We start from the raw sequence: 131,192 nt of genomic DNA on the forward strand, positions 1-131,192 counted from the left end.
TACATTTGGGGATTCCATCCCCCTTTCCACATGAAAAATGCTGCAGTACTTTTCTCTCCACATTTTTCATGTAGAAACCAAGCAGAAACTACACGGACTCCATTATAGTCTATGGGGTCCGCAGGTTTCCAGTATTGTAAGCGGCCATTTTCTCGTGGCCTGTGAGCATGCGCAGTCTGCTCTGCCCGAGGCCTAGAAGTCTGAAACCTGTGCCGGAAGAAGAGGATGAAGAGGCCGTTGCTGACGAAGATGGAGGTGGCGCTGGAGAGAGTTCTCTCGCAGCATTGGGGACGCCCCCAGTGCGGTTTGAGCCCTGGGGCCCACCCCCAGTGCTGCGAGAGAACTCATTCACATACCGACAAAAACCAGGATTCCTACGGAACAGTGGCGTGGAGAAGACAACGAAAGGTAGGAGAATAGCCTTTCTTAAGGCTATTCCGAGTGTTACTCAGAAAAAAATGTGTTTGAAAGATAGGATCCATTTAAGAAGAAGCTCAGCGGGAATTCAGTCATTGGTCTCATAGCACAGTGCTGACATTACACCAGGATGAGCCCACCTACTCAACAGACATGAAAAGATAAAAGCTGCAGGTTACAAACAATGTTCTGGCTGCGCTGCATTGGATTTGCCTTTTCCACTTATTGGCTGAGGAATATTGATGAGGACGAGTCTTTTGTGAGAAGTAAAACTTTTATGTTCCAACGTTAACAGCATTATTTTGTATGCCATTTGTATTTACAGGTTATCTCTGATCTGCAAAAATTCCTGAAGCATAAAACAATATTTACAACATATACCTCCAGTTAGGCGTGAATGTAATACTTAACCAAGTGACAAAGATTCTTAAAAGAACAATCCAAGCACGACTGATAAGCTGTGTAATACATCGTGCAAGGTCTGAGTGACGGAGCATAAAACAGATAGCCTGTGTCATGCAAGTCCCAGTTCTAGGCTTGCACTAAACATAACTCAGTGCATCAGCTTCACCTAGAGGATACCATTAATCCTAATTCTAACCAATAAAATTCTTTGTTCATCCAGTTGGTGAAAATCTTCACATCTTGGCCAACTTAAAGGTAATATGGTCTGGTATGAAGTGGTATGAATTCCCTTTCACCACATCAAACTATATTTACATTTGATTAACCTACTATTAATTCTATTTTTCTTGAAGCGTGAGTCCATCCAGATCTGAAAAGTCTCCCTATTACTAAGTCTCATCCACAGGGGGCAGTATTATAATGTTTATATTCTAGTGTATACTGGGCAAGATTGCAGTAGTCATATTCTACTGACAGGGAGCAATATTCCATAGTCCATATGGGCAGTATTATAATTGTTATATACTAGCCCATAGGGAAACATTTTAGAATATTCTTATTCTTGTTCATAGGAAGCAGTAATAGTCTTTTTCATTTCACTCATATTATAGTACATAGTTGTCCTGTGGTCATATCCCATTTATGAGATATTTTGACGTCCACATAATTTTTGTAGCAGGTCCAGCTGAAGAAACCAGGAAAACTAATAATATAACGGGTAAGTTAGATAACATAGTAATATTCTTTAGTTGTTCAATGGTTCAACTAGTACAATCCAATATCTAAGCCAGTCCCTCACTACACAAAAACTGTCTAAAGCTTTTGAATGACCAGCGAACCATTCACCTCTGTGGGATTTCCAGAGATCTCCATGCCATAGAAGTGAATGGTCACACAAGACCATCAGTGCTTAACTCACATGAAGCATACAGGGGATTTTTTGGTCCCAATTCTACTGATCACTAAAGGTCCCACCATTTAGGCCCCCCCAGCAATTTCACACTGTGGGTAAGGGATACATGTCCTTGTGACATAGCTCCTGAATGAGTTCTAGAATTCAACTGAACCATAATTCTGGCACATTTTAATTAGAATATCTCCTCTAATATTTGTCCACTCTTCAAATACGTAGTAGGGGATGTCAATAAGCAAAACAAGCATGCTATTGAGCCATGATGGGAGATTCAGGTTTAAAAAAATTAGGATTGTGCAAGGAAACCCACATAATGTGATGTCTCTCACCACTCGCCAGTCCAGTATATATATATTTGGAAGACCTTTTACAATGAGTCCAAAGTAAACCAACCACCATTACTTGTGCCTATAGAAGATGCTTGACTCAATAGAAAGGATAGCCTTCAGATGTATCTGTAGACTACAACTATATTCTCAGTTCAGTTTAAGTGTCCAAAACTAAGGTTACACAAAATGAACAAGTTATGGAAACTTCATCCAAGGCATTCCACCTGGATATTCCTGGATATCAAGAAGTTATGTACATCCTCTCTGAATTTTTATGAGATCCTAGCTGTTCCTTTGTACTTCATCTTCCATTTTCAATACCTGATCTCACCATACTTAAGCAACATGTTGTTGTTCTTGGTTTCTCTCAGTTCATGAGCTATGCCAGTTGGTTTCTTGTTATACAATATTCTTTAGTTTAAGGCTCTTCTGTAGGAACTTTCATAATGTGGTGTTCGCAAATGTTCTCCAGAACGTTGAACTTGGACCCAAAGCTCTGAAGATTTGCAAGACTGACACTGCTGTCTGGAATGCTGATGGCTTCCAGAGAAGAAGCATGAGAAAGTTCTCCTTCCTCGGCATACACTTTAGGCTTGTATATGTCCTGTGTATTCATCTGGGCATATAGTTTCTGTAAACAAAAGCAAAGTTTAGAATAAATTTCTTGTATGTATTGTACAAACATGGCACATGAGAATCAATAAATATCTGTCCCAGGGACACAGCTATAAGGGTTGCAGAAGTTGTAGTTATATGGTTACTATAACATTGAAGCAGCATGTCCACTGTTTCGGGGTTGTCACAAACTGAATTCACTGGGTCTTGAACCCATGACTTTCTGGCTATGTTCTGCGGCCTTAACCATTGTACGATTTGGAATCCTGTTTTGTTCTGTGCTTTACCTTTTCTGGTCTCTTCTGTTGGAGTAATTGGTTTATTAAGATTACCTGTTCTGTGGCCAATCACAGTTTAGCCCGTCCTATATAAACTCACAGCATACTCCATCCTGTGACTGATTATTCTGGCTGTCTGCTCCTTGTTGCCCTGAACCTCACCACTACCGTGCTACTCCTGTGTACCGAACTTTTGCTAATGTCTGACTACGGTTGATCTGCTCCTCCTGTGTACCGATCTCGGCAAACGTCTGACCATGGTTTCTTCTACCTCTGAGGTACTTATCCTCCATTTATTATTAAGTACTGTACCATTTGCCCCACCATTTGGACACCAAATCTGATAACTAGCATCGTTACAGGGGTTGTATTCGACTCAGATCTCTCCTTCGCCCCTCATATTCAACCAGTTGGACGTTTATGTCACCTGCACCTCAAAAACCTCTCCAGAACCCACATTTTTCTTACTGTGGAACCATCAAAAACCCTCATTGTTGCTCAATTCACTGTTGTCTAGAATATTGCCATGCTCTCCTATTTAGTCTGCCAATTGCTAAGCTCTCCCCTCTACAATCTTTCCTAAATGCAGCTGCCAGACTCATCATTGTGTCAAGCTAGTACACAGATGAATCTACCTTGTGCCAGTCACTGCACTGGATGCCCATCCACCACAGAATGCAATATACACTTATCACACTCATCCGCAAATCCCTCCATAAGGCAGCACCTCCATACATCTCCCTTGTAACTGTATACCACCTAACCGTCCTCTACGTTCTGCCAATGACCTTAGACTTGTTCCTTTATTTTGCGAACATCCCACTCCTGTCTTCAAGACTTTTTTGGAGCTGCAATGGTGCTCTGTAATGCTCTACCTCGGTCAGTCATATTATTACCAAACCACGGGATCATCAAACATACCTTAAAAATACAATCTTTTTAGGCAGGGTTATCACAATGTCTGATCATATTTTTCTACACTTCCTCACACTAAGCTAACATTTCTTATCTTAAAGAGGACCTTTCACCACTTTTGGGCACATGCAGTGTTATATACTGCTGGAAAGCTGACAGTGCGCTGAATTCAGCGCACTGTCGGCTTTCCCGATCTGTGCCCGGTGTAAAGAGCTTACGGTGCTGGTACCGTAGTGCTCTATGGTCAGAAGGGCGTTTCTGACCATTAGCCAGGAACGTCCTTCTGCCTCGCGGCGCCTATCGCGCTGTGCTGTGGAGCCGAGAGGAACGCCCCCCTCCCTCTGCTCACACAGCTCGTCCATAGACGAGCATTGTCAGGAGCGGGAGGGGGGAGTTCCTCCCCGCTCCACAGCACAGCGCGATAGGCGCCGCGAGGCAGAAGGACGTTCCTGGCTAATGGTCAGAAACGCCCTTCTGACCATAGAGCACTACGGTACCAGCACCGTAAGCTCTTTACACCGGGCACAGATCGGGAAAGCCGACAGTGCGCTGAATTCAGCGCACTGTCAGCTTTCCAGCAGTATATAACACTGCATGTGCCCAAAAGTGGTGAAAGGTCCTCTTTAAGTAAAGATGGGCCAAGCCCAGAAGATTTGTTTCATCCTGTGTTCAGACAAAATAAACCCCCAGTTAAGTCCGAATTAGTTCTGATATAATGGAAGGGACGTCATGATGCTCAGTGTGTCCATGTCACCACTGAGGTCCAATCACAGGCCTCAGCTGTAACCCAAGCACCTGACATCAGAGAAGAGTGCCAGATGCCACGAGAAGGAAGACCCAGAGCGCCAAACACCATGAGGAGGTCCAAAACTGGTAACGGAAGGTGAGTGCAATTTTTTATTATAATAATAATAAAACGTTTTTTGGTTGATAATTATTCATTTTGGCACTGGAATAAACTTCCCCATGGAACATTAAACCGTATAAAGGATGTTTTGGCCCTTATGACTCTTTAGGCAGTTTTTGTCCTTAGTGATCTAGAGGCAGTGGGTCCCTTTTGGCCATGGACTCTTGTTAACTGTCCCAATAATTATTTAGCCCTTGCTTTTCCATCATGTTTATCAGTACAATGTAAATAAAAATGATTTTTTTTCCATCACTTGGACTGGATACTGGTGCAAAATAAGATAATAATTACCGTAATTGAACCGAGAGCTATGCTGAAAATATATTCTTTTATACTTTTTCTTTTTTGTATATTTGTTTTGTTCTGCAATTTATATAAAATGATTATATTTTTATATATGGCTACATAATAATGTGTATGTACTATGCTGTGCAATTAATGTAAAATGATTTGTCGCCAGTTGTTAATTGATGGCTTTGTTTCTGTACTGTGCATTGATTGTTCTTTTCTATCCTTTTATCTACAGCAGTTTTTCTATTTGCTGGATAATTATATATATAACCTACTATACGGCATAGGGCCTGCAGACATCACACTTAAGGAAAGCATTCCCAGTATAAAGACAGTCATTTGTTAGTGCAGAATCATTATTTTTCTGTTTGCTGATTTGTGTTTTTAGAGATGTGGGAGCGATCATTAAATGCCCAGAATAGAATACAGCCTCTCTCCTCCAGCTTATAGTTTTAACTCTCATATCTCTGTGTGGCGAGATAAAGATTCCATTCATTATTATCTGTTAAAGATAATAGAGGATACAATAAGAGGATAATTTAACTATCTCAATGGTATATGTCACCCTGTGCAACATTTAAAGGTAAATTTCACCTAATGTTAAATGATATTGGTCGGGGGTCTGTTAAATGGAATAATCCCTATTTACTCAATTAATAGAACTATGAGCTTCCTTGTAGAGGGCTTGAACCCATTTGTAGATTTCAACAACTAGAAATCTAGAAAATGTGAAGAAATATGCTGAAGGCATGTGCAAGACTTCAATCTAAACAGGAGCATCTATAACGTATGGTTTCTCAGCAGGGCTTTCCTGGGGCTCACATCTCCTATTTGTTTCCCCTATTAGAAGCAGCAGGAGGACTGTAATGCAGTCTAAATTTTCTCCATGTAGGAAATTAGGGCAGACGACAAGTCAAACGCCATGGCTTGGTTGTACCTGTTTCACTAGGTAAGTCAACAAACGTCTGCAGCTGCTACAGAGAAAGGAGCTAGAGTTGCCACTTAGGGGCCATTTGGTGCGATATTCCTTCTGCAGGACACAATTCTATGACAACTAAAATCTGTGATAACTGAAAAGAATAATGGGAGCTTTATTAATCCATCTACACAAGTTTTCTGGCTTAGGTGGGTATTAATGTGGCATATCTTTGGCACATGACCCTTTCTTGCAACGAAATTAGCATTCCATTTATTATGGTGAGCATAGTATAGTGAGCAACATAAAAACAACCCCCCCCCCATGCCTTATATGTACTCCAAAATGGTTCCACTTAAAAATACAACTTGTCTTTGCAAGAATGGTAAAATAATAAAGTTATGGCAAAAAATTATACCTTGCCCTGAAGATTAAAATAGGCTGTGTCATTAAAGGGGTGGTCCAGGCTGAAATTTGATTTTTTTTTTTTTATTTAGGCCAGGGGACATGAAAAAAAAAAAATACTCACCTGTCACTGGTGCTTCAGTGCCTCCCAGCGTGGTTGTTTTCTTCTGGCAGATGTCCCCGGGTCCCTTCCTTAGTCTGCTGCCTCTTTGGCCTCAGAAGAAGGGGCCCAGGATCTCACAGTCGGTGAGGACTTCCACAAAAGAAGACAGCCGAGTAGTAGCACCGGACTGCGCTGACATCGTGTGGTTTTTTTTGTTTGTTTGTTTTTTATTCACCTTGCCTAATTAATAAATAGATTCTGAACAAGGGTATACCTATATAGACATATACTGTTCTCTGCTGTCTATGTCCACCTTGCTGGGTTATGTTAGAACTTAGGGACATTGTACCTTTATTAAAGCTGTCTCCAGGGTCTTGGAATATTTTCTTTGCAAAGAACTGTAATTAGCAACGCGATGTCCAGTATTTGCCTGCTAAAAAATGTAACAAAAATATTAATATTCACTGCACATAACACATTACTAAGCACACCACTGCATTTACTGGTATTCACTGGTATTCCCCCATTTTCATACATGAGGTGCTGCCCTACACATCCTACATGCTTAACAAAGAACTTGGATGTTTTTGGAAGAACCTTGTTGCTGTTTTAGCTTTACTACATTGCAGATTTTTTTGGCGGTTGAACACAAACCAATGGCCCCAGTACCCTAAAGGTACTAATTCTAGACCCACTACCAAAGGTACATTGATGCAATGAACATGCTAGTATTTTATTGACCATGATTACCCCGAAAAATTAACTTTCATGGTTAGTCAAGAGCTGTATAATTATGTCAACAAAACCCATTGGATTACAAGTAACATACCTGAATTCTTAAAGAATTGACTCTTTCAAAGTTCTGTCTTCTCCCAGTGTGATAGCTCTGAAAGACAGACACAAATAGAGGTAGTGTTATTGAGTAACCCCAATAACTTTGGTAAGCTTATAGAAGGGTCATCTACTAGAAACCCAACCCAGCGACAGAGAGAGTTTTAAGGCACCAGGCTCTGGGAAGTACTGCTACATCTGCACCACTTATTGCTACTATAATGTTGCACAGGTAGCAGAGACACTTGGCTCTAGTGTGTACTAAAGACCTGAGGCCGCATCTCCACATAAAAATACACCAGTATCCTATATGGCAGATGGTAGATACGAGGGGGTACCCAAAAGTTTACAGAAAAGTTGTTTTTGAAGCGTGTATTTATTTTTTTGTACAAAATTCCTTCAATCTCCTTCAAAGTAATCTCCTTTAGCGCCAATACACTTGTCAAATCTCGTCTGCCATTGTTCAAAAAAAATTTTAAACTCATCTACTTTGATGTGTGCAAGTGCCTCCGTCGTTTTCCCCTTCACCTCCTCCATGTCGGCGAAACGCTTCCCCTTTAGATTCCTCTTCATTCGTGGGAATAAAAAAAAGTCACTGAGAGCCATATCGGGTGAATAGGGTGGGTGGGGCAAGACAGCCATGCCGTTTCTTGCCATGAAAGTGGTCACCAAGATGGCGATGTAGGCTGGGGCATTTTCGTGGTGGAAAAAACAATCACCAGACTGCCACATTTCGGGCCTTTTTCGCCGCACACTGTTGCGCAACCTCTTGAGAACCCCCAAGTAGAAAACCTGGTTGACGGTCTGACCTGTTAGAACAAATTCCAAGTGCACAATCCCTTTTACATCGAAAAAACAAATGACCATTGTCTTCACATTGGACTTCACTTGACGAGCCTTTTTGGCACGGGGCGAGGATGGCGTCTTCCAGTGGCTTCATTGTTGTTTAGTTTCTGGGTCGTAAGCATAACACCAAGACTCGTCTCCCATAATAATTTTAGAAAAAAATTCTGGGTCGGTTTCGGCATGTTCTTTCATGGCACGGCATGTTTCGATGCGACGCTCTTTCTGTTGATCAGTCAAGAGCCGCGACACAAACTTTGCAGCGACCCGTGACATGCCCAAATCCTCCGATAAAATGCGCTGAATCGAGCTCCAACTCACTCCAGACCACTCTTCAAGTTTCTCAATGGTTCGTTGTCGATCTTCACGCACAAGCTCATTGATTTTTGGACACTTTCGTCCGTTGGGGAAGTTGACGGACGTCTAGAACGCGGTTGATCATCAATTGTCATTGTTTTTTTCCCAAGCAGAAAGCAAAACTTCACAGCCACGCGCTGCTCATGAAACTTCTCCATGAAGAAAAACAACGGCTGGACAAAACAGCTCTTGCAAGAATATTCACTGCGGGTAGACGAAACCTTCCGCATCAACGCCGCTTGGCACACTGACTGAGAAGGCGTGGTTGAACAAATAACTAGCTGCAGAATTGAGTACTTTTGGGTCCCCCCTGGTATGTCATAGATTTTGCACTGGAGGCCAGTTATGTCTCTGGCAAGATTGGTATTTTATCATAATCTTACCGAATGTCGGCGTCTGCTTGCTCGATCGAAAGGTGCTGATCCTACTTGATTTTCATTGGAATTAACCTACAAGAATCATAAATAGATTACTGCAACCAAAAAAAAATCAATAATCTATGGAAGACTGCCTCAAACCCAAGGGATGCTTACCTGTACACTGTTGGAGCGTCCTACTCTTGCCTTATTATAGGCAACCATCGCTTGTGCCTGCATCAGTGTAAAAGACATATATTCAGTAATTACAAAGTATCAAAGAGTTTACTGTAGCCAATAGTATGATTATGATAGGGAATCATACAGATGCCTTATAACAATAGCAGTCTCTATTGGTGAAAAGATCCTAGCTATGCCATTGCAATAACAACAATAGTAGTGAATTATACATTAGTGGCCCAAGTATAAAAATGAAAGGTGACACAGGATATTTTATGGGATTACATGCTATACATGTTATTAGACATGTCCCAAGGTGATGGCAATTGTTAAGCAGCCACCACAACTCCCTTAAAGGGAACCTGTCATGTAAATTTGGAAAACTAAATCACCCACAGGTTCTTATAGACTGGGGGTTTAGTGTCCCAAATTGCCGCTTTAAATCTATCTGTGCCCACATTTAAATAAAATAAACCTGTATATTTATCTAGAGATGAGTCCGATGACTCTCATCAGACTCAACTCTGGTGCTCCTGTGCAGTTTTTCAGTGAAGCAGAGGACATACGCTCAGGTTCACTGCGCAAGTACCGGAGGTATGGTGTACTCTTTTGGCTTCAGTGAAGAACTGTGCCAGTGCTAGGAGTATAGTCGCAGGATGGACATAAAGCTTTTTTATTTTTAGATTTATTGCACCTGGTGTCTTAAATATTATATCTATTTAAGACACAGATGGCTTTACAACGGAACGATTTAGATCACTAAATACTTTATAGTACATATAATATAAATAGATAAGAAAAATAAGCATATAGCTCACCACCTCCAGTTAGCTTGATAAGTCCTTATAATTCCTGGGTGCACGATCCTGGCCTCTGACTAAGGCACTTTGTAGTTGAAGCATATAGAAAAGGATAGTAGGATCCGCTCGACCAGGTAAGTTAAAAAATAACTTTTAATCCGACATGGTTAAAAAACACACAAAAGTAAATAGATGTGAAATGACAAAAAAGAAGAAGCTTTGCAAAGCTATGAGTAAGAGACCTTGCGTCTTGAAACGCGTCAGCTAGAGCTATCAGAATGTGGTTTTAATCACCATTTTTCTTCTTTTTTGTCATTTCACATCTATTTACTTTTGTGTGTTTTTTAACCATGTCGGATTAAAAGTTATTTTTTAACTTACCTGGTCGAGCGGATCCTACTATCCTTTTCTATATGCTTCAACTACATATAATATACTACATATACAAATGGTATTCTGTACTTATCCATTGATACACTAGAACATAACAGCAGCACGGAGACATGACACCCAATGGCGGTTTCACATGTTGTTAAGCAAATGTCTAAAATAAGAAGCCACCTGAATTTCTTCAATACATATATATGGTTTTCTGGTCTATGCAACTGACACCTCCAGATTTCCACAGCGGCCTGGAGATTGACTGGCTTGCCAAGCAGCTGCCTGAACTTTTTCCTATGCTGCCTAGAGAATGCAGCTGTTTTTGCTAAACATTTTATACATTCCTTTCTTGTTTTTTTTTCCACCTTTACAATGATAGCGTAAACAGATCAATTTCCTACTTTTTACTCAACATTACCATAAACTATTCTCCCCCTCCCCAGCACTCATAAACCCTAGAGAAGTCTCTGGGGTATGTGAATACAGTAGAGCTTGCTGGTTTGTTGAAAAAAAAATATAAAAAATGGAAACTGTTTTTTTTGTTCTAATTAGTCGGCTTTTACCGGCATCTATTTCTACCTTTTACCTCTAAATATGTAAATTTATTCCTGAAGCCTTTGCTGCAGACCTGAGAAAAATTCACAAGTTTGCTGATTTGATATTTTCATTGAAAATCGTGAAATTGCTTACAACCTAAACTGAAGCAATGCTTCCTTAATCCCGTCAGTATGCGAAAACTTTACACATCATCTTACCGAAAGCCTTCTGGTACTGGATCTGTTGAATGCCGAGTCAATCTCCTCCTATCCCACAGATAAAAAAAACATGTTTAGTATCTGTGCTCAGAAAATATGTTAAAGGGATGTCCACTTTTGACAGTCCCTTATTGTTACAAGGGTCTCTTTAAAATACGATGATCCCTGAGTGTCCCTTTGCTGGGAACTCCAGTGATCAGCTGAAATTTTTGACACAGCTGAGCAGCACTTGTACCATTTTCCTGGAGGGTTGCCACAGGAAAAAAATAAGTATTGCACAGTTTCTGTTTTAATCAATGGGCTGTCAATGTAATTTATGGACATTCAGGGTCTGCCAAAATAAGGATGTTTTTCATAGTCTTTTACTGCTCTGGTAAACTCATGGAGGAATTAAAGGGTTTGTTCATGAGTTGTGCTCTAATAAAAATATACTTGTCCAAAGGTTGTGTTGGATTTTGCAAATTTTTTATATTGAAATGTATAGGAGTGAGCTGCAATATTACATGTAGGCAACTGTACCAAAAATGTATTGTGTGGATGGTAGCGAAGGTAGCTTACTGTCTGGAGTCCAATAAGGAGGCAATATACAGTGTGCGAGTATGTAAGAGGGTTTAATACCATGTGGGACCAGTAAAGGGGCCTTTATACCATGCGAGGGCCAGTAAAGGGAGCATAATAGTATATGAAGGCCAATAAAAGGGGAATTATACAATGTAGAGGCCAGTAAAGGGGGAATTATGCAATGTAGAGGCCAGAAAAGGGAGTGTTATACCATGTGGGCACCAGTAAAGGGGCTTTATATTGTGTGGGGGCTAGTAAAGGTAGGACCAGTAAAAGGTTTGCTATTGGGCCCAAATATACCCCTGTTAAGAGGAATTTTTTTTACATATTCTGTCAATAAATAAATCATTCTATATGAATCAGGCAGATTACCTGGTCATTGGTTGTAACATCAGCAATATTTCCCACTCCATTCAATAGATCTGCAGCCTAAAATGAAATAAAGAAATGTGACAGGTTTAGGTGGATACTGTAGATAGATAGATAGATAGATAGATAGATAGATAGATAGATAGATAGATAGATAGATAGATAGATAGATAGACAGTTTATAATGTCACCTTATGGACCCCACATATAAAAGTGTCACATTCCATGTGGCTGCCACACAGCATAATGTACCCTTGTGGCACCCACACAATATAATGTTCCCCTAGTGGCCCCTTCAATGTATAACATCCCTTTTTTGACCCCACAAATTATGTCACCCTGTTGCTCCCACAGAGTATAATGTCCTCATCGAGGCGCACACACAGTAGAATATTGCCTTGTGGCCTTGATTCATTATAATATCCCCTTGTGGTCCTCACACATAATGCCCCCTCCTTGTGGCAAAAAATAGTCTTAACTTGTTACCCCAGGATCTACTCTTGTGACTTGGAGCAGCAGAAGTGATGAAGTGATGTACCATTGTGACTGTCTACATCCAAGACACATGTAGCCGCTACAGGGGCTGAATGGTCAAGCAAGGAGCTGGCATCCTAGTTCACCATTGTATTCAACTACATCTACTCTATCTACATCAAAATTATGCAGATAGAGTGGAAGTCAGGACAAACCACACACTGCCCAGGACAGCACCTAAAATCTGGATCTGTCCCACTCAATTCAGGATGATTGGAAGATATAAAATTATCACTGCATAAGTATTTAGAATTGCCATGCAGAAGCCTGGGAAAGCTTACTGACAACCACTACAGGAGCTATAACGATGATCATATCCCAGAGAAGCACACTAGTCTACGGTTATGACAAACATGACTTCATACCAGACAATCCTTCTTCTCCGATTCCTCATTGTAGGTAATCAGTGAGTTTAGAGGTTCATTTTCCACAGGGACCATGATTTTCTTGGTTTCTATTTTGCACAGCAGGAGACATAGTACTGTATGTATGAAGAAAGTGAATTAAGGTGAGTGCTTGGAAGAGGTACAGCAGTAGGGGGCATTGTACCATGAACAGGGACCAGACTGGTAAAGTAAGTCTTAGAAAAGCTCAAGTGAAGACTGAAGGCCATGCATTCCTATATAATAATATAAGCTATATAATCAGGAAAAAGAACAGGAACTATAAGAAGCAACACTGCCCCCTAGTGAGTAAATCCCAGTATAGAAGCAGATCAAGGGTACTTGTAGTTAATATGTTCATTCAGTTATTTGCACCACATTAAAAGTGCAAAAATAAGTGTTACAACTTGTCAATATCAACATCAACTTCAGAATTGTCTACCATTTGCTATATTAAAACTGCAGGGGTCAGGGCATGCTAGGAGTTTCACAACAGCTGGACAGTCACAGGTTGGAGACCACTGACCTTCAGCAAATGAAAATACCATCCATTGTAAAGGGGTTTCCGCTTTCTGAAAATCCCTTTATTTAGGCAATTGCTGCTACTAATCTGTAATACCTATGTGTGCTTTTCCTTCAATGTCCCCACAGAAGAAACGGGATATTCTGTAGAAATCTAAGGCCCAAAACAATAGTGAGCTCTACTGACATAGAATACATAAGAAAAAAAACTACTCACATAGGAAGAATACTGGAACCAACAGTAGCAGTGCAATGGCGCCTCCACCTAAAGTTGGTGGGTCGGCCATTTTCTGGATACAGACCTCGCCACCCAAACATTCACACACATATACTGTGAGATTCTCCAATGATACAACGCCTTGGAGGTCATAGATTTCAAGATGTAAGGTATGGTTTCCATGAGCAGCATTTTTCTCCTTTTTAACCTTGAGGATATCATCTAAAAAAAGTGAGAATGTGAGACTTAATTACTTAGCAGAAGTCAGTCCAATAGCTAGAGATTCAGGGAATGCATGCCTAGGTAAATATAACAGTATTAAAGGAAATGTGACACAGAATATGTAAAAAAAAATCCAGCCCTATCCTATTTTGTATAATAATACAGAGAAAAGGATACTTTATATCTTTTCTTATGACTCCCACCCCCATACAGCTACTGTCCTGAGCCTCCCTGCTGTGACCTGTCTACAATAGGATAAAGCAAGGGTTAACACAAAGGAAACTGGATCTGTCCATCCTGTGGAAAATGCAGTATTACGTTTTTATTTTAATGAATGGTGGTCCATGGCATATATACACAAATTGCTAGCCCCCTTCATCACCTCTCCATTCTGCTCATCAAGAGGGTTCTTGAGGTGAGAATGACTTCTATCATATTTATATGCCCCAATAGGCTGTTTATATAAGGCAAACCCTATGAAGAGAACCTGTCAGTTAGTTTTGGACCACTGAGCTGCCAACGCGCCGTTTTATAGCTGTAGTTTAAAGAGCACCTTTCAGGTCCTCGGGCACATGCTGTTTTATATATCGCTAGAAAGCCAACTCTACTGTCAGGAGGGGCGTTCCTCACAGACTGTTAGAAATGCTCTTCTGACACTGAAGAGCTACAGTAACGGCACCGATAGCTCTTCACCAGGGGCACATAATGCAAAAGCTGATCCTACCTTTGGTTCTACATTCTGCACTGAGTACATGTGTAGAGATAGACTATATCTGGCAATGCTTAGTTAGAACTGGGAACGTTACTGTTTTCTGCTTAAAGGAAGTTAGATTCATTATACTTAATTAAGCATATTACAAATATGTTGGCCAAGCATCCCCAAGACAATAGCAAAAAATGGGAATTACACTTTTAAGTGCAAAAACTAAGTTTGTCAGCACATCAATAGCTGCAGAGAAAAGCTCAGAAGCACAGAGGGTTAAAGGTGTAGGTTCTCATACAGCAAACAAAAGATTCAACAGCAGTTCAAAATCTCCAAAAAATTCCAATTATTATTATTAAAAATAGTTTAGACTGTACATAACCCTGAGCCGATGAAGGGCATGTCTGGGGTGAAAGTCTTACTCCTAATCTCATATCTCATAGACTGATGCTAGACCCTATCTTTGCTTAAAGGGGCTTTCCCCATCTCCCTCTCTCAGCAGATTGCCTACTGTGTCTTCTTCTCATTCCTGTATTCTGCAACAGGCTGGTGGGTAGGCTTTGATTGTTTGATGGACAGGACACTATGAATTATCTCCCTAAATATAGACATTTTTATTATGCTTACTAGAAATGCAGTTCAAATATACATAGTAAACGTGTATTATATCACACAGGTTTAGGAGAACACATCTACCAAGAAGACAATGGACTTGTAGTAAACTCAATACTATCTTTGTATTTATACGTGGGGAGATAATTGACATTGTCCAAGTGTCAATAAACTGTAATTAGCTGAACAGATTGTCCAAGCATAGACCAGAAGAAAACAGCTCTGAAAGTAATACAAAGAACTCAATCCCCTCCCATGAGTCACATCATCCAATCTATATGCCTTGATAAGGAGATGGTACAGGCAGGGTTCCTTGACAAGCGTGTGTAAACAATAGGAGGAATAATTTCACATAGCAAGAAACCAAAGCAGCATTGCTAAAACAATGTATTTAGGAAAACTCTTGAATTTACATAAGCTAACAGTACAGATAAGACCTTTGAGATGGGAAAATTCCTTTAATCTTTCTAAGTTAAATTATTTGTAATAATAATAATACTTCATACATATATAGCACAAACATATTCTACAGCACTTTTCAAATCAAAGTGTATCTGTAAAAAGTAGAGTGTATATTATAGATTTTACACTTTCACACCGTACGTGGAGCTTAGCTTTAAGATGTATAACAATTCTGGGTATGCTATTGACCTTTCTGTTCCAGGTTTTCTAAGAACCTCTGCATTCGCTATATAGATGTGTTCTTGGCTTAATTGACATTGGAATGTGACATGATTTGTAGTTCATAACAAGTAGTTGAAAAACTTGCTAAAATTATACTAAGAAACAACCGTAAAAATGTAAGTTCTCATCATGATCCTTACTATGGGTTTTGCCTACGGGAATTGACAAGGAGCATGAGGTGTGTCTCATTCTTCCCATAACCGGTTCTTTAGGTATGTCATCAGTAACTGTTTGTCAATATATAAGACAGGTCACATCTGGGGTAGCCAATATACTGGATTCTACATGTCAAATAGACTCAAACATAATTCTAGGTTTGAGTTAACACTTTGAGGGCAATACCATCTCTTATGCAAGTGTCTTCTATATAATAAGGCCTAAAGTCAATATATATTACGAATTCTCCATCCTTTACTCCTGTTCATATAATGGATTGGTGAACAGTAGAGATGAGCGAACGGTGTTCGATCGAATTGATATTCGATCGAATATCAGGCTGTTCGAGGTATTCGATTACAATCGAATACCACGAGGCAAACGCACTACAAACTGAGTGCCGGAGAAGGCAGAGTCTAAGATCGGTCCACAGTCTGATCTCAGATGTAACAGTGTTGAGCTCACAGCTCTGCTACACCAGAGATGTAGCAGGGCTGAGTGTGCGCTGAACTCTGCTACACCAGAGATGTAGCAGAGCTCAGCGCACGGCCAGCTCTGCTACATCTCAGGTGTAGCAGAGCTGTGAGCTCAACACTGCTACATCTGAGATCAGACTGTGGACCGATCTTAGACTCTGCCTTCTCCGGCACTCAGCTCTGCTACATCTCTGGTGTGGCAGAGCTCAGCGCACACTCAGCTCTGCTACATCTCTGGTGTAGCAGAGCTCAGTACACACTCAGCTCTGCTACATCTCTGCCGCCTCCTCCAGCAGAACCAGCGTTGACTGGCCGAATGCTGTACTCTGTATGGCATTCGGACAATCAACGCTGGTCAATGCAATCCTATGTGAAAAAGTCAGCTCCCGCATATCGCAAGCTGACAGGGATCCTGACGAGATAGTGGCGTTAATACAGGTACTTGGGCATGTTAGATGCCTCCAGGCATGCTTCCTCTGCTGTCCGAGTTGCATTCCAGGATGTTGGCATCATTTCCTGGGGTGTCATAGTGGACTTGGTGACTCTCCTGAGTCGAAGTGTGGCTTCCCCTGAAACAAAGTATTCTTCCCCATAGACTATAATAGGTTTCGATATTCGTTCGAATAGTCTAATATTTAGGGGCTATTTGAAACAAATATCGAATCTCGACGATTTCACTGTTCGCTGATCTCTAGTGAACAGTGGTCTGCTGAGGGGTTTCAAGATTTTAGGATACTGTACATTCTCTTTTTCAACACCACAAAGACCAACTCAAACATAAACGCTGCTTCAGAAGGAGAAAAATAGTTTATACTTTCATCTCATCAAAGAAAATGTCTGCAGAAAACTTGTGTATACAGTATTCATTTCATCCTGAGTAGAGATGAGCGAACAGTGTTCTATCGAACTCATGTTCGATCGGATATTAGGCTGTTCGGCATGTTCGAATCGAATCGAACACCGCGTGGTAAAGTGCGCCATTACTCGATTCCCCTCCCACCTTCCCTGGCGCCTTTTTTGCTCCAATAACAGCGCAGGGTAGGTGGGACAGGAACTACGACACCGGTGACGTTGAAAAAAGTAGGCAAAACCCATTGGCTGCCGAAAACATGTGACCTCTAATTTAAAAGAACAGCGCCGCCCAGCTTCGCGTCATTCTGAGCTTGCAATTCACCGAGGACGGAGGTTTCCGTCCAGCTAGCTAGGGCTTAGATTCTGGGTAGGCAGGGACAGGCTAGGATAGGAAGGAGAAGACAACCAACAGCTCTTATAAGAGCTAAATTCCAGGGAGAAGCTTGTCAGTGTAACGTGGCACTGACGGGCTCAATCGCCGCAACCCAGCTTTCCCAGGATCCTGAATGGAATACACTGTCAGTGTATTCCCGTATACCCGATATATACCCCCGATACCCGTTCCAACGGTGTGCCCCCCCACCTTCACCCCAGAAATACCCTGCAAGTCCCCTAGCAATAGAATTGGGGCTATATACACCCACTATTTTTGCTACTGCCATATAGTGCCATTGTCTCACTGGGAATTCAAAGAATATATTGGGCTTACATATAACTTCAATTCCAGGGAGAAGCTTGTCAGTGTAACGTGGCACTGACGGGCTCAATCGCCGCAACCCAGCTTTCCCAGGATCCTGAATGGAACACACTGACAGTGTATTCCCGTATACCCCATATATACACCCCAAATCCCCGTTCCAACGGTGTGCCCCCCCACCTTCACCTCAGAAATACCCTGCAAGTCCCCTAGCAATAGAATTGGGGCTATATACACCCACAATTTTTGCTACTGGTATACAGTGCCATTGTCTCACTGGGAATTCAAAGAATATATGGGGGTTATGTGCACCCACAATTTTTAATACTGCTATACAGTGCCATTGTCTGACTGGGAATTCAAAGAATATATGGGGGTTACGTGCACCCACAATTTTTAATACTGCTATACAGTGCCATTGTCTGACTGGGAATTCAAAGAATATATGGGGGTTATGTGCACCCACAATTTTTAATACTGGTATATAGTGCCATTGTCTGACTGGGAATTCAAAGAATATATGGGGGTTACGTGCACCCACAATTTTTAATACTGGTATACAGTGCCATTGTCTGACTGGGAATTCAAAGAATATATGGGGGTTACGTGCACCCACAATTTTTAATACTGCTATACAGTTCCTTTGTCTCACTGGGAATTCAAAGAATATATGGGGGTTATGTGCACCCACAATTTTTAATACTGGTATACAGTGCCATTGTCTGACTGGGAATTCAAAGAATATATGGGGGTTACGTGCACCCACAATTTTTAATACTGCTATACAGTTCCTTTGTCTCACTGGGAATTCAAAGAATATATGGGGGTTATGTGCACCCACAATTTTTAATACTGGTATACAGTGCCATTGTCTGACTGGGAATTCAAAGAATATATGGGGGTTATGTGCACCCACAATTTTTAATACTGGTATACAGTGCCATTGTCTGACTGGGAATTCAAAGAATATATGGGGGTTATGTGCACCCACAATTTTTAATACTGCTATACAGTGCCATTGTCTGACTGGGAATTCAAAGAATATATGGGGGTTACGTGCACCCACAATTTTTAATACTGGTATACAGTGCCATTGTCTGACTGGGAATTCAAAGAATATATGGGGGTTATGTGCACCCACAATTTTTAATACTGGTATATAGTGCCATTGTCTGACTGGGAATTCAAAGAATATATGGGGGTTACGTGCACCCACAATTTTTAATACTGCTATACAGTGCCATTGTCTGACTGGGAATTCAAAGAATATATGGGGGTTATGTGCACCCACAATTTTTAATACTGGTATACAGTGCCATTGTCTGACTGGGAATTCAAAGAATATATGGGGGTTATGTGCACCCACAATTTTTACTACTGGTATACAGTGCCATTGTCTGACTGGGAATTCAAAGAATATATGGGGGTTACGTGCACCCACAATTTTTAATACTGGTATACAGTGCCATTGTCTGACTGGGAATTCAAAGAATATATGGGGGTTATGTGCACCCACAATTTTTAATACTGGTATACAGTGCCATTGTCTGACTGGGAATTCAAAGAATATATGGGGGTTATGTGCACCCACAATTTTTACTACTGGTATACAGTGCCATTGTCTGACTGGGAATTCAAAGAATATATGGGGGTTACGTGCACCCACAATTTTTAATACTGCTATACAGTGCCATTGTCTGACTGGGAATTCAAAGAATATATGGGGGTTATGTGCACCCACAATTTTTAATACTGGTATATAGTGCCATTGTCTGACTGGGAATTCAAAGAATATATGGGGGTTACGTGCACCCACAATTTTTAATACTGCTATACAGTGCCATTGTCTGACTGGGAATTCAAAGAATATATGGGGGTTACGTGCACCCACAATTTTTAATACTGGTATACAGTGCCATTGTCTGACTGGGAATTCAAAGAATATATGGGGGTTATGTGCACCCACAATTTTTAATACTGGTATATAGTGCCATTGTCTGACTGGGAATTCAAAGAATATATGGGGGTTACGTGCACCCACAATTTTTAATACTGCTATACAGTGCCATTGTCTGACTGGGAATTCAAAGAATATATGGGGGTTACGTGCACCCACAATTTTTAATACTGGTATACAGTGCCATTGTCTGACTGGGAATTCAAAGAATATATGGGGGTTATGTGCACCCACAATTTTTAATACTGGTATATAGTGCCATTGTCTGACTGGGAATTCAAAGAATATATGGGGGTTACGTGCACCCACAATTTTTAATACTGCTATACAGTGCCATTGTCTGACTGGGAATTCAAAGAATATATGGGGGTTATGTGCACCCACAATTTTTAATACTGGTATACAGTGCCATTGTCTGACTGGGAATTCAAAGAATATATGGGGGTTATGTGCACCCACAATTTTTACTACTGGTATACAGTGCCATTGTCTGACTGGGAATTCAAAGAATATATGGGGGTTATGTGCACCCACAATTTTTAATACTGGTATACAGTGCCATTGTCTGACTGGGAATTCAAAGAATATATGGGGGTTATGTGCACCCACAATTTTTAATACTGGTATATAGTGCCATTGTCTGACTGGGAATTCAAAGAATATATGGGGGTTACGTGCACCCACAATTTTTAATACTGCTATACAGTTCCTTTGTCTCACTGGGAATTCAAAGAATATATGGGGGTTATGTGCACCCACAATTTTTAATACTGCTATACAGTTCCTTTGTCTCACTGGGAATTCAAAGAATATATGGGGGTTATGTGCACCCACAATTTTTAATACTGGTATACAGTGCCATTGTCTGACTGGGAATTCAAAGAATATATGGGGGTTATGTGCACCCACAATTTTTACTACTGGTATACAGTGCCATTGTCTGACTGGGAATTCAAAGAATATATGGGGGTTATGTGCACCCACAATTTTTAATACTGGTATACAGTGCCATTGTCTGACTGGGAATTCAAAGAATATATGGGGGTTATGTGCACCCACAATTTTTAATACTGGTATATAGTGCCATTGTCTGACTGGGAATTCAAAGAATATATGGGGGTTACGTGCACCCACAATTTTTAATACTGCTATACAGTTCCTTTGTCTCACTGGGAATTCAAAGAATATATGGGGGTTATGTGCACCCACAATTTTTAATACTGGTATACAGTGCCATTGTCTGACTGGGAATTCAAAGAATATATGGGGGTTATGTGCACCCACAATTTTTACTACTGGTATACAGTGCCATTGTCTGACTGGGAATTCAAAGAATATATGGGGGTTACGTGCACCCACAATTTTTAATACTGGTATACAGTGCCATTGTCTGACTGGGAATTCAAAGAATATATGGGGGTTATGTGCACCCACAATTTTTACTACTGGTATACAGTGCCATTGTCTGACTGGGAATTCAAAGAATATATGGGGGTTACGTGCACCCACAATTTTTAATACTGGTATACAGTGCCATTGTCTGACTGGGAATTCAAAGAATATATGGGGGTTATGTGCACCCACAATTTTTAATACTGGTATACAGTGCCATTGTCTGACTGGGAATTCAAAGAATATATGGGGGTTATGTGCACCCACAATTTTTACTACTGGTATACAGTGCCATTGTCTGACTGGGAATTCAAAGAATATATGGGGGTTACGTGCACCCACAATTTTTAATACTGGTATACAGTGCCATTGTCTGACTGGGAATTCAAAGAATATATGGGGGTTACGTGCACCCACAATTTTTAATACTGCTATACAGTGCCATTGTCTGACTGGGAATTCAAAGAATATATGGGGGTTATGTGCACCCACAATTTTTAATACTGGTATACAGTGCCATTGTCTGACTGGGAATTCAAAGAATATATGGGGGTTATGTGCACCCACAATTTTTAATACTGGTATACAGTGCCATTGTCTGACTGGGAATTCAAAGAATATATGGGGGTTATGTGCACCCACAATTTTTAATACTGGTATATAGTGCCATTGTCTGACTGGGAATTCAAAGAATATATGGGGGTTACGTGCACCCACAATTTTTAATACTGCTATACAGTGCCATTGTCTGACTGGGAATTCAAAGAATATATGGGGGTTACGTGCACCCACAATTTTTAATACTGGTATACAGTGCCATTGTCTGACTGGGAATTCAAAGAATATATGGGGGTTACGTGCACCCACAATTTTTAATACTGCTATACAGTGCCATTGTCTGACTGGGAATTCAAAGAATATATGGGGGTTATGTGCACCCACAATTTTTAATACTGGTATACAGTGCCATTGTCTGACTGGGAATTCAAAGAATATATGGGGGTTATGTGCACCCACAATTTTTACTACTGGTATACAGTGCCATTGTCTGACTGGGAATTCAAAGAATATATGGGGGTTACGTGCACCCACAATTTTTAATACTGGTATACAGTGCCATTGTCTGACTGGGAATTCAAAGAATATATGGGGGTTATGTGCACCCACAATTTTTAATACTGGTATACAGTGCCATTGTCTGACTGGGAATTCAAAGAATATATGGGGGTTATGTGCACCCACAATTTTTACTACTGGTATACAGTGCCATTGTCTGACTGGGAATTCAAAGAATATATGGGGGTTACGTGCACCCACAATTTTTAATACTGGTATACAGTGCCATTGTCTGACTGGGAATTCAAAGAATATATGGGGGTTACGTGCACCCACAATTTTTAATACTGGTATACAGTGCCATTGTCTGACTGGGAATTCAAAGAATATATGGGGGTTATGTGCACCCACAATTTTTAATACTGGTATACAGTGCCATTGTCTCACTGGGAATTCCACAAATAATTTGGGGATTCATTCACCCTACATCTCAGGCTCTTGCCATATTCACCCAGGTTGTCAGTGCTGCACCAGCTCGTTCCCAGACAGCTCGGCCCGAAAAACGCGTTACCTATATAGAGGATTTGGACAATGAAGACAACATGTTCTAAATCTAATGTCTGCACCTTCTCCAGAATTAAAATAAAGGCAGCGTTTAACTTTCAAATAGCACTGCACAAAGGAAGAGCTTATCAGCTTGTCTCATGACATGCTACTGAAAAGTTTCATTTGTGTATCTTAATGTAAATATAGTTGTATAAGCTTTTTGGGTTTTAGGCACTGCCAAGTTATTTATTACCACCCACTCCCTTATAATGATGATGACGCCAAAGTCACTGTGGGTGTTCAGAGCTCACAGCTTTGGGTGACATTTGTCTTGCTCTCTGTCGGTACCAGCTGTCTTTTTGGATACCGTAAAGTTATGTTGACTTTATTAACAGCTATAGAAGCTTTAGCCAGGTTGTGACGGTGTGTAACCCTAACAACACTAAGTGGGATACACATTAATAGTCAGTCTATGTACGCTAAACGTATCACTGAAGTAATTTTTTTTCCCTCTCCCCTAATATAAGAAAGGAACAGACATTAGACCTAGACCGGGGTTCGAGGCTTGAAAAAATCCAGTATTATTTGTTCTTCATGATGTGAAATATGTGTTGAAAAGCAACCCAAGATGAAGTCAGCCATGTGTGCCAGTGTGTTACTTGGCATGCCTTTGCTGGCCCCAACTGTAAGGGTCACTCTCCATTTCCTCCATTTTCCACTCCCCTTCACACCATTTGTGGTGAAGCAATGGGATGCACTGAAGTGCACCCTCTAGCCTCGTGTGGGATAGGGACATCAGATGCCACTCCAACCCCCTCGTCTTCCTCCGCCAGCCAACGGTGCGAAGATGAGAGGAGTGTGCTCTGAATGTTTTCTGCCTAGCAGAGGCTAGTTCTCACTTACGAAAATGGCCCCACTTTGACCTGTATATCAGGCACAATGGTGTAGGTTTCAAAGAAACATGGCACCAACAAGTTGGAAAACGTGGGCCATGCGTGGACCGTGTTTGAGTCTGGCAAGCTCCAGATCTGCTACCAGGTTCCAGCCATTATCACAGGCGCAAAAATGCCAGGCCCCAGGTGTAGCAGGGAAAAAAAAATGCCATCTCAGCCAGGATGGCATCCCTGACCTCGGAGGCACTGTGCTGTCTGTCCCCCAAGCTGATCAGTTTCAGCACGGCCTACTGACATCTCCCCATGCCAGTGTTACAGTGTTTTCCGCTAGTAGCTGGGGTGGAGGTTGCAGCTTCGTAGGGTTTCAGTCTACTCCTGCCATGGCCTGGGAGAGGAGATAGGCCACCCCAGTTTGCACCCGGGGAACAGACTCCACCACATTCACCCTGCCTGTCATTAAAGATAAGCACTGCAGCATCCCTGACCACAGGCGCTTGTCCATGTGTCGGTGGTCAAGTGGACCTTGCAGCAAAGCGCAGAGCTCTGGGCCCGACTGATGTTATGGGACACATGCAGGCGCAAGGCAGAGACAGCACACCAAGAGAAGTAGTAACGGCTAGGCCCAGCATAGGGAGGTGCCCCAGCTGCCATCTGCTGACGGAAGGCCTGGGTCTCCAGAAGCATAAACAAACACCAACATCTCCAGGGCCAGCAGTTTATCGATGAGGCTGTTACAGGCTTGGGCATGGGGGTGGGTTGTATTGTACTTCTGCCTGCAATGAAAAGCTTGGGAAATGTGGAGTGGCTGGGAAGAGGCGCATGATGGTGCAGGCCAAAAGGGCGCATGAGGGTGAACTCCCCAATGTGTCAGAGATAGGTGTGTAGGTGTCCTTGCATCATATACTTGCACCATATTTGGCTTTGGAAGTTAATTTTGTGCCAAAAAGTGGTTAAGACAGCGATCCCTCAGCTACTCCCGTTACACTGTCTATTGAAGTTACCATCTGTGGAAGTGGACCACCATTTCTAAGATCCCAAAGGAAGCAGGCAAGAGATGTGCAGTTCAGAAAAAAAGATGAGAAAATAAGTTTAGGCTGTAGAGCACAGAGGGATCGGAGAGGACAGAGCTGGTGTCGGCCAGGTATTCCCACAACATGCGCCTATACTTGTCCCTCCTGGTGACACTAGGCCCCTGAGTGGCAGTAATTTGTCCAGGGGGGCCATTAACGTGTTCCAGACCTAGGAATAAGTCTTCCAACAGGGTAGAGTTTTGCATGCCTTTGCTTCTACCCACTGTTTTTGCTGCTTAGCTTCCCTCCACATCTACTCTGCTTTCACCCCTAAACATCACCCCAGTTTATGCCTTTGCTTCTACCCAGGTTTTTTGTTGATTTAGCTTCCCTCTACATCTACACTGCTTTAGCCCCTAGACATCACCCCTGTCCATGTGGGGTCGGTGGCCTCGTCATCCACCAACTCCTCTTCCAATTGCGCACTGCCCCCTTACTGCAAACCGCACATGACCACAGCTTGCCTTGATGGCAACTGTGTCTCATGATCCCCACTTAGGTCCAGACAAGTCGGTGGCGGGTCCAAAACCCCAAAATTGGAAGGAAATGGCAGATGCTGCAGTATTTCTAACACCTGTTCCTGGTGCTCGGGCCTGGTCTGTGTTGTACCCTGCACCCTGCTTAACGCATCTGCCATATCCGAAGTTGTGCTGAGCGCATGCTAATGTTTCGTGTCCAGTGCAATGGATGGGATGGGATTTCACATAAGTCTGCCACCCATGGCCACTCATGGTTGAGCAACTGAGGGAGTTGACTTTGACGAACCCGAGGGTTTTGGAGTTGGAACTACATCAAAGGTCTGTGCTGCTCACACACTCTGCTCAACACATGATATGTTTAGTGCCAGCAGTGTGGAGACGTCGCACAACAGCCGTTGTTCCAGCAGGTACAGGCGTTGTAGGAGTGCATAGAGGCTAGCAGCGGCAACTATACACTTTAAAAACTATCCGCACAAGCGCCACACTTTCACCAGTAGCTCAGGAACATTGGGGTACCTTTTTCAAAAGATTAGCAGCAATGAGTTAAAAACGTGGCCCAGGCATGGAATATGTTGCAGGCTGCCAAGCTACAGAGCCAATCCCAGGTTACGGCCATTATCACACATGACAACATGCCTGGGCCCAGGTGCAGTGGCAAAAACCACATTGCCGTCTCATCGAGGATGGCATGACTCACTTTGTAGGCAGTGTGCTGTCTGGCCCCCAAGCTGATGAGCTTCAGCACGGCCCGCTGACGTCTCCCCACACCAGTGTTGCAGCGTTTCCAGCTTGTAGCTGGGGTCAATTTAACAGCGGAGGAGGGTGGTGTTTCAGCCCTCCTCCCAGGAATGTTGTGTGGGGAGACAAGTCAGGCCACCACATTTTGCGACCCGGTCCACGCCTCAACTACATTCAACCACTGTGCCCAAATTGAAAGGTAGCGTCCCTGTCCGCATGCACTTGTCCATTCGTAACTGGTCACATGGAACTTTAGGGCTAAGCGCTGAATTTAGGGACCGCCTCATGTTTGGGGGAAAGTGCTGGTGTGGACGGCACAGTGCGGTGGCGCAGTAGACACTCTGCCCAAAAAGGGCAGAGTGTCCCCCAGCCGGGATTCCAACATCTCCTGGGCCAGATTTCTTGAGATGAGGCCGTTGAAGCCTTGGGCATGTGGGTGGGTTGCGCTGTACTTTAGCATGAAATGAAAGGCTTGGGAGATGGGGAGTTGCTGGGAAGAGGCGCATGATGGCGCGGGCAAAAGGAGAAATGGCAGGAAAAGGTGAGGATAAGGGTGAACTCCCCAAAGTGTCAGAGGCAGATGTGGAGGTGTCCTGGCTCCTGGTCTGGACTGCAGCGCCAGCCCTGTCAACAGTGGAAGAGGCAGTGGCCGCCAGGCCAAACGACGATTATCCTGCGCTTGCTCTCACCCCAGCCCAGGGCTTGCCTTCCAAATGATGGCACCCGCAAGAGGTGGTGAGATTCCTCTCCGCAGATCTCCAAACCATCTTGGACTTGCAAATTGCACTAAATTTGTCATGTAACTGACATGTATATGATGAGTCTATCCATTGTCTGTTCATTTTGGTGAAAGTCAGCCTGTCAGCTGACAGACAGCTGTGCTTGTCAGTGATGATGTCACCGGCTGCTTGTACCCCCAGTTTTTGCTGCTTAGCTTGCCTCCACATCCACACTGCTTTTGCCCCTACACATCACCCCTATCCATGCCTGTGCCTCTAGCCATAAGTCTGCCACCCATGGAAACTCATGGTGCAGAAAGTGAGGGAGCTGACTCTGAGGAACCCTTGGGTTTTGTAGCTGGTACTCCATCAAAGGTCTCTGCTGCTCACACACCCTGCTGAACATACGGTATCTAGGGTTAGAGCGTGTGGTGACCTCGCACAACAGTAGGTGCTTCAGGCAGATGTAGGCCTTGCTGGAGTGTATTGCGGCTAGCTCCAGGTACTGTAGACTTGGGAAAGTGGGTGTCCAAGTGCCGCACTTTCACCCTTAGCTCAGCTAATTTGGGGTATGTTTTTAAAAATCATTGCACCACTACATTGAACATGTGGGCCAGGCATGGAACGTGTTGGAGGCTGGCAAGCTCCAGAGCCCTCCAACAAGCTAAAAAACCTGGCCCCAGGGGCAGCGGGGATAAACAAATTGCCATCTCATCCAGGATGGCATCCCTGACCTCAGAGGCAGTGTGCTGTCCGTCTCCCAAGCTGATGAGCTTCAGCCCAGCCTGCTGACGTCTCCCCACACCAGTGTTGCAGCGTTTTCAGCTCGTAGCTGGGGTAAATCTAACAGCGGAGGAGGAGGAGGGTGGTGTTTCAGCCCTCCTCCCAGGAATGTTTTGTGGGGAAACAAGTCAGGAAAATTCTTGAAACGGGAGAGTTTTGCATCTTTGCCCTTGCTGCCTATGGACATCCCTTTGCCTCTAGCCACCATTTTCCCTGCTTTGCTTGCCTCCACATCCACACTGCTTTTGCCCCTAGACATCACCCCAGTCCATGCCTTAGCTTGTACCCCCAGTTTTTCCTGCTTAGCTTGCCTCCACATCCACACTGCTTTTGCCCCTAGACATCACCCCAGTCCATGCCTTAGCTTGTACCCCCAGTTTTTCCTGCTTAGCTTGCCTCCACATCCACACTGCTTTTGCCCCTAGACATCACCCCAGTCCATGCCTTAGCTTGTATCCCCAGTTTTTCCTGCTTAGCTTGCCTCCACATCCACACTGCTTTTGCCCCTAGACATCACCCCAGTCCATGCCTTAGCTTGTACCCCCAGTTTTTCCTGCTTAGCTTGCCTCCACATCCACACTGCTTTTGCCCCTAGACATCATCCCTATCCATGCCTCTTCCCCTAGCCATAACTCTGCCACCCCTGGAAACTCATGGTGCAGAAACTTTGGTTGCTGACTTTGAGGAACCCTTGGGTTTTGTAGATGGAACTCCATCAAAGGTCTGTGCAGCTCACACACCCTGCTCAAGATATGGTATTGTAGGGTTTCAGCGTGTGTGAATGACGGACAACAGCCTGTGTTTGGACAGATGTAGGCCTTGCTAGAGTGTTTTTAGGCTAGCAGCGACTCCTGTGCACTTGCAAAAGTGGGCGCACAAGCGCCGCATTTTCAACAGTAGCTTCGGTACATTTGGGTATGTTTTTAAAAAACTTTGCACCACTAGGTTAGACGTGGGCCAAACATGGAACGTGTTGGAGGCTGGCAAGCTCCAGAGCCGCTACCAGGTTCCAGCCATTATCACAGGCGTAAAAATGCCAGGCCCCAGGTGTAGCAGGGAAAAAAAAATGCCATCTCAGCCAGGATGGCATCCCTGACCTCGGAGGCACTGTGCTGTCTGTCCCCCAAGCTGATGAGCTTCAGCACCGCCTGCTGACGTCTCCCCACACCAGTGTTTTAGCGTTTGCCGCTAGTAGCTGTGGTGGAGGTTGCAGCGTCGTAGGGTTTCAGTCTACTCCTGCCATGAATTTTGGCCTGGGAGAGGAGATAGGCCACCCCAGTTTGCACCCGAGGAACAGACTCCACCACATTCACCCTGCCTGTCATTAAAGATAAGCACTGCAGCATCCCTGACCACAGGCGCTTGTCCAAGTGTCGGTGGTCAAGTGGACCTTGCAGCAAAGCGCGGAACTAAGGGCCCACCTGATGTTGAGTGACACGTGCTGGTGCAAGGCGGGGACGCCACACCGGGAGAAGTTGAGACGGCTAGGGACGGCATAGTGAGGTGCCACAGTTGCCATCAGGTCCGGGAAGGCGGGAGTTTCAACAAGCCGGAACGCCAACCTCTCCTGGGCCAGCAGTTTAGCGATGTTGGCGTTCTAGGCTTGCGTGGGTGGGTGGTTAGCGGTGTATTTCTGCCGGCGCTCCAATGTCTGAGAGATGGTGGGTTGTTGTAAAGAAGCGCCTGATGGTGCCTTTGATGGTGCAGGAGAAGGAGATAAGACAGAAACAGGGGAGGATGAGGGAGAAGTCAACAAAGTGGCGGAGGCAGATGAAGTGATGTCCTGGCTCGTCCTCTGGAGTGCATCGCCAGCACTGTGAGCAGAGGCAGTGGCATGAACGGCGGGCGACGTTTGTCCTGCCGTTGCTGCCTGCCACTGATTCCATTGCTTGGATTCCAAATGACGGTGCATTGAAGTGGTGGACAGGTTGCTCTTCTCAGGGCCCCTACTCGATTTCGAGAGGCAAATTGTGTAGACGACACTATATCTGTCCTCGGCGCATTCCTTGAAAAAACTCTACACCTTCAAGAAACGTGCCCTCGATGGGGGAGTTTTTCTGGGCTGGGTACAAAAGGGAACATCTTCGGACATTCCGGGTCTGGCCTGGCTTCGGCAAAGCAGCTGACCTCTGCCTCTGGACATGTCTCTGCCTCTAGCTACCCTTTTTGGTGCTGCACCTGCCTCAACATCCACACTACTTTCCCAGCTTGACATCTGCCTTGTCCAGGTGGGGTCGGTGTCCTCGTCGTCCACCACCTCCTCTTCCAACTCCTGTCTCGCCTCCTCCTCCTGCACAATGCGCATGTCAACTGGCTGCCCTGACAGCAACTGCGTCTCATCGTCGTCGATGAGGGTGGGTTGCTGGTCATCCGCCACCAAATCGACCGGAGATGGAATGGAGGAGACTCTAGTGTTTGAGCATCTGGACACAGATACTCGTCTGTTAGGTCCGTGGAATCGCAAAATGGAGGGGCAGGTTGCGGTACAGTCAAAGGAAGGGAGAACAGCTCTGGGGAGCAGGGACAGTTGGGGTTATTGTTCTGAGAAGATTGGGAATTTTGGGTGGAAGGAGGACAAGACTGTTGGGTAAGAGGAGGTAGAGGCTGACTGGCTGGTGGACAATGTGCTTTAAGCGTTATCCGACAGCCATTGCAAGACCTGTTCCTGGTTCTCGGGCCTACTAATCTTTGTACCATTCAGCCTAGTTAATGTGGAACTTTTGTGCAAAGCGCAGAACTTAGGGCCCGCCTGATGTTAAGGGACACACGCTGGTACAAGGCTCAACTCACCCTAAGTGCCAAAAACACTGCTGGTGCAAGGCTCTACTCATGCCAAGGGCCTCAATCTCTGCTGGTAGCTCAGCTTAAGGTCATGTAACTTTGTTTGGAAGGGCTCATGTTAAGGGCTAGAAAAGTGAATTTTGGAAGGTCTTACCACATCACACACACACACACACACACACACACACACACACACACTCAAAATGACAGTTAAGGGTGAGGGCTTTTGGAATTCCCATTGCCTATTCCATTTGTGGTTGTCATGGGGAACGTGATTTAAAGGGGTGGTTGTTACTGTTTGTTGAGCTTAAATTGGGGTTTGTGTCCATCCATTTGGGGAGTAAAGAAGGTTTCCAGGTATTTTCCCACTTTGATAGAGGTTTTTTTGAATGTGGAAAGTGTGTAGTTGTTAGGCAGTGATGTTGGGGTAATAGAGGGTCTTTGGTGTGTTAGATGTGGGGGCATGCTTCCCCTGCTGTCCCAGTGTCATTCCAGAGGTGTTGGCATCATTTCCTGGGGTGTCATAGTGGACTTGGTGACCCTCCAGACACGGATTTGGGTTTCCCCCTTAACGAGTATCTGTTCCCCATAGACTATAATGGGGTTCGAAACCCGTTCGAACACACGAACATTGAGCGGCTGTTCGAATCGAATTTCGAACCTCGAACATTTTAGTGTTCGCTCATCTCTAATCCTGAGGGCTCAGGCTGGAGAAGGTGCTTACTAACTGCAGGACAGCAGATAAAAAACACATGAGAAACAGATAGCATCCAGCACTTCAATAAAGTATTGAACCAGATATTTATTGCCGACAGAAAATATCCACACAAGTAGTATTCTCTGATTATGTTTTGGGGCTGGGTATTAGATCTAGTGTATTGTATGTTATCTGTATTTATTTAGGGAAAGTCAGTATTTATTGTCAGGTTTGATCTGGGATTAGTACAGTGTTAGTCAAAAGTATTGGCACCCCTGCAATTCTGTCAGATAATACTCATTTTCTTCCAGAAAATGATTGCAATCACAAACTCTTTGGTATTAATATCTTCATTTATTTTGCTTGCAATGAAAAAACACAAAAGAGAATGAAAAAAAAAAGTCAAATCATTGATCATCTTACACAAAACTCCAAAAATGGGCCAGACAAAAGTATTGGCACCCTCAGCCTAATACTTGGTAGCACAACCTTTAGACAAAATAACTGTGAACAACCGCTTCCGGTAACCATCAATGAGTTTCTTACAATGCTCTCCTGGAATTTGTGTGTACTATATAAGCACGATACATGACTGTATCTGTGTACATGACTGTCTTTGGCTCTTAGGATCCCTACACTACACTGCAAGCCTAGTTGTAGCCTAAGAAGACAAGTAAAGTACTCGACACCAGGTACTTAAAGGTTACTTCTATCTTGGCCTTTCATGGCAGAAATGACAATATCCCTATCTCCACCAACCTGAGCTTGTCAGTCATTATGGAAATAGCTAAATGAGGAAAGCCACAGAGGAAAGTAGGACTTTCAGAAAGCTGTTTCCTTAACTACCAAAGTAATGGAAACATGGTGCTGTGCTGCTCTGTTTCTGTAACTATTATTTACTTATATGCAAGTTATGGAAACAGCATTGAACAGCAGTGTTTGACTGTTTCCATAAATCCTGATCTAGTGGACGGAAAATTGAATCTTGCATTTTCATCTCAGTCATGTTTGGGTGAGATAGGAATACCCCTTTAGCCATTAATCCTTTCTGTAAATCCTATTTACTTCTCTGGAATGAGTTTATCAAATGGAAATTTTCCCCACTGGCATCATGCAAGCCTCAAAGGGGGTGGGGAGCATCCCCTTCTAGCCTCAGGAAGCGGAAAGGCTAGATATACCCCTGAAACCAGTCACATACGTTTCAAAAATAGCACCTTACCCTTGAAGTAAAGGAAGATTAGTTTGACACACATATTACACTGGAGTCTTTTCACCCTCAAACAAAGAAAACATACTGTAGGAGACCATCAGTCAATAGAAAGAATAACTTACTAGAGATGCCAGCAGAAAGGGAAAGCCTTGTTTAGGGGCCCAACTGAAGAGAACATCTACCATAGGGGCTCTTCATCTAACAAAAAATGAAAGCATAGAAAACCTCATGGAAAAATAAAATATCGGTGTACTCTGTCTCTTACCATCATAGCTTATAAGTTTGATAGGTTTCTTCTCTGGGTCTTTGTCTACTACATTGACATAGAAGGGTCCAGAGTAGGGTTTGAGGTCTTTGTCAATGATGGGTGTACTAAGAAAAGCCTCTTCCTCACTTTCACAAGTTGTTAAGATGGAATTTTGTAGTTTTGGAAGATTGTCATTTATGTCCTTCAAATTAATAGTTAAGGTGGCCGTACCAGTCATTGAGGGGTTACCTACAAATCCAAACATAATTACATTAGAGACTGACATCACTGATTACATACTTGTCATACAATATGAAGTAAACATACACACAGATATTTCATTTCCATTAGAAAAACCTCAAAGGCACCACTTTTGTACAGAGGCGGTGTCTGGTATTACAGCTGATCTCCAATTGCTTGACCTACAATATCAGACATAGCTCATAAACAAGGGTGGTGCTGATATTTTGAAGACAGCAGTCATATTTTTCTTATCTAATACAACCCCTGCTGTAAAGGGGATGGCCAGGATTTGTACCAACCTGTATCCAGACCGGGAGATATGTAAAATAAAAAAATAAAGCATACTCACCTGCCCTTGATGCTCTATTGTCCACCGCCAGTGTCCATTCAGTCTTGTGCTGTTGTCTGGATGCTGGAAGTCCTCATTCTCATGTGACTGCTGACATTAATCGCTGGAGAGGGACCGGTGATGTCACTTAAATATGTCACCAGTTTCATGGTAGTGACCATTGAGGCTGATGATTGGTCTTAGCAGCAGTCACATGTGGCTTAGGACTCCTGGCTTCCACATGAGACCAAATGGACACCAGTGGCAGACAGTGGAACACCGGTGAAGAGGTGATTATGCTTCATACTTTTATTTTATTCCACAATCAGTCCCCACACAGGTTGCTCCAATTCCTGGACTACCTCTTTAACTGTTCATAATAAAATAAGTGTTTTAGAGTATAATATCTTTCCTAAATTCCACCAATCACTTTTTAGTATACTAGTATGCTTCTTTGGCTCATTTTCAGCACATATTTGGTGCAGTATGATGCCTCTTTGATGCATCTAGTTTGGGATAAAATATATTGCCTTGTTGGTGTGCATTGTAAAAAAAACAGGGTATGGCTTAAACATTCCATAATGCAGTGTCTAAATATTAGTTAATATGGGCCTGTTTCAGTTTCACCATTTTTAACATTGCTAGGTCTACATCACTAGACCACAAATCGTCCTCCAGTGGCACTCACCATCGTCTATAGCCAGAACCCTCACGACGTACTTGCTGTTCATTACATGATTTGACTCTCTGTCCAGATATTCTTTGGTGGTGATCACTCCAGTGTTTTCATTCACTTGTAGCCAGTTTGCGGTGTCATTTGCCAGAAAGTACCTGTAAAAATAAGACACTCAGTAACCTCCCTGGGCAAAAATCAGGTCTTTGCACATTTATGAATTTGCTACCTTATAGAAAATCGTGTTGGCCATGATTGCGTCTCACCTTAAAGTAGTACTCCCCTAAAATGTGTATGTTCTGGTGTGTTAGAAAGGTACAGGAAGTAAATTGTATTAAAGATACAAGTGATCTAGTGACCCTCAGGTACAAGTGTCCTCTCTTTCAGTGATATGATTTTTTTCACTTTTTCAGTGTCAGTGTCACCAGACATGAGTGTCACTGACATATGTTACAGGCTTGCATAATTTTATTTGCAGGATACAGCCAGACATTGTAATGTTAGCTGAGAGAAAATGGGGTGCTGGTGTCTGTGGGGTGTACTTTTATATGTACAGCCCACTTGATCTAATAGTATGGACGTCACTAATAGACTCCAAAACTAGAAAAATAGCTACAGCCCTCATCCAAAGTGACATACAATTCAAAAATGGGTAAAAAACCTTGTGCACTCACTCTGTCCGTTTGCTGGTTGCTGTGAATCGTGGAACCTCAAGACCGGTGCCAGGAAATCTCTCTCGGCTGAGATGAGGTCAAATGGAAGCAAATTTGAAGAAAATCCAGCACTGCAGTCAGGTATCCGTATAAAATAAAACTTTTATTGACTTGTAGTTGCTACATTAAAAAATCTGTGTGCAGCAATAGGAGTAGCAGAAGCCTATGCGTTTCGGGATAGACCCTTACTCATGGCATACAGAGCTTTAATATGCTGCAATCTTATATAAAAATAAAAGAGACACACATAAAATCCAGGCCCCTCCCATCTGCACATAGGCAGGAAGTTAATTAATTAAGCAACATTTGTGATACATGCGATAAGTTGCAAGTGAAGCAGGAAAGAAAGCAGACAAAGTCGGCTGATTATAGTCAAAATAGTTCAAACAGGTTAAGGTAAATAAATAAATAAATCATTTAAATCATCTTTTATTTTTATATAAGATTGCAGCATATTACAGCTCTGTATGCCATGAGTAAGGGTCTATCCCGAAACGCGTAGGCTTCTGCTACTCCTATTGCTGCACACAGATTTTTTAATGTAGTCAATAAAAGTTAAGTTTTATTTTATCCGGATACCTGACTGCAGTGCTGGATTTTCTTCAAATTTGTCACTAATAGACTGTATGCCAGTTGTGGACCTCACATTATTACGTGACTTTAAACTATATCACCCCCTCTTGGATTGTAGGTGTGTGAGTGTATGTTTTATCAGTATTGTCCATCTGTGCATTCTCTACCATATACCATTTGGGCCTGTCTTCATCCTACTGTGATCCATATGGCCTCTCTTTCAGAGATATGATTTATAATGATGTATCTTTCAGTGAATTGCACAGAGGAAGCTAAGTATTTGCACAAAATAAGTTTTCTAAATTGGACAACTCTATGAAATACTTACTTGATTTTGTTGGGTGCATCTATATCAGGGTCTTTGGCTTGAATGGTCCCCAGTTCAGTGCCTGGTGGAATTGAATGTTCATCCGAAGTGAACAGGATATTCTGAGGTTTAAATATCGGAGCATCATTCACATCTATTATATTTACTATGACTTCAGTGCTGTCTTGGACCTCCCTTGTTTGACCTTTGAATGTCTCTATTACCCATAATCCTGTTACAGACTTCTGTAAAACTTTGCACTTATACAGAGGTTCTTCATTTTGAACAGTGATCATAAGATTGCTTTTGCTTCTTGTTTCATAATCCAAGGGCTGTAGATACAAAATATCAAAGTAAACCAGAAAGACCTAAAAAGTTTTAGCTAGTAGTAGTATAGTTCTAAGCAATTATAAAATGTCTTAAAAGGAAGCCAGTATATCAACCCCGCTCAACATACAGATAGATAAGGAAAACCAGAATCAAATGTTGTTTTCAGTTGCTGAGATATCACTGTTTTGTCAATATGCATATGAGCTCTTTGGAGCAATGAGGGCGTTGTTGTTTCTCTGAGGAAATAAGTGTCAAAGCCCTCCAGCTCATTGGGTTTCTTGGCATTTGGGTCATGATGGCGTCTCCACCCACCCCTCTTTAAAAATAGTTTAAACTTCCATCAGTGTTTCTTTAAATGGGGGAAGTCCTAACATAAAACATGATGATGGGCTCCATTAGTGTTGATCTAACAGTGATGGTCCCACAAGTATATAAACATCTTATAAGGTAAACTCACCTTGACCACCATAAGAAGACCATCATTTGTCTTTGGATCTGTTACAATTGTGTAGTGTTCATCATCATCTCCACCTATTATAGAATATTTGGCCCTCCAACCAGGGGTGAATGGGGTGTCAACATCTTTGACTCCAAATCGTAGGATGGTTACATTGACATCTCGCTCAGGCACCTCTGTTTGCAGCTGTAGAGGGAAAAGACATTTTAGGTCAGGACCCCACATGGCATAAACGCCACTGCAAGTACCATGGTGTTTTATAGTACCCATATAAAATTCCATCGACACTTTTGAAAATTGCAGCATTTCTGCTGCATGTTTTTTTTGCAAATACCCTCTTCTGTCTTTCTGTGAAAAGTGCTGCAGGAAAAAAATGTGATGCGTTTCCATGACAGTTTTTCCTGTGGCACTTATTTGCTGTGGTCCATTACATGGGGCCTTAGCCTTACATATGTTTTTACACCGTATTTGCATTGTAACTCATTGGGTGGGGTGTGACATAACATTCTCAGCAACATAGAGATGATTAGACCACAATACTGATCTTCTATATGTTTTCATGTAGGTGGCTCCAGCATGGAGAATTTTTTTCTGGGTACTTAGTGACTTTTTCTCTCATGTGGCATGTACCTTGTATTCTACATGTATGCAACTGCTAAAGTCATAAATCCAACTATATACTGGTGAATATAAGACATTTTGTAATATATCTTATTTTAAAAAGTTTCCTTTTCCAAATGCCATGGTACAATACAGACCATAGAAATACAATATGGTGGCAGAGAGATGTAATACAGACCCTGTGCCATTGTACACATTCCAAGACTGAGAACCTAGGTTTCCTGCAAGTGCATTGGGATAGCAATAAATCCACAGGGTCAACATGAAAAGGGGACTCCAATTTATTGATACTATGGCATCTTTTATGATGGAGGGGAAATTGCACTAAAACAGTGATCTCCAACCTGTGGCTCTCAAACTTTTGTATAATAGCCAAACACTGGAGACCACTACTTAAGAAACAATCAGTCTTATTATTGGTATATTCCCATTTCAGATATCTATGGTATATCCACAGGATATACTTTAAATCTCTATAGATGTGGATCCCAAGTCTGGGACCTATCTTGAGATTGGGGGTCCACCATCCCCAGTTTTACATAATCTGTGACCGTAGGAGGCATGGGTGACTTTCTCTATTCACTTCTATGGGAGTTCCAAAAATATTCTCAGGATAGGTGACGTGCACGTGTCGTAAATGTCCAAAATGGGAATACCCTTTTAAAGGGATTCAATAATTAAAAAGCAATTTTTTTGTCCCTAACACATAGGAATAGCCTTAAGAAAGGCTATTCTTCACCTACTTTTAGATGTCTTCTCCGCGCTGCCATTCGGTAGAGATACCGTTCTTCTTCTGTATGCAAATGAGTTATCTCGCAGCACTGGGGGCGGTCCCCAGCGCTCAAACAACATTGAGGGCATCCCCAATGCTGCGAGAGAAATCTCCAGCGCTGCCTGTATCTTTTTCTGGAATGGCCTCTCTCTGCATCTTCTTCCAGCGCTGGCTTCAAATTTCTAGGTATATGCAGTCGGCTCTGCCGTCGGGCCTCGGGCAGAGCCAACTGCGCATGCCCACGGCCATTTTCCTGTGGCTTCTTACATAGTAAACTGATGTAAGAGGCCATTTTCTTGTGGCTGCTTACACAGTAAGCTGGGGTAAGCAGCCATAAGAAAATGGCCGCTTACATCAGTTTACTGTGTAAGCGGCCAAAGGAAAAGTGCCGCGAGGCCCGACAGCAGAGCCGACTGCGCCTGCCTAGAAGTTTAAAGCCAACACTGGAAGAAGACTCAGGGAGAGGCAGTGCTGGAGATTTATCTCGCAGCATTGGCGACACCCCCAATGCTGTTTGAGCGCCGGGGACTGCCCCCAGTGGTACGAAAGAACTCATCTGCATACAGAAGAAAACCGGGATTTCAACCAAATGGCAGTGTGGATAAGACATCTAAAGGTAGGAGAAGAATAGCCTTTCTTATGGCTATTTCTACGTGTTAGGGACAAAAAATGGCTTTTTAATGATTGAATCCCTTTAACCACTTGCTGCCCCATTAACTAGTATTGCATCAGGGGCAGGAAGTGATTATCATAAAGTACCTATTCAAGGCCCCCAAGTCATCGTCTTAGGTTAACTAATTAGTCTGTGACAAAGGCAGAGTGTAAATGACTGTCCCTGTTAGCATGCACTGAGCTACGCAGAGTGTTGCAGTGCATCGTATGATCAACGATAACGCCCCCTAGTGTTCACATTCCATACAGGTACTAAATGAAATTGGCAATTAAAAGTAATGTAAGTAAAATAATCAAAACTATTTAAAAAAAAAAATTAAATAAAAAGCAACGCATTAATGGCTCATTTGCTGTTAAAATTATACTCCAGATAAAAATGTATCTTTTACACTGTGAAAAACATAAGCAATGTCAAAATTGTTATTTTATGGTCACACTGCCTTCAAAAGATAGAAAAAAATGATCAAAAAGTTGACTGTAACCCAAAATAGTACCAAAAGAAACTATAGTTAATCAGGCAAAAAACAATCCCTGGCAGAGCTCTGTTTATGGAAAAACATAAAAGTCATGGCTCTTAGAATACGGAGACACAAGAACAAATAGTTTTTGGCAATTAAAGCTCCTTTCACATCTATGCTGTCTTCTGTTATTTTGCTCCATTACAGGGGCAGAACAACAGAAGCACTAGATGTTTAAAATGATGGACACCAACAGTGCACAAAAAATGCTGTTGTTCATAAATGGGGTCCACTGGGCTTCTATCCCAGCGTGCATCATTTTGTTGTATGAAAAAGTCTACTGAAGCCTTCAAAGAAGATGTAAACTAAGGCCTTGGGAGTCCGCTTGGGGACCCCCAAACAGAAACAGAAGCCGCATAAAAAAGCGATTACCTTAGGAAACCCGCAAGCCCCATAGCCTATAATGGGGTCTGTGTGATTTCCGCACGTAAAATGAGGAAAGAAAAATGCTGCTTGCTGCGCTTTTCTCTTTGCATTTTTCATGCGGAGAAGGGAACACAATGACCGAACACAGATGTGCATCGGGCCTTAGCCTACATGATTTTATTTAAAGAAATAGTAAATATAGAAAACAATAGAAATTGGTACTACAGTAATCATACTAACCAGCATAATAAAGGTTAATGTGTTATTTGTGTATCACAGTCCAAAATTTAGACCAAAAAAAAGACATAGGAGAAACTGCTGTTTTATTCCAATTCCAGTCACAAATGGTTAACAAAGTGTAATCGATAAGCTATGTGCGCTCTCAAAATGGTACACTAGAAAACATAACTCTTCAAGTAAAAAACAAGCCCTCACATGGCTATGACAAAAAAAAGAATGAAAAAGATATGGCTTTTAGGATGTGTAAACCCCTCCCCCACAAAAACAAAATCAAAGTAGTATGCTCTAATTATTCTAATTCATTAATCCTTATTCTAGGAAAAACTAAATTCTGTGTTGTCTTTAAGTACTTACCATTGGCAATGTTAATATTGGAGAATGAGTGTTTCTATCTAGTACAGTAACATGGACCTCACAGGTGCTACTTTGTCGAATTTCGACACCATTATCTTGAGCTTCAATCACCAATTTGTAGTTCTTACCAGTCTGTGAAAAAATATAAATTCAGTCAATTCATTAGGACATATGATATTGCCTTTTATCCCAGCAAAAAAAAGTAACGTAAGGCCCTAACCATATACTGATTAACACTAAACCAAGGGCACATAAATATGCATTCAGTATTAAAACATTTTTTGGAAACAGTGCCATATGTGTTCATAGGGTGTGTCTGGTACTGCAAGTTCAAGTGAATGGGGCTGAGTTACAGTAGTAGGCACAGCCTAGGAACCTTATAGGAAGCTCTTATGCTGAGTTCAAAATCGGCCTTCAAAAAACACCTCCTGCGGCTAGCTGCGACTGGATGCCTGTGCAGTGCACCAGCTTTCAGTCGCGGCATTCCATTCCGGACTAGGCCCAAATGAATAGGCCTAGTCAGGAGGGAGTCTCGCACCGCGAGAATCGCGTCAAAATAGGGCAGCTATGATAGGGTAGCGCAAGCGGGGAAAAAAAGAAGTGAACGGCTCCCATTGAATCCGTTTTTTTGGAGCCAGATTCTGAGGCGGATTCCACGTGAAAATCCAGTCCAAAAAACTCTGTGAACTCAGCATTATACTTCTACCTTTTGCTCATTCCACTCCTGTCTTTTGCTCAAAAAACCGCAACAAAAAAGCGGTGTGTCCACAACTTGGGGCTTTAGCCTAAAGAAAGAAAAATTGCAGAATCTTTTGGGAAAGGCCCCATGCGGCGTCCCGCAGCAAAATAGCACTTTGGGAAAAACTGCAGCTGCAATGCATCACGGTTCTTATTACAGAGCTTTAGACATTTTTCTCTCTGCATGATTTGTGCGGACACCACACGGAAAACACATGGACCCTATTATAGTCTATGGTTTCCGTGTGGTTTCTTGGCTAACTGCTTTTTAATGCGTACAGTATTCTGTTTGGGTGGTCTCCAAGTGTACTCCCCGAACAGAATACCGAACACAGATGTGAAGCGGGCCTCAAGCAGTATATGGTTGTTTACCTCATAATTTAAGCATCCCTTGAAGGAGATGAAACCTTTTTCTTTGTCAACAGTGAACTCGACATTGGGATCAGTAGGTGTTTGGGACTTCAGGAAATAGCTGACTATAGAATTGGGGCTGCCTTCTTCATCTTTGTCGTATGCCAGCATAGTATGTATTGTATAACCTGAAAAAAGAAGTATTACTTTTTTATGGATGGAAGCAAACATGTCCTCGGGCCCCTACATAAAACCTATAAGGTGAGTCTCATTCATATTACTGACTCCTCATTCGTATCCAGCTGTGAAATTCCCCATTCCCTCTCCGCCCCAGGGAAGAAAAATATTACACTGCTCGTAAGTGGTCCAAGGGAAGAACAGATATTTTCACAGGTAGTTAAAAGAAGGCTGTTACACTAAGAGTCCAGCGTTGCATTATAGCTGCATCATGCACAGCAGAATTACAGCAACGTTTTCTTTCACAAAAAGTTTCTATTTTTTTTTTTACTTTTTAATTATTCTCTATTTCCACCCGATTAAAGTTCAAGCTCACTTCACAATTAAATCATAACTCCAGGCATATCCATAGGTAGTGGCTGCTTTTGTCTGGCCACTATACCCTATATGGTCACTATATGGTGCCATCATTGGTTTTATTGTTATGTGAGATATAAGAGTAGCAGTGTCCAGTTTCTGTAGGTGATCATTTCTGCACATAAATCCATTTGTTGCTTACCCTTTTACATTATATACAGATTAGCACATATTCCAGTTTCTTATGGGTCTGTACAAATGCATATATATCATATATATATGCATATATGTGGGCTCACCTCCATGTAAAGCAAACTGGTAAGCAACAAACACATTTTAACACAAATAAACTTCTATAAAACAAAAAGACATACCCATTTGTAAGGCCTGGTCTGTATGGAAATTTGATGGCTTGTGCACTATTTTATGTCACATGGTGTTCATTATATGCACTAATGTAAGGTGATATTATGAACAAGAAAAATATGTGCACCAATATAAGGTGAAATTATGGACATCAATAATAAATGCATTAATGTAATTTGAAACTATGGACATCTGCCATACATGTACTAATGTGAGGTGTAAGGATGGGTATCAACTAGAGATGAGCGAACACTAAAATGTTCGAGGTTCGAAATTCGATTCGAACAGCCGCTCACTGTTCGAGTGTTCGAATGGGTTTCGAACCCCATTATAGTCTATGGGGAACATAAACTCGTTAAGGGGGAAACCCAAATTCGTGTCTGGAGGGTCACCAAGTCCACTATGACACCCCAGGAAATGATACCAACACCCTGGAATGACACTGGGACAGCAGGGGAAGCATGTCTGGGGGCATAAAAGTCACTTTATTTCATGGAAATCCCTGTCAGTTTGCGATTTTCGCAAGCTAACTTTTCCCCATAGAAATGCATTGGCCAGTGCTGATTGGCCAGAGTACGGAACTCGACCAATCAGCGCTGGCTCTGCTGGAGGAGGCGTAGTCTAAGATAGCTCCACACCAGTCTCCATTCAGGTCCGACCTTAGACTCCGCCTCCTCCGGCAGAGCCAGCGCTGATTGGCCGAAGGCTGGCCAATGCATTCCTATGCGAATGCAGACTTAGCAGTGCTGAGTCAGTTTTGCTCAACTACACATCTGATGCACACTCGGCACTGCTACATCAGATGTAGCAATCTGATGTAGCAGAGCCGAGGGTGCACTAGAACCCCTGTGCAAACTCAGTTCACGCTAATAGAATGCATTGGCCAGCGCTGATTGGCCAATGCATTCTATTAGCCCGATGAAGTAGAGCTGAATGTGTGTGCTAAGCACACTCATTCAGCACTGCTTCATCACGCCAATACAATGCATTAGCCAGTGCTGATTGGCCAGAGTACGGAATTCGGCCAATCAGCGCTGGCTCTGCTGGAGGAGGCGGAGTCTAAGATCGCTCCACACCAGTCTCCATTCAGGTCCGACCTTAGACTCCGCCTCCTCCGGCAGAGCCAGCGCTGATTGGCCGAAGGCTGGCCAATGCATTCCTATGCGAATGCAGACTTAGCAGTGCTGAGTCAGTTTTGCTCAACTACACATCTGATGCACACTCGGCACTGCTACATCAGATGTAGCAATCTGATGTAGCAGAGCCGAGGGTGCACTAGAACCCCTGTGCAAACTCAGTTCACGCTAATAGAATGCATTGGCCAGCGCTGATTGGCCAATGCATTCTATTAGCCCGATGAAGTAGAGCTGAATGTGTGTGCTAAGCACACACATTCAGCACTGCTTCATCACGCCAATACAATGCATTAGCCAGTGCTGATTGGCCAGAGTACGGAATTCGGCCAATCAGCGCTGGCTCTGCTGGAGGAGGCGGAGTCTAAGGTCGGACCTGAATGGAGACTGGTGTGGAGCGATCTTAGACTCCGCCTCTTCCAGCAGAGCCAGCGCTGATTGGCCGAATTCCGTACTCTGGCCAATCAGCGCTGGCCAATGCATTCTATTAGCTTGATGAAGCAGAGTGTGCACAAGGGTTCAAGCGCACCCTCGGCTCTGATGTAGCAGAGCTGAGGCTGCACAAGGGTTCAAGCACACCCTCGGCTCTGATGTAGGAGAGCCGAGGGTGCACTTGAACCCTTGTGCACCCTCAGCTCTGCTACATCAGAGCCGAGGGTGCGCTTGAACCCTTGTGCACACTCTGCTTCATCAAGCTAATAGAATGCATTGGCCAGCGCTGATTGGCCAATGTATTCTATTAGCCTGATGAAGTAGAGCTGAATGTGTGTGCTAAGCACACACATTCAGCTCTACTTCATCGGGCTAATAGAATGCATTGGCCAGCGCTGATTGGCCAGAGTACGGAACTCGACCAATCAGCGCTGGCTCTGCTGGAGGAGGCGGAGTCTAAGATCGCTCCACACCAGTCTCCATTCAGGTCCGACCTTAGACTCCGCCTCCTCCAGCAGAGCCAGCGCTGATTGGCCGAATTCCGTACTCTGGCCAATCAGCACTGGCTAATGCATTGTATTGGCGTGATGAAGCAGTGCTGAATGTGTGTGCTTAGCACACACATTCAGCTCTACTTCATCGGGCTAATAGAATGCATTGGCCAATCAGCGCTGGCCAATGCATTCTATTAGCGTGAACTGAGTTTGCACAGGGGTTCTAGTGCACCCTCGGCTCTGCTACATCAGATTGCTACATCTGATGTAGCAGTGCCGAGTGTGCATCAGATGTGTAGTTGAGCAAAACTGACTCAGCACTGCTAAGTCTGCATTCACATAGGAATGCATTGGCCAGCCTTCGGCCAATCAGCGCTGGCTCTGCCGGAGGAGGCGGAGTCTAAGGTCGGACCTGAATGGAGACTGGTGTGGAGCGATCTTAGACTCCGCCTCCTCCAGCAGAGCCAGCGCTGATTGGCCGAATTCCGTACTCTGGCCAATCAGCACTGGCTAATGCATTGTATTGGCGTGATGAAGCAGTGCTGAATGTGTGTGCTTAGCACACACATTCAGCTCTACTTCATCGGGCTAATAGAATGCATTGGCCAGCGCTGATTGGCCAGAGTACGGAATTCGGCCAATCAGCGCTGGCTCTGCTGGAGGAGGCGGAGTCTAAGATCGCTCCACACCAGTCTCCATTCAGGTCCGACCTTAGACTCCGCCTCCTCCAGCAGAGCCAGCGCTGATTGGCCGAATTCCGTACTCTGGCCAATCAGCACTGGCTAATGCATTGTATTGGCGTGATGAAGCAGTGCTGAATGTGTGTGCTTAGCACACACATTCAGCTCTACTTCATCGGGCTAATAGAATGCATTGGCCAGCGCTGATTGGCCAGAGTACGGAATTCGGCCAATCAGCGCTGGCTCTGCTGGAGGAGGCGGAGTCTAAGATCGCTCCACACCAGTCTCCATTCAGGTCCGACCTTAGACTCCGCCTCCTCCAGCAGAGCCAGCGCTGATTGGCCGAATTCCGTACTCTGGCCAATCAGCACTGGCTAATGCATTGTATTGGCGTGATGAAGCAGTGCTGAATGTGTGTGCTTAGCACACACATTCAGCTCTACTTCATCGGGCTAATAGAATGCATTGGCCAATCAGCGCTGGCCAATGCATTCTATTAGCGTGAACTGAGTTTGCACAGGGGTTCTAGTGCACCCTCGGCTCTGCTACATCAGATTGCTACATCTGATGTAGCAGTGCCGAGTGTGCATCAGATGTGTAGTTGAGCAAAACTGACTCAGCACTGCTAAGTCTGCATTCGCATAGGAATGCATTGGCCAGCCTTCGGCCAATCAGCGCTGGCTCTGCCGGAGGAGGCGGAGTCTAAGGTCGGACCTGAATGGAGACTGGTGTGGAGCGATCTTAGACTCCGCCTCCTCCAGCAGAGCCAGCGCTGATTGGTCGAGTTCCGTACTCTGGTCAATCAGCGCTGGCCAATGCATTCTATTAGCCCGATGAAGTAGAGCTGAATGTGTGTGCTTAGCACACACATTCAGCTCTACTTCATCAGGCTAATAGAATACATTGGCCAATCAGCGCTGGCCAATGCATTCTATTAGCTTGATGAAGCAGAGTGTGCACAAGGGTTCAAGCGCACCCTCGGCTCTGATGTAGCAGAGCTGAGGGTGCACAAGGGTTCAAGTGCACCCTCGGCTCTCCTACATCAGAGCCGAGGGTGCGCTTGAACCCTTGTGCAGCCTCGGCTCTGCTACATCAGAGCCGAGGGTGCGCTTGAACCCTTGTGCACACTCTGCTTCATCAAGCTAATAGAATGCATTGGCCAGCACTGATTGGCCAGAGTACGGAATTCGGCCAATCAGCGCTGGCCAATGCATCCCTATGGGAAAAAGTTTATCTCACAAAAATCACAATTACACACCCGATAGAGCCCCAAAAAGTTATTTTTAATAACATTCCCCCCTAAATAAAGGTTATCCCTAGCTATCCCTGCCTGTACAGCTATCCCTGTCTCATAGTCACAAAGTTCACATTCTCATATGACCCGGATTTGAAATCCACTATTCGTCTAAAATGGAGGTCACCTGATTTCGGCAGCCAATGACTTTTTCCAATTTTTTTCAATGCCCCCGGTGTCGTAGTTCCTGTCCCACCTCCCCTGCGCTGTTATTGGTGCAAAAAAGGCGCCAGGGAAGGTGGGAGGGGAATCGAATTTTGGCGCACTTTACCACGTGGTGTTCGATTCGATTCGAACATGGCGAACACCCTGATATCCGATCGAACATGTGTTCGATAGAACACTGTTCGCTCATCTCTAGTATCAACAATTCATGCACCAATGTAAATTATGGGCATCAATAATGTATATAATAATGTAAGGTTAAATTATGGACATCAACAATACATGCACTAAGGTAGGGTGCAATTCTGAACATCAAATCACCTTTTATGAGAGTTACAGTAAAAATTGCCTGGTGTCCCTCAAGTGGCTTCACTTACGTGTTTAAATGGTCACTAAGTTTTCTCACACCTTATGCTGAATACATAGAATATCCCACCCTGAGCATAATTGAAAATCACTTTAATAAAAAAAAACAAAAAAAACAGATGTTTTCTACCCTAAAAAAATAAGATGTTTTCCATTAAGGGGCTCTGATATTTTATATCTGCTTTCCACTACCTGTTACTAAGTAAGGGCTCGTTCACATCTGCGCCCGGTCTCCGTTCTACAGGTTTCCGTTTCCTGCACAAAACAGAGCAGGAGACGGAAACCTGCAGGACTCTTTCATACCCATTCATTTGAATGGGTTTGAAAGATGTTCGGCCGTGAGCGCCGGTGAGCGTTTTATACTCTCCACTGCAAAACCATTTTTTTAAAATCGGACACAGAGTCGGACATGCAGTACTCTGTGTCCGGTTTAAAAAAAACGATCTGACAGGTTTCCGTCTTGAAACCACAGAACGAAGACCCGAACGCTAGTGTGAACCTAGCGTAAGATACATCCATAGCAGTAGAGGTTGCTGAGGAGATAATGTAAAAAATGAGTGGGTCCAGCAGCCCCTTCACAAGCATAATCTCTGAGAAGGCACTTGTCTCCTCTCAGCTTGGTGCACTCCTCATTGTATCTACTGGCTGACATCTCTTCACTGGACAGAGTATGGCATATCAATGGAGTGATCTGTGCTTGTGAGCAAAGAGCAGGGAAAAGACATGCAACATAGTTAACTCTTCTGACTTCTGAGGAGAGAGGTGAAAAGATCATGCTTGTGTAGGACCATATGTGGGATTATTCAGTATATACATTGCATATATAAGACCAGCCCAGATAGTGCCATTACTAGCATGAAAATATATAATACATAGATAATGGCATGAGGCTTTGTGCAAGCTCCGAGCCTCATGGGAAGTGCTTGAAGGTAAGCGCAGTAAAACTACTGGCAGAGGTCTACACTATGTACCTACCTGACAGAAAACATTCAACAAGGGCAACATGCATCGCGGTTCTTCCCACAGCTCTTTGAAGAGAAAGTTCACAGAGTTTTCCTCCGTGGACTTTCTGTTACCATTAAATCTATGGGGAAGCCGCCAGCATTTTCATAGATATAACTGACATGCTGCCATTTCCAAAACCACACCGGTTTTGGAAATTACAGCGTGTCCATGCTGCGGTTTTAAATGTAAAGTGAGCATGGGATTTGCATGAATCCCATCCACTTTTCAGTTACTGTATAATGCCATTGTTTTTCCCAGCCCGTGGGGCCCGGCCTAACGGTGCGTTCACACGATGTAAAATGGAGCGCAAGCTGGCACGTATACGCGTCAGCATTTTGTGCGTTCAAAAAGATCCCATTGATTTCAATGGGAGTTACGAGCGTATACGGCGCGTTATTTTGCACCCATAATTTTGCGGCCACAAAATTACGAGCGCAAAATAACACGGCATATACGGTCATAACTCCCATTGAAATCAATGGGATCTTTTTGAACGCGCAAAATGCTGACACGCGTATACGTGCCAGCTTGCGCTCCATTTTACATCGTGTGAACGCACCCTAACTCTGAACAACTGCTGATTTTTCTAGAACAATAATGCAGTACCCATAAACATAAGTGACACTTATATACAGTACTTTAATATGGCTTACAATTCCTATGGAATTTGAAAAAAATTGTGGCTTGTTATATCAGTATCCATATTTGGAGCTATTCCAAGGTATGCTGATATACACCATATACCTACACCTATAGCGCTCTATTATGTACATGAGGCCTAAGTCTCATAGCAACAACCAACAGATGGCAGCTCAGTATAAGACAAAATAAGACATTTATCTAGTGACTGCTATTACGAAAATAAGATAAAGAATTTTTGGATTCAGCACCTAAACCGCAGCCTGGGCCTGACAGGCACCGTTTATTATCCTTACATCACACAGCAATTTGTGCCTAGCTGTGCAATTAGTAACAAGCAGAATGGAGCAAATGAGCTGACCCGACAGCAGCAAGCAGATGGCACGGAGACTTGTCTCGCCATACCGTACCTTGCACAGCGCTTTCATTAACTGATACATAATACGTCTTGTTTTTGAACTCCGGGGCATTATCATTGATGTCCAGGATCTTCAGATGAATCCCGAGTCTTGTACCCACTTTCATGGTAGTTTTGTTGATTGCATTGAATTTCCACTGCACGTAAACAAAAAAGAAAAAAGTTGCAGAGAACTTTGGCAGTCGATACTATTAATGCAAAACGCAGCAGTGGTGAGGTATAACATAGCAGCTGCCGGCAACTACCGAGCATATGGTCCATGGAACGTTCTTGGCAATTATCTATAGGAAAGGTGATGGTTTTTAATTGGGGTGCTGAAGTGATTGAAATCAGCACAACATCTTCTACATGAAAACCAATAGAATAGATAGATAGATAGATAGATAGATAGATAGATAGATAGATAGATAGATAGATAGAATGTGTTAGAGGTTTATGATGTAATGAAATTATACGTAAGCAGTTATACAAGAAAGATATGCAACTAATATAATTTCTGTATCATTTCCTTGTAGCTTCTTCATCTGCAATCAGTACATTGGCTTATACACAAGTTATAGTGAGAGAGAAAAAGATAGATAGAGTGCCAGCGCCATGTAATGTCCCAGAATGGCCATTATTTCTGTATACATTGGGTCTTCGTGTGCCACTGGCCAATGCTCTGCATAGGGATATTAATTAGTGCTGTCACCTTAAATAATAGTGTATAATGGCTTCATATTGATATTACATTATACTACATTAGCTCACATTAGGTCTATTGTGTTGCTGCCACCTAATGACCAAAATGACACATTGATCTGTCTGCATAAATATGTTTATTTTTTTTTTTTTTGCTTGTAAGGGTCAGTTCACACGTGAACTGCCCGCGCGGGTTTTGACACGGAGAGAGACGCGGTGAGCCGCGTCTCTCTCTTGTCAAAACCCGCCTGCCGCGACCATCGCTGTCGCGGCTTAACCCTCTGCTGTCGGCTCAAATGAATGAGCCGACATAGGAGGGAGCTGCCGGGGGCGGAAGCCGCGCGGCTGAGCCTGCGCGGCTTCCGCCTGAAGAAAGGACATGTCCTTTCTTTTCTCCGCTAGCCCGGTGGTCTACATAGACCACCATTGTAAAGGGGCGGATTTTGAAGTGAAATCCGCTGTCAAAATCCGCCCCTTTGTTCACGTGTGAACTAGCCCTTATGGTATGTACGTAAGTCTGTCACATGATCCTTCCAGCCAATGGGATCTGTTGATGCCTCTGAAGGTTCTAGAATCTGCTAGATTTGCACCCCTCCCTCCTAGGAGAGTGTATGGCTCCTTCAGTAGTGAGTTGAGGCCTGTACTAAGGAGATGAGCCCCTCAGACTTCTACTCTGCACCTCCAGCTGCCAAGTCTTCTCCAGTAGCCCCAGCTGAGGTGTTTTATAAAGAGGTTGTATCCAAAGGTCAAGCCAAGCCAAATCTTATAACCACTGATCCTAAGGACGACCTGTGTTGGATTGCTGTTGTGTACAGAAGTAACAGATTATAATTCCTTGTAAGACTTGGGCAAGATACTCTCATTTCAACCAGTGTATGTCAGAATAGCATCTTCTTTTTACATTTCTGAGCCAGAGGGGATAATCCTATATCAAGGGCCCCTTTTACGTTCCAGGCCTTTAATGGTTCTGCCAGCCTGGGCACTATACAGTCTATATCCACGTGTGTAGCTACAGCTCCACGGTGAGCCAAGACGTGAAGGCTTCTTCTAGGAAGAAGCATTGTTACTTAGACTGTGTATTCCTTAATGGTCATCACCCCTAGCAACCAAGTATATTGCCTTCTCCAAGCAAAAGTTACTATAGGAGAGTGTGAACAGACTATTGCACGTATCTTCCACTTTTGTACCACTGCCTGTGCTTACATCTAAAGTGACTCTGCACATCTGGATTACGGTTGTTTTATGCACAATCCTTCAGTAAAGGTCTGTTACCTGGTTTACTCTAACCTTGTGTCCAGAAGTCATTTGCCTTCACATCACAGGGTATTCCCAAGGAATATAGGTTTGTGGGACACCAGACACACTAGGGCTGCATATACTCTGCCACGTGACCCTACATACCCAGCCAGCCTAAACAGTGTTACCCTTGGTTACCACATCCAGGTTTTTGTGGGCCCTTGGGCAACAGAGCCCCAGTGGGTCCCTTTTGGAGCAACCTATGCGCACAGCTGCAAAAATAAAAAAACAACCGAAATTGGGTGTTTTATTTTTTTACTGAGGCGGACCTACTGGAGTGGACTGTAATACAGTCCATTGCACACAAGTAGATAAAACCTGTTCAGATGTCAGAAAGTAAAGGGGAATTTTTGGCAGACATCTGCCTTGGATTCCTCTTTATCTTCTGCCCATCGGCTCACAGTGGTGAATACAGAGCATCAGCAGGCCCACGTGGCTTTACTTCACTGATTAGGCCAAAATAAATGGGTCTAACCCAGGGATAGGCAACCTTCGGCTCTACAGCTGTTGGAAAACTACAACTCCCAGCATGCATATGTAAGAGAGAGTCCAATGATGTCTGAAGCTTCATTTGTGTGTTTAAAGAGGACCTTTCATCTGTGCCCCGGGTAAAGCGCTATCGGTCCCGGTACTGAATAGAACTCATATGAGTTCATATAGAACTCAATGGAAACGTCTTTTTACAGCCGTAAAAATAAGCATAAAATAAGCGCAAAAAACAACTCGCATTACTCCGTGTGAATGGACCCTTACATCCCAGCTCAGTGTATGGATTCTGCAGGACTGTCAGAGAGCTGACTTATATTTGCTGTTCGGACTCCATTGCATCCATTTGGTTTCCTGGCCTGTTGAGGAGAATTTCATCACTTCAGATATCGTGATAACCGTGAGGAGAAAACGCTTCGCTATAAAAGAAAAGAACGACTTTGGGCCCCACTGCGCGCTTCTACAGACTGTAAGCGGTCCACCTGGACCACTGGGAAATGGGGAGTGCGCACCCAAATGTGAAGCCAGGGTCAGTTAGGGTTAGTTTTGCGCATATTGTTCATTCAGTGTCCGTACTGCAGAAGCGGACATAGTAATAGTGGAAAGCATTGCAAATTTTACTTTGTTCATACTATACTGTGTATTTTGCTTGTCCTTCTTATTCTTATTTTACCTTTAACTTGCCTTTATTAACCTATAGTAAATAATTTTTTTTTTCTTGAACTTTACCACCACGTCTACGTTCATTTCTGGTTTGCGGAGTCCAAACCACCTGCCTTGCTCTCTGTTCACACATACTTACTCTGCTGTTCTGGAAACTTCCATGGAAGGGAATGGAGCATGTTGGAAGTTGTAGTTTAACAGCAGCTGGAGTGCCGAAGGTTGCTGACCATTGGTCTAACCAGAGGGGAGTCTCAAGCCTCAGCCTCCGAATCAGCTGCATAATCTGCAGCAAGACCCTTTTTTTTTTCCAGCGTCCTGCACTAATTGTTTACAATGTGAAGCTGAATGAGAGGGCGAAATCTACTGCAAAATTAGCGCCAGATTCCACTATGTGAACAGGGCCTTATTCTGTTAACAGTACAATGAACACTTTCATCTGTATTAATGGAAGTTCTTAATGCAGTGGCCCCTCCATGTGGCATAATGTCCCATAGTTGCTCCTGCATGCAGTATATTGTCTCATAGTGGCCGCTCCATACAGTATTATGTCCCTATAGTGTTCCCTAGGGTGGTCCTTATAAATGCTGGAAGAATTTCTGGTTCATCAGAACCCTAAATTTTTGGGGTTCACAACCCACAAACTATTAATATAATTGGGCGTCTTTTCAGATCCCCAAGTATAATGATCGGAGGCCCAGGGAAGGTGACAAACATAACAAAACATGTTACTTACCCGGGCTCCGGCGTCTCTCCCTACTCAGTCTTCTGCACTCCACGATGACGTCAGAGACATGGGTTATGTTGGCGTCATTATGCATCGCGACACTGGCCTTACCCACGTAAGGTCATTGAAGAGGGCCGAAGAAAGCACGCATCAGAGCACAGGAAAGGAAAGTAGCACTGTTTATTATGTTCGCTTACCTCCCCTGGGCCTCCGATCATCATACTTCAGGGTTTGAAGAGACCTCGGAGTATGATAATAGCAGTTTCAGGTATCCCGACCTTACTTATCGATCCCTACTCCTGCAGTGGGGATCGGTAAGTAAATGGCGCCGTTACCTGTTGGGGTTACTCCAGCAATTATCATCCTATTTAAAAAGAAAAAAAAACTGTTGCAGTCAGCACCCAGCCGCCCAGTGTGTCCCCTCAGGAGCTTTCGGCCCCATCACTTGCCCGGGTGAGCTGAGTGCTGATGCTGAGCCTGGATTGATAGATAGATAGATAGATAGATAGATAGATAGATAGATAGATAGATAGATAGATAGATAGATAGATAGATAGATAGATAGATACTGTAGATAGATAGAGATACACAGATAGATATGAAGTATACATGCACATCAGATATAGAAAAGTAGTCTGAAGTACCATGTGAAGGAAGGAAGACATTGCCCTTTCTTTGTAGTTTAGTAAGGACATATAGATTCTGGTCTTTCTCATCTAGACCTGACAACTATCAGACTTACTTGGAATAAAGGGGTCTTTTCATAGTCTATTTTTTGGTGCACGTAAATGGATCCAGTGTCTTCATCTATATGGAAAAGTCCTTTGGGATCTTCATCCACCCCTCTTCCCTGCAGCTTATATATGAGCTGATTTCCTTCCAGGTTCACCTGCCAGATACCAAAATTTGAAGAAATACAAAAAAAAAAAACATTGTCATTAATTTATTTTTGCCAAGTTTGCCCACAAGGCATAGAACACTCCAGTACAACTTCTGGGCAACAAAAGCCATTAACCAAAATCCAATTGGCACATGTTTTACTTATGTCATCATAAATGTGCCCAGCCCAAAGGAAGGAGATTTTTTCTAAAAAAAAAAAAAAATTATAATAATAATAATACTCTTATGACATGTTTTTTAAACACAGGATTGCAGGAAGTTGCAAAAGTCAAATTTGCAGAATGGTTCATATGGAATACAATATAGAATACATTCTATCTTTTCCAAAAAAAAAAATTACATGCAGTAGGTAGTACTGGGTTTACTCCTACATGGGAAAATGACAAGAATCACACAGATTTTGTAGCACTACTATTAACTAATTCTGAGTTTTTAGATGGGAATTTACCATCCAAAAAATCATGCATGATAATTATTGTAGGGGTAACATTATAGGAATTCTATGATGTTTACATTTTTTTTTTTTACAAAAAAATATTTTCTTTATTTATATGCATGATACTTTTATTACTGTATTTATTTGTGTTCACCTGAACTTTTACCTCTTATTTAACAATCAAACTATGAAATGCAATCTGAATACATGAGTACAGACACCCCCTAGAGACACATACCATAGAGGATGAAAAATATTTTTGTTAAATTATACAAAGAGATATAATCATTAAAATACCATAATGTCACAGAAGATAAAAAGACAGCATTGTTCTCATGCACTACCATTGGAATTGCTGTTGCGCAAAGGAACTGTAGAAGAGCAACATATCTGTTGAATATTCATCTGTTAAAGGGACACTCCAACCAAAAATGATGCATTGTATTATGGTTAATACATGGCATGAGAAGGGCATGATATAGGGATATGGTGTTAATTGGACCCCTGTGTCATACTCCAACCTATCAGGCCTTGCTGTAAGTATGATATATCAATATTGCCTGGAGTGATCATTCAAGACAGATTCACATTTTGAGCAGGAAACATCATAATCTATTCAGTGGTGGGAATGCACCCCTTGTGGCAGTGGTATTTACTGACCAGATAGCAGAAAGTTGATTCTTTTTCCCATCTATATTAATGCAGTGAACATGTAAGACATATTATGTAATGACATGTAAAGCCTGGTTCACATCTGCGTTTGTTAACCCCTTAGCGACCCTTGACGTAACTGTACGTCATGGGTCGCATGGGGATGTATGGAGCGAGCTCACACGCTGAGCTCGCTCCATACACGGCAGATGCCGGCTGTATAATACAGCCAGGACCTGCCAATAACAGCAGCGGTCGGTGCCCAAGCCGATCGCTGCTGTTAACCCTTTACACACTGCGGTCAAACGTGACCGCAGTGTGTAAACAGCGCCGGCGGCATGGGCGCCGCCATGTTTCGCCGATCGCCGCCCTCCTGAACGTCACATGAGGGCGGTGATCAGTTGCTATGACAGCCGGAAGCCTATTGAAGGCTTCCAGGCTTGTCTCTGCATGAGATCTATTAGACGATGCCAGAGGCATCGTCTAATAGAAGTCCTGCGATTTTCCTATTCACTGCAATACTGTAGTATTGCAGTGAATAGTATGAGCGATCAGACCCCCTAGGTTTCAAGGTACCTAAGGGGTCTGATCATAAATGTAACAGAAGAAAAAAAAAAGTTTTTAAAAGTATTAAAAAAATTTAAAAAATATAAAAGTTCAAATCACCCCCCTTTCCCTAGATTAGCTATAAAAGTAATTAAAGAACATTAAACATAAACATATTAGGTATCCCCGCGCTCCAAAATGCCCGAACTATTAGAATATTAAAACATTTATCCCGTACTGCGAACGGCGTAGCGGCAAAAAAAATAAAAACAGCCAAAAAGCGTTTTTTTCAACACTTTGCCTCCTATAAAAAATTGAATAAAAAGTGATCAAACCATCAGATCTTTCCCCAAATGGTATCAATAGAAACGTCATCTTGTCCCGCATAAAAAGACACCAGAACCAGCTCCATACATGGAAATATGAAAAAGTTACAGGTGTTAGAACATGATGACACAAAATTTTTTTTCTATTTTGCAAAGTTTATCATTTTTTTAAAAGTATCAAAACATTTCAAATACTATATAAATTTGGTATCACCGCGTTCGTACTGACATGTAGAACACAGGTAACATGTCATTTGTACCAAACAGTGAACGCTGTAAAAATTAAACCCATAAGAAAATGGCGCAAATGCATTTTTTCTCCAATTGCACCTCATTCTGAATTTTTTTCCAGCTTCCCAGTACATTGCACAGCATATTGAATGGTGCCATTACAAAGTACAATTTGTCCCGCAAACAATAAGCCATCATGTGACTCTGTGAACTGAAAAATGAAAAAGTTATGGCTCTTGAAATGTGAGGAGGGAAAAACGAAAATGCGAAACCAAAAAATGGCCTGGTCCTTAAGGGGTTAATCTGCTCGGGGAGTCAGCATGTGGACCCTCTGAACGGAATACCAAACGCATTGGTAAGCATAGACTATAATGAGGTCTGTGTGCTTTCATGTCTTGTTCGGGCAGCACGCGGAAAGCACACGGACCCCATTATAGACTATGGGGTCAGTTTGCTTTCACTGCTCATCGATTGTCAATGCGTTCAGTATTCCGTTCGGAGGGTCCCCATGTGAACTCCCCCAACAGTTAACGAACACAGATGTGAACCGAGCATAAGGCAAAGTTTACACCTAACTAAGTTTTATATTGGCATATTATACAGAATTATTGAATGCTTTAACCATGCTAAGAGAAAAGGTAATTGAGACTGGATCGAACTTAATGGTATGCAGCATTATTTGGGCACTGTATTACTATCAGTGGCGTAACTACCAGGGTAGCAAGGATAGCGACTGCCACAGGGCCTGGGACATTAGGGGCCCGGCAACAGCTGCTACCACTGCACTTTTTTTCTTTTCTTAATAGGATGTTACCGGCTGGAGTTACTCCATAAGGTAACAGGCCCTATTTACTTACCGATCCTGGCAGGGGCTGGGCTCGGTAATTGACACCACGGGCCCCACAAACAGGGCCGGTTTTAGACAAAATGGGGCCCTGGGCAAAATTAAAAGTGGGGCCCCACTCGTACATACAACATAGTCACATTCTGTTAATTCAATGTGCCGCAGGCCTATCACTGGTACTTACAGGGATGTTCTTAGGGCTCGTTCACACAAGGCAAGAAGGGGCAGATTTTGGCGCTGAATTCTCCTCAAATCCATCCCCTCACAATAGAGGTCTAGCGGAAAAAAAGAAGCGAGCTACCCTTTCTTCAGGCGGATTCCGCAGCTGATTCAGCCGCGGCATCCGTCTTGCGGCAGCACCCTCCGGGCTAGGCCCATTCATTTGGTCCTACTCCGGATCAGGAATGCTGCGACTGTCGGAAGCTGCAACAATTGTCCAGGTGCATTTTGGTCCTATTCTGCCTTCCCGTGTCAAAATCAGGACCAAGATACGCGGTGTGAACGGGGCCTTAAAGGGATTCTACCATTAAAATCTCTTTTTTTGTGGATAAGATGTCGGAATAGCCTTTAGAAAGGCTATTCGTCTCCTACCTTTAGATCTGATCAGCGCCGCGCCGTTCCTTAGAAATACTGGTTTTTACCGATATGCAAATTAGTTCTCTCACAGCGATGGGGGTGGGCCCCAGCGTTGAAAATGCGATGGGGGCGTCCCCACTGCAGCTCGAGAACACAATCCTGTGACGCCTCTATATTTGGCTAGATCCTCCCCTTCTCCTTCGTCTTCCTCCTGCGTCACCTCCGACGCCTGCGCAGATGGCTCTGCCAGTGAGACAACAGCAGAGCCGAGTGCGAATGCCGGCTGGCGGCCATTTTTGGGAGGCTGCTCCTGCATGGAACTACAAGAGCAAGTCCCGCCCCCATCGCTGCCAGAGAACTAATTTACATACCAGTAAAAAACGGTATTTCTAAAGAACGGCGCGGAGGAGATCATATCTAAAGGTAAGAGACGAATAGCCTTTGTAAAGGCTATTCCGACAACTTATCCACGGGCGTTAGTCGGGGGGGGGAGGGCATGTCAAAAGTTACGCCACTGATTACTATATAATTCGGGCACTTGCATAACATGAAGTTCCTGGGCCCCAAAGCAAAATATAACAGCCTCATTTACAATGTGACATATATGATACTGGTATCTTCTTAACAATGAGCCCTTTGGGTCTTCTTAGATGCAACTGTACCTCTGTATTACCATAAGCTATGCACTTCACCATAGAAGTAGTGTCTTCATAGAAGGTGGAAACCCTCAAGCACTGACTGAGGAGGACACAAAGGACCGCTACTACTCCCCTCAGTTTTAGAACAATGTAGCACAAAATTCTGCCTGCTTAATCTGTTTTCTGATGTGAAATCAAGTGAATGTATACTACATGAAAGATGATTTATAACCAGCAGCAGGTGTCCCTGCTAAACTGTAGGCTGTTTCGAGGTGTGTCAGCTAATGTATGGAATATGAGGATCCAGCACACCATCTGTTAACTATAGGTAGATGATATTTTCAAGCTTCATTAGTAATGATGCCAGGTGCTATGTTGTATATAGGAGATATTCACTACATGAACAAAAGTAGTGAGACACCTACACATTTTACCTAGAGGAGCTTTTATGACATGCCACTCTAAGTCCGTAGGCATTAATATGGAGTCAATTTCTTTTTGCAGCTAAAACACTTTAACTCTTCTGGGAAGTCTTTTTTCAAGATTTTAAAGTTTGTCTGTGGGATTTTTTTTTTCCCATTTCATGAATGGACTTGTTGCAATAGTGACATCCTATTACAGTACCATGGTGGAATTCAATGAGCTCTTTAAAACATTACACATGTTTGCAAAAGGCAGACTGTATGGCTAGGTGCTTGATTTATTTCAATGATTGAGGGCCGTGTACCCCAATATTTTTGCCCATATGGTATATTCTGTGATATGTGAGGCCCATCTGATCTGGAGTCAAAAATACTGTGCTATTGTCCGGGTGCAAGGATCAATGACCGATGCTCGATACGTGCAACTTTTGGCACCCTTTCTGGTGTTGGAATTCTCTGATAGGGATGCTGTGCACCAACAGGACAATGCAATATGTCATCGCTCGTTGGTGGCACGGGACTGGCTTAATGAACACCAGTGACCTCACGACCCTCAATTGGCCTGCCCGCTCGCCCGACCTCAACTTCATACAGCATTTATGGGATGCTGTGGATACCAGTGTCCGCTCCATGGACCCAGGAGTCAGGATAGTGTGAGGCATCACCTCAAAATTACTGAGGGAGGAAGAGCTGGCTTTGGACAAATGTATGCAAATCTGCAGGGCTGCTGAGCTGACTAAAGACAGCCTGATGTTGACAGTTAATGGAGGACTCCAGGGATTCCTCAGTACATGTAGTATCTGAGAAAGGGAGAGCAAGGTCCAGGCTCTCTACAAGCTCAGTCCAGTGTAAATACTGTGGCAAAAAACATCGGAGATACAAAGAGAAATATCCAGCTTATGGGGAGACTTGCAGGACTTGTGGCCAGATGAACCACTATTTCAGCTGTGTCTAGCAAACAGTACAAACAAGTCCACACAGTGACTCAGGACACAAACAGTGACAACACAGGCGACATCACATGGCTGAAGATGCAGCCTGCAACAGAGAATGTCAATGTAGTCAAACATCCAGTAGTCAATGATGCAAAACAGCTCTTTGCCATATTTATGGTGGATGAACAGGCCATAAGATTTCAGCTGCAATTTCATTCCTTTTACTCTACTTTAAAATGGTTTTCCCATCTTAGTGTTTCAGCACGCTGACTGCAGTGTCTGCTTCTCACTTCCTGTATTTCTCTTCCCCCTCCTCCCTCTCACTGAACAGAACACACAATACTGATGCAGGTCAGATAATATGCAGATGCTTGTACAGTTTGGACTCAGTGTTATCTGTGTGTTTAAAAAGAGATAACAGACCGGGCTTTAGCAAACTGCAATTAGCTGAATGATTGTCCTGCCGGCAAGAGCAGTGAGTGACATCACTTGTCCTATAGGTCCGTGGTTATAGCAACGCTGTGTAAACAAAGGGAGGAATAAAGTCACATAGCCAGAGAACAAAGCAGAATTTCTAAAGTAATATATTTAGGAAAAGTCTTCAATTTACATAAGATACCAGTATAGATAGGATCCTTGAGATGGGACAACCCCTTTAACATACAGGTTTCCACTGAGCCCACTGATAAGGTACTGATTATGTACAACTAAAGTGTTCTGTAACCCATGGGAACATGCAAGCTAAAATTAAGATATCCACATAACAGAAAGAGCTACAGAGTGTAATTTTCTGTGCTGCAGGAGTCAAACCAGTTCAGGCTATGGCCTTTCCGGGCAAAAAAATATTTTTAAAAAAGGCCTGTTGGTGTTATCAATGGGTTAATAAGTGCACCCAAGTACTTTTTAGCAGTGTTTTGAGTGATTTCTGGATTTCTCTGGGAGCTCCTGGTATCCTCTGCATTTGTTTATATGGTTATTTTCCTGCTGTCTTAGCCTATAACTACCATGATGCATTGCAGTTAACTCAGATCTCACCTCTAACTTCCTTCCTCACAAACCCCCCATTTCCATAGCTAGCCCGCGGATTACTAGCTCTACCTACCTAACTCAGTACCAAAACCCCCATCCTATCATACTTACCTGTCTTCTCATCCTGGAGGTGACTTTAATGTGTCGCTGTTCCCTCTTCTGTCCACACCTGGAAGCCCGGAGCTGGTGCCTGCGCAGTAGAACGGCAGCAAAAGCGAAGAAAAGTAGTGGGCATACCATGCATGTGTAATAGAATGCTGCTTTTCTTTGTTTCTGCCGGTGTTCTATTGCGCAGGTTCCAGCTCCGGCTCCCTTGTGAAGGAAGCGACACCCAGCAGAAGAAGAAGACATGAACATTGGTGAGTGAGATGAGGACGGGTGGGGAGGAGAGAAGTACTAGTGACGTCTCGTCTCTGGAAACAGAGAAACGGAACATCACCAGGAAATAAGAAAAGATGCTTTTTTTTAAAGCATGTAAATTAGAAGTTAGTAAATTAGAAGTTTTAGTTTATACCAGACAACCCCTTTAATGAAGGAGCATGTCCATAACATCATGGCTGTGGAGGTTTCTCAGAGTACTCAAAAATCCTAAACAAATGGCAGATTGCATTTTGGATTTTCAGACCATAAAAACAGAGTAGGCTGATTTATTTGAAGGTGATGAGTGCCTGGAAGGTAAATATAAACTAGAAATTGATCATACAGTACAGCCTACAAGACTGCCTACAAGAAGAGTACCTCTAGCCTTAATGCAACCACTTAAAGAAGAACTGCAGGATTTGCACAACAAAAATTGAAGCAAGCTTTGTAAGGACTGACGGGAGTAAAAGTAATAGCAGACGGCATACTAATAATTGGAGAAGGTGATAATCTAGAATCAGCAACAAAAGATCACGATAAAAAGATGATACAATTTTTGGACAGATGTAGAAAAAAATTAATCAACCTGAACCTGGAAAAATTCAAACTAAAAATGACAGACGTATATATTGGACATTTTCTAACCTCAAATGGTGTTAAAGTGGATCCAGAAAGGGTGAGGGCAATACAGGACATGCCTACACCTACAGAGGTACGTGGGAGTGCAATTCCTGGGCATGCTGAATTATCTTTCTAAATTTTGCAAGCATTTATCAGACTTTTGTGAGCCACTGATACAGTTAATTCACAAAGACATACTCTGGGAATGGACAGAAAGCCATGTAACCACTTTCAGTCAGTGACAAATGCTATTGCAAACACAGCAACCCTAAAATGTGTGAATAGCGGTCGGTCTCAACAGACCGTCTGAGACAAATACCTATAAAGTGGAAGATAAAACTTTACAGAGTGTCATCTTGAAGGTGATGGCCAAAATAGCAGCAATATGCTCCAATGGAAGTTTTTCCATTTTTTCACATAAGAGATGAACTCTATGCAGCATAGAATCATCTTTAAAGGACAAACGGCTGTTATACCGCAGTCCCTCAGAAGAGACATAATAGAAAGCTTGCACTCTACTCACATAGGTGTAGAAGGATGTCTATGTCATGCATGAGAATATGTTTATTGGCCTGGAATGAATGACCACATAAGAAAACTTTATAGCACAGTGTGAAATATGTGCATTGTGCGATGATAGGCACACGAAAGAGACATTGCAACCACATATGATTCCAAAAAGACCTTGGACAAAAGTAGGAATAGATCTGTTTAATCGAATGCCAAAGAATATCTGGTAACTGTGGACTATTTTTCCAACTTCTGGGAGATTGACTACTTACCGGACACAAAGGAAAAAACAGTAATTAAAAAACTCAAGGCCCATTTTGCCAGTTATGGCATTCCTGATATTGTTTACTCTGAAAACACTGCCCAATTTACATCTGAAGAGTTCAAAAAATTCAGGGAGAGGTGAGAATTGGAACACCAGACATCATCTCTAAGATATCCTCATAGTAATGTTAAGGGCCCCTTCACACGGAGTAAACGCGCGTGTATTTTGGCAAAATACACGTGTAAAAATAAGACTCCCATTGACTTCAATGACATTTTACATGTGTATTTTGATGTGTATTTTGACGTGTTTTTTTACACGTGTAAAAATAAAATGCCGTTGGAGTCAATGGGAGCCTGATTTTTACACATGTATTTTTACACGTGTATTTTGCCAAAATACACGCGCGTTTACTCCATGTGAAGGGGACCTAAAGCAGAGTCATCAGTAAAAACAACCAAAAGATGCAGAAAGCGAAACAGGCAAGTACAGATATATATACCTGTCTATACTGGACCACAGACACACACACACACAAGGCCTAGACACCAGTCCAGACTCTCTTACCAACTGTAGGTCAACTAGTAAAGACATAGCTTGTGGACAATGTTAAAGCCAAACTGAAGAAGAATCAAGATAGGCAAGCTTTATATTACATTAAAGGGGTATTCCCACATCGCATACTCACCAGTCTTCACTGCTGTAAAATCTTCTTTCTTCCTGGTTTCTTGCGTCATTTGGTGGGCGTGGTTTCACATGCAACCTGACGTTTAGCTCCGCCCCCAAATTAGTGTGTAGCTCTGCCCACCACATAGCGTGATCCTATGGGGCGGCTGAAGGGCCTGTCATCAAAGGTCCTCAAAAAACACTATATGCACAATATTGGACTATGAAGTACAGGCAGGAGCAACTCCATTCTGTGTTATATTCAGAGACTGCCTGTCTCTGCCATAATGAACACAATTGAATTAGCTAGCCTGATAACTGGGAGAACAGAAGACGAGTTCAGAAATTAAAGCAGCTCCTCTCCCCTATCTGAGAGCAGGAAGCTAGGTCACGTGGTGCAGACAGAGGAATAGCTAGAAACACAGGCTCGCTCCTGTGCACTTAGCCCCTCCTCCCTCAACCCTGAGAGCAGGCAGATACATCACTTGACTTTTGAGCAGATAAGTCAATGGCTGTGTCAACAATGAATTGAATAAATTAAGATAGTGGACAAACAAAGCAGTGTATTTAGGAAAAGTCTTACATCCACATTAACAAGCAGTATAGATAGGATCCTTGTGATGGGACAACCCCTTTAAATTTGCAAAAGATCTGCCTGTTCTCCAGAGCAATGAAAATGTATGGATTCAGCCAATAGGCAAATATGACAAACACTGGCAAAGGTTCTCGAGAAATTGGAACCATGGTCATAAGAAATTCTAACAGAGGAAGGATGAAGATTGAGAAGAAATCGTTGACATCTGAAAAAAAAACACAAGAAAGAGAGGATACAGGGCCCTTGGACTAGTATATGGGCACTCAAAGCAATGAGACTATGCAATACCAGCAATAAAGAAAGCCCCACTTCACGAAGTCACCAGTATTATAAAATGCGGTTTTGGTGGGTCGGTCCTGTCACCCATTTTTCATTGAAGCTATTCCATATTAATATTCATAGTATTTATTGTCATGGGGCTGTTTGTAGTGACCCTTATCTACTAGCACTATAAGTTAGCTGTCCTGCTTTTATTAGAGACATCCTCCCAACCCCCCGGCGACTAGATTATAATAGATTTCCAGGTCTGTGTAATTATATGAAAGGAGAGACCATTGTATTTCAGGTAGACGATGATTGCAGAATAGAATTACTTGAACAGTATAGGAAGCCTATCAAGAGCAGTAAATGGCAGGATAATTAAGACAAGGCAAATCAGTGGTGATTATAACAAAATATTCCTACAAGTGCATTCCTGAGACGTTCAAGAGACGGTAACGTCATTTAAGTGTCGTTCCTGATTATATTAGGCAGTAAATAGATGGAATGTTATGTGGCTGTAAAATGGCATTTGTGGGCTATTTGGCAGTCATAACAACATAATAAAACCTCCATTCTTCAATATCGGCAGCCAGCCTATTGTGTGAAACGACAATGCTTCTCTGAAAAATATAAGCTTATTGTCCATACTACAGTAAATATAGCAGATTGGAAGAATTTGGAGTCTATAGGTATGTAACATTAGGGGTAAATTTTAGATTGAAAGGGATTTCCATAAGGCATTGCTCCAAACTCCATCTAATCCTATGTCCATTATCTGGAAAAGGATGAGACAGAGCTGATATTATAGTAGGACATGATGTCACTTTTACCGTATTTTACGGGCTATAAGGCGCACTGGACTATAAGCCGCATTGCCCATGAGCACCTTATAGTCCGTCTCGGTTCATATATAAGGCGCACCGGACTATAAGCCGCAGTCCGGTGCGCATTATATGTTATTGAAAGCGGCGGCAGGCAGACTTTGCCAGCGGCCGCTTAACCCCCCGCGTGCCAGCCACTTCTATTGGAAGCGCTCGGCAGGCGAGGAGGGGCTCTATCAGCAAAATCATGCTGATAGAGCCCAACCGTAAAAGTTAGATTAAACTACCCCCCCGTTTTAAAATAAAAGCCTGAAACAGAATGTGAAACTTACCGAGCGGTGCAGGGTGGGCGGGCATTCAGGCCTCCTCTTCCTCCGATGTTCCGTCCTCCTCCTCCGCCGCTCGCTAACTGATAATGGCCTGGGTGCATGCGTAGCCGTAGCAGAAGCATTATGATATTGCGCATGCGCCCCGGCCATTATCAGCGAGCGCCGGAGGAGAAGGACGGAACATCGGAGGAAGAAGAGGCCTGAATGCCCGCCCTCCCGCCCTGCACCGCTTGGTAAGTTTCACGTTCTGTTTCAGGCCGGCGTGACAGCAGGGCTGCCGGACACTTCCCATTCATTTCTATGGGAGCCGGCATGCGAGCGCTCACCATAGAAATGAATGGACTGCTTTTTTCCATTCATTTCTATGGGGAGCGCTCGCATGCCGGCTCCCATAGAAATGAATAGGAAGTGTCCGGCAGCCCTGCTGTAGTGTGAATGCACCCTTAGGCTGCATTCACACAGAGTAACGCCAGGCGTCATTTGTGTGTAATTTGTGTGTCTTTTACGGCCGTCATAAAACGTTTACATAGAGTTCTATAGGAAAAGACGGCCGTCATTTACAGCCGTCATTTACGGCCATCATTACAATGACGGCCGTAAATGACGGCTGTAAATGACGGCCGTCTTTTCCTATAGAACTCTATGTAAACGTTTTATGACGGCCGTAAAAGACACACAAATTACACACAAATGACGCCTGGCGTTACTCTGTGTGAATGCAGCCTTACGGTGCCTTTTATGTATGTATGGAAGCGGCACGCAGACTTTGCCGCCGCTTCCATCCATATATAAGCCGCACCGGACTATAAGCCGCACTTACGATTTCTGAGGAAATCGTAGGTTTTTATGTGCGCCTTATAGTCCGGAAAATACGGTAGCTTATCCACATCAGCTTTTCTAAGTACTGCTGGAATATAAAGCCTTCAATTTTGTAAATCTGGTATTCTTAGCAAACTAATCTTCAAATAACCTATTAGAATTCTAACAATAAAGGTGAATCCCCTTCAGAGCCCCCTACTATATGCTAGAGTGGAGAGCAGATACAGAATGAAGAACATCTCTCCAATCCACTGAATACGTCACACATTTTGCCATATTTCTCCATATATTGCAGCTGATTTCTAGGGGTCATGTAGGAGGAGTCCTTTGTCATCTCATCATCTGCTTACCGTGCCAATAAGTTTGGGGTAAGGGCCTTGCAACTCTTCTTGAAGGGTGAATGTGTCAATGATCCAGTCTCTCTTTTGGCGGCTGTGTGCCATCCTGCGCTGCAGTCTCTGTTGGAAGACGGAGAGTGACAGAGTAGTGTGAAGACATATTTGATAGTTACCAGCAGATGTGTAATGTTAGCATAACCAAATATAATTACAGTGTGCGTTAATTGGTGTCATTTAGCAACATCTCAACGTAACTGGCTGCATGTTACCCTAGGGCTCCACATTTACAGAGGTAATTGCACCACATTGTGTTTTAATTAACCAGGCATGAAGACTTTCTATACATACCACATAGTCTGCATTTCTAGTTTCTAGGCAGTAACATGCTGGTGCTTCAGGCAGTACACGGCTGTGTATTTTTGCAGTGATGAATTTTATGGTTGATATCATCCCACAGCCTCAGGTAGGAGCTTACTTTGAACCCTACCCTCAGAAAACACATGTTCAAAGCCGATAGTGGACAGATGCCTAAGGTTGCAAGATTTGTGCAATGAGTTCATCAAGTTTAACCTTAGATTTACACTAACGCAGTGCCAAATGGCCACAAAAAACGTCTATTTTTCACAACCATTTTATCCCTTGAGGGGCGCCCATTTGATGTGTATGATGGGATCTGTAACAACAGACAAAAATAGAGCAAGACTTATATCATGGAGGTCCATGACAACGGACCATCAGAATATCAGTCATGTGAATACCTCCATTTGCAGCCAGTAACATAGGGTAAATCTAGTCACCAACTCCCACTATCACTGAAGATATACAGGGGTCTATCTTCATCAATGGTGCACAAAAATCATGTGGTCAGGTTGGTAACCTAATAAGCCATATGAAAGACACAGCAGGAGGTCATTGGAACGCTTCTATTATTCCAATTGTAGTCCTATTATAGAGAAAGTGTCACCAGAAAATGTCCTATTATTTAAATCACGTTTCTGTATTAAACATTAATTTTAAGAATTTTTTGTGATGATGTTTTCAATTTTCAGTATCACTAAGCCTATAATAGTTTTTAACATCCTATCTTTTAGAAATGGACCATGGACTCTAGACACAATAGTCTGGAGGATACTCTATAGACTTCTGCAAAAGTTATTGCACAACAGAGGGTAGATAAACTGTGAAACCTGTTGTGAGTGATGGATTTTGTGTCTATCTATTTATTTGCCTCTCTCTCGCAACGTTTCGGTCATTGAAGTGCATGACTTGTCTCAAGCTATATATATATATATATATATATATATATACACTGTATATATATATATTATATATATATATATATATATATATGTATATATTAAGGCTAAATGGCAAGTATGCTCTCTGATTGATGGGGGGGGGATATGATATCATCTGAAGTGACAAGGACCAGAGAGTAAGAAATCCTTTTCCTTTCCCTGCACACTGTCAGCTGCTTGTGTTTCCCTACACACTGGTGAAAACTGCGACTATATGCAGCTCCACTTCAGCCAGTAATATGTCAGGATTTACTTTGGATACAGGTATAGTCTTATTTTAAAGCCAAGATCCTCCATCTTCATAGACTAATATGTAGAACACATAAAGTGAAGAAAGCATATCACTTTAAAGGGATTCTATCATTAGAATCCCTTTTTGACTTACCACCATGGTGGAATAGCCTTAAGAAAGGTTATTCATCCCCTACCTTTAGAACTCTTCTCCACGCCATCTTTCCATTGATATTCCCCGTTTTTGACATATGCAAATGTCTCAAGACAGCACAAGGGGTGGTCCTCATACACTCAAACAGCACAGAGGGTGTCCTGTGTTGCCTGAAGACTCTCCAGTGACGCCTTCCATCTTCTTCTCGAGACCACCTCTTCGCTGTGAAGGCGGAGAAGAATTCTAAAGGAGGGGAAGAATAGCCTTTCTTAAGGCTATTCCGCCATGGTGGTAATTCAAAAAGAGATTCTAATGATAGAATCCCTTTAATAAGATAGGTTACAAAGTTTCTCATATTCACCTGTACTATTCAATTATGCAAAGATGTTTACCTCAATCCCATTGTGTAGGTATTTCTCTGTAATGTATCTTGTCTGTACTTTAACCCTACATTTTGTAAAGTGCTGTGGAATATGTCGTATAAATATAATGTATTATTATTATAGTAACTGGAGGTACACTTTAAGGTTCAATGGCTGGTATGCACATTCAGTGGAGTTTGTCACCACCACTGACTTCAGGCAATAATACACCATTGGCCTCATCCGAAGCATGAGGTGGTAGAAGGACCATAGCTTGTACACTGCCACATGCCTGCTTGTAGAGCTTGTGCTTATTGTAAACTGCATTCTCTATTCAGGCCAGGAAGGCTTTAAATATCTCAGTAAATAGCAGTGTACATTTGCTAACGAAACTCTGATTAACTTGTCATGAAACTATAAGCCTTCAGCCTCATTTTAAGGCTATTTTTAAGTTTTCTGCACCGCACAGAAAAATAACTATCTCAAGGTAATGAAAGGTGAGAAGTAAGTCGCGTCTTTGATATGTGGGAAACCTTTTCTCTCCCTTTCCAAGAGATTATTTAATACTTAGAACTAATTGGTTGTTCACATTATTCGGTAAAATGATGACACATTCAGTATCGAAATACCTTGACAACGTGAGATATTTCCTAGGAGATTAGTTACTGACCCTGCAGGCATCTTCCCTTAAAAATGTTCAGAAAAACACAACGCAGAACATAGCCATGTAACAAATATTAAACAGATACTAAATTGGCTGGTACAAGGTAACATATTAGCAGATGGAAGGCTGCAAGCGCTAATGTGTTAGGAGGCGACAAATGACAAACTGACAAGCAAAATTTGTTGCCTATGAAGACAATATAACCTCTCAAAAGATGGAATTTCTCATAGTAACAGATTAATAGCTAAAACTAAATGATTAATGGCAATCAGTACATAGTATATACATAATCTGTACCTAAGAACTATCCATCATTGTCTACCCAGCCTACATCACTAGTAATGACTACCAAGAGTATTCGTATCATACAGGTAGTCCTGGTACCATTCTTATGGATGCTGTGAACCTACACAAGTCTCTTCCTCCTTTCACCATTAAGTATTCCCATAGAACAGACAAGGAACCCTCCCAGAGGTCAGGATGCCTTTGCCTTGTACTAGAGATGGGACAGAGGGTAACTATTAAGGAACACCTCTACTCTATACAAAATTTCAAATCACAAATTGAAATTCTCAAAACAACCATCATCTGCCATTTTAACAACAAGTTGTATCACTGAAAATGACTAATAACATTGTCTATACTATATAGAGGCAGATTTAGGCCCATCTATAGAACTTAAAAAGAGAAGGCTTTCCAGTGCATGCTTGCCCCTTTTACATTCAGTGGCATCATTGGTGTATCTGTGGCAAATGTAGAATAGGCTACTATGCGGGGGGTTGTGAGGGGCAGTACAGTACATTGTCTCACTCATCTATAAATGAACCAGCTCTGGACCACCCATTTACTATATATATATATATATATATATATATATATATATATATATATATATATATGTCTGGGTGGTCCAATCTTAGCCCAGCAAGGACATACACATACAAAATCTGCAAAACTGGGGAGCTGGCTGTAACTACAGTTTTAGCTCCTATAAGAAAGGCAAGGACAGTTTATTAAAAAAAATTTAGTAGCACTTACTATTAAAAGAAAAAAAAAGTGAACTCATTTCTCCACTTTTTTGTTTACATTTTCCTTGATATAAATAAAAATATGAAAAAACATGCAAAATAAAATTAAAATGTTTTATGTCACTGGAAAAAGATGCAAAAATTATCTGAATAACCCGAAAGAAAAAAATGTTATAACCGTCAAAACCACATGGTCAAAGAAAAACGAAAATGTTCCTGGTACTGAACCTGCTCCAAAAATTAAAGAGGTTTTCCAGTTTTAGCAAATAAATGTTTGTACCTCTAACAACAATAAAGCAAAGCCCCATCAAAGTTATCAAGTTGTCCATTTCTATAAAAAAAAATATGCTATTTTCCAATATGCACAGCAAGTAAGTAGAAATCTAGAATTGATACAGAAAAAAAAAGTATAATCTTTCATTATACACACAATAGCAATTGTTTGCTAAAACTGGACAAACCCTTTGAGGGCAGGTTCACACTTGCGCCTGTGCGTGCTTTAGGCAATCCAGCTGGGTTTCCGTCTTCTGCCACGGGAAACTGAACAGGGGACGGAAACCCGGCAGTCGGTTTTCAAACCCATTCAAGTGAATGGGTTTGAAAAGTGAGTGATTTGTACCTGTCTGCGACAAAACCGTTTTATTAACTGGACACAAAGTCGGACATGCAGAACTTTGTCTCTGGTTAAAAAAAAAACGGAGTGAACCCACCCTAAGCATGTTTCTTCTTTCCTAATTATTCACTAGTTTGGAAGTTTGGACAGAGCAATACAGACAGTTTTGCCACTTCTTACACTTTATCCAATAAGGGTTTTTTTGTTTTGTTTTTGTTGCTTTATAGATGGTGTTCAATCTGCTAAACCTTATTGCACTGGATAATACTGTATCAGATATAATCTGCCTATACATTTAAGTCACTTTGTAAATAAATGACATTGTATAAAGTATAAGCACTATTGCTGAATTACAGCCTATATTATACCACAGAGCTGCATTCATAATTCTGCTGATTAAGATTCGAAAATGTCACCAGTTTGTTGTAAAATACACCCTTTCAACTTGGATGAACTTCTATAATGTGAGCAGTTAGTATTACCTACATTAGCGTACAGTGCCTGATGTAAATGCAACAACTTCAACCATGCAGTTTGTTAGTGTGAACTTTATATAGAACCTGCAGAAAATTCTGAGAAATTTCAGAAACGGAATTGAAAATGTAGCTGTGGGTTAATAATGAAGTTTAATTATCAGTACAGGATAAATAATGTAATATAGTACACTGTCTACCAATAAGTATTTGGACACCTGAGGTAGAATAGAAAAACAACATTTATTCATATTCAATAGTTGGTAGAACCCAGCAGATGCTTCCTTACGGATGGTATTGATGGACACAATACTCCCCGATGCCTGGTGAAACTCCAGGTGTATGTGAGCCATCGGTTGGGTGCGGTTTCTCTGGCCAGCACTCGTCAGTCTCTAGTATCTCCCAGTTTCAGGGGTCTACTGACTCTGGGCATATTCTGACAATCACCGTTCACCTTCTACTTCGTAATCCCATAGGCCACTGTCGATTTTGGGTAATTCAGTTCGCTTGCTATGTCCCTTAAGGATCAACCATTTCTGTGGTACCTCACAATTACTCCTTTCTCGAAATCAGACAACTCTTGTACTTCGTGCCATTTTGCATGTAACTAATGACAATGCTGTTTCCTACACGATATTTAACGGCGGAAGGCGTGACACCGCAGATATCTTCATTTGCATGGGTGTCCAAATACTTATTGGTATACAGTGTGTACATAGTGATTCCACCAGCAGAATATCGACTGAAGCTCTAGTATACATATAAATAGGTTATAGCTCAGGACAAGTTATGTAAGTAATAAATGACTGTCTATATACATTATATCTATATAGAAGTTGTAAAATTGGTCTCACTGAAGTTTTTCCATACCTTAACGATGTTCCCTCTACTACCCGAAGAAGATTCATTTTGTGGAACACCTGCCAGAGCCAACAGAAGGACCTAAAGAGATATAAATGTAAGAGTGAGCCCCATGTACAGTATATCGCACCCAGTATAGTAGGAGGCTAACAATTATGAACCCTGATCTGATCTACAACTTGTGTCTTATAGCAAAATTGATACTATCATCATTCTTCAAGTATTAGTTTTGCATTATTGTGACTTCACAGTAAACTGTTGTATGTGTACATGACAATTAACACAATTGCTGGCCAATACTTTTCTTGTTTTTTAGTACTTATCCCACTGCAGGCTTTATCTCTAATTCTCAATTGTAAATAAGGTAGTGGACAGAAACTAGTTGCTATGCTGTCTCCCTATACACAGGAGAAAACAAGAGATTCTTCTCTCTATCTCTATCTCACTCACTCAGAAGCGACAGTACCATACAGGCCATTATAAAAGTGTTGAGCAGTAGTGATGTGGATAAAGCACTTGGGATGAGATAAAGCCATTACTAGTAGCAGCAGCATTGTATTTATGTGTGTCTATGCTCTTCTCTCACTTGGCTCCTCCCCCTCCCCTCTTGGTAAACTTCTATGGTCACATGTAATCAGACCAAGGGAAATTCAGCAAAGATTTATTAAAACACAATATTTTTCATACTATAAAACACACTTTTTAACACATGAGTTAAATGAGTTCTCTTCTTTTCATCCATACCATTTTTGCTGGCCATTTTGCTATAACTGGCTATTGTAGCAATCCATAATTGTACAGAAAACTTTCCATATAAGCAGCTAATGCATCCAAATTCTACTTTAATGGTCTCAGGGCACCAACTCTACAATGGACACACTTATTCTGGCTGATAGAAAGAGCTTGGAGAGCTCTTAAAGGGAAAGGTCACACTGAATTAAATGGTGCAGACTGCAGTCACATTTTGACAACTTTTGTCTGACAGTGTTTGACATTGGTTGTATATTGCTGTGTCTAGACAGCAGAGTGCTATTCATTCACATACACAACCTTGCTACAGGACCTCCGTTGGGCTCTTAAATCATTCACGTTATTTTTTTTTCAAATTTCTAATGATAAAAGTTACATTTTATAATCTTATATTCACCATGGCACTCATGAAAAAACTCTATTCTTTGCCACAGTGGCACTTTATAAATAACAATAATGTGTACATTTCTGCCCACCGCCTACAAGGGCTGCTGCGTTTTATTTAACCATTCCGTTTCCTTACGCCACCAAGTAAGTTTTAATTTGTATGAAATATTTTAATCTATTTCTGTTCTGCAAAACCAAGATACATTGTACGACTCATATATGATTTACGCGATAACTGAGTCAGGTCACATCATTCTCTCATAAAAATATTGACAGGTGATAGACAGACAAGTCGCCTGGAGTGTAACCATGAAACAATCTATAGTCACTGGTTCTTAAATTGCTTTTCACAGTGAGGTTTTGGGGGTTTGGTAGACTGGATCTCGCTTATTGGGATACCCCACCACCACCACCACCACCATGGGATTCATTTCTATTCATAACGCCTCTATATCCTCTATGTTGATCTGTTAACACAAAGATAGACTCTACAAGAATGTAAGAATACTAATAAGGTATAGTAGGGTGTATGTTCATGCAGCAGTGGATGCACGAGGCAACCAATGATCAGTCATGATAGGACAAGTTACATAATTTGCAGTCCTTGAATATGGCATGGACACACAGCCTCAAAAATTACGTTCATGTATCTGTGGTCATAGAAATTGATGGGACCAAACTTTTATCCACAATTGCAGATAAAAACCACAATAATGTGCATGAGGTCTTAGGTTCAGGTACGCCCCTGTAGCACTAGAAAAGGAAAAAGTTATCCAATGGGCTTTCTAAAGGTATTACGGTGCTCAGCATATGATATTCCCTACAATGCACGGTGGCTACTATCAAGTTTTCTGGAACAGACTCTCATTAACCAGGATGATTTCAGTGTTTTCTCATCTATTGACATCCATCAGTGGTGTTTAATAAGTTAATATAATGCAATTAGCATTCATTTTGGTTACACCAACTAAGACACCTTCTCGAGTGGTCCTAACACTTGTACTAATGTTTGAAGTCCACAAAAATACAAAATAATAACATAGGGAAATATTGTACTTGTTATTTCTCAAGCTCCTATCCATACTACAAGTGTCCAGAATCAGTATTTCGTCACCAATAAAACAATGGCAACCTATAGTAGAGCATGCAGTGCGCAGATCTTGCAGGGTCCATAAATTGAAGTGGCTCTACTGGTTTTGCAGTGGTTAATATTGTATGTGTTCATTTACACAATGTATTCTAGCTGTGACCTTGAATACATATCGGAATAAGCCCTGGGCTGTTTTCTGGGCCCAGCTTAGCAAGAATCAACAGAGCTTTACTAAGAGCCCCAGGTAAAAAGTTATACACTCCAGTCGCTTCCAAACAAGACTCAGCAAGAAGACACCTTCCTAATAGCCAATGTCCACCCTCCTCTCAGGGTTCAATATATGGGCAAGCTAGAGTAACATCCAAGACTGAAGGATCTGTTAATATAATACACGTAACATAAACTGTTACTGTCACTATATTCCTATAACATCATCACATGGGCTGATATAGTAAGAGAACGGGATGGGCTTCCACAGACTCAAACGAAGATTCAGTTACAAGTCTTTTGCATTTTTTAACTGTACTTGAAGGTGTGTTGAGGTAATCAGGTCACATCTTGAGCTTGAGGCTTGTTGATAAGTTCATAATTTCACAATCACAATTTTTACTTTAAGAATAAGACTTGCATAATAGTATATGGAATGGCCCAAGTATCTAAGGATAAAGTCAAAAATGAGAAATCAATGCAATGTGTAGTATATCATAGTGAAGGACTCCCAACCACGTTTACAAGAAATTCTGTTTTCACCTATTATCCCCTGGAAAATCCCTTTCATGGTGCCATATAATACATAGTTCTTCTTGTAGAGGTTCACCTCAAAATGAAGCTCTCCTCAGGTTTAGCAACCTGCAAGTGTACAGGATCTACAGGCCAAACCGTAATATCTGTGGGCAAATGTGCTTCAGGATACCATCCGGGACCTGTATGCCTCTGTATCCAACCATATTTCATCTCATGTCCAGGCAGCAGACAGACCAACAAGGTACTAGAGCCCCGATGGCGAACCTATGACACGCAAGTCACAGGTGACACACTGAGACGTTTTTGCTGGCAAGTAGCAAGCTGACAGCATTCGGAGATAGGCAACTCTCCTGCTTCCTGCTGAGAGCACTGCGCAAACAGCAGCCATCTTACCTTCATTAGTGAAGTTGGTGTTAGGGTTAGGCAGTGAAGCCAGAGCTCCCACCTGCACTAAATGTATTGCAGACTTGCACTCAGACATCTGGGAACACTAGAACTGTGCCCCACAGTTGCCCTGTCAGAAGCAGATGTCTGGACCAAGGTCCGTTCCAGTGACTGCAGGGGATTGAAGAGTCCTCTCAGACATGTGTGCTCCTTAAACCTCGGCCATTATCCTAAAGCAGTTACCAAACTCTCACCCTGCTGGCAGAGTATAATAATAGCACCAGCTCTAGGAAGGGGGTGGCTCTTGGGAGCAAATAATATTGTGTAATTGCCACTGTGAAGCATAAATACTGTGTGCATATGATACTGTGTGAAGCACTGTGGAGTATATAATACTGTGTGCGGCCTGTCAGGATCTGAGATACATATAAAATGGATGTGCTTTTGAGTGGTGTTCGTCTGGGTATTTGAGCCGGTGTCCAGTGAATCTCTTTCCACTGAGCTGTTGGGATAGTGGTTGGGTCTTTGCCTCAGTGTCTACTTGAGTTTACTTTGTGTCTCGGTAGATGTGTAGGTGTGTGTAATTATCAGGTCTTTCTGGGGTCTGTATTAGGCTGACTGCTGGCTTTGCTGGGGTTTTTTTCTTTTTAAATGTAGATTGTGAGCCCCACATATACATTTTTTCCCCCTATCAGTATGTACTTGAAATATGGGATGGAAATCCATGCAAAAATGCGGAGACCATACAAGCTCCTTGCAGATGGTTTTTTTTTTGCCCTAGGCGGGATTTGAACACTAGGACTCCAGCACTCCAAGGCTGCAGTGGTAACCACTGTGGCCCCTTGTCTTTACCGGTTTTCATGGTTTCCAGCTAGGATTCTTGACTAAGTCTAGAAGGAGAGTTTAGTTGGAGTTGTACGGCTTCTTGAGCTGAATTGGAAGTGGTGTGAGTTGTGTTCTGTGTGAGAGTTCATTGTTTTATATTGGTGAGTTTCTGTTCTGTGTTCCAGGTTTGCTTTGCTCCTGTGATACCTTTCTTCACTACTCCACTCCTCGTCTCCTCAAATCTTGTTGTGTGTTTAGTGGTCATGTTGCACCTGTTAGTTCTCTAGCATATCCCATCCTAGCTTTTACTAATTGATGCTGCATTTATCCTTTCACTAGGAGGTGACCGCCTTTAGTTTCCCAGTCACTAGCTTCTTTCAACACTCATCCTACCTGTCTGTAGGTATTTGTATTTATAGAGCCAGTAATTTGGGGTCCAAGCTTAGGTTGAAAACAGCAACCTAACACCCTCAGGCAGGGCCTGGTCAGCTGTTGTAGCGCTAGGGACAGCTTACTTACCCTGTTTCCCTAGCAGTGCAAGCACAATTCAGTACCACAGTTGTTGGGAATCTATATAACCATGACAGGGCCACTGTGGAGCATAAAATACTATGTGGACATCACTGTGAAGCATATTATATTGTGTGGGGGCCACTGTGGAGAATATGATACTGTGTGTGGGCCAATATAGAGTGGCTCTATTAACAGTATCAGGCCCTTTTTACATCAGCAGTAATTTCTTCCCTTATTCTGACTCCTATTGAAACTAATCGGAGCAGGAAGCTGGAAAAAAAAAGCATACTGCTGGATCTTGCCACAGGTTCTTCAGCTGATATGGTGTATAATAATTCAGTAGAAGACTAATGTAGTATGAAAAAAAGCACAGATAACATTAATATCAATTTTTATGCCATAAGTGTACCTGTACCTGTGCCATATGTGTACCTAGTTCAATTTGTGTTCCCCATCCCCTCTCACAGCATGCAGTCTCAGGAGAATTCTCCCAAGGAGAATTTGCCTTCCCTTTCTACCTGTCTTCAGTTTACTGTAGACAGACACCCTGACAACTGAATATGTTTCAAAACATATTCACACACACAAATTCCTTTCCACTTTCTAGCCTTCCAGCTTCCCACAGCAGAAAGCTGAATAGCCTCACATGAATGAGGCTAATCAGTGGAGTAGCTTGTGGCCCGGCTTCTGTGGCTGAATGAGCTGTAGAATTTGCAGCTTTTTTCACTGTTCTACTTCAGTCTCTACCTTTCATTGAAAAGAATAGAATACAGATTCAAGGTGGAACTTGTCACTGATTTTGAGGAAGAATTAATCTCAAATTCTGCACCAAAGTCCTCCATGTGAACATACCCTTACAGAGGTCCAAGAGGAAAAGGAAACTACAGGCTGCAGTTATGTGAAGTACAGTAGATGACACTACATATAACAAGATATGTTGCAAATTTTTGCTTGTGTAAAATAATCTACAAAGCTAGTAGTCTGACTCTTAACCTATTAATCTTAGGCTGCACCTACAATGACACAGAAAATCATCCATGAAGCCTGTAAAGTCTGTAATGAGTTTACAATGGGCACGCTTTCAGCATGGATTATTGGAGGGGAAGCAAAACTGAAGTTGTGTAATATGCAATTAGGATAAATATTTGATAGCTACATCTGCTTGTTAATCTGCCCAGAATGAACTGCAGTGTGTACGCTGTGTGGTCGCTCCCTTAAAAGGGAGAATATAAGCAGTAAAATAAACACAGATATGCTAATTTGTGCAAATATCCTCAAATTGCTGCTAATACTAACTCCTGTCTCCCAGTCAAACAGAATGAAATAGTATCTTTTCATACTAATAATAAAATAATACCATTACTGGCCAAACTGAGAACAATGGATTGATTAGATAGATAGATAGATAGATAGATAGATAGATAGATAGATAGATAGATAGATAGATAGATAGACCTAGTAGTCCATGCCCGATGTTCCCCCCAATTTCCATCTCTTAGAAATTAGTGTTGCATTGAAATCTTTGCTTTCCTTGTGTTCTATATCTTTTTTTATAGAGACTTCAGAAAAGTCTATCTGTGCTCCTTGCAGCCCTTGGGGCATCAGCCTTATAGTAAATTACAATCTGCGGTGTAGAGTTTCACGATGTCAGCAAATTGAGTAATGAAAACTAAGCGAACAATAAATCCTCCTCGTAACATATGTAGCTACTGTATGTGATCTGTACTATATACTATATGTGTATATATATATATATATATATATATAGAGAGAGAGAGAGAGAGAGAGAGAGAGAGAGTATATACCGTATTTTTCGGACTATAAGACGCACCTAGGTTTTAGAGGAGGAAAATAGGGAAAAAAAATTTTGAAGCAAAAACTGGTAAAATATTTAATATATGGGAGTTGTAGTTTTGCAACAGCTGCAAGGCCACATTGACAGGTGACCCTGCAGCTGTACGGGGATGCATAGAGTGTTTTTTTTTGCGGGGCCAGAAGTACTTTTTAGTTATACCATTTTGGGGAATATCTATTTCTTAGATCACCTTTTATTGAAAAAAAAACGGTGGTTTATGATATATGATTTTCTACTTTTATATATATATTCTAGGGACAGGAGGTGATTTAGAACTTTTATTTATTTCATATTTTTATTATATATTTTTAAAGCTTTTTTTTTTTTTTTTTTTTTTACTATTTTATTCCCCCCCCCGGGGCTTGAGCCTGCGGTCACTTGATTGCAAGTCCCATAGACGGCAATACAACTGTATTGCCGTCTATGGGACATTCTGTCTATTAGTATTACGGCTGGTCATAGAGACCAGCCGCAATACTAATATAGCAGTGACAGGCCTGGGAGCCTCATTAGGCTCCCGGCTGTCACCCGAACAGGTCGGCTCCTGCGATATCGTCGCGCAGGAGCCGGCCTGCAACTTTACAGGTACGGGGCCGGTGGGGACCGGCCCCGGGGGAGAAGGGGCCACCGATACTGACCCGGCATCCGCTGTACTAAAGAGGCGGATGCCGGGGAGGGATAGACGCCGGGGCCTGAGACATCGCTGCCCTGCCCTGCATGAAGCCAGCGGCGGGGGGACGGAGGAGCGGAATAGCAGCATCACTCCTCCCGCTGCTGGCTTCATGCAGGGCAGAGGAGCGCAGCGATGTCGCAGGCCCCGGCACCTGTAATGGCGTCTATCACTTGCCGGCTTCCGCCTCTCTATTACAGCGGATGCCAGGCGCCACATTCGGACTATAATAGTGAAAATAGATTTTGCTGCACACACTGTTTTGTGATCAAAGGAATATAGAGATTTATTTTACAATATAGTTAACGCCTTTTGACACAATGCAAAATATTGGCATAGAAAGACAGGCTAGATCAATTGGATATGACGTTTCGGTCCTTAGACCTTCATCAGACGCGATCTAGTGTGGTAGCAGGATCAGTATAAGTGTCAAGGCATCTCTATATTCCTTTGATCACAAAACAGTGTGTGCAGCAAAATCTATTTTCACTAGTATATTTGGGTCGAAGGACCTTTTTTCGCTAGCACCACATATAATTTTAGAGTGTGCGGTACCATTGACTTTTTTGCTACATTCGGACTATAAGACGCACACCTTCTTTTCCCCTCAAATTTGGGGGAAAAAAAGTGTGTGTTATAGTCCGAAAAATACGGTAACAGGCCTGTCCCTTTCTTGTCTATACATGGTGGACTATCGAACACTGTGCAATCACGCCGTATACCAAAAATTTGTCTTTTTTACACCAGTAAATGCAACTCAAAGTATATTAGAAAGTTAAACAATCAGAGCTGTAGCTAAAAACTCAAGAACCTGAGTGCAAATATTCAAATTGGGCCCCTCCTGTCTCCATGACAAAACTAGATTCTCATCCTGTGTACATTTGAGTATATATCAGGTGATTAGGGACTCACACACATATACAGCGTTATAGTTCTGTACGACAGATGCATGAAGCTGTGACATGGCATATAGCTCACAGTATCCTATGCAGCCTTATTGTATCTGCAAATGTCTGATTTTTTTTCTTTTTTTTTTTCTGTTTAATTCTATAATCATCAGTAAAATATTTTTACAACGTGTTTTTGCTAAATTATTTCAGCCCCCAGAGTAGAATCCCAAATAAATTCAGACCACACAGTTCAGGCCAAAATACCATGAAACGACTAAATTCAGATTGTAGGCCAGATCCACAAAAAATCCAGATTCCCAATTTAGAACTCAGGCCCAGATCAATTAGATCTGAGTGCCACAAGAACTTGCTGTACTGTTCTTGGTACAACTTAACATTTTGAGCACCATCCATACCGTATCCAGTCACTGAATGACACCAGGATCTATTGGATCTCTACTCAGAGCTGGAAAGCAGTGAATCCTATAGAAAACTATATGGGCCCATGTTACTATACTAATTCAGCTAACAGATGTCCAACTCAAAACTGTCCACTATAGGTAGGCCAGAAAAATTGTGTTCAGCAAGTTGACTCTTGTGATCCTACAGTGTCCTGCTGGGAATAACTGGGAAAAAGTTGAAATCTCCCTTCAGGCTGGGGCCCCACAGGACGCAAACGCCACTGCGGGAAAATTCACGGCGTTTTACAGTGCAAGCAAAGGGGATGGGATTCATGCGAATCCCATGCCCACTTTGCGGAAGAAATCGCAGCGCGGACACGCTGTGATTTGCAAAGTCCTTGCGGCTTTGCAAATCGCAGCATGTCAATTATATCTACGGAAACACCAGCGGCAGTGGCGTAACTACCGTGGTAGCAGCAGTAGCAGCTGCCACAGGGCCCGGGCCATTAGGGGGCCCGGTGACAGCCGCTACCGCTGCGTTTTTTTAAAAATAGGCTGTTACGGGCCCTATTCACTTGCCGATCCTGGCTGGGCCGGGATCGGCAAGTGACACCGCAGGCCCCACAGGGGCTATCATTATACTCGGGGGTCTTTGCAGACCCCCGAGTATAATGACCGGTGGATCGGGAGAGGTAATAAACATAAAAAACTGTTACTTACCTCTCCGCGATCCTGCCAGGCCTCCGTCCTACTGTTGTCTGACGTCTCTGACGTCACATGAACCCGGCATGCTTCCCGGGTCATGTGACGTCCGACGTCATTAACGAAGGACGCGAGCGGTGGTCAGCACAGGAGAACAGCACAGCACAGGAGCCGGGGAACAGGTAAGAAGCAACAGTGTTTTTTTTTTTTAATGTTTTTATTCCTCGGGTCTCCGATTATTATACTCTGGGGTCTGAAAAGACCCCAGAGTATAATAATTGTTTATGGGTGTCCACAGAGGGACACTATTGGGGTTAATACTGTGTGCAGGGGCCACTATTGGGGTTAATACTGTGTGCAGGGGCCACTATTGGGGTTAATACTGTGTGCAGGGGACACTATTGGGGTTAATACTGTGTGCAGGGGCCAGTAAGGGACATAATAGAGTGCGGAGGAGGGGGTGGGTCGAGGTCTTCGGCATCAGTTGGGATGGGGGGGGGCCCCATGTCAAAAGTTCGCCACGGGGCCCCGCCATTCCTAGTTACACCACTGACTAGCGGCTTTCCCATAGATATAATTGTAACAGAAAGTCTGCAGAGGAAAACTCTGTGAACTTTCTTTTGAAAGCGCTGCGGAAAGAACCTTTAGCGCTGCGATTACGGCCCGTGGGGCCTTAGCCTTGTAGTGCAATATGCATTAGGCTATTGCTCCCATCGTACAACCAATCACTGTGCTGCCCTGTGATTCCTTTACTCATGTTATTGACATAAGGTTGCAGTGTCCGCGCCTACTATTTCCAAAACAATGAGACTGGTCAACTATGTGACAAGATCATGATCAAGCCATGCTCAGGGTCCCAATGAGACCCCAATTAGTGAAGAAATCACAGGCTGACATGGCTATCTTTGGTTGTGTGATAGGAGCCAAAGACTCTATGTAGTCCCAGACTAAAAGAAGTGCAGAGCTTGCCAGACAAACAGGTGAGGGCTGCAGTGATGGAGAAAAGTATTTTCACTGGATTTAGGCTTTCCTTAGTCACCACCTAATCCAGGTCAGAAGGGTAACTACAGAGGTGCCTGAAGGTAAGCTGTGAGGTTCTCTGAGAAACAGGGGAGCTGCGGCAAGGCCAGTAGAGGTCAGATAAGTGGCAATTCTCTACCGTAGAGGAGTTTTACTACACCTGCCTGTAGTGCAGATTATTCATTAGAGTTTATGTTACATAGGATTACTGTATGATTCACTTTAGTAGAATGACACAACAATTAGAGTTGTAATCCTGTGCCTGGTGGAGGTCACTGAAGTGCAGCAATTATATAAGAAGTTCCATTACATACCTACAAAATCTGTTTTTGCTCTATTTTCAGCGTTCTAATGTATGTCTTTCTTCTGAAAATTTATTCACTATCAGGTTAGATTCACACATACAGTTTTTGTGGCAGTTTTGCAGCTGTTTTTGAGCCAAAGCTAAAAGTGACTTCAAAAAGGCATGGGAAATATATAAGTAGGACTTCTACTTCTCACTAATCCACTTTGGGCTTTGGCTCAAGAAATAGATTTGAAACTGCGTCAAATTCAGCATGGTCTGAGAGTGTATTTGTGACATGTAAAACAATAGTTATATACCCCTATATTTCCCCATTGGGATCAATAAAGTATCTTTATTATTATTATTATTATATTGTATTATTATATTATAATATATTATTATTATTATTATTATTATTATTATTATTATTATTATTAATATACATTGAAAAATGGCATGTGAACATACCCTAAGAACCTGTGCCCCCTTACTACATACGGTTACCGTAAAGTCCAACAGATTACATAGGGTTACACAAGACCAGTGAAGGTGACTGCAGCTATCAATACAGTAATCCAGATGCCTCATACAATATACTGATGCAGTCTACCTGCTTGAATGTTTATTTTCTAATATAATAAGGTATAAAAGCAGAGCTGAGCTTGTCATTTGGCACTTTGCTCGAAAGAAATAAACAAAAGACAAATTCACTCCAACTACATCTAAATAGGCGCATGTGGGTTTGCATAGGGCTGCAGGTAACTATTGACAGAGCAACCATAAAGGGAGTCATTAAAACATAGAGGTATATATATATATATATATATATATATATATATATATATATATATATATATATATATTCAAAAGTGAGGCATAATATTCTGTAAATATGGAATTCCAACATTGTTTCAAGAAAAATAAAAAAGCAAATCAGCTCGGCATATCTGTACATAACCATGTATTAATACTGCAGCTGAGTTTGCCATTCAGTGCAATGTATCATGACATACAAGTTATTCATTCTTATACATTGGGCCACACGTAAAACTGTACCCAGACTATCCAGCACTAAAGAGCTACAGAATCAGCTCTGCTACATCTGGACGTACAACTACAATTGTCCTTTAGTTCAGCTGTTCATGATAAGTTAGTTATGGTGTAAATGGTTTACCATAGGACTGTAGGTAATCCTTTAGCGTTCCCATGTACAAACAATACAGCCCACCATAAGAACTCGTGAGCTCTACTACATCATCTGTACATATGTATCTGTCTATAATGTACAGGAGAGTATGTCCCTTGGCACAGTTCATCATAATATTGCATTTTCATTCATACAGATTCATATAAAGCTGCAGGTAATCCTATAGACAAGGCAGAGTTTAGAGAAGTAGATCCCTGTGGAATGATGTGTCACATCTCACTGGCTACAATGCTTGTCTATGTTAGGTCAGACCATTGTCTGTTTTTCAGTTAATCCCTATAGTGGCCCACGGCATCCAACCTGAGACTTTCTAGCTGTTGAGAAATGACTATTTTAATGTGCCCTGACAGTTGACAGTATGCCATGGCATGCTTGGTGTTGTAGTTCCACAGCATCTAAAGAGCCCAGTTTCTTTTTCAAATGAACCAACAGTTGGAAAATATTCAGAATTTTAAATTAGAAAATGAGATTCAATTATTTCCTCTTACCACAAGAAATTTCTCAGCTAGCCCCTCCATGGTCAAGTAGATAGCCAGCAAAGTCAAGGGCGAGATCCACACCACTGTCAGTGTCTTCTGCAACCTTACACCTCAGCAAACATTCCTTTCATCTGTGTGAGACTCTATCCATCTCAGGAGGACCTCCCCACCCCCACTAAACGAGAAAAGTAGCCGGTTATGCAAATTTTAGAACTGTTTTAGAGGTTGTAAACTATGAAACTGTCTAGTATCCCTGTGTACTATAGCCTGGGAGGAGGGCGGCAGGACTGCTGCGCATATGATGCAAGGTACTTTAAGAGTATATTCACAAGCAACAGATTTGTTGAAGAAATTTTTGCAACTGAAAATTAGTTGCACTCTAATGTTTTGGCAGCAAGTTCATGAATTTCTGCAGTCCTCATTTCTGTAACAAATCTGCCGTATAGATTCTCCATAAAGCTAAGGCCCCACGTAGCTGGCAGCAGTGAAAAGGCGCACATTGCGGTTTTTCCATTAGTGCTTTTTATAGAAAGTCCAGAGAGTTTTCTTCTGCAGATTTTCTGCTTCAATTATACCTTTAGGGTAAGTTCACACAGGGATTCTTGGACCGGATTTTGATGCGGAGGCCGCCTCAGAATCAGGTCCAAAAAACGGCTAGCCACGACTGGATGCCATTGCAGTGCATCGGCATCCACTTATGGCATTCTGCTCCAGATTAGTCCCAAATGAATGGGCCTAGTCGGGAGGGGAGTGTTGCACCGCGGATGCCACGGCGGATTCAGCCGCAGAATCTACGGCAACAATAGTCATGTTGCTTCTTTTTTCCGCTACTAGGTAGCAGAAAAAAGAAGCAAGCGGCTCCCATTGAAGTCAATGGGAGCCGGTTTTGACAGTGGATTTTGAGGCGGATTCCACGTCAAAATCCACTTGCCAAAAAACTCTGTGGGAACTTACCCTTAGGGAAACCGCCAGCATTTCTGTATGTATAATGGAAATGCTGTCATTTTGGAAATCGCAGCATTTCTGCTGTGCGTATTTTTCTGTAATGTGTGGATGGGATTTCTAGAAACAACTAAGGGTGCATGCACACTGAGTAACGCCGGGCGTGTATGAGAGCCGTACACGCCGGCGTTACAGCAGGGCTGCCGAACACTTCCCATTCACTTCAATGGGAGCGCTCGTAAACGCCGCTGTTACGAGCGCTCCCATTGAAGTGAATGGGAAGTGTTCGGCAGTCTGCCGTAATGCCGGCGTGTACGGCTCTCATACACGCCCGGCGTTACATAGTGTGCATGCACCCTAAGACTGAGACCCCATGTTGCAGAAATGCAGCTTTTTTGTTGCAGATTTTACTGTGTTTTCTTGAGCCAAAGCCCAGAATTGCTACAAAAGGAATGGGAAATATATAGGAAGGTCTTATAGTTCCTTCTGCTCAATCCACTCCTGGCTTTGGCTCAAAAAACCACACCATAATGTCTGAAAAATTTGTCAAATCTAGCCTACATTCGCATGAGTCACAGTAGGCCGTGCAATGGCATTTTTTATTTTTTTTTAACAGCCGTCACAACTGTATTAAAATCTTTATTGTGTGAATGGAGGCTAAGCCGAACATGTTCTATTTATGTCTGTTTTTAAGGATCCCTCAATACACTCAAATGCATGAGAAATCTGTGAAAACACGACCATAGTGGTTTTTACTATCAGTAAATAGTGATCCGCAGCCCGTAAAAACATGTCAGTGTGTCATCTGCAAACTCAGATACATAGAAAGATTTGCGTGTGCCACAAATGTGGACAAAAATAGGACATGCTGCATAATTTGCAATCCTTGGAGACGGCACAGACACATACCCGCAAAAAATGCTGTCGCGCGTCTGGGCCCATAGGAATGCAGAAATGCATGTGTCCATACTTTGATCCACAATTGCGAATCAAAAGTACATTCATGTGCAGAAGACCTAAGACTCTAACAGATTGTACTGAGTAAGTTTATCTCACCCATTTCCCAAGATTTTTTGGTTAGGCGTGAAGACGATCTTATCGATTTTCTACACTCCCAGGGCTTTTTGGCCTTGAGTTGTAAACAGGGCAGGTACAGACATATTTCAGGGATTGTCATTAAACATGCTACATCGTGATGACCTTGAACAATTACACTAAACAATTACTGGACCATATATCAGCACGTAATATATAGACCTGACACGTGGAATGTCCACAGAGCTGGTCGGTCAAGTACACTAATAAGACTGACTAGTTAAAGGGATAGCAGCATATTATTGGGAGGATAAGTGAAGCAATGTTCTAATAGTTTCATATTACATCTCTGTTAGGTTAGTGGAGAACATTTTACTCTAATTTCAAAGAATTGACTGTTTCTTGGAAAGCTGTCTTAACAATGAATTCACTTAGAACTCAGTTGTGTTACACAGATTCTCCAGTGGATTAACCCACTGGATGCCGTCATCAATAGCGATTCATATGTATTGCAGTACATTGCATTGGGGATCTGAGATCCCAAGTTCAAGTTCTCTTGTAGAACATGTAAAAAAAATTCAAAAAGTTTAAAAAAGAAACAAATTATAAAAAGAGAAAAAAAAACAAAACATCTTTACGTTTAAAAAACACATAATGTAAAGCAGAAAATAAACAAACATATTAGGTATCTCCTTGTGCGTATAAGCCCCCACTTTCCAAAAATAGTGTTATTTATCCTGTATGGTGAACAGCATAAAAAAATAAATAAATAATGGTATAATAATACTAACATTAGTATAATAATACCAAAATTAATGTATTTTGGTCACTTTACATTCTTTAAAAAAGAAAAATTAAAATGTAGCCAAAAAGTCATAAATACCAAACATTTCTACCAATAAACAGTACAACTTGTCCTATAAATAAAGAGACCTGATATATCTCCGTCACCAAAACAGTAAAACACCTATAGACATCAGAATATGGCGACTCCAGGAAAATCATTCATTTTCAAAAAGTAACATTTTATTTGTAAACTCAATAAAACCAATATAAATATGGTATTCCTGTTATCGCTATGACCCACGAGACAAAGCTGCTATTTCATTGTTAATGCAGAGTAAACAAAATACAAATAATTATGATAAAATTGTAAGATCGGACCACAATGGAGACTGCTGTGGTCCGATTTTAGACTCCGCCTCCTCACAGACAAGCCTCCGGCAGAACCAGCGTTGACAACCCTAGTCAATTCATTCCTATGAGAAAAAGTCAGTTCCCTCGCAACAGCGAGCTGCCAGCTCTCCCAACTAGCAAGTACGAGCCTGCTGCAGAACCAGCGTTGATTTGCCGAATGCTATACACTGTATAGCATTTGGCCAATCAACGCTGGCTCTGAATCGAATATTTGCTGCGACTAGCTAGTAGTATTCGATCGGGTATGAATATTTTGAATACTGTAGTATTCGATCGACTACCTACTCGATTGAATACTACTCGCTCATCTCTATTTAAAATCTTTTATGTCTTATATTACCATGTTTATTTAATTTTTTATCTTTGTACTTTTTCATTTAATTGTTATGATTTTATTTGTTTTTAGTTTGTTTTAGATATTAGTTTTATTTATTTTTGTGTTTATTTAGTTTACAATTATTTAAATTTTAAATTTAGTTTTTCAGTTCTACAATACTCTTTACTTTCATAAATTTCTTTTTACTAGCTTTATAAGCTCTTGTTTTGAACAGGTTCAACCTTTTCAGCATAATGTATTTAAAAGACCTCATACCCTACAGGTGAATTTGTATTCCCCAGTTACTGACATATAGTAAAAACCTCCTAAGGGTGCATGCACACTACGTAACGCCGGGCGTGTATGAGAGCCGTACACGCCGGCATTACGGCAGACTGCCGAACACTTCCCATTCACTTCAATGGGAGCGCTCGTAAACGCCGCTGTTACAAGCGCTCCCATTGAAGTGAATGGGAAGTGTTCGGCAGTCTGCCGTAATGCCGGCGTGTACGGCTCTCATACACGCCCGGCGTTACGTAGTGTGAATGCACCCTAACATGAGACAAGAATATAGTCTTCACAGGAAGAATTGTTGTGCCCCTCATTACAATACAGACTTTTCTTCCTGCCAATATGACAATATGCTGTAAATCTGAGTCTCCATACTGTATTTTGTGTAAATTCCCATTAGAGAATAAATCATGGAGGAATGTAGGGGGCCTGTCACTGAGGAACATTGCCAAAATGAATTCTGAAGATGTTTTTATAGCTACATAAGAAGATCACCTATCATTACATCTGAAGCATGTGCTAAAATAGCACTGAAATGCATTTAGCAACGACTGAAAGCTTACCACAAAGCAGCATACTCTGCAACTCACTTATTTTCTATAATTTTATATAAATATCATTTCTACAATTGAGGACATTAATAATATCATTCACGAAGGACAGCTAGTTTAATTGGGAGTGAAGGCTGGTGCAGATGCTAGAGCAAGGAGGAACAAATCCAAGCAAACCCAAATGTACTCTGCATGTACAGCTATTGAAAACTGGAATATAGGTCCCCAAAAACCTGGGCAAAGTGCGAGCAAGTGGAATACTGCCTGTAACTCTTATGCTACTTTACAACTAATCTGAATGAACAGAATTTACCACTTTAAAGGGGTATTCCCATAACTTTTGTTCTGCAGCCTGAAGGCTCTATACTCTCTTCACTTCATTGATTTCTCGCACATTGGTGGGCGGGGTTTCACTTGCTCTGCTATGGTCCACAGTATGACGCTGATGTGGAAACTGATGTAGCAGAGCTGGACTTGAGTCAGCTTGCATTACATACAGAGGTAACGGACTCCTTATCTCAGCCCTTATCAGCCAAATTCAATGAAACTGGCTGATAAGTGGAAAAGCTGAAGATAGACAGCAGAGTAATCCCGGAGCTCTCCCCTCCCCCTACCCTATATGAGAAGCTCCATTGCTTGTCAGCCCCTCCCTCCCCCCTGAGAGCAGGCAGCTACTTCACTTGACAGATAATCCCAAGAGCCAGTGTCAACAATGAAGTGAATAAATTAAGATAGCGGCCAAACAAAGCAGTTTTGATAAAGCAATGTATTTAGGAAAAGTCTTATATCCACATAAACTAGTAGTATAAATAGGATCCTTGTTATGGGACAGCCCCTTTAAGTCTTAAAATGAGGTAGGGACATTGTAAGCCATGGCTTGACGTGGTGAATTTGGGGAGGAGAAATAGTCCAGTGTAGAGGAACTGGAGGAGATGAATGGGTCCTTCCTGGTGTTGAAACAATGCCTGCCCTGCACCAATGAGGTGATGTTAATACTAGAAAGCCCCTGACATTGCTGTTTTTCAATACTGTTGCCACTGACACCTAAAACATTGATCCAGTCAAGCTATATATTGTCCCTGCCCATAATTCTCGCTCCATACATTCACGGTGGCATACTTATTTCCCCACATGGCAATATCAACCAAGGGCAGCTTTCGAGAAATAATGGCAGCATGGTATTCTGTATCAAGACTGTGTGCTTCCATCAGTTGGCGAGGTGTGGCCAGGTGTGAGTTAAAGTTGCAAACCAGCCTGATGACTGGGTGCTGAATGCTATTTACTGGACACACATTCCTTTAAGATGATGAATGACATTGGCATGGAGGAGAAGGAGAAGCAGATGGATATATTAATGAAAATGACAATGACCATGTGCTAGGTGTGGATGTGGCCTGCCTACAAAGTCAACCATGGAGAGAAGGAATAGAATGTTCTTGCTTACTTGGTGCCACTGCCAGTTCCATTTTACCAAATGAGCTGCTCATGCCATTTCAAGTGAGTATGGAGAGACCTAATTCCTACATGTGTCCCTGTATGTCCATGGCAAATTATTTGCTTGCCATTGATTTGTCATTTGGTAATATACAAAAAAATTCCCATACAGGAGATGACTACCTGTAGCTGTTGCCGCCAAAACTAGGAGCAGTGGAAACGTGTCTGCTAGTCCCACCACCACCAGAGATTGACATAGGACCACCCCAAGCAGGTCTTTTGGATTTTGAAGCTGCACATTGGGTGGCATTCTTACTATTGAAGCAACCACCACTCTCTTCTTCTGATATCACTTTGTCATGATGAGCTGATTGTCAGGTCTTATCTGTATAGTATCATCATTGGATTCAGTAATGTCATCATCTTCCTCACTTTTTGTGATTCACCATGGTAACATGATTCCTTTATTACCTCATAATTTCTAACACATTTCCCCCTAGCAGCCCGACTCCAAGTAGCACACCTCCTACCACTATTATCAACACTTATTTCTTTTACCTCTACCTCCTTTACATTCAAAAACCACTGGCAGTCCTCATCCAACTCATCAAAATGAGGAAGAGGAGGAATCCTTTGGCTATGATGAATATATCTCTCAGCAGATGCCACATGACTACTAGAGACTGCGTCAGTGTAGAAGACATTGTTGGCAAAATAGTGAAAGAAGTGCATTAAATATTACAAAATAGGAGAAGGAGAAACACACTGAATCCTGACTCAATATTGGGGTTCACTGATTTAAAAAATGTCTTTATTCTCAGGATGTGTGATAAAACTGCAATTACTGCAGAAGTACAGAGTGCTGCTGTTGCTGTCCACATTCTTATTATTAGAACTTGCAGAAGTGTTTCTCCTCCCCCTCCTTTTTCATGTTCACTGCACTGTTTTGTTTTGTTTTTGCCCTGCCCTACTTTGATTAGCACAGGCAGAATCAGCTTTTTGCTGTTAGAACCAGATTTAATTTAAAAAAAACTTTGCCCAAAAAAACCTTAAGAAAATATTTTTCAATAATAGGATTGACCATGTCATTTAAACTTAAACAATCTGTGGACAGATCAAACTGCTCTATTGCTAAGCAAACAGACAAAATTACCGTATTTTTCGGACTATAAGACGCACCTAGGTTTTAGAGGAGGAAAATAGGGAAAAAAAATTTTGAAGCAAAAAATGGTAAAATATTTAATATATGGGAGTTGTAGTTTTGCAACAGCTGCAAGGCCACATTGACAGGTGACCCTGCAGCTGTACGGGGATGCATAGAGTGTTTTTTTTTTGCGGGGCCAGAAGTACTTTTTAGTTATACCATTTTGGGGAATATCTATTGCTTAGATCACCTTGTATTGAAAAAAAACCCGGTGGTTTATGATTTTCTACTTTTATATATATATATTCTAGGGACAGGAGGTGATTTAGAACTTTTATTTATTTCATATTTTTATTATATATTTTTAAAGCTTTTTTTTTTTTTTTTTTTTTTACTATTTTATTCCCCCCCGGGGGCTTGAACCTGCGGTCACTTGATTGCAAGTCCCATAGACGGCAATACCACTGTACAGACCCAGCATCCGCTGTACTAGAGAGGCGGATGCCGGCGACGGATAGACGCCAGCACAGGTGCCGGGGCCTGAGACATCGCTACGCTCCTCTGCCCTGCATGAAGCCAGTGGCGGGGGGACGGAGGAGCGGAATACATCACTCCTCCCGCTGCTGGCTTCATGCAGGGCAGAGGAGCGCAGCGATGTCTCAGGCCCCGGCGTCTATCCCTTGCCGGCATCCGCCTCTCTATTACAGCGGATGCCAGGCGCCACATTCGGACTATAAGACGCACCCTTCTTTTCCCCCAAAATTTTTTGGGGAAAAAAGTGCGTCTTATAGTCCGAAAAATACGGTATATTATTGGCAATGAAACTGTTAACAGTCATTTGTCTGTCTGTATTACTGCTGCAGTCAGGCTCACATGGCACAGGTATTCTCCCTCATTCCTATCTATGATTTCTATAACTAATCTGCCTGTATCTGATTAAATCTTACTAAACTGTGTTGTAATTCTCCAACTCCTAAGATTTTTTAGCTCTATTGCAAACTTTGCTGCACTCAGTACTCTCTATCATACTGTGGTGAATAACACATCCATCCCCTACTTCCATCATCACTGAAATGCGTTTAGTTCAAACCTGGCTTGGAACGAATCAGTCTGCCCATCTCTAGTTACAGGAGTATGTATGGGATGACTAGCAAAATCCCTGTCTTCACAAGCGTCGCTCAAATGTTGGGGGTACACCACCATTGAATTATTATTATACTCTTGGGTCTTTTCAGATCCTAAATTATAATGATTGGAGACCCAGGGGACATAGGTTCCGCCAGAGGGTGTAAGGGGAAGGTAAAGGCAGCAGTGAGCAGGAATGGGGATTACTGGGATTACTCAAGCAGCCTATTAAAAAAATCAACAGTGGTCCAACGAGTCCCCTAAAGTCGCAGCCCTGTGGCGGCCGCTATGGTACTTACACCCCGAGCCTCTTATGGATTTTACATTGGGCCCAGGAGTTTCAAGTTTATGCCTCTAATCCTGAACTTCAACTATTATAGTGCATGTACTGTATGATGAATTGTAGTATATATTCAGAGGCATTTGATTAGATATGATTGCTTTCAGACTTATACAGAAGGTTATTGGCAAGGAGATGCTTAGCAATTATCCATTGTGGTTATTGAATACATAATATATTGCTATTTGTGTTTTGCAAGATCCAATTTTTTATTCAGGTATTTGTTCCACAACTGGCATTGTCTAAAGAGCCAATATTTTAATTGTGTAATTATTGGGATTTTTTGGGGTACAGATTCTAACTAGTGAACTCAACTCCTCATTCACAAATCTATTCAGCAACCTGTCATTTTTATAGTAAGCTGAGACTAGGGTTGAGCCGATCTTGAGATTTCAGGATCATTTTTAAAATCCGATTTTCGATCATTTTCAAGCCGATCCCGATCGCGAAATTTGCTCGATCGCTGATCGGGATCCGATAATCCCAATCGCTCAACCTTACTTCGATCTGATCAATTTCTACTATTTGTAGCAACAATTTATGCATGAAAATAAAGAAAGTCATTGATAGTAAACCCAAAAAATATTCAGGTCACTACAAAGAGCATCTGCCCCAGTGGTTAGATTCCCAAAGATCATACTGTATACTTATTACCTATCCTGTGCTTAAAGGGGTATTCCCACGTCGCATACTCATCAGTCTTTACTGCTGTCAAATCTTCTTTCTTCCTGGTTTCTTGCATCATTTGGTGGGCAGAGTTTCATATGCAACCTGCCATTTAGCTCCACCCCCAAATTCATGTGTGGCTCCGCCCACCCATATTGGACTATGAAGTACAGGCAGCAGCAACTCCATTCTGTGTTACATACAGAGACTGCCTGTCTCTGCCATAATGAACACAACTGAATTAGCTAGCCTGATAACTGGGAGAACAGAAGAAATGAAAGCAGCTCCTCTTCCCTATCTGATAGCAGGAAGCTAGGTCACATGGTGTAGACACAGGAATAGCTAGATACACAGGCTCGCTCCTGTGCACTTAGCCCCTCCTCCCCCTCCTCATCACTTGACTCATGAGCAGCTAAGTCAGGGCTGTGGCCACAAAGAATTGAATAAAGTAAGATAGTGGAGAAACAAAGCAGTTTTGCTGAAGCAGTATATTTAGGAAAAGTCTTACATCCACATTAACAAGCAGTATAGATTGGATCCTTGTGATGGGACAACCCCTTTAAGTAATACATATTATTAGTGGCACAAAACCTTTACGTGAAAAGCAGGCTGACCAACTTTGTAAGTGCCATTGTAGAAACAATATTAGTTGTCACCCAGCGGGTGCAAAAAATAGTAATTGTGCAATTTCCATATGGTGTTTCAATTCCTGAAAATTTTGTTCCAGTGTAAAGTCAGATTTTTCTGTTTTAATCACAGCATTTGATTTTTATTTTCCTTTTTTTTTTTGCTATTGTACTTCATTTTTATTTTAACATTTTTTTATATACATTTATTTTTATTTATTTTAATATCATTCCATTTTATTTAAATGTATTTTATGGGTTTTTTTTATTTTATCTTTACTTGATGTTTGTCATTTTGTTTCTTGTATACCTGTTACTTTTTTATTGTATGATTATTATTTTGTTAGGTATATTAGGGTTTTCGTTTCCCAGGCTTTATAGACGGTTCCTATGTTTATCAGGTTCATTCTTTCCCCTTGTCAACATATTTGAAGAAGCTCATCCCCTACAGGTGAAATATTATTCTCCAGTTACTGACATGTAGTACAAGTCTCCTAAAATGAGACAAGCAAGTCACGGAAATAATGTAGTCTGCACAGATAGAGGAGCTGTTGCGCTCCTCGGTATGGGACGATACATGCATTTCTTCCTGACAATGTGATGTGAATCTGAGTCTCCATACTGTATATTGTGTAAATTCCCATTACAGAATAAATCATGGAGGAATGTAGGGGGCCTGTCACTGAGGAACATTGCCAGAATAAATTCTGAAGGTGTTTTTACATGTGTATAAGAAGATCACCTATCATTACGAATGAACAATGTGTTAAAACGGGGCTGAAATGCATTCAGCAATAACTGAAAGGCGGCATATTCTGCATCTTACTTATTGTCGATAATTTCATACAAATATAATTCCCACAATTGAGGACATTGATAATATCATCCGTGAGTGACGGCCAGTTTAATTGGAAGTGACAGACTGTGCAGATGCCAAAGCACTGAAGTGCAAATCCCAGTGAATCCAGATGAAGTACTCTGCATAAAGAAATAGAAAACTGGATCATAAGTCTCCACGAACCTTAAAGTTAAAGGTAAAGCAAGTCAAATAATGGCAGTAACTATCGCACTGAGGACGCCAAGCTGCTAAAGCCTGTTCATGTAGATTATTTCATCAAAATCATTTATAATCATCTATATTATTTCAGTCCTTTCGTGAACTGGGGAGATATGTTGTAATGCACAAACATGCTTACATTTTCTAATATGTTAATGGAACATTACTGAATATAAATCAGCAAGAGTACATATTATGATATTCCATGTTATATCTACTGCTATTAGGACAAGGACCCCATGCTAATTGTATTTTATATAGTGAACATGGAATATTATGTTGTTTACAAGATAACACTAATACTGCATTTAGTAGGATACATTTGATAAGATTTCATTGTAGTCAGGTTTTATACGATCATATTTTTATGTTTATTTAGAAGATTATTGGTACTTTGCTGTCCATTGTGGTTACTGAGTGTAAATTACACTGCCATTTGGCTTAATATATTATCAAATTGTTTATTCAGGTGTCTGTTCCACAACAGGAGTTATCTGGAGAGTTGATAGTTTAGTCATATAACTATAGGCAATTTTTATGTACAGACTCCAACCGGTGGAAACAACGCCTTACCCGCTTAGCTATTTTATCAACAGGCTGCATTTCATATAATAAGAGATCTCTGCTAAGACCTGGAGAGTTGCTACAGGCTAGTGGATAAGTGTCTGTAATGATAAAACCCCTTTAGACCAGGGTCCCATGTGGCAGAAACGCCACAGTCTGGCTGCATTGGAAACGTCGCAGAAAAAATGCAGTTTTTTACAGTCCTTACAAAGTGAATAGGATTCACTGTTCAATAAAAAGAGAATTTGAAAGAAAGAAGGATTCACTAGACATTGCGGGAAAATATTCACAGCGGACGCTAGGTGATTTCCATAAGTGTTGCATTTGTGGAAATCACAGCATGTCAATTTTGCCTACTGAAATGTGAGCGGTTTTCCTATAGGTATTACTGAGGCAGAAAGCCTGCAGAAAATCATCTGCAGACTTTCTGTAAAAAGTGCTGTGGGAAAAAACGTTTTTCGCCAGCACTTTTTTGCTGTGGCCTTAGCCATAAGCACTAATTGGTGCTAATTCCTATCGACAAATGGTTTGTTAAATGCAGAACAGAATATCTCCTTTAGAGTAGGATACCTTCCTTGTAGCCAATTTCCACTTTGACCAAGAGATGAGGATCCTTAATAAGCAGGGCCTCAACTGCCATGTGTATATCATCTCAGGTGGCAGATGACAGAGTCCCTGAGGGGGTGGCAGAGAGCGGGTCAGATGCAAACACCGAGTTCTAAGCTACAGCACTGTCTGCACCTGCACTTCTCTTCTAGTGCTACCAGCCCACGGCGTTAGAGACTCCTCTAGGCAAGCCTGTAGCAATGTAAGTGGGAAGGGGCACATCTCTATGGCAAGAGGATTCTTTGAAAGCAATTAAATAATATATTCCAGATAGATTATTTTCCGGATAGAAGGAGCCAGTGGCTGTGCCCGCTGCTTGGCATCACTCACTAGCTGCACGGATGATTTATCTTGTACATTCTGATTATCAGAAATATAAATGATCTTTTACAAAAACATTGTATCCCTGACAAGATGATATTTGTATTAGTAATTGTGGGGAAACAAAACTTCCGATTATTATTTAAAAAACAAACAAAAAAAACAAAAAAAAAACATTAATTCCTTGGTGCTTTATATTTGAAGAGGGTGTACATACAAAGTACCAATACAAAAGCAAGTACAATAGACTAACAGTGACCAACTGGTACAGTGGATAGAGGACACTGCCTACAAGGATTTATAGTGTTCTGATACTAATGGCCAGCAGTACCTGATGGGAATACGGTGGATGTTTGCTCTAGCACTAGCTGAACTAGTGCCATAGCGTCAAGTTTTTCCAGTGCTAATGCCTGCGATTTAAGGTTCTCTCAAATTTTGGGTATTTACTGGTTTTATACCCCCAAAATTGATTCCCCCCCATTGCAACCTTTTTTGTTGCAGGACAATTACCATGTGACAAGATCATAGGAACCACCCTGTTTATAGGATAGCCAGAAGCCTCATGAAGGCTTCAAGGACTGTCTTAGGTCCATATCTATTGAGGTTTGTTTGTGGTAGTAATGAAATACAGTATATACAGGAATGTTATTTCTGTTATTTGCAACTCTTTAAAGGGGTTGTATGTAAAGAAAGCTTAATCATTGTACAGTATAAGGAAAATTGTCACTTCACACAGATATGAGACTTGTTCAAGAGGACCTTTCATCACCTTCAGCAATTTAAGTCTCTAATAGCTGCTGCTCCACTGTTTCCAGCACTGTTGGAATTTTCTCTCTAGCTACCACCATTCCCGAGACGGAAGCACATTTATTTTACTTTCTGATGTGCTAATGTCAGAGAGGCCTGACACTGCCCTCCTTGACAGTACAGAGGCTAAATAGCACATCAGGCACCACAACTAACAGCATTGATTGCTTAGAAATGGTGGGAACTAGAGAAAAAATTTCAACTGTGCTAGTATCAGTAAAGCAGCTCCTATTAATTGATGTAAAGAGCTAGACTTGTTGGGAGTTATGAAAGGTCCTATGTATGTGAGATAACCTAAATCTCATTCACTTTGCTGGTAGTATTAAGTGCAGCATTTTTTTTTTTTTTCACTGCATTTCCACGGCAGACAAAAATGCTGTGTTTCTGCAACGTGAGGCCTTAAGACTGAATCCCCACATTTCAGAAACACAGCTTTTTTTTTTGTTGCAGATTTTGCTGCAGTTTTTTGAGCCAAAGTCAAGAGTGGCTATGAAAGGAATGGAAAATATATAGGGAATTCTTATAATTCTGCCTTCTGCTAAATTCACTCCTGGCTTTGGCTAAAAAAACGCAACAAAATCTGCAACAAAAAAAGCTGTGTTTCCGTAACGTGAGGCTTTAGCCTAAGGGCCCCTTCACACGGAGTTTACGCTCTGTGTATTCTGTCTACGCGCTGTGTATTCTGTACATTTTACACATGTAAAAATACACATGTAGAATGTAGTTGGCCATTGAGTTCAATGGCATGTTCGTATAACGCCTCTTTTTGTGCGCATCTTTTTGCGCACTTGCAAAAAGATGCGTGCAATAAGAGGCGCGTTATACGAAAAAGCCATTGAACTCAATGGATTTTTACATGTGTAAAATGTACAGAATACACAGCGTGTAGACAGAATACACGGAGCGTAAACTCCATGTGAAGGGGCCCTAAAAGTGTTTGCATATCTCCCTGTTTCAGCAGCTTTGCCTGCTGTCTCTTCTTCTCACTTCATGTATTCCTTATCACAGTCAAAGCCACCTCCCCCTAGCTTGCTGAATCGGACTTTCTGAAGTCTCACAATACTTATGATTACTAGAAATCTAATATAAATGCAGATGAAATAATATGCACATGCTTCTAGAGGACTCAGTGTTATCTGTGTGTTTACATAGAGAGATAACAGGCAAGGGCTCTTGGAGCCTTTACCAGAAAACTGCAATTAACTGAATGGCAGAGCTGTAGATAACAGTAACACATGTGAGTGATGTCACTTGTCCTATCTTATCACACAGGTCTGGCGCTATGGAAACAATGGGAGATATAATTTCACATAGCATGAAAACAAAGCAGCATTGCTAAAGCAATATATTTGAGAAAACTCTTGAGTTTACATGAGTTAGCAGTACAGATAGGATCCTTGAGATGGGAATACCCTTTAAGATAATATATCCACCTTGGCCCTTAGGCTTGTTTCACACTGCTGAGCTTAGGATGTGAGCCTCGGTCTGTATGTGAGACGGACTCCATAGTAATATAGTTATATGATGCTAGAAGTCCCTGCTTCTCCACTTCATACTGTCCCATAATGAACAATAATGCTATAAGTCTCACAGCATAGCTTGTAGACAGCTAAGTCCAGCACACGCATGGCTGAGTCTCACGGCCGAGTGCGAAACCAGCCTAAATGTTAGTAACAGCAATTATTAGCCAATACGTGGAATAGTCACTATTAAGAATCTAGTAAAAGTTTTTCGTAGAACATTCTAGGCCCAAAGAAAAACCAGTTGGACGGCTGGGTCACTTTTCATATAGATATGCTTGTTGTTAGCCTTTACGTCATTCTAGTGGCCTGCGGGTACAGGAGATATACTTTGGGGCATGTGAGTAAAATGAAGGTTATTATAAGAATGTTTTTACTATGAGACTTTGTGAGAAGATTGTGAACACGAGACACTAAAATAGAAATTCCTGAACATGTATGAATTCACCAAGGGACAGAACCTCTCATATTCATGAGTATCTTAACACTTCCTACTTACAGGTGCAACTGTGTTCCTTAGATGGTGTTCTGGGGCAACTGGCTACATGGGGCACAACTACTTTCTGTGAGTAATGGAGTATGTAGAAAGGAAATGATCTGATCTCAACTTGAAGTTTTCTCAACTGCAATTCAAAACATTGTTCTAAGTCATAAAAGGTGAAGTCATTTGTATTAAGAAATAGTAGAAGGATTTATGCTTGAAGCGACTTTTGTTCTTTAAGTCCCATTAACACAATCCCACTGGAGAAATTCCACTAATGGCGATGAACAAATCACCATATCGGGGGTGATATGTAAGAATTTTGTTTTCCAAATTAGTGGAGATATATTGGTAACAGGCATGACTCATGGGATGACATTGGAGGAGACATTAAAGGACAAGTTCCGCCAATAGACAATAAGAAGTAAAATTTGTAATTATGGATAAATAATATGTATTTAGATCTAAGTAGACCAGTGGTTCGAACGACCAAAACACAAGGGTCGCCTAAAGCATACCTCCCAATGTCCCGGTCGGTGGGAGGTATGTCCCGGTTCCAACTCATTAAGGTGGAACATAATGAAGGGGCCCATGAAACGGGGAGCAGATGAAGGAGAGGGACGGCATGACACTGGGGCAGATGAAGGGGGGGGGACGGCATGACACTGGGTACAGAGATGGAGGGACATGAAACTCTGGGCAGAGATGGGGGAACATGAAACTGGGGAACAGATGGGGACATGAAACTGGGGGAATAGATGGGGACATGAAACTGTGGGCAGAGATGGGGACATGAAACTGGGGAAGAGATGGGGGGCATGAAACTGAGGGCAGAGATGGGGGTACGGCATGACACTGGGGGCAGAGATGGGGGGACACGAAACTGGGGAAGAGATGGGGACATGAAACTGGGGCAGAGATGGGGGGGACATGAAACTGGGGGCAGAGATGGGGGGACATGAAACTGGAGGCAGAGATGGAGGGGGGACATGAAAGTGCGGACAGATGAAGGGGTTATATGAAACTGGGGGAGAGATGGCGGGGGGACATATAATGTACGGGTGACTGTAGGAGGATTATACTGTGTGGGAGCACATGAAAAATGAATGAGAATGGGCAGAGTCAACATAAAAGTGGGAGGAGCTAAATTCGCCGCACCACGCTGCGCGCGCCGCACATTTTGTCCTTCTTTATTATCTTTAAAAGTTGGGAGGTATGCCTAAAGCCATCAGAAGATACAGCCGCTGAGAAGCCACGCTACTGTCTGCAGCAGCACTATTCAGCTGGACCGCACGCCGTTATGGACACGTGTTCCAAACTGAATGGGGTCACCGCAACATGAGGAACTGTATTACGGGGTCATGGCATTAGGTTGAGGTTGAGAACCACTGAAGTAGACTAAGGAGAGTCATCTGTTCTCTCTTCAAGTCATACTCAAGCTATCAGTATACTACATATGTTTTATCTAAATACAGTACAACATTGTGTGTTCTCGCCCTAAGGGCACACAGCACATAGATGACTAGCATGGTGTTAGATCAAGTCACCGAACAGTGTTCTATCTGGAAAATATAGCGTCCATACTTTACATTCTGAAACTGACTTAACTCATTACCAGATAAGTAATGTAATGTCTGTCCAAAGTGACTCCAACAGCAGAATAGTGAGTGCAGCTCTGGAATATAATACAGGATTTAAGGCTGGAACTGCACGTATAGTTTTTATCACACCAGAAGAAATCGGTGATCTATCACTGTCCATAGCTTGAACAACTCCTCAAAATCGCTGCAGTGTAGACTTTGCTGAAACAACTTAATCACTAAACATCAAATCTCTATATCATCACTGTGAAATGTAGTTAAGTGAGTAGGTGGTGTGATTTTCTTTTTTTTTTTTTTTAAATTGTTACAAGTTATGATTTCAGAGCAATATTAACACTATGTTTGTCCCCATTAAGTCAGAAGCGGTACTATGTTTCATTAAGGAAACATTGCCTTAAACAGATTGCTTTGCTGCGTACAGGGATTTATTAGACCAATACATCTCCACAAAGAATACTGGTAAAGGAATATGCATATAAGTCCTCCTTGTTGGAAAAGGGGAAAACAGGCACTGAATGATCTACATTCCAAAAAGGTGGTGCTAGAGCAAGTACCCTTTTTCCCAAAAAATTATATTTGCATATTTGCATATTCTGTTCCCAAAATTCTTAGCAGGGCATGCATGGTCTTATCAGCCCCTGTGAGTTGCAAGCAGCCTCCTTATGCCCCATGTGTAGGACATCTTACCCAGCCAGCACCCTGTTTCATGGTCATGCAGTGGCAGCCGCATGCTGTTCAAACCCTGTCTGAATGTGGCCACCAATGATTGTACAATATAATAGTTCAATCATTGGCGAGCACATGCGGCTGCTGCTTTGTGAGCTTGCAAACTTGATTTTTAATGGTTCTTTAAAAAGAGCACATGTAAGTTCACCCTTAATTATACAATTGACTCAAGCTCATTGATGCATTTCCTATGGACAGTGAGAGCAAAGCAATTTTTTTTCCATTAAAATTTTATTAAGTTTTTCCTGTGATAAAATACAACAGAGAACAGGTACAACAAGGGTGGGTTATGGGAAGGCAGGGAAAAGGGAGTGGAAGGACAATACTTTGGGACGATGATACATTAGGATGGGAGGGGGCAGAATGCAGGTTCCTCGGGGCCCACACGGTGGCTCAGTGGTTAGCACTGCAGCCTTGCAGCGTTGGAGTCCTGGTGTACAAATCCCACCAAGGACAAAAAAACATCTGCAAGCAGTTTGTATGTTCTCCCCGTGTTTGCATGGATTTCCATCCCATATTCCAAAAAAGAAATACTGATAGGGAAAAATGTACATTGTGAGTTCTATGTGGGGCTCACAATCTACATTAAAAAAAAAAAAAGAATGCAGGTTCCTTTGACACAACAGAGCTAGAAAAATGTCAAGCAATATAATACATAACATTACAGAAAACTTATGTCAAACAATGGAAGAATGGACCACCAATCACGTGGAAGAAAAGAGAAGGGGAGCAGACTGGGGAAAAAGGAGAGGGAGATTAGATAGCAGACTAGCAGGGCAATTCTTTAGGGTAAGTTCACATGGGGTTTTTTGGTCAGGATTTTGAGGCTGTATCCCCCTCAAAATCCTGACCAAAAAGATGGCTCCCATTGAAATCAATGGGAGCCGGTCAGGTCCTTTTTCTGGGAACCGTTTTTCTCCGACTCCCGGAAAAAGAAGCGAGATGCTCATTCTTCAGGCCGATTCGCCTCGCGATTCGGCCTGAATATACTCCCGACTGGGCCCATTCATTGGGTCTAATCCGGAGCAGAGTGTGCGACTGGATGCCGGTGCAAAACCCCATGTGAACTGACCCTCAGTATGATGGAAAGTTTAGATGTAGTCCAATCATACATCTGGTTCTTGACCTGGTGGCCACAAATGTGCACAGCAAAAGCAGACAATACAGCTGAAGCACATTAGAGCAGGTATACAGTTGCACATGTCTTGAGTCACATTTATATTTTGACGAAGGCTGAGGCCACATATTGTGGAAAAGCTACATTTTTTGTTATAAATTTGGCTGTGTTTTTATTGAGCCAAAGCCAAGAGTCACTTCAAAGGGAATAAAAAAAGACTAATAGAACTCACGCAACTACTGTCAACCTTTAGAAGAAGATAAAATATTAAATACATCTCCTTTGCTCTGTAGGCCAAAGATTGCCAGGTTGCCCTGTGTCTCCTTTACAAATATTAGAGATTGGAATCATACTGCAACCACTAAGATGCCCTGACTATCACTTTTAGCAGCAGAAACATCAACCAGTGTTCAAAGGCAAGCCAGCGATCTTTGATCACGGCAAAGACGCCATGTAGCCATAGCCTTTTTTTCCTCCATACACAACATGGCAGCTCAGATCCCTCACAGCTTCGTCACAAGTTCTTCACCACTTTTCTCCTCTGCTCAATCCCTATCTAGTTGAGACCTATGTGGAGTGCATCTAGTAGGTGATTCTACCTGAGTCTCCATTGCAAAGTCCGTCACAGTGTCCATCTGAAAATCTGTAGAGGAAAAGGTCCTGCATGTAGGAATTTTTTCTGCACCGGTGTAAGTTTAAGGAGGATGGATACCTGATGGACCCCGTTATAGTCAATGGGTTCTGTTTGACTCTGTGCGTTACTGCTATTTTTGCAGTCTGCCTTTCCATTGTTCTGGTCCTCCGACAGATCCCCCCCACTCATATTCATTTTCTGCATTCTAAACATACCCATATCAATCACCAGATGTAGCATGGACACTGGAACCTAGGTAAAGCCATCTTCTAGATCCACACCAGACAAGGAAGGGAAAACCTACTTTTAGACTAAAGCCCCATGTTCTGGAAATGCAGCCTTTTTTGTTGCAGATTTTGTTGCGGTTTTTTGAGCCAAAGCCAGGAGTGGATTGAGCAAAAGGGAAATGTATAAGAACTTCCTATATCTTTTCCATTCCTTTTGTAGCCCTTCTTGGCTTTGGCTCAAAAACCCACCACAAAATCTGCAACAAAAAAGGCTGCATTTCCGGAACGTGGGGCCTTAGCCTTAACCACTTTATTTTAGCATCTATCATCTGTCTCTGCAGTCACACTGTAACCCCTAGGGTGCCATGACCGTTCTTCAGCTTCCAGATATTCTTTGTACTTTTTTGTAAAATGTTGTGTAGAAACTATAGTGTAAAATATTTCATGGCACTAAAAGTACTGGCAGGGCTTCATTTTCCTATAAAGGTTGTTTCTCTTGATAAATTTGTCCCATGTGAATCATGAATTTATCAATAGTCTTTTTGCCTCTCCACCTAGGGACTGGAGTAAAATTGCAACTTTTTTGAGACTTTTTAAAAAGAAAAATATGCCTAACACACCGTGCTAAACATTCATGAGAAATGGAAATATTAATCCTTTTTTGACTTTTTGACCACATAACAGTGAAAAAAATAACCATGTGATGTCCGTTTTATGACGGCCATTTTAAAACTAGTTAAAGTGACAGGTTTGGGGCAAATTATTCCAAAAATGGTGCTTGTTTTTTGCTTGGGTGGATGTTTTGAAGGAGTTTTTCTTCACAATGGAAAGGATTCTGCGATCATCCACCGTTGTTGTCTTCTTTCTATAACTTTTTGAATGTATAATGGATTAATAAGTGAATAGCCCATGCAGCCCAGTTCATAGCTTTTGAGATATTTGTGCTATTACCTTTGGTCTCTTGAACAAGATGCAGCTGCATATTAGAAAGCTGTGATTCCTAAACCCTTCCGCCAATTAGGATGTGTACCCTGAAATTCAAGCTGAGAGTCTGCACTATAAGCCCATATTCATTATATAACTGGATCCAGAATATGTTTTATTAAACAGCTAAAATGCAAAAACTTGTGTAACTATTCAAATATTTCTGGACCTTATTGTATAATATACAGCTACTGAAGTATGACCAAAAATCTGCTTCTTCTTGGACTCCTTTAAAGAGGACCATTCATAGTTTGGGCACAGGCAGTTCCATATACTGCTTGAAAGCCGACACTATCTACCTTCCTAATCTGTGCCCTGGGTAAAGCACTATCGGTCCCAGTACCGTAGCGCTTTACAGTCAGAAGGGCGTTTCTGACACTCTGTCAGGTACATCCTTCTCCAGAGCAGCGCCTATCGCGCTGTACAGTGTGAGCTGGGAGGAACGCCCCCTCCCTCTGCTCAAAGTGCTCGTCCATAGACGAGTATTATCAGGGCGTTCCTCCCCGCTCACACTGTACAGCACGATAGGCGCTGCTGTGGAGAAGGACGTTCCTGACTGACTGTCAGAAACGCCCTTCTGACTGTAAAGCGCTATGGTATCGGGACCGATAGCGCTTTACCCGGGGCACAGATCGGGAAAGCCATAATATTTCCCAGGCTGAATGCTAAACAGAGTCCTGGACATGTTATCTATGATCCTAGGATTCCCTGCATCCCTCCATAGCTACTGTACAGAACTGTATTCCCACAGAGGCAGAGACTCCTAGAAGAATCATGCATGACTATGATGTTTGGAGTTCATACCTCTACTTAGTGCATGGCCGTGGAAATATCGCCAACATATAATCTGTAATTCACAGTTCGAATATGCATTTGTGAAGCCAACCTTCAGCTGACTCCCTGGGTTGTGGAAAAACTGCTTTTTTTGTTTCAAATTTTTTGGGAGTTTTTGAAACCAAAGTCATGAGTGGCTTGGAAAGGTATGGGGAATATAAAAGAAGCACATGTAAATAAATATAAAGGAAGCATGTAAATATTTTCCTTCTTGAATTGGCTAAAAAAAATGCAACAAAATCTGCAACAAAGAAGCACCATTTCCACAATAATGTGGGGCTTTAGCCTTAAACATTGTGATCATTCATTTTTTTCTACTGTAATTAATGGGAAATATTAATTTTATTTTGATATTAATAACATTAATATGACACAGTTTTTTGAAAATCACAGCAAAACCACAGCATTTTGCAGCAATTCCATATAAAGCGCAAAAAAAAAAAAAAAAAAAAAGATTTTGACTGCATTGTGTGAATACACCCTAGCCAACCCTTTATACAACTTATCTGTATGCATGGGTCATTGGATTAATATATTTGATTAATATTTTTATAGAAATAAAATGTTTAGGTAGGGTTCACACGTTGTGTCGTGTCCACTCAGAGGGTGTCCGTTTAAAAAAAAAAAAGACACAAGATAAAATCCAATTGAAATGAATAAAAATTGCAAACAGACCAGCTAGTGTTTGTTGCTAAAATCTTGTATGGACAAGACATTGCTGAGCGGACATCAACGGTAGTGTGAACGCCCCCTTACATTAACCCATTGTTCTCATTACTGATTCAAGAAGGAGCATTGCTGCTATTCTGAGGTATGAATGCTGTAAGCTATAAACTTTATACAGTGAATCTCTCATAATGTGCACCTGACAGTAATAAAGTACCAGCTGGTGTCTGGGATTCTTTAATATAAAGCAGTGGTGAACAGCCTGCAACCCTCCAGCTACTCAGAGACTACAACTTCCAACATCGACCTGTCAGGACTTGCTGGGTGTCACAATAGCTGAGGGGTGGCAGATTGTGCAGTACTGGTATAGATCCATCTACTCAAAATGGATTTTGGAACACTAGGCCAGCTAACTCTTCTGTATCTATATGAAGTTTATGATTGTATAACGTATGTTTTTTTGTATATACAGTCCTATGAAAAAGTTTGGGCACCCCTATTAATCTTAATCATTTTTTGTTCTAAATATTTTGGTGTTTGCAACAGCCATTTCAGTTTGATATATCTAATAACTGATGGACACAGTAATATTTCAGGATTGAAATGAGGTTTATTGTACTAACAGAAAATGTGCAATATGCATTAAACCAAAATTTGACCGGTGCAAAAGTATGGGCACCCTTATCATTTTATTGATTTGAATTCCCCTAACTACTTTTTACTGACTTACTGAAACACAAAATTGGTTTTGTAACCTCAGTGAGCTTTGAACTTCATAGCCAGATGTATCCAATCATAAGAAAAGGTATTTAAGGTGGCCAATTGCAAGTTGATCTCCTATTTGAATCTCCTCTGAAGAGCGGCATCATGGGCTACTCAAAACAACTCTCAAATGATCGGAAAACAAAGATTGTTCAACATAGTTGTTCAGGGGAAGGATACAAAAAGTTGTCTCAGAGATTTAACCTGTCAGTTTCCACTGTGAGGAACATAGTAAGGAAATGGAAGATCACAGGGACAGTTCTTGTTAAGCCCAGAAGTGGCAGGCCAAGAAAAATATCAGAAAGGCAGAGAAGAAGAATGGTGAGAACAGTCAAGGACAATCCACAGACCACCTCCAAAGAGCTGCAGCATCATCTTGCTGCAGATGGTGTCACTGTGCATCGGTCAACTATACAGTGCACTTTGCACAAGGAGAAGCTGTATGGGAGAGTGATGAGAAAGAAGCCGTTTCTGCACGTACGCCACAAATAGAGTTGCCTGAGGTATGAAAAAGCACATTTGGACAAGGCAGCTTCATTTTGGAAACAAAAATTGAGTTGTTTGGTTATAAAAAAAAAGGCGTTATGCATGGCGTCCAAAAAGAAACAGCATTCCAAGAAAAACACATGCTACCCACTGTAAAATTTGGTGGAGGTTCCATCATGCTTTGGGGCTGTGTGGCCAATGCCGGCATCGGGAATCTTGTTAAAGTTGAGAGTCGCATGGATTCCACTCAGTATCAGCAGATTCTTGAGAATAATGTTCAAGAATCAGTGACGAAGTTGAAGTTACGCCGGGGATGGATATTTCAGGAAGACAATGATCCAAAACACCGCTCCAAATCCTCAGGCATTCATGCAGAGGAACAATTACAATGTTCTGGAATGGCCATCCCAGTCCCCAGACCTGAATATCATTGAACATCTGTGGGATGATTTGAAGCGGGCTGTCCATGCTCGGCGACCATCTAACTTAACTGAACTTGAATTGTTTGTCCAAAATACCTTTATCCAGGATCCAGGAACTGATTAAAAGCTACAGGAAGTGACTAGAGGCTGTTATCTTTGCAAAAGGAGGATCTACTAAATATTAATGTCACTTTTCTGTTGAGGTGCCCATACTTTTGCACCGGTCAAATTTTGGTTTAATGCATATTGCACATTTTCTGTTAGTACAATAAACCTCATTTCAATCCTGAAATATTACTGTGTCCATCAGTTATTAGATATATCAAACTGAAATGGCTGTTATAAACACCAAAATATTTAGAACTAAAAATGATTAAGATTAATAGGGGTGCCCAAACTTTTTCATAGGACTGTATATGTAAGGTGGTGCAGATGCACTCATTGAACAATGCAGCTGTTGTGAAAGTAGACCCCTTTCCTTACTGTGCCTGTTATGCTCGATTCACATCTGCGTTTGCCACTCCATACGGGGATTCCGTTCCCCTCAACCCTTGAAAAATGAGGAGAGAAAAGTGCTATTTGCATTTTTTGCCCTTTTTGAGCGGAAACCATACGCGGACTCTATTTAGTCTTTGGTTTTCTAAGGTAACTGCTTTTTTATACAGAATAGGTTTCTATTTGGTGGGTCCCATCAAGTGAGCTGTGAAAGTTGTGTAGCCTATTAGCAATAACTCCTGGAATGTAGAAGTCTGTTGAGGGATGAACTGGGTGACAGTGGAAGCATGTTGTTCACTCCATGAGGCTTGTCACTCTTTTTCAATCTTTCTTTGCTGTATGGAATATCTTGATACTACAGCTTCTGTGCTTCATCATCTTCCATAAAGAGGGAACTACAGTGTGACCCGGGTATCTTATGGGTTTTTTTTTGTCTGTAGTTCAGCAATGGAGCTCCAAGTGAACTGTAGGGGGTGGAATAACTGGGCCACAACTCCACAAGAGTTTTCATCAAACATACTCATATAGGTTAGGAGGACTCCCAAAGTATACCACCTATAGAGGGCTGCAATGCATCACACAGTATAGGGTCTTTGTAGACGGTAGTATATGCCACCTATACAGACCATCTCCTCTTGTAAGCTTCAGTGATGGTACTTTCCATATGTGGACAATTATCACTTATGCCATGCAGTTGGAAGCTAAGGATAAGGGCCAATGTACAGAATTGTGTGCTAGTTCAGTGTGCTATCAGTGTTTTGCCCGGATAGCAGTCTGACCCATTCATTTCTACTGGCCTGTGCAAATGACCATAATTTCCATGGATCAGTGTGTGGGCTAACAGTCTGTGCCACAAAATTCAGGACAGGTTCTATTCCTGTCTGGTTTTGCAGCTGTGCTCACTGGCCCCAATGAATAAGGCCAGAGAAACATGGATGGTATACGGGTGGCACATGGATGACATGGGATGACATGTGTGCTGCCTGTGCTGTTCAGTCACATGAGCCCCAAGACTAATTGGAAACAAATGAGATTGGTATTCCTTTCTCTCCAAATGTATGTAGTCAAAACCCTCAGTGTGCTGTCTCACATTTACCATGAAATCAAAAGATGGCAAAAAATACTCTCCAACTACCCTTGTTTGCGATTTGCTATGTCTTTTGCAGGTATATACACAAATTCTGCTGGAGAATAAGGAATAAGTCGAATAAAGTGCCTATATTATAGAAGTTGATGTATCTTGAAAAGGGCAGATGCCAGCCCTGTTTGTTAGTGTATCTCACAGTCACCTGGACACCAGGGAAATTAGGACTAGAAAAAGACTCGTGTTCAACCATTAGGATAAGTTCACACGAAGTTCAGCACTGGCTTTCAGTCGCGGCTACCTGGTTTTTGGATTGGAACCTAAGGTGGCATCCAGCCGCGCACTCCGCTCCAGATTAGGCCCAAGGAATGGGCCTAATCCGGAGGAGGGTGTGTCTTCAGGCCGAATCGCGAGGCGAAACGGCCTGAAGAATGAGCATCTCGCTTTTTCCGGGAGCCGGAACAAGCTGGCTCCCGGAAAAACCAAGAAATCAATGGGAGCCAGTCAGTTTATTTTTTCCGGGAGCCGTTTGTTCCGGCTCCCGGGAAAAGAAGCGACATGCTAATTTTTTGAAGACACTCCCTCCAGACTAGGCCCATTCATTTGAACCTAATCCGGAGTGGAGCGCACGACTGGATGCCGGTGCACTGCACTGGCATCTAGTCACAGCTACCCGTATTTTGGACCGGGACCTGAGGCAACCTCCGCCTCAGGTTCTGGTCCAAAAAACCCTGTGTGAACTTACCCTTATACTGTCAGGTCTCCTTAGACTTAACTTACCATCACTTGTCCTGGGCGTCCTCCCCATGGCGTTTACTTATTATACTCTAGGGTCTGAGGAGACCATGGAATATATATAATGCTTCCAGTTTGAAACGGACTGAAAGGCCACAACTCACATGTATTCATCAAAATGAGTCTCCTGAGTTTCACCCATCTCTGAATGATGTTCTGGCACAGTATAGCCTACATGACAGGGGAGAATTTTTTTTATATTCTGAGCAGCTGGATGGACTACATTGTTTCTTGAAGAATACTTTTTCTAAAAAGACGGTTCTGTTCACAAGGGGAGCCACTGTCCCGTGTGATGAGATAATTATTGTAGCGGCATATGTTATCTACCTGTCACATCCCCTTGTCTGACAGTGATGCGCTACATTAATGTTTTCCTCACTTTCCTCCCACACTGTCTGCAGAGTGGAAATGATGCATATTTATGTCACCGTGGTTAATTAGAAGGAAAGTGATTTATTTAAATTGATGAATTTTCACATTGAAAATAAAACGTAACATATAGCAACCACATGTGCTGTATAAGTATGCTGTACAATAGGTTTATGTGTAAGTCATCGCTGAGGCAGAAAACATGGGGTGTAGTAGAAAAACTTGAAATGATGACCACTGTTCAGCAAGTGAGTTTAGGACAGGTAAAAAGGTGATTATTTTGCCCTAAACTACATTTACAAGTGCCTTTTTGTCCTGCTCTTGGTCTCATAGTGAACATCCTTTAGTTTTCCAATTCCACTACCACTTTAACATGTTCATGACCAATAACAACGCAACAACACATAGTACATGCAGGCCATTGGCTGCGATATGCTTCCTCACCAGGGTATATTGAGATATTTGCATAAGATTTCAGAGAATACCATGGCTTGGCCTAGTGCAAATGAGAGGATATCCTACCTATATACACTGCTCAAAAAATAAAGGGAACACTCAAATAACACATCCTAGATCTGAATGAATGAAATATTCTCATTGAATACTTTGTTCTGTACAAAGTTGAATGTGATGACAACAAAATCACACAAAAATCATCAATGGAAATCAAATTTATTAACCAATGGAGGCCTGGAATTGGAGTCACCCCCAAAATTAAAGTGGAAAAACACACTACAGGCTGATCCAACTGTGATGTAATGTCCTTAAAACATGTTAAAATGAGGCTCAGTAGTGTATGTGGCCTCCACTTGCCTGTATGACCTCCCTAAAATGCCTGGGCATGCTCCTGATGAGGTTGCGGATGGTCTCCTGAGGGATCTCCTCCCAGACCTGGACTAAAGCATCTGCCAACTCCTGAACTGTCCCTAATACCATCCTCATGGAGTCTGTTTCTAACCGCTTTTGCAGTCACATGCACATTTGTGGACTGCTGGAGGTCATTTTTCAGGGCTCTGGCAGTGCTCCTCCTGTTCCTCCTTGCACAACGGCAGAGGTAGTGGTCCTTCTGCTGGGTTTTTGCCCTCCTACGGCCCCCTCTATGTCTCCTGGTGTACTAGCTTGTCTCCTGGTAGTGCCTCTAGCCTCTGGACACTACGCTGCCAGACACAGTAAACCTTCTTGCCACAGCTCGCATTGATGTGCCATCCTGGATGAGCTGCCCTACCTGAGCCACTTGTGTGGGTTGTAGAGTCCGTCTCATGCTACCATGAGTGTGAAAGCACAACCAACATTCAAAAGTGACCAAACCATCAGCCAGAAAGCATTGGTACTGAGATGTGGTCTGTGGTCTCCACCTGTAGAACTACTCCTGTATTAAGTGTGTCTCGATAATTGCCAATAATTTCCATCTGTTGTCTATTCCATTTGCACAAAAGCATGTGAAATTGATTGTCAATCAGTGTTGCTTGGAGTTACATTGTGTTGCTTAAGTGTTCCCTTTTATTTATTTATTTTTTTAGCAGAATGTTGAAGTACAAGTAGCAAATTAAAGAGATGAAACTTATTATAGACTCTCTAGAAAGTAGGATCTAGACATATGTTTGTTGACAAGACTTTAGTATTCACTGTCAAGACAGGAGGGGATAAGTGTCTGAGCAAACAAACTGAAAAATGCCTGAATAGACTGTTTAAATAGAGCAATGGTACACTTGCATGGCCACCACTCCATTTATTTCTAGATGGCTTGATTGTTTGCTTATCTAACGGCTTATGGCATGGTTTTTTGCACTTCCCTGTACGTTATGTTCTATTATTGTTCTACCTCATATAAAAATTCAATAAAACTTGATTACACTTACTTCTAGATGGCTGCCCGAAATCACCATCCCAACAGCCGTATAGAACTGAATGGAGCAGTAGCTACACATGCACACCACCATTACATTCATTTGGATTCAGGGGGAACTTTCAGTTCCCTGTTTTCCTTATTGTTGGGGTTCTGCCGGTCAGACTTATAAAACACTTATCTCCTATCCTGTGTCTTGAGTGGCACAGCCTCTTCAATTTTGTAAAATGAAGAAAGACTGAGTTTGTCATTTCAGTGCTACTACACTGTAGAGCAGTGTCTCTAAAACTTTTCAAGTCAAGTACTCCCTCGTAAAAAAAAAAAAGTTCCAACCAAGTAATGGACAATGGACACTGTGGAGTTTGTCATGTGCCAGTTCTGATCCCAATATTTTTCGTTAAACTTTGAGAGCAAATTGAGGGGGAACATGATGAAGGGGGCACTTGAAACTAGGGGCAGATGAAGGGGGGCATGAAACTGGGGGCATAGATGGAGGGGTGAACATTTAACTGGGGGCAGATAAAAAAAAAGAGGGGCATGAAACTGGGGGCAGATGGAGAGGGGACATAAAACTGGGTTAGATGAAGGGGACACTTAAACTGGGCGATATTAAGGGGGGCATTAAACTAGGGACAACTGGAAGGGGACATTAAACAATGGGGGTCACTGGAGGAGGACATGAAACCGTGGGAGAAGCTGTTGGGGGACCTGTCCGCCTCTAGTTGCTCCCAGTTTAATGTCTCTCTCCAGCTGCCCTTAAGGTTCATAATATCCCATAGTGACCCCTCCATACAGTATAATGTCCCATAGTCGCACCTCCATACAATATACTGTCTCATAGTGGCCTCCATACAGTATAATTTCTCATAATGGCCCGCATGCAATATAATGTCTCATAGTGACCCACGCGCAGTATAATCTCCCATAGCAGCCCCCACACCGTATAATTTCCCATAGTGGCCTTCCATACAGTGTAATGTCCCACAGTGGCTTCCATGCAGTATAATGTCCCCAAATGCCCCTACATTAATAAAATCCCACATACATAGGGATTTTCAAACAATATCAGGTTCGGCCAAACCTGCATCTTGAGACCCCAGAATATAATTAGCAGAGGCCCCGTGTTCCTCTAGCCTACAGAGATGACATCAGGTAGATTGGTTACATAGAGTAATGACGCATAACATTATTATGCCACAGGACCTATGTTGTCCATTGTGTAATCTTTGGAGGCTGGAGAGGTGAACTGGAACACTGTTTTTATATTCAATTATCTCCCCTGGAACTCCGCCTATTATGCTCTGGGATCTGAAGAATCCTAAGAACATTAGGAGCAGGGGGGGAATCACATGTACCCCCAGGGATAGCTGGATGTACCCCTAGGAGAATGGTACCACCCCTTGAGAAAGAAGAAGCCTTACGCTGATAGGTGACAGTATAATTTGGTTCAAAACATAGGTCTGCAATAAAACACAAGAAAAGTAAAACTGTTTCCCTGGTGTGGGTAAAGGGTCACTAAATGAGCAATCCTGTTATGGTAACACTCAGATGGCTAGTCATCTACTGTCTAGTGGCAGAGGTTGAAGATAAGAGAATGCCCATTTTAGAATTGTATATGAACACTAGGGGAGGTTCTGGATCAATGTACAGCAATGGTGTCGCGGTGCAGTTTTCATACAGAGCAGATGATGTGTGTTTTGCAGTAAGGGGTTAATGACCATTTCACATCCGTCAGATTTAAACAAACAACCTGACATTTTAATGGAGAAAATCTTTTGAGAACCAATAACTGTTGCCATTTAATGAGCTCAGGAAAAGGGCAGTAGATCTCTGTAGACCTGAAACAGAAGCTAATAACACCAGAGCAAACAGGTGCATACATCACCAGGAGGCCCGTTCTACACTCACTTAGGATGTGTGGGACGTCTTCAGATACCTTCTCTGGCAGTTAGAGAATCTGCAGTGTCCATTTGTCCTGTGTTTCCAGAGTCTCAGCACTATAAGATCATCTGTTCTTGATACTGTATTTTGGCAGAATATACCAAATGAAACCTTGGCATTGACTCAGTTGTTGCTTACACAAAATCCAGATAATTGCTTGCATTTAATACAAGACATGTGATTACCATATATTATTTCTAGATGAGGATCGTGTGTTTGGGTCTTGGCTAAGGAATCTTCCTGATGTAAAGAAGACTAGATTTCATATAGTGTCAGGACCTTTTTTATAACTGCTGCAGAGATTCCGCACCTACAACACAAAATGGCTACTTTCTTTCAGGTTCTTTAACAGTGTTGGTGGCCGGGCCAGGCCATGTGCTGGGCTTTTGCTTGTTCCCCTGATGAATCCTTTTGGAGGAAATGCTTTGGAACTGATATAAGCCTCTGGCCACTAGGATTCTATCACGTCCCTAGTGGGGAATCTACCCCTGTAGCAGGATTCACCTTAACTCCCACTGGCGTCCTTCCAAATGAATTGACCATTTCCGGGTCAGCTTAAGAATTATTGTGGTGGTTTGGGCAGTTTCCTTTTTTTTACATTAAAGTTTTTATTACTTTACAATAAAATGTGTAACATAAGTTTGATCAGGCAAAACCAGTATGATAAACAAAAAAGAGGGAGGGTAGGGGTGCGGGTCAGTGACCAGTATATTACTTGGCACAGATGGTATTGTTTTTTTATTTGAGAATATTGCCCACACTACCACAATTGTTTGGGAGTTTTTTTAATAGACTCTTTGGATGCATTATCATATGCACATTTGTAAATTCAGCGTTACCAAACCAGATATGTCCTGTAAGAGTCATAGTGCTTACTGGGGGGTATTTAACAACTTGTGAAGAACATATACTCATCTTAGAGGTATCTACAGCACTGTCATACTAGATATCCTGCTGGGACTGACTGCGTCCCTTGATAAACTAGTTTGGTACTCTCCACTAGATTATCAACCTAGAGACTATTGTGGTCCTCTTTTTGTTGAGTGCTCTGATAAACAGTTTTGGATGGTGTAAACAGGGGTGAACCTTCCCCTTTCGCCGCCTGAGGCGAATGACAGAAAGCCGCCCCCCCCGGAGGAGGGGGGTGACGGAGCGGAGGGGGTGGGGCTAAGCGAAGGGAGCGGGGCTTAGCGGCGTTCGCAGGCAGAGAGCAGGCACAGAGATGACCTGCTCTCTGCCTGAGCGTGAGGGGAGGCTGCCGGAGCAGCGCTGCTCCAGTGGCCTCCCCAATCTACCGCTCGGTGCTAAGCCAGTTAAGTAAAAATGCCGCCCTCCCTGGGGCCCTGGCATAGCGTCGCCTGAAGCGGTTGCTTCAGGTCGCCTCATGGAAGCTGTGGCGCTGGGTGTAAAGGCCCTTTATATCTTTATATTTTTTACTTATTTAGTTTACTTATATATCACATCATATTCCACAGGCAACACTATCCCAAGTAGGGCTCACAATCCAAATTCCCTATCAGTAAGTCTTTGGACTGTGGAGGGAAACCAAAGTACCCGGAGGAAACCCACGTAAACACAGGGAGAATAGGCTATCCAATGAGCCACCGCGCTGCCCAAATTTGGCCTACAGTGAAATTTTATCGGCTCAGAATTGTTTGTAACAGTTTTTTATACAGTTATATTAAAGTTAAGTTTTATCTATAACTTCATCTTCTGTTAAATACAGTTAATAATGAGTTTTCGGATTTTGTAGGAAGACCACTTATTTAAAATATTTCCTTATGCCTCATACTGGCATGGTAGCCAGGCTTAGCTTGTGTGATCAACATATCAGACCAGCAGCATGCTTGTACAGAGATAACAGAGGCACTGACCAAAACACAGTTATAACCCTTATGTACTTTACACTTTTATTCCCCTCTACTGGAATAAAAGACGATATGTTATTTTTATACAGGGGGTCGAGGATTGCAAAAATCCAGTAGTGGTTGCTCTCCAGGATTTTGACAATGCGTTTGTCAGTTGAAAAGCACCAGTGCCAGAGTGTTAATTGACATGACTTTGTTGTCCCCACCGGAATGGTCACTCTCCATTTCCTCCTCTTCTTCCTCCTCCTTCTCCATTTTGCCCCATCCGCACTGCAGCAATGGAACGCAATAAACTTCCCCGCTAGCCTCCTGTGTGACAATGAGATCATCTGCCACTTTGTCATCCTCCTCCTCCTCTTCCTTCCTCAATATACACTGTAGAGCGGACAGGAGTGTACACTGACTATCCTGCTGGGATGGTTCTGCTCCTATGCCTGACTCCTCAGCATACAATGCATTATCCCTGATGGTGATGAGGGATTCTCGCATCACACACAGGAGCGGAATTGTGATACTCACAAGTGTGTCGTCACATCTGACCCTCTTGGTGGACTCCTCATAGACACACAAGATCTCGCATAAGTCTGCCATCCATGGCCACTCATGGTGCAGAAACTGCGGGAGCTGACTCTGAGGAACCCTTGGGTTTTGGAGATGCACCATTAAATTGAAAACGTGGGCCAGGCATGGAACATGTTGGAGGTTGGCAAGCTCCAGAGGCGCTACCAGGTTCTGGACGTTATCATACACGACCATGCCTGGGCCCAGGTGTAGCAGCGAAAACCATATTGACGTCTCATCTAGGAGGGCATCCCTCACCTCGGAGGCAGTGTGCTGTCTGTCCCCTAAGTCGATGAGCTTAAACACGGCCTGCTGACGTCTCCACACACCAGTGCTGCAGCGTTTCTAGCAGGTAGCTGGACTTGTCCACGCGTCAGTGGTCAAGTGGGCCTTTGTGCAAAGCGCGGAACTTAGGGCCTAATGTTGCATGACACATGCTGGTGCAAGGCGGGGACAGCACACCGGGAGAAGTAGTGATGGCTAGGGACGGCATAGCGAGGTGCCGCACTTGCCATCAGGTCACGGAAGGCCTGAGTTTCCAAAAGCCGGAATGGCAACATCGCCTCGGCCAGGAGTTTGGAGATGTGCACGTTTAAGGTTTGTGCATGGGGGTGGGTATTTTTGCATTTTTGCCTGCTCTAAAACGTCTGGGAGATGGTGGGTTGCTGGGAAGAGGCACTTGATGGTGCAGGAGAAGGAGCTGAGGCAGGAAAAGGGGAGGATGAGGGAGAAGTCTCCAAAGTGGCGAAGGCAGATGTGGAGATGTCCTGGCTGCTGGTCTGGACTGCAGCGCCAGCACTGGCAACACTGCGCATTTTCAGATGTATAGTAATGCCCTTTTTATGGTCTATACACCGAGGAAACCTGGTTTGAGCGTATATAGCCAGACTGAATTGCTCTATATCCCTGTTAGGTGTTTGTGGGGACACTGCCTGGAAAGCTGGGTTGAGCTTATTTATCTGGACTGAATTGCTCTGTATCCCTGTATTGGGGAGACACCGCCTGCAAAGCTGGGTTGAGCTTATTTACCTGTACTGAATGGCTCTGTATCCCTGTTATGGGGGGACACCGCCTGCAAAGCTGGGTTGAGCTTTTTTATCTGGACTGAATTGCTCTGTATCCCTGTATTTGGGAGACACCGCCTGCAAAGCTGGGTTGAGCTTATTTACCTGGACTGAATTGCTCTTTATCCCTGTTATGGGGGGACACCGCCTGCAAAGCTGGGTTGAGCTTATTTACCTGGACTGAATTGCTCTGTATCCCTGTATTGGGGAGATACCGCCTGCAAAGCTGGGTTGAGCTTATTTACCTGGACTGAATTGCTCTTTATCCCTGTTATGGGGGGACACCGCCTGCAAAGCTGGGTTGAGCTTTTTTATCTGGACTGAATTGCTCTGTATCCCTGTATTTGGGAGACACCGCCTGCAAAGCTGGGTTGAGCTTATTTACCTGGACTGAATTGCTCTGTATCCCTGTTATGGGGGGGACACCGCCTGCAAAGCTGGGTTGAGCTTATTTATCTGGACTGAATTGCTCTGTATCCCTGTATTGGGGAGATACCGCCTGCAAAGCTGGGTTGAGCTTATTTACCTGGACTGAATTGCTCTTTATCCCTGTTATGGGGGGACACCGCCTGCAAAGCTGGGTTGAGCTTATTTACCTGGACTGAATTGCTCTTTATCCCTGTTATGGGGGGACACCGCCTGCAAAGCTGGGTTGAGCTTATTTATCTGAACTGAATTGCTCTGTATCCCTGTTTTTTTTGGGGGGGGCGCACCCGTGAAAAGCTCGACTCCTCTCCCTGCAGTATATAGCTCTGAAAAGAGCTGTTGTTGTTCTTCCGTTTTTCCCTGCCTACTAGAAGCTAATACCTATCTAGCCCTCAGCAGATCTCTTTCTCTCCCTATCTCTCACCGCGAATCTCACGAAGATGGCGGCCGATGTTCTTATAAATCAGAGGTCACATGTTTTCAGCAGCCAATGGGCTTTTTCAATTTTTTTCAATGCCACCGTTGTCGTAGTTCCTGTCCCACCTCCCCTGCACAGTTATTGGTGCAAAAAACGCGCCAGGGAAGGTGGGAGGGGATACAAATTTTTACTGCATATACCTTGTGGTATTCGATTGGAAACGAATACCTCGAAAAGCCTGATATTCGATCGAATACCTATTTGATCAAACTGCGTTTGTTCTCCTCTATTCACGGGTACTTGTCCTCTGACTTCTTGATTTTAATCCTCAGCTTGTCTTCTACTTACATGTACATTTTATTCTCTGGTTTGCTCCAGCATGGCTACACTTCCAGTAACAATGTCTGGCTTTGTTTCTGATTTTCCCTCGGCTTCTGCTCCAGAAATTTCTAGCAGTATTCCCAGTCAGTGACCACTGTAAGCTTCCTGACCTGGTCCCCAAACTCTGTGGAATATGTTCTGGTAGAGCCTGCTCAAGGGTGCAGCTTCCATGAGGTGACCTGAGGCTATTGCTTCAGGTGGCGCCTCCTGGCAGAACCTGAGGTGGTGGCATTTTGGCCAAAAATATTCTTGCCATTTTTTCTTTTAAATCAGCCTATTCACCTATCCCCCATCCTGTTAAGACCAGTCCCTCAAACCCTGTTATTCCCTGATTCTGAAAAATGCCCAGATTTCATGCCCTGGTTTTGTTCAGCTTTGAGGTGTACTCAGTAGCATGGCCTCACCAGGGACAGGTGGGTAAAATATTGGTCATGTTACTGTTTGGGGGTCCAAAAAAGTGGGCAATGTTATGTGTGGGTGCCAAAAGAAGGGAACAATATTATGTGTGAGGGTCATAAAAAGGGGGCAATGTTACATGTGGGCTAAAATAAGGAAGCAATATTAGATTTGAAGGCCAATATAGGGACAAGATACTCTGTGAGGTTTACTAAAAGTGGAGATCTAGAGGCCAGAAAAGGGGGTAATATACTGTCAGGGACTGAAAATGGAACATTATAGGCCAATAAACAGAAAAGAGGGGGTGGGGATGTATGTTGTTATATGTATCTACACAGTTGTTCAATCTTCTATTCATCTATTTTAACGATAAGCAGGATTATGTAAGTGAACAAAAATTTTAATCTACCATGATGTAGCCTTCGGCTTCATCTGATCCTTGTCAAGTTCTCTTTTTGATTAGAAATACCAATTTTTAGGTTTTGTTTTTTTTTGAATGTGTCGAACATACAGAACATGAACACATGTTATTCACAAAGCTAGGTACATTGCCTGGTCCATGTCCAGGTGGCCATGGCCCTGTGCCCTTCAATGTCCGGTCGCAACCCCTGTGATTGTTACGCCCCTGTAGGCTATTATCGTTACACATTTTAGCAAGTCTCTATCTTTATGAAAAGATATATACAGCCTCAGACTAGGGTTCCTTGGGCCCACCAGAGCAGATCATTTTGAGGCCCTCCATCTATACACAACATGTTTTTGTTATTATCACTGTCCCCACAATACATTTAAGTAATAGACATGGTAGCAAGTGAATGGCCCAAAGTCATCTCTAAAGTGGGCTGTTTGCGACTGGAGATTTGGGACTGTGATATAAATGTGGCCCATCTTGAATCATCTAATTTCAGCTGAAAGAATTTCAACTTGCTACATGCGAATATGGAAAAAGGGGACTTGGCTTAACCACTTCAGTACCGGGCCAGTTTGTGATTCAAGACTAGACTCTTTTTCATGTTTTTTGTATTTTCCGTTTTGAGGGCTATAATATTTTTATCATTTAGGTTTTTCAACTAATTTCTGTGTCACATAGGGCTTTATTTTTATGTTTTTATTTTTGCATGTTTTTAATTTGTTTATGTTCTTAACAGAAGAAAAAGTCAGAAAAGTAAAAAAATATGACAGAAGAAAACTTCCATCGTGTTTTTTACATGAAGGTGAAGTCAGAGGGACACCTGAAGGAGGAGGCTCCATCTGCATCAGTCACTTAATATCCGTGCTCTCAGCCTGTGACATTGATAGCAAAAGACAGCAATAATGGTAGTGTGAACCTATCCCTAATTCAAATGTGTTATTGAAGTTCACACTTTATCCAAAGCATATTTGTTACCTTTACACGTAGCTGAAACGTATACATCAGCAACAATTTTGAACACTAGCCCTCATATATTCCCAAAAGCTCAGGATTTGGCGTACATTATGATCCTGCTATATTCCATACAATTTCATTAATACATGTTGTCCTCTAGAGCTTGACACTTGCCCCAGCTGACCTCAACTGAAATGGCAGGTTCAGTCCTGCTGAACTATGAAGGTCACTATTGGAGACACTGTCTTATAATTCATTCCTATTGCGTTAGAATATGTCTTGAGGTCACCCAGCTGCTGAACGTGTCCTCATAAAAGTAAAGCCAAGTTCTCTTTATAACCGTTCCTTGTACATAAGGGGTTAATTTACATTGCACTTGTTTATACAGTGGGGCAAAAAAGTATTTAGTCAGTCACCAATAGTGCAAGTTCCACCACTTAAAAAGATGAGAGGCGTCTGTAATTTACATCATAGGTAGACCTCAACTATGAGAGACAAAATGAGAAAACAAATCCAGAAAATCACATTGTCTGATTTTTTAAGAATTTTTTTTCAAATTATGGTGGAAAATAAGTATTTGGTCACCTACAAACAATCAAGATTTCTGGCTCTCACAGACCTGTAACTTCTTCTTTAAGAGTCTCCTCTTTCCTCCACTCATTACCTGTAGTAATGGCACCTGTTTAAACTTGTTATCAGTATAAAAAGACACCTGTGCACACCCTCAAACAGTCAGACTCCAAACTCCACTATGGTGAAGACCAAAGAGCTGTCAAAGGACACCAGAAACAAAATTGTAGCCCTGCACCAGGCTGGGAAGACTGAATCTGCAATAGGCAACCAGCTTGGATTGAAGAAATCAACTGTGGGAGCAATAATTAGAAAATGGAAGACATACAAGACCACTGATAATCTCCCTCGATCTGGGGCTCCACGCAAAAGCTCACCCCGTGGGGTCAAAATGATCACAAGAACGGTGAGCAAAAATCCCAGAACCACGCGGGGGGACCTAGTGAATGAACTGCAGAGAGCTGGGACCAATGTAACAAAGCCTACCATCAGTAACACACTACGCCGCCAGGGACTCAGATCCTGCAGTGCCAGACGTGTCCCACTGCTTAAGCCAGTACATGTCCGGGCCCGTCTGAAGTTTGCTAGAGAGCATTTGGATGATCCAGAAGAGTATTGGGAGAATGTCGTATGGTCTGATGAAACCAAACTGGAACTGTTTGGTAGAAACACAACTTTTTGTGTTTGGAGGAAAAAGAATACTGAGTTGCATCCATCAAACACCATACCTACTGTAAAGCATGGGGGTGGAAACATCATGCTTTGGGGCTGTTTCTCTGCAAAGGGGCCAGGACGACTGATCCGGGTACATGAAAGAATGAATGGGGCCATGTATTGTGAGATTTTGAGTGCAAACCTCCTTCCATCAGCAAGGGCATTGAAGATGAAACGTGGCTGGGTCTTTCAACATGACAATGATCCAAAGCACACCGCCAGGGCAATGAAGGAGTGGCTTTGTAAGAAGCATTTCAAGGTCCTGGAGTGGCCTAGCCAGTGTCCAGATCTCAACCCTATAGAAAACCTTTGGAGGGAGTTGAAAGTCCGTATTGCCAAGCGACAGCCCCAAAACATCACTGCTCTAGAGGAGATCTGCATGGAGGAATGGGCCAACATACCAACAACAGTGTGTGCCAACCTTGTGAAGACTTACAGAAAACGTTTGACCTCTGTCATTGCCAACAAAGGATATATAACAAAGTATTGAGATGAAACTTTGTTACTGACCAAATACTTATTTTCCACCAATTTGAAAATAAATTCTTACAAAATCAGACAATGTGATTTTCTGGATTTGTTTTCTCATTTTGTCTCTCATAGTTGAGGTCTACCTATGATGTAAATTACAGACGCCTCTCATCTTTTTAAGTGGTGGAACTTGCACTATTGGTGACTGACTAAATACTTTTTTGCCCCACTGTATATGATCCTAGCACCAAGAAGAACCTCACAGTAAGAGGGCATTTAATAATGTGTATTTTAAAAAGCAGCAAAGATCCAAAATCTGCAGGTTACACAGAGCTGCATGGGGAGACAGCTTCTCATTGTATTCCAAATTCTATAGGCCTCAAAAGGTGTCACATAGAGTACCTTGGTTTCACAGTCATTGCCTCTGTGTATCTCTATGATGATTAATGCGAGTGAACACACAAGTACTGCGCAGCAGAATAGGTTAGAGCTATTGAAATAATACATTCTTATCTGAAAATAATTCTAAGGTATAGGTATATTATGTTATCCCCTGTGTAATCTCACTAAATGTGGTTGCATCACTGTAATATAGATCAGAATCTTAAGGATTTTTCAAAGAAATATCTATTATCTGAACATTTAGCACCCTCTACTGGGAATTTACTAATACATCACCTACAGTGATCCATCATGTAAAAGATCAATAGCTAACAGTGTATAACTCATGTGAGTGAGTAGATGAGGTGATGGATGTGAATCTAGTCCTACAAGCAATCTCCCTAGATCAAGCTCCCAAAAGTATGCAGTAAGTATATCAGCTGGAGACAGAGGCATATCTTGAAGCTCCAGGACTCCAATGCATATCTCTCAACTTTTGAAGAACAGAAAGAGGGACAAAATCTACAGCGCGCACCGCAGCAAATTTAGCTCCGCCCACTTTTACATTGACCCCGCCCATTGTCATTCATTTTTCATGTGCCCCCACACAGTATAATCCTCCTACATTCACGCGTACATTATATGTCCCCACAATATAATGTTCCCTTCCAAGTACCCCACAGTATTAAGTCCCTCTCCTGGTGCCCCAGTTTAAACATAAAACTGAAGCAGCTGGAGAGGGACATTAGCAGTAGGGGTAGTTGGAGGGGGACAAAAAAATTAATGGCAACTGACGTGGGACATTAGGGTAAGTTCACACGGAGGAAAGTGGAGCGCAATCTGGCACGTATACACATGCCGGCAGATGACGCGCTCAAAATGCTCCCATTCATTTCTGTTATGTCAGTCCAGGTAGCTGCAACGGGGCTAAGGGATAGCAGTAGGGAATCTCGCCCTGCACTACTCCCACTAGCTAACCCGGTCCCTGCCTCACGGGTGTGGGTCGGTTGTTCTCAGGCTAAGCCTGACCCTGACGGCTCCTCTCTCACTGATTCCGTAGGCCTAGAGGGAAGTGGGAGAAGGAATGCCCTATAAGACCTCTAGGGACTGGAGACTAAAGGGGGTCACCCCTAACGAACAAGTGAAGCTGCTACTGACAGGGACTGACAAGGGTGTGCGCTGACTAACAACACAAGCAGCACACAGGAAAAATGTGGGAAAGGATTCCCCCAAACCAATATGGGAAGGAACCTTACACTAGGAAACAAACACAGGGAAACTGAGTAGAAATCAAAGGATAAGGCAATTCACTCACACAGTCAATTATACACAGAGGGAGGATTGGTGAACACAGAAGGGAAAACACACAAACCAACTCGTTCACCCAAACCTCCCAAAAATCAACCACGGAACTTCCTCTATCCCAGAACACCACCTACTCCTCCTGCTAAGGCCTAGCTCTGTAAAAGCGACACTCAGCACAGAACCATGGGAGGCATGGGTTTAAATACAGAGTAGAGACCACTCCTCCCAGGTGCAAATGGGAGGACAGACTACTCAACCAGGAAATAAAGCTGCCTACCAGCAGTGCGCGCGTGCAAGTCAGAAGGTGTGCACCAATACCCACAACAGGACAACCCCGCAGCGCCAGGATGCCACCCCAGACACTGCACAGCCAAAAACTCCCCAGGTAAGAAAAATAGAAAGTAAAGAACCTAAATACTCCTAACAATTTCAATGGGAGTTAGGAGCGTATACGATGCGTTATTTTGATACGCCCACCTAGTCACATGACCGTCACAAGGTCCTTCTACAATAGTGTTGATCGGAGGAACGATTGTTTAGTAAAATATTAAAGGGACAGAGCAGGACATTCAGGGGGCTGTGTGGGACTGCGGGACAGGGGTAGGAAACCCCTGGCTCTATAGCAATTGCTATCTTTGCACCCCTGTAACTATGCTCCCGGATGTAGACCAGTGTTCTATTTAGATAGCGCATAGCAAATTATTGTCAGGCTGTTTCTGAATGTAAAGCAATATCTTTAAGAGGTTGTCCTTGGAGTTTAAATTTACTTACCTGAACCGGCAGGTGATGGACTATGGTGTTCCAGGCTGGTCCTAACCCCCAGATCATGTGATCAGAAGCTGTTCTCCGATGCTGTGCTATGGGGACTGGCTTTACTAATGCCTATAGCACACACATAACGCAGGTAATGAATTACTTGTGAGCTCTGAAATGGAGTAAGGGGGCAGAGTGACCCATGGGGTCGAGATGAGGCTGGTCCTTCTAGGTTCATCATCATCCGCTGAATCAGGTAAACACTCCAGACGTCCAGTATGTCCAACATACATGATGAATGGGCAGTGGAGAGGAGTGGTAAAGAATCTGTAATGATGCTGTGAGTTTGCAGGGCTGTATATGGAGGAGAATAATTAATATCTTTGTCTGCAGTTGTGTGGGATCTGGTAGTCAGAGAAAGGCTGTGACTGTAGTTCTACCCATATACTGACTGACTGCAATATCTACTCTGATAGCCCATAATAACATCTTAGGCCTGGGTCACATCTGCATTCAGTATTCCATTTGGGCAGTCTGCTTGGGGACCCCCCAAACAGAATACCAAACGCATTGACAAGTGGTGAGCTTATGAAAGCATAGACCCCATAGACTATAATGGGCTCCATGTGTTTTCGGCATGGTATCCGAACGAATCATATGGAGAGAAAAGTAGTTCATGAAGTACTTTCCTCTCCGCATGATTTGTGCAGACACCGCATGGAAAACACACGGACTCCATTATAGTCTATGGGGTCCATGTGCTTTCATAAGCTCACCACTTGTTGATGCATTTGGTATTCCATTCGGGGGGTTCCCAAGCGGACTCCCTGAACAGAATACTGAACGCAGATGTGAGCCTTAGTTATAATGGTTACATATCTCTCTTCTATTATTCTCTACTTTTCTTTTTTATTTATTTCTATCATGTTCTGCAGCAGTTGAGATGTATAATATGAGGCTCTGCACTAGGTGAGGGAGGAGGGACAGGTAACTTTTGCTGTTTTGCCTGAGAACACTTAGGGTAAGTTCCCATTAGGGTTTACTGTATGTATTCTTCTGTTCCATCATAGAAACAGAAGAACGGAGGGGCCACACGGTGGCTCAGTGGTTAGCACTGTAGCCTTGCAGCACTGGAGTCCTGGTGTTCAAATCCCGCCAAGGGCAAAAAACCATCTGCAAGGAGTTTGTATGTTCTCCATGTGTTTGCATGGATTTCCATCCCATATTCCAAAAAAAAAAGACATACTGATAGGGAAAAATGTACATTGTGAGCTCTATGTGGGGCTCACAATCTACATTTAAAAAAAAAAAAACCAGAAGAACGGACTAAACAGTAATAACAGATCCATCTAATGATAGACACAAGTAGATCCCCAGGGACCACATCGACTGTAATGAGGTCCATCAGGTAACTGCTCTGTTCTATAATTTTGTCAGATGGAGATGTTCTACATGTAGGTCTTTTTCATCTTCAATTTTATATGGACTCTGTGACAAAGGCTCCTAAGGAAGCATTCAATATAGCCTTACGCTGGCTTCACATCTGACACAGACCATTATAGTCAATGAGGTCCCTTGGGTTCTATTTGTGACCGCCAATTATCAGTCGGAGGATCAAAAGAAAGGAAACCCGGCACTGATGTGAACCTAGCTTAGTCCATCTCTGTAAAAAGGTTCTAGCGTACATTACTCAGCGAGCCACCTCTATTAACTCTTCTCCTTGTCCGTAGCAGTCATTCTACCTTCAGGCAATTATTGTAGTCTGTCTAAGGTTAAGGTTATACCACCTATTAGCTGGCTTGCTACAGTCTGCCATAACTAAGTCATGCCAGAGTATTGGTACATTTCTGAAGCACATGGTCCCAGCTTAAGTCCTGCCTACTGTACTCTTCAGCAAACCACACTTCGTTGTCGGACAAGGCAAAAAAAGTGACTAAACACATAATAAATATAACGCACACCAAGTAGGCCAGTTTTGGTACAAAAAGAATTCTAGTGCAGTAAATCCCCCATTGTCAAGCATTTTTTAACAAAACACTGGCTTTGCTGCTCAAGGAGGCCCCAACAAACACTTCCTCATATGCCAACTTAGGCCCGGTTTACATCTGCGTTCGGGTCACTCTGTTTCCCTTTCTGCATTTTCTGTGCGGAAACCACACGGACCCCATTATAGTTTATGGGGTTCACAGGTTCGCTTTTTCATGCGGATTAGGTTTCTGTTCAGGGGAGTCCCCAAGTGGACTTCCCAAAAGGAAACCCATGCACAGATGTGAACCGAGCCTTACTAGTTTCTTGTTGAGTTTTTGAGTATGAAGGCAAGACGGCTATTGGATTAACTATATACGATTTTTTATTTTTTTTTGAAAAATGTTAATTTTCTTAAGGAACCTTCACAATATATACACAAAGTTCTCATATAGACGATGAACCCCATATTGTAACAAAGGTTTTTTTTATTTTTATTTTAAATAAAAGCAAGAACCAAAACATGAAACCTCTCAAAATGTTTATAAAAAGCAAAATATGAGACTTAGTTTGTACAAAATAGTAAATATGATTACAGCACTGGTTACAATAAAGACTATACAGTCAGTGATCCATAAACGAGCTTCCTTCCCTGTGGCTATTTTTACTGAGTTGGTAGGCCCATGAACTCCTTTTCCAAAAATATCTTTTATGGTTTCTGCATTTATATGGAACTCCAGCGTTAAAGCGTTTTTTACTTCTACAACATTCATGGCCCATTGTAAGGAAAGTTCATCAATATCAGATTGGTGGGCATCCAACACACAATCCTATCAGCTAAAGTTGTGTTCACATCTGTGCCGAAGTCTCCATTCGGAGGGACTATTGTGGTGACCATCAAAAATCGCCAGACAAAAAAGGGATAAAAGATTTTTGTCCAGCGGTTTTAGTTTAAACAGACACCCGATGGATCCCCTAATACTCGATCTTGCACTGTTGGTATCCACTATTTTAGCAGTCCATGTGTCCATTGTTCTGGATCCCCTTGTCTTCATGGATCCCTCATGCATTGAAATATACAGAGGGATTCAAGAAAACATGCTTATAATAGAGTATAACCTATATTTTGACGGTCTGTTACCAACAACTGTCAAAATATTTGTAATGTGAATAGTCTCTATTCACAGATTAAATTGAAATTAATGTGACCACATGACGGCTGCTAAAGAAAAAACAGCTGTCACATGGCCAATTTTCAATGTCCTGGGAATACAGGTCAAATAATAGACTGACACTTGGCAACTGTGAAAGAATTTTCATTGTAGCAGTCAGAAACAGATCACAATAGAAGCAGTGGCGTAACTACCACCATAGCAGCAGAGGCAGCTGCCACAGGGCCCGGGACATCAGGGGCCCGGTGACAGCTACCCCTGCTACCCCCGCTCTTATCACAGACAAACTGTTGTAACTGCAATAAGAGCAGGGGAAAGCTTGTAGGACCTTGTGTGACTTCAGCCGTCACATGACTAGGTGGGCGTGTCTTTATAGCCCGTGCAGTCAGTCCTGGAAGAGCTGAAGTTAAGGAGAGATGTGCTGCTAGGTAATGAAGGGGAGGGATTAATGTGAGATGCAGAATGGAGAGTGTGTGTGTGAGTGTGTATGTATGTGTGGTGTGGAGGAGGGGGAGAGGACAGTGTCCTGATATCTGTGTATTAGGAGGAGGGGGAGGTCAGTGTCCTGAGATCTGTGTATTAGGAGGAGGGGGAGGTCAGTGTCCTTATATCTGTGTATTAGGAGGAGGGGGAGGTCAGTGTCCTTATATCTGTGTATTAGGAGGAGGGGGAGGTCAGTGTCCTTATATTTGTGTATTAGGAGGAGGGGGAGGTCAGTGTCCTTATATCTGTGTATTAGGAGGAGGGGGAGGTCAGTGTCCTTATATCTGTGTATTAGGAGGAGGGGGAGGTCAATGTCAGTAGATGGATCAGTAATCTACACATTGTTTGTATTCAGACTTGCCTGCAATTGCTGTGTCATGTGACATCCGTGCGTTATTAAAGATGGCCAACACCACCAAAGACTGCAGCAGAGCCAGAGACAGGTAAGTAACTTTCTTTTTATGTCTGTATCTCCCCTCGGTCTCCGATTATTATACTGTGGGGTCTGAAAATACCCCAGAATATAATAATTGTTCATGGGTGTTCATTATGGAGCATAATCCCGGGCGCAGGGGCCACAATGGGGTATAATACTGTGTGCAGGGGCCACTGAGGGACATAATAGAGCGCGCAGGTCGCGCGATCAATCAAGCTCTTCGGTGTCGGTCAGGAAGGGGGGGGGGCCATGTCAAAAGTTCGCCACGGGGCCCCGCTGTTTCTAGTTACGCCACTGAATAGAAGATAACACCAGCACAGATGCCACTCATAGTGTCACATACACTAACAACAATAGATGATGTTACACCTTATCTACTCCCTTTCCCTGTACAGAAAATGCCAGAACAGAAAAATCTCTCATAGACTTCAATGAGTCGGCTCCAGACTAATGCTTCCTATGGCCAAGTCTATGCTGTAAAGTATATCACTAAATGCTGTAAACAGAACAGAGAAGCTCAGGCAAAAAGACAGCCACATTATCATGTACAGACGATAGAATAAAAAAAATCTACATCCAAAATACAATCTCAAAATAAAAGCATAAAAAAATAAAAATATTTCACTATCTGGTTTTAATAAATACATTTAAAAAATGGTGATACATTGATTTTTAGTTGGCCATATACAAGATATTTATCTTTAGACCTCTAAATTTGGTGAAATCTGCTGAGAATCTGATGTCTGTGGTACAGAACCCCTTTAGGCTCAGGCACCATATTGTAGAAATGGTGCTTTTTATGTTGCACATTTTGCTGTTTGTTTGAGCCAAACCCTGGATTACCTATGCACAGGGTGGGTCACCAGTATCTGATCTTTGTGAGTCCAACACCCAGAACTTGCACAAAGCCACTGATCCAGCTGCCTCCAGCACCTAAAACTACAGCAGTAGATGGGAAGCATTAGCAACTCTCCTTTATAAGTAACCAGCGCCGCACTTCCCATGAGGCGACCTGAAGCGACCGCTTCAGGCGGCGCTATGCCAGGGCCCCAGGGAGGGCGGCATTTTTGCTTACCTAAGCCAGTCCAGGACTGGCTTAGCACCGAGCGGTGGTTTGGGGAGGCCACTGGAGCAGCGCTGCTCCAGCAGCCTCCCCTCACGCTCAGGCAGAGAGCAGGTCCTCTCCGTGCCTGCTCTCTGCCTGCGAATGGTGCTAAGTCCCGCCCCCTCCACTCCGCCACGCCCCCTCCGCTCCACCCCCTCCTCCCGGGGGGGGGGCGGCTTTCTATAGTTCGCCTCGGGCGGCGAAAGGGGAAGGTTCACAACTGTAAGTAACCTACCATATATATAGTGCTGGCTCTGCGGTACTGCAGCTCCGCTCTTATTACTGGCATAACAGGAGAGCGAGCTCCAGCCAACTCCACTGTTATATATTCCAGCGCCCAAAATCAGTCATATCAGCAATTTTTGGTGGCATCTGATTGTCTGAACCCTCCAGATCTTACACTGATAAACTTTCCTGTGGATAGACATTATCAAATATGCATTTGGGACTGGAAAACCCATATAAGCCTTTTGGTTAAGACTACAGACCTTAGACAGGAAAGTTCAGCCATTACTATTAAGTGTTTATCAGCTCCAGTGATGAGGAGGTAGATACAGGTTTTTTGGGTTTTTTTTTTAAACTTTTTATATTGAGGGGATTTGTTCATCCTTTTATCCACATTATATACAGCAAAGCCATTTAAAATCTGCCATCATAGAGAGAAAGATGGAAGCTGAGAGACAGCTGCAGCATCAAGGTCTATATTAGATGAAAATATTTTGTAGTGAGTCACAGGGCAGTGTGCTGTCAACAAATTATTAATTTTTGTCCAGCAGAAAGCGATCACCCAATGTAAGAATCAACTACTCACTTAGGCTAGGTTCACACTTGCGCTAAAACAGCGGATATCTGGGTGTTCTACAGGAGTTTGTTTTTACACTTACACAAGCATTTGATCCTACTGATCAGCCAGAAAATCTTTTAGTCCAATAGAGCTTCAACTTTCCTATCCAAATCGTTTGTGAACAAGGTCCTGCACCGGCAGGTAGAATCTTTTGTTAAATGGGTTGTCCCATCTCAAGAATCCTATCTATACTGGTAGTTTATGTAAATTGAAGACTTTTCCTAAATATATTGCTTTCAAAATTCTGCTTTGTTTGCCTGCTATGTGACTTATTCCTCCCATTGTTTACATAGTGTTGCTATAACCACGGACCTGGGAGATAAGACAAGTGACGTCACTTACTCAGTGACAGCAGAACAATCTGTTCAGCTAATTGCAGTTTGCTGATAAAGCCTGGTCTGTTATCTCTCTATGTAAACACACAGATAACACCCGAGCCCTTTCTGTACAAGAATCTGCATATTATTTCATCTGTATGAAGTGTTTTGAGACTTCTCCAGCCCATTTAGCAAAAGGGAGGGGGAGAGAGGAGAAATACTGAAAGTGAGAAGCAGACACTGCATATAGCCTGGCTGAAAGGCTAAGATGGGAGAACCCCTTTAAAGCTGACAAGTGCATTTCTATAACTATCTACAAAAAGTGGCTTATCGCCATGGACTATGTGGCTCTCAAGTGCACAACTTCCTTGGTACCCAGAACACAGGCAAGTCTGCTGACAGACTCCCTGAGCTAGTCTAGGCTTATTTCCTTGAAGAGAAGCCCTCAACTCTCTGACATGCAATAATACTTACATTCGCCATAATAGAACAAACCCTAAAGCATCTGTTTTTATAACTCTGCCTTGTACTGTTCCTGTTACAACTCGTGGAAATGTATGAATACAATGACAAGTGGATGTTACCATTTGCTCTTTCAACAAGGTGTGTCCACACACAGTCTATGGCTTAGGCTAAGGCCCCACATTACAGAAAACCTGCTCTTTTTTTCTTGCAGATTTTGCTGCATTTTTTGAGCTACACCCAGGAGTTGCTACAAAAGGAATGGGAAATACATCTCCCGTGTGGTAAACCCACTCCTGGCTTTGGCTCAAAGAACCACCGCAAAATCTTCAACAAAAAAGCAGCTTTTCCTTAGCCCAAGGCCCCATGTTATGGAAACACAAAATTTTTGGCTGTTGCGGAAACACACCGGAAAAAAAAAACAGTGTTTTACACTTACCAGTAAAGTAAATAAGAATCTGAGTAATCTCATCCACAGAGTGCAAAAAAAGGCTACAAGTTAAATTTAGCTATATTAGTGTTTTCCCTATA

At 42.4% G+C, this 131,192-nt stretch overlaps 1 protein-coding gene across 1 annotated transcript; it reads right to left on the minus strand.

Moving 5' to 3' along the window:
• Window positions 1–2,482: 2,482 nt before the first annotated feature.
• LOC142209135 (cadherin-like protein 26) lies at window positions 2,483–74,358 on the minus strand. The gene is made up of 21 exons (XM_075278070.1): window positions 74,353–74,358; window positions 70,998–71,069; window positions 69,903–69,911; window positions 65,317–65,424; window positions 52,928–53,074; window positions 48,328–48,472; window positions 40,831–40,997; window positions 39,721–39,852; window positions 36,178–36,363; window positions 35,412–35,722; window positions 33,813–33,955; window positions 32,572–32,802; window positions 13,584–13,805; window positions 12,827–12,942; window positions 11,931–11,987; window positions 10,998–11,045; window positions 9,059–9,115; window positions 8,909–8,974; window positions 7,324–7,380; window positions 6,844–6,927; window positions 2,483–2,695 (listed from the first exon to the last, which is right to left on the minus strand). Exons 1-21 carry the CDS (start codon window positions 74,356–74,358, stop codon window positions 2,483–2,485), a joined length of 2,577 nt encoding a protein of 858 aa, XP_075134171.1.
• Window positions 74,359–131,192: the final 56,834 nt, after the last annotated feature.

The sequence above is a fragment of the Leptodactylus fuscus genome, chromosome 6 (assembly GCF_031893055.1).
Source record: "Leptodactylus fuscus isolate aLepFus1 chromosome 6, aLepFus1.hap2, whole genome shotgun sequence".
Lineage (NCBI taxonomy): Eukaryota > Metazoa > Chordata > Amphibia > Anura > Leptodactylidae > Leptodactylus > Leptodactylus fuscus.

Excerpts from the sequence above, each read along its gene's own strand:
- LOC142209135 (XM_075278070.1), bottom strand. Across the intron at positions 12,943-13,583 it reads GGTTCCAGTATTCTTCCTAT|TACTATGTCTCCTGCTGTGC; the intron begins GTGAGTAGTTTT and ends TCATACATACAG. Across the intron at positions 11,988-12,826 it reads CGGAGAAGAAGGATTGTCTG|GCTGCAGATCTATTGAATGG; the intron begins GTATGAAGTCAT and ends ATTTCATTTTAG.